The 117,254-nt window shown below is 53.4% G+C and overlaps 9 protein-coding genes across 27 annotated transcripts; 6 read left to right on the top strand and 3 right to left on the bottom strand.

Annotated features, from left to right (window-relative positions):
• The first annotated feature begins 5,069 nt into the window (after nucleotides 1-5,069).
• On the top strand, nucleotides 5,070-21,752 carry CAMSAP3 (calmodulin regulated spectrin associated protein family member 3). Of its 6 annotated transcripts, none has more exons than XM_024994613.2 (19): nucleotides 5,070-5,413; nucleotides 12,176-12,429; nucleotides 12,807-12,929; nucleotides 13,038-13,133; nucleotides 13,330-13,362; nucleotides 14,248-14,295; nucleotides 14,561-14,699; nucleotides 15,520-15,659; nucleotides 15,735-15,828; nucleotides 15,919-15,970; nucleotides 16,148-16,221; nucleotides 16,533-16,602; nucleotides 16,749-18,171; nucleotides 19,436-19,575; nucleotides 19,657-19,964; nucleotides 20,290-20,389; nucleotides 20,779-20,891; nucleotides 20,972-21,090; nucleotides 21,177-21,747. In XM_024994613.2, exons 1-19 carry the CDS (start codon nucleotides 5,266-5,268, stop codon nucleotides 21,480-21,482), a joined length of 3,780 nt encoding a protein of 1,259 aa, XP_024850381.1. In that variant the 5' UTR covers nucleotides 5,070-5,265; the 3' UTR covers nucleotides 21,483-21,747. The 6 variants fall into 6 exon arrangements, with proteins under 6 accessions (XP_024850381.1, XP_010805143.1, XP_010805141.1 ...); NM_001205534.1 differs by having other exon boundaries at nucleotides 5,266-5,413; nucleotides 16,698-18,171; nucleotides 21,177-21,752; XM_010806841.3 differs by lacking the exon at nucleotides 14,248-14,295 and having other exon boundaries at nucleotides 16,698-18,171.
• A 1,195-nt stretch (nucleotides 21,753-22,947) lies between these two features.
• XAB2 (XPA binding protein 2) lies at nucleotides 22,948-31,692 on the bottom strand. Its single transcript, NM_001075919.1, is given in 19 exon segments — nucleotides 22,948-23,059; nucleotides 23,153-23,262; nucleotides 23,379-23,508; nucleotides 23,709-23,880; nucleotides 23,971-24,093; nucleotides 24,279-24,469; nucleotides 24,562-24,724; nucleotides 25,488-25,601; nucleotides 25,748-25,879; nucleotides 26,012-26,143; nucleotides 26,238-26,357; nucleotides 26,465-26,616; nucleotides 27,027-27,171; nucleotides 28,506-28,670; nucleotides 28,744-28,878; nucleotides 29,586-29,783; nucleotides 30,013-30,136; nucleotides 30,407-30,555; nucleotides 31,638-31,692. Coding segments are annotated over 19 exon segments (2,568 nt in total). The 5' UTR covers nucleotides 31,689-31,692; the 3' UTR covers nucleotides 22,948-22,997.
• A 292-nt stretch (nucleotides 31,693-31,984) lies between these two features.
• Nucleotides 31,985-33,703, top strand: PET100 (PET100 cytochrome c oxidase chaperone). The gene is made up of 4 exons (XM_002688857.4): nucleotides 31,985-32,023; nucleotides 32,715-32,801; nucleotides 32,939-32,971; nucleotides 33,554-33,703. The coding sequence occupies exons 1-4, from the start codon at nucleotides 31,997-31,999 to the stop codon at nucleotides 33,635-33,637; spliced, it is 231 nt and encodes a 76-aa protein (XP_002688903.1). The 5' UTR covers nucleotides 31,985-31,996; the 3' UTR covers nucleotides 33,638-33,703.
• On the bottom strand, nucleotides 33,693-40,047 carry PCP2 (Purkinje cell protein 2). 3 transcript variants are annotated; one of them, XM_005208787.5, is made up of 4 exons: nucleotides 35,566-40,047; nucleotides 34,898-35,012; nucleotides 34,544-34,668; nucleotides 33,693-33,882 (listed from the first exon to the last, which is right to left on the bottom strand). In XM_005208787.5, the coding sequence occupies exons 1-4, from the start codon at nucleotides 36,031-36,033 to the stop codon at nucleotides 33,763-33,765; spliced, it is 828 nt and encodes a 275-aa protein (XP_005208844.3). In that variant the 5' UTR covers nucleotides 36,034-40,047; the 3' UTR covers nucleotides 33,693-33,762. The 3 variants fall into 3 exon arrangements, with proteins under 3 accessions (XP_005208844.3, XP_005208845.1, NP_001073797.1); XM_005208788.5 differs by lacking the exon at nucleotides 35,566-40,047 and adding an exon at nucleotides 35,127-35,558; NM_001080328.2 differs by lacking the exon at nucleotides 35,566-40,047 and adding an exon at nucleotides 35,127-35,165 and having other exon boundaries at nucleotides 34,880-35,012.
• A 116-nt stretch (nucleotides 40,048-40,163) lies between these two features.
• STXBP2 (syntaxin binding protein 2) lies at nucleotides 40,164-48,934 on the top strand. Of its 3 annotated transcripts, none has more exon segments than NM_001046208.2 (19): nucleotides 40,164-40,227; nucleotides 41,489-41,538; nucleotides 41,804-41,885; nucleotides 42,378-42,454; nucleotides 42,610-42,688; nucleotides 42,786-42,889; nucleotides 43,277-43,425; nucleotides 43,631-43,715; nucleotides 43,805-43,935; nucleotides 44,034-44,141; nucleotides 44,432-44,489; nucleotides 44,628-44,693; nucleotides 44,798-44,878; nucleotides 45,899-46,037; nucleotides 46,513-46,622; nucleotides 47,324-47,419; nucleotides 48,128-48,213; nucleotides 48,310-48,467; nucleotides 48,789-48,934. In NM_001046208.2, coding segments are annotated over 19 exon segments (1,782 nt in total). In that variant the 5' UTR covers nucleotides 40,164-40,190; the 3' UTR covers nucleotides 48,875-48,934.
• Nucleotides 48,935-70,460: 21,526 nt separating this feature from the next.
• Nucleotides 70,461-71,849, top strand: RETN (resistin). 2 transcript variants are annotated; one of them, NM_183362.1, is given in 4 exon segments: nucleotides 70,461-70,579; nucleotides 70,743-70,870; nucleotides 71,222-71,299; nucleotides 71,599-71,848. In NM_183362.1, coding segments are annotated over 3 exon segments (330 nt in total). In that variant the 5' UTR covers nucleotides 70,461-70,579; nucleotides 70,743-70,752; the 3' UTR covers nucleotides 71,733-71,848.
• A 6,992-nt stretch (nucleotides 71,850-78,841) lies between these two features.
• Nucleotides 78,842-82,827, top strand: MCEMP1 (mast cell expressed membrane protein 1). Of its 3 annotated transcripts, none has more exons than XM_015472035.3 (7): nucleotides 78,882-79,074; nucleotides 79,320-79,454; nucleotides 80,022-80,150; nucleotides 80,315-80,365; nucleotides 80,445-80,591; nucleotides 80,901-80,969; nucleotides 81,093-82,827. In XM_015472035.3, the coding sequence occupies exons 1-7, from the start codon at nucleotides 78,957-78,959 to the stop codon at nucleotides 81,107-81,109; spliced, it is 666 nt and encodes a 221-aa protein (XP_015327521.1). In that variant the 5' UTR covers nucleotides 78,882-78,956; the 3' UTR covers nucleotides 81,110-82,827. The 3 variants fall into 3 exon arrangements, with proteins under 3 accessions (XP_015327524.1, XP_015327521.1, XP_002688880.2); XM_002688834.7 differs by having other exon boundaries at nucleotides 78,926-79,074; nucleotides 79,365-79,454; XM_015472038.3 differs by lacking the exon at nucleotides 80,022-80,150 and having other exon boundaries at nucleotides 78,842-79,074.
• Nucleotides 82,828-83,327: 500 nt separating this feature from the next.
• TRAPPC5 (trafficking protein particle complex subunit 5) lies at nucleotides 83,328-85,565 on the top strand. 4 transcript variants are annotated; one of them, XM_005208721.5, is made up of 3 exons: nucleotides 83,328-83,365; nucleotides 84,675-84,815; nucleotides 84,955-85,565. In XM_005208721.5, exon 3 carries the CDS (start codon nucleotides 84,964-84,966, stop codon nucleotides 85,528-85,530), a length of 567 nt encoding a protein of 188 aa, XP_005208778.1. In that variant the 5' UTR covers nucleotides 83,328-83,365; nucleotides 84,675-84,815; nucleotides 84,955-84,963; the 3' UTR covers nucleotides 85,531-85,565.
• Nucleotides 85,566-89,057: 3,492 nt separating this feature from the next.
• On the bottom strand, nucleotides 89,058-101,549 carry FCER2 (Fc epsilon receptor II). Of its 4 annotated transcripts, none has more exons than XM_010806880.4 (11): nucleotides 101,417-101,549; nucleotides 99,722-99,838; nucleotides 98,600-98,719; nucleotides 98,338-98,391; nucleotides 94,585-94,647; nucleotides 94,062-94,124; nucleotides 93,882-93,944; nucleotides 93,664-93,753; nucleotides 91,589-91,998; nucleotides 91,367-91,491; nucleotides 89,058-91,102 (listed from the first exon to the last, which is right to left on the bottom strand). In XM_010806880.4, the coding sequence occupies exons 2-11, from the start codon at nucleotides 99,741-99,743 to the stop codon at nucleotides 90,964-90,966; spliced, it is 1,149 nt and encodes a 382-aa protein (XP_010805182.1). In that variant the 5' UTR covers nucleotides 99,744-99,838; nucleotides 101,417-101,549; the 3' UTR covers nucleotides 89,058-90,963. The 4 variants fall into 4 exon arrangements, with proteins under 4 accessions (XP_010805182.1, XP_059744581.1, XP_002688905.2 ...); XM_059888598.1 differs by having other exon boundaries at nucleotides 91,367-91,473; nucleotides 101,417-101,547; XM_002688859.7 differs by having other exon boundaries at nucleotides 91,367-91,473; nucleotides 91,589-91,740; nucleotides 101,417-101,546.
• Between the last annotated feature and the right edge of the window lie 15,705 nt (nucleotides 101,550-117,254).

Raw genomic sequence — 117,254 nt, forward strand, 5'->3', positions numbered from 1 at the left:
GTTTTAATATTTATTTTATTTGGCTGTGCTGGGTCTTAGTTGCGGTACATGGGATCTGGTTCTGTCACCAGGGATCAAACCCAGGCCTCCTGCATTGGGAGCTTGGAGTCTTAGCCACTGGACCACCACAGAAGTCCCCCAATACTTGATTAATTTTGTTGTTCAAATGGCTCTGGCTTTGTCCTCTGGAAACTCTTTTAGTTGACTCCTGTGGATATCCTCTTGTCCTTGATCCTTGTCAGCTGTTCCTTGCTTTCTGGCTCTAAGCACATCTTTTTCTTTCTTTCTGGCCATATGCCACATGGCTTGTGGAATCTTAGTTCCTGGATCAGGGATCAAACCCATGCCCCTTGCAATGAAAGCTCGCAAGTCCTAACTGCCAGGGGATTCCCATGCGTGTCTTTTTCAATCTCATTTTCAATCTTATTTTCCTAGAAATTAATTTCTATTGCATTTTGATTACAAAAAAAAAAAAAAAAGATCTGCGTTTCAGAGAATTTAAGGAGCACTCCAAAACTTTCTAACATCTTCCTCTGCCTGCCTCACTCACACCAGCTCCAGGGACCTGTCCTGAGCACCAGGCTTTTACCTGCCTCCCGCCCCCCCCCCCCCCCCCCCCCCCCGCCCCCTTGCCCTTTGCCCAGGCAACTCTCTCTGCCTGGAATGCTCTCCCTCCAACTGCTCTGGGTCATCAATCCTGTCTCAGCTCCATCTCCCCCTCCTCAAAAAAGTCTCCTGGTCTCAAACTGAAGAAGCCCCCACCCTGGCTATTTCCAGGTCCTCCCCCCCTGCCCCGCCCCCCACCACTTTGTTTCATTCCTGTCTCACTATTTCATCCCTTGCTGAAATGATCTCTTTAATGAATTTGTTTATCACCTCTGCATGGAAGTGTCATGAGGACGGGGACAACCCTGGGCAATGCACCATCGTGTTTTAGTTTTAAAAGACGTTATTTTGAAATATTTTAGAAATGTCTCCTGGAGGCCCCTGGAGGTCTGATAATAATCTCCCTCTACTCTGGCCAAACTTCAGAGGTACCACCGTGGGAATACTGTGGGAATGTGGAGGACAGAAGCACTGACCATACCTGAATCCCATCACCACAGCTTGCTATGTAGGCTGCAGGTACATAAAAGGGACCTCAGACTTCTTCCTCCACTCTGAGATCCCCAAAACTAGAGGCCTCACCCAACTCTATTTGAAGGTTCATAGATATGTAGAGAATGTGGGCCAGCCTTGGAATGGAAGGGCAGCATATTTGTTAGGCAGATGCAACTTGAATCCTGGTGACTTGGGCTCAAAGCCTCCTTACATTCTCCTTGCCACCTGACTTGATGGTGCTCGGCTTCAGTTTTCCTGTCTGTGAAATGGGTATGATAATACGCTAGGGTGGTTGTGAGGATTAAATGAGACTGTGCTGGGCATATCGTACTCTCAGAAATTGTTATCTGTTAGCACAATCCCTGAAAGTGCACTGCACATACATAATTTTGCAGATGGCTTTTTCGGGGTTCATCAGTTCCCTAAACTTAGTTCTGAACCCTTGACCTACAAAGTCTCTAAGTCATCCCTACCCACCCCCGTTTAATAACCAGGGCCCATCGAATGAGTTAAGAGGCTTGAGAGCCAGGCCTGCAGGTGAGCAAGGAGGCTGGAAGCAAAGAAGCCGGCAGGGCGGGAGGGGGCTGCTAGGATGGGGCGCCTGGTGCACACTGGAGAGTCAGTTTGTCTGGAGCCGCCCAGGCCCCAGGAACAAGACCCCGGAGGGGAAGGTGGGACGTGGTTTCCAGCAGGCGTGGGTGGGGCGGTCCAGCCCAGCCAGGCATTCCAGTCCGCCCAGTGTGGGGGCTGGGCGCCAGGAGGCCACTGGCTCCTGCTCCTACACCACCGGAAGCCCCCTGGCTCTCCCACCCCCGGGCAGTTGAGGGCTAGCGGAGGCGCCTCCCAAGGCGGGAAAGCCTTTGGCTGCGTGGTCATAATGCATCCCCCGGGAGAGTGCCCACAAGCGGGAGGCACTGCCTTCACCCATGTTTGCCCTTGGGGTCCACAAAGGTCGTGAGAACCTCCCCAGGGAAAGCACAGACACGTGTGTCCCGGCAGGACACACCACGCTCCCAGGAGGGGCAGGGCACGCAGGCACGCCCGTCCCCGCCAGGTCACCTCCCTAGCCCCGGAGCCCGGGATCCCCTGACAGTGTTGTAGATGGGGACACCGAAGCCCAGGGGAAAAAGGGACTGAAGCCCAAGGGAAAAAGGGACTCGTCCATGTCTTTCAGGCGGGAGGAGCGGGGGGTTGGGATAGGGGCCAGGGCACGTGCGCCACACACATCCCACACGTGTGTTCAGACACATCCACACTGGCCCCTTTGTGAGTGCGTCCACACCCACTCCTGCACGGGCACATCCAGACAGGAGGGCCCACGCCCCAGCTCCCCTCCCTTAGGCACACCCACCTCCTGCCCCTCAACATGCTCTGGACCAGGAGACCCACTCCTCAAGCACCGCTGTACCTTGAATGTTAAGCGGATGCGCAATTTCTACAAAGGATGGGGCTCAGGGACCCCTGTGGGGGGCAGTTGTAAAGAGACTGACTTGCTGTAGTCAGTTTCATCTCAGAATTTTACACAGTCAAGAAAACACTGTTCTGTGTGTGTGTTTATAGACTGAAACCCCTCTGTAGTTGTAAATGCACAGACTCAGTTTCCCTTACACGAAATTCACCCACCCAGTCTCACTTATATATGACACCAAAGTGCATCCAGATGCACAAATACTTACCCTTATTCACCCACAAAGCCATTCAAAGTATGACTTCTTACACACATACACCTACACACACACTACAGCCATATGTTCACAACCAGGCACCCACAAAAGCACTTATACACAAAGAGATATGTTCAGGCACTCAGTTTATATTCAGAAACCAGATACACACACTGTTACAGGTGCAATATCCACAAATCCACACAGAGGTAAACACCAGCTCCACACACACAAATATACACACAATACACTCAGTGATACAGGTCAATGCTCATATAAACAGATAACATATAAACCCAAACATATACGTACATTTACTATACACACAAAACTGCACTCTGATATACACATCTGCTGCTTCTAAGTCACTTCAGTCGTGTACGACTCTGTGAGACCCCAGAGACGGCAGCCCACGAGGCCCACCACCCCACCCCACCACCCCCTCTGGCCGGTCCCTGGGATTCTCCAGGCAAGAACACTGGAGTGGGTTGCCATTTCCTTTTCCAATGCATGAAAGTGAAAAGTGAAAGTGAAGTCGCTCAGTCGTGTCCGACTCTTCGAGACCCCATGGACTGCAGCCCACCAGGCTCCTCTGTCCATGGGATTTTCCAGGCAAGAGTACTGGAGTGGGGTGCCATTGCCTTCTCCGATATACGCATCTAGACCTACACAAATACCTAACATTCACAAACACTCCTGTGTTCACAATTACACACAGTTAAGAGGCCCACAGTTGACACACACACACACAAAAAAACACTATGGAACACACAAGCAAATATTAAACAAATATCCACCAATAGGCGCTCAGACATTTACAAGTATACCCAGTAACATCCACACAATTGCATTGTGTACACAAATATCTGAGCTCACACACATATATTCACACATACACACACACCTCCATGCCAACATACACAATCAGGCTCATACCACAAACAGATTTGCTCACACATATCTGCAGTTCCTACAGAAATAGGCACACACTCATAAAGGGCTTCCCAGGTGGCGCTAGCTAGTGGTAAAGAACCTGCCTGCCAATGCAGGAGACACAAGAGACATGGGTTCAATCCCTGGGTCCGGAAGATCTCCTGGAGGAGGGAATGGCAACCTACTCCAGTATTCTCGCCTGGAGAACTCCATGAACAGAGGAGCCTGGTGTGCTACAGTCCATGGAGTCTCAAAGCGTTAGACAGGACTGAAAGGACTTAACATGCACGCACACTCATAAATGCATCCAAGAAATGGACATTCTTACACAATTACATCCCCTTCCACGATTTACACACCCTGTCACACCACCCTGATTCACACCATATACCCAAACGCAGTCATCCACAAATACACTTACATGTAAATACACATATATGCACAGAACACATTCTGCCATGTCTCCCCCCATAGACATCCATTGCACACAATCACACTCATAGACTCATATACAAATGCACTTGGATACAAATACATAATCCCCATCTATACACAGTTGGAACCCCACCCCCAACCAATTCTGTTGACATCACAAATCCACACATGAATGTAAATATATTTGCAGATATACCCAGTAACAGCCACTGAAACACACTCACAGCTACAAGCCGTCACACTCTATAAATACACATACTCAATTTTTCACTTATCCTCCTTCATTGACATTCATCACACTCTGATACATAATACAAGTGCATTTAAATGCTCACAAATAGGCACACTCACAAGCACAATGACAAAACACACTCCTGTTTTCTAAGGACACAGGCACCTACACAATATAGATCCTTGAAAACACAACACTCATGAAAATCAAGGACACACACAATCGCTGTCACACACTCACACAGATACGCACATGCAGACACCCTCAAAGACACTCGTGCACCACCCAAACACTTGCAGAGACCATACACTCGTACGAACACAGACACCCGTTCTTGGACGCTCCCAAGACACAATGAGAAACAGGTGCACCCACGCGCGCGCTGCCTCCGGGGCCAGGAATGACAAGCTCACATTCTCATCTAAGGAAACAACACTTGTGCCTGCACCCACACCCGCAAGCCGAGGGTCCCTCATCCTCCCCAGTGCGCGCACACAGACAAGCGCGCGCGGGCGCGCACACACACACACACACTCCTCCGCAGCCTCCCCCGCCACCACCGCAGTCTGGGCCCGCCCCACCCTGCGGCGGCGAGGGATCGGGCGAGGCGAGGGGACCGGGAGAGGAGAGGGGACCGGGTCAGGCGAGGGGACCGGGTCGGGGGCCAGGGCCGGGGGCGGGGCGCACCTGGGCTCCGCCCCGGGGCGGGGCCGACGCAGCGTCGTGAGCGCGAGCGGCCGCACCTGGCTCGCCTGCAGTGGTGGTGGTGGTGGTGGTGGCGGTGGCGGTGGCGGTGGCGGTGGCGGCTGTGGTGGCGGCAGCGGGCCCGGCCCGGGTGCGAGCGCGGCGAAGCCCAGCCCGAGCGAGCGCGGAGCCGGTGCCCGCAGCCCCCGCGCCGCCATGGTGGAGGCGGCGCCCCCGGGGCCCGGGCCGCTGCGGAGGACCTTCCTGGTGCCCGAGATCAAGTCGCTGGACCAGTACGATTTCTCGCGGGCCAAGGCGGCGGCGAGCCTGGCGTGGGTGCTGCGGGCCGCATTCGGGGGCGCAGGTACCGGGGCCAGGGGAAGAAGGGGGCGGCAGGTGCGGGGGGCGGGGCGCCGCGCTGGGGAGGCCGGGGCCGTGGGAACAATAGCGCCGGCCGCCGGGGGCGGGGGGGTCCCCGGGCCTGGGCCCCTCGGCGCCGGGCCTCTGGGCTTCCTGCTCGGCCCGGGCGGTGGACTTTGCCCGCGCGGCTGCGGGAGCGCGGTGGGGGTGGGGCCGGCTGCCCAGCTCCGCGCCACGAGCGGGGCGTCCGGGTCCCCAGGTGAGCCGGGCAGGGCCTGTGGGCCGAGTGGTGTCCCCCAGGCGAGCCTCGCCTCGCCTCTGGCACGTCCTCCCCCCACCCTTTACACCCTTATATCACGCGCCCGCGAGGACCCCCGCCCCAGTCCAGGCCGGACACACACACCCGGCGTCGGCCCTGCCTGCGCTGCGAGCGGCGAAGGGAGCTCCAGGAAGCCCCTCTCTCGCCTCCATGGCCCCGGCCGGCGGCTGGCAGCTGTGACTTATTGCCCCATTTTACTCAGGAGGCGGGCGAGCCCGGCAGAAGGGAAATGGCTTATCCATGATCGCCGGGAGTGGGGGCCAGGTGTGGGGCCTTGTCCCACTTCCTCCCCAAGACCCACATGTGTGGAGACTTCGGGCCACCCCACGGGGGAGGAGGATGCGGGTACATCCCTAGGATTTGAGGCCCAGGGCAGTTTCAGTCATGGCCTCATGCCAGAGCCAGGAGTCAGGGCCTGGCCATGGGGAAGAGGAGTTAATTAAGGTCTGGGCCTTCTGGGGGGACGCCCTGCCCGCCTACGGGTCCTGCCCACTGGTCTTGGCACCAGCTGAGCACAGCCCATCCCCCCTTCAGTGGCCTTCCCAGATCAACCTGTTCTGGGTGTGGGTCTTGGTGACAGCTGTCCATCTGTCTCCTGGTTCCGCCTGAGCCTGTCTTTTTCTCCCAATCTCTTTCCCTGCAGTCTCCCAGGCAGGGCCCACTCTAGGGCCCACCCACCCCCAAATACCTGCTTGAGGAAGAGAGGAAGGCTTGGCAGGGAGAGAGCCCAGCCTGCCCCAGTCCCCCCATCCCAAGTTATGAGGCCACAGAGGACTCAGCTTTGGGAATCAGCTGGGTTTGAGTGCCACATTCCCCCAGAATGTGGATGAATTAACCCAATTCTCTAAGCTTCTGTTGAGTCCTCTGTAAAAGAAGGCATGTATTCACTTTGTTTTCCATTTCACAATTGTCCACTAAGTCCCAGGGCAGTGCTGGGGTGAGTGGGGTCCCAGTTTCATCTTTCACAAGGTGAGACAGACCATGGGATTCTTCTGTGTCTGGCCCACTATACACACTAAGTGGATGCTGCTATTTCTGCTGCCATGACCAGTGGTATTTTTATTAATAATATTATTTGTCCTCTGTCCAGGGGACAGAAGAGAAATTACTATTACATTTTGCAGAAAGAAAAGTCAGGTCTCTGGGAGGATGCCCTGACTCACCTGGTTCTGTTTTCACTGACTCAGCTCCCCTGAATTGTGTGATATGGTCCCGGAGGGTCAAGTTCAGTCTGTCCCCTCACCCATGTTCTCTGAACAGAGGGGGACTGAGGAAGGGGAGACCCCAGGCTCTAAGCAGAAAGTGGTGAGCAGACCCCTGCTTGATCCATGAACTCTGGAACTCTCTACTGATGCCTGTTGGGTGCCAGGCCAGTGCTGGGCTCTCAGGACAGAAAAGATGGGGATGAACTCTGGAGAGAGGACGATGGGACCTGAAACTAGACCGTTGCTTCTTCTAGTGATAAAGCTGGTGATGTCCAAGCAGTGTGGAAGAGGGCTGCCAGCCCTTACAGAGGGGCTAGGGGAGGAAATCCTAGAAGTCTTCCAGGGAAGGGAGGAGAAGGGACAGACAGCTCACTAGAGGAGAGAGCGTTTGGACCTTGAAGGGTGTGTAGGAGTTTTCTAGGGGGAGGAGACCCACAGGGAGTTCTCTGTGCTGTGCCCAGGAGTGGCTGGGGGCGATGAGGGAGTCTGGTGCCATTGGAGAGGTCCTCTCAGGCCACATGTGGGGATCTGAGGGCCCTGGGGAGCTGGGGAAGGTGTTTGGGGACTGACAAGATGAGATCAGCTATGCAGTTGCCCCTCTGGGGAAAAATGGCTAGGGGGATGGGGTCTTTCTGGTGGCCTGGGGCACAGGCCTGAGGAGGTTGGGCAAGAATGCAGGCTAGTGGGCTCCACAGTGAGCTCAGAGATAAGATAAGGAAGGGTGCCATCTTTACACAAGTTTGGGAAGTGCTACATGCAGTCCCTCAGGCCTCCAGAACCTCCCTGTGATGCTCTAGGGAGCTAGGGTCCTGTCGGCTCCACCCTTTACTATCTCTTTGGATCTTGGCCAAGTCATATTAGCTGTCTGGGTCTATGTTTTCCTATCTGTACAATGGATAAGTTTCATAAGAATTCCATGAGCAAGGGGGGTGGGAGGAGGCTCAAGAGGGAGGGGAATATATGGATACTTATGGCTGATTCCATATCAGCGGTGTGTGGCAGAAACCAATACAACATCGTAGAGCAGTTATCCTCCAATTAAAAAAAGAAAAGGAATGCCAGGAGCAGATGCACACAAGGCGGGTGGTCCAAAGACTAGCTGTGCTGTCCAGCGTGGTAGCCACGAGCAACATATTGTTGTTCAGTCACTTACTTGTGTCCATCTCTTTGCAACCCCATGGGCTGCAGCACACCAGGCTTCCCTATCCTTCACTATCTCCTGGAGCTTGCTCAAACTCATGTCCATTGAGTCGGTGATGCCGTCCAACCATCTCATCCTCTGTCGCCCCCTTTTCCTCCTGCCCTCAATCTTTCCCAGCATCACGGTCTTTTCCAATGAGTCGGCTCTTCGCATCAGATGGCCAAAGTTTTGGAGCTTCAGCATCAGTCCTTCCATAAATATTCAAGGTTGACTTCCTTTAGGACTGACTGGTTTGATCTCCTTGCAATCCAAGGGACTCTCAAGAGCAACATGTGGCTGATCTGACTTGTGAAAGGCTGTCAATGTAAAATACACAGTGGCTTCTGGAGACCTGGTACCAAAAAAAAATGTGAACATCCCATTAATAATGTTTTTATGTTGACATGTTGAAATAATATTTTGGACATATATATATATATGATGAGATATATTACTAAGATATATATTACCAATATATATATATATTGGGTGAGATATATTATAAGGTCTTGTTACTCCTTGCTGCTTTTTAAACGGTGCAATAGAAAAATTTAAACTTCTTGTGTGGCTTGTATTCTATTCCTGTCGGACAGTATTAAGTGCTCCAATACACATAGCATAGAGCCGTAGTTCTCAACCGAGGATGAGTTTGTCACTTAGGGGCCATGTTTGGGAATATCTTTGGTGGTCACTATTAGAGAGGACAGTGCTCTTGTCAGCTCTCGAGGAGAGACCAGGAAGTCTGCTAAATATGTTACAATGCCCAGAACAGCACTCCCTGCCCCAATTCCCCACACCTACAGCCCCACTAAACACAAATCATCCACCCCCAAATGCCAGTTGTGCCTCGGCAAAGACACACTAGTATAACCTAAGTACTTGATAAACATTGTGTGTGCTTGGGTTGTGTCTCACTCTTTGCAACCGTATGGACTGTTGCCCACCAGGCTCCTCTGTCCCTGGGATTTCCCAGACAAGAATACTGGAGTGGGTTGCCATGCCCTTCTCCAGGGGATTTTCCCCTCCCAGGGATCAAACCCACGTCTCTTGTGTCTCCTGCACTGGCACGTGAATTCTTTACCATTGCACCACCTGGTAAGCCCCTGACCCTGGAAGCCCCTTAATAAACAGTAGCCATCGGTAGCTCCAGCTCAAGTTGTCGTCTTCAAGGCCCTGACAAGTCCTGCAGGAAAGAAACTTGTTTCATTTTGCTGATGAGAGCAGGAAACAAACCTGGAGCTAGAGAGAGAGGGAGGAGGGTTTGGCTTCAGGGGATGCCAGGAGCTGAACCCCGGTGAGTTGAGGCTGGATGTTGGAGGTGGGGAGAGAGAAGGAGAGATGGTGTTCTCTTACTGTGATGGGAACAGAGAGAAGGAGAAGGATGCTAAGGATTAGGGGCAATGCCTGAGCTGCAGCAGGAGGCAGTGCTCAGATGACTATGGAAGCCATCATTGTGGTGGGAAGGAGGTGGGGAGAGCATGTCCATTGACAGGGCTGCTCAGACAGAGCTATCAGGAGCCCAGCAATGAAAAGGCATGGGGGCAGGCAGCCAGGCTTGAGTGGTGAGAGAAAGAGAAAGAGGATGTTGGGAGACACCAGAGGGAGGAAGACTTCCCAAAGAAGGAGATGCTCGGCAGAGAGCCCAGGCAAGATAGTGGGCTTTGGAACGCCACTGCTGGCCTTGGGAAGGCTGGGAGCTACAAGGGAAGGAACGGATGGGGAGGAGTCCGATCGGGAGTAGAGTGGAAGGAAAGAGAACCTGGAGAACTTTTTTCTTTTTTTTAATTGGAGTATAGTTACAATGTTGTGTTTAGTTTCACATAAACAGCAAACTGACTCAGTTATACATACATATATAGGCTTCCCAGGTGGCGAAGTGGTAAAGAACCCACCTGTCAATGAGGGATATGCAAGAGACATGGGTTCGATCCCTGGGTTGGAAAGATCCCCTGGAGTATGAAATGGCAACCTGCTCCAGGATTCTTGCCTTGAAAATTCCATGGACAAAGGAGCTGATGAGCTCGTCCATGGGGTTGCAAAAAGCTGGACATGACTGAACGACTGAACACACACACACACACACACATTCATTTTCAGATTCTTTTTCAGTGTAGGTTATTACAAGATATTGAGTATAGTTTTCTGTGCTCTGCAGTAGGTCCTATTTGGTTATCTAGTTCATAGTACTATATATACGTTAATCCTAAATTCCTAATTAATTGCTCCCTGCTTCCCCTTTAGTAACCCTAAGTTTGTTTTCTGTCTTGTTTCTGTTTTGTAAATAAGCCCCTTTGTATCATTTTTTTAGATTCCACATATGGAATATTCCACATATTCCAAGCGATGGGGTTTGATATATGTGTTTCTCTGTCTGACTTCACATAATATAATCTCTTGCTCTGGAGAGCTTTTCCTTCAAGGGTCAGGGAGATGGCCCAACTCTTCACAAGGTTTGGGTATTAAGTGGGAAGGTCAAGTGTGAGTTTAAGGTGTGGGGAAAGATCAGGGAGGGGCAGGGAGGGGTTGAAGGCAAGGGTGCCTGGGTCCTTGTAGCTGAGGGCCGGGACCCTGGGGGAGCACTGCTGTGAACTCAGGCACCTGAGGAAGGCCTGGTATGTCACGTTCAAATGTTTCTGAACGGTACAATCCTGCCTTCTTGCATTCTTCCAACACAGGCATAACCCACGTGTACAGAGCAGCGGCTCTGACTGGGATAAGACTTGGGGCCTCCCTGGAAGGCCCAGGAGGGCAGATCTAACCGAGTTGGATCCTCCTCCTCTACCTCCCGAATCTTCCTAGTGGCTCTGATTTTTCTCCTCCTCACCCTTGGGTTTTACTTGGTTGGGGTTCTGCTACTGCCCCCCTCCCCCTGGGGCTTCCTCAAGCCTCCTCGTCTTACCTTGCCCCTCTCTTTCAGAGTTTCCATGGCTGCCTCTAAGTCCCCGGCCCTCCTGTACCCCCATCTCAGCCAACACCCTCTTTCTCCTGCCTGTCTTCCCCCTCCAGATAGGGCTCTGGGTGCCTCTCTTCCCCCCACCCCCACCCCCCCTTCAGTCACCAAGTTCAGGCCATTCACCCCTCTCAACGTGTTTGCAGTCTGTCCCCTCCTCCATTCTATGCCCTTCCAGCCAGCCCCCTGCTCCACAGCTCATCCCACCTCCAGCCTCCACTCTAAGGGTGTAGTCTCCTTGAGACCTGGGTTTGAATCCCAGTCCCAACCTTTTTTTTTTTTTATTTTTAATATTTATTTGTTTGGATATTTAGTTGTGCCATGCGAACTCTTAGTTGCGGCATGTGGGATCTAGTTCCCTGACCAAGAGAGTGCAGAGTCTTAGCTACTGGCCCACCAGGGAAGTCCCCCAGTCCCAGCCTTGATCAGCTGTGTGGCCTTGGTGCCTAGGTCTCCTCATCTATAAAGCGGAGTTACCACGTGTGCCCAGGCTGCCTCTTCCTAGGGTTGCTGTAAGGGGAAGCACCGGGGAGGTCCATTAACCCTTCGAGTCACTGTTGTCCTTAGGTGAAGGCGAGAGGCGTGGCTTCAAGACCCCGCCTATCTGACCTCCATTTCCACTCTGGGTCCAAGAGCCCGCCACCTCCTCTAGGCTTGGTGCTCCGTCCCACCCACCGTCTCTCCTTTGTATGCAGAGCCCCCTGCCAGAAACTCCGTCATCCCTTCCTCTGGGAAACTCCTCTGCATTTGCGCCTCTCATCTTAGCCCAGCTCCCCTATTCTCTCATCTTGGTGCCATCCTTCTTGGTACAGACCTGCCCCAACCCACACCCCATCCACCCCTGCTTTAATTGGGGCCATGTAATTGTATGTAAGGGCTTCCCTGGTGGCTCAGACGGGAAAGAATCTGCCTGCAATGCTGGAGTTCCGGGTTCGATTCCTGGGTTGATCCCTGGGTCCTGGAGAAGGGAATGGCTACCCACTTCAGTATTCTTGCCTGGAGAATTCCATGGACAGAGGCGCCTGGTAGGCTACCTAGTCTGTGGGGTTGCAAGTATGGGGGTTTGTGCCCCGTGCCCTGACTCTGCCATTACCTCCACTCCGCCCCCGCAGAGCATGTGCCCTCGGAGCTGTGGGAGCCCTTCTACACGGATCAGTACGCCCAGGAGCATGTGAAGCCCCCGGTGACACGGCTGCTGTTCTCGGCCGAGCTGTACTGCCGGGCCTGGCGCCAGGCGCTGCCGCAGCTCGAAGCACCCCCTAGCCCCTCTGCGCTTCTGGCATTGCTGGCACGGAGGGGCACAGTGCCTGCGCTGCCCGAGCGCCCGGTGCAGGAGGCCGACCTGAGGCACCAGCCTATCCTCATGGTAGGCCCCGCCCCTGCCCAGCCAGGCCCCGCCCCACCAAACAAGGTCCCTCCCCCACCAAGGCTCCGCCCATCAGCCCTGGCTCCTCCTACCAAGTCAGGCACCTCCCCAAAAGGCGCTACTCTGGACGCCAGATCGCTAAGGCCTAGTTTGTGACCTCCAAGTATTCTGGCCTGGAGAATTCCATGGGCTATATAGTCCATGAGGTCTCAAAGAGTTAGACACTGAGCGACTTTAACTTTCCCTTTCAAGCTTGGCCTGCTTCCCAAGCCCGTCCCACTGTAAGCCCCTCCCACCTCCAGGTTTTTCCTGTTTCTTTTCCCTTGGAGGCCTCCAACCTGTGCTCTGGGCTCACCCTTCAGCCCTTGCCCCTACAGGGAGCCCATCTAGCTGTCATTGATGCCCTCATGGTTGCCTTCGCCTTCGAGTGGACAAAGACACTGCCTGGTCCCTTGGCCCTAGCCAGCTTGGAGCACAAGCTCCTTTTCTGGGTAGACACGGTAGGTGGGGGTTGGGCCAAGATGGGGGGGCGGGGGGCGGGGGGGTGCAGCCGGAGGCGGCCAGGACCGGTCCAGTGACTAGAGTGCTAACGTCTCCCTGCTCCGCAGACCATCCGGCGGCTGCAGGAGAAGACGGAGCAGGAAGCTGCCCAGAGAGCTACTCCAGCGGCCCCTGCAGATGGGGTGGCCCCAGCGCAGCCTTCGGTGAGGCTGGGGTGATGGATGGAAGGAAGGAGGGAGGGGCGGATCTTTGAGGGCTGGATGGGTAGGTCGGGGCTGTGCCTCGAGGCCATTCCTGCTCTTGGCGGGGCGGAAGTGACTCTCTCTCTCTCTCTCTCTCTCTGCCGCCTTGCCTCTGCCCACTCCTGCCACACTCTCCTCTCTGCCTCTCTGGCATCAGTGCCCCACACGCTGGTACTGGAAGCTGGTTCCTGTAAGTGGGGCTGTCTTTCTGCCCTGTCTGCCTGCCCCGCTTGTCGCTGTCTGTGTGTCTCTTTCTGCCTGCCTGTCCCGCTCCCTCTCCTATTCTCCCCTGCTCCCAGTTATGAGCAAAGGAAGTGGGACCCAGCCCTGGGGGACAGAGGGAAGCCCTTTGGGGAACCAAGGCAAGAGGGTCATCTCTGCTCTTACTTCTCCCCTGGTATATGACTCCCCTCCCAGTAATCCAGAGGCTTGTCCACCTGAGCCGAGGTGGGGAGACCTCTGGGGCTTCTGAGGGGAGGACCCCAGCCCATCAGACACATGGATCCTGACCCCAGCAGGCAGGGCACAGGGAGAAGACCCTTCTGGCCAAGAGGAAGATCCTCAAACCCAAAAGAGGGGAGAGGAACCTTCCTAACTGAGCCTCCAGCTTCCCTAAGGACAGCTCCCTGCTCCCAGCTCTGGAGGCAGTGGGGTGTCCATCCCTGAAGTGCAATAAGGGGAAAGTGACCACTGCAAGTGGGGTGAGGGTGGGGGCGCTTTGGGCTGAAGCCCCTGCCTTTGCTCACTTCAGGGCCTCCTCCTTCCCCCCACCCTAGGGCCTGGGTCAGGGGCTCCTCTCCTGCCTACCTGCTTCCTCTGCTTGCCCTCCCCCAGCCAGGGCCTGGGTCTCTTGAGTGGGTGGGGGAGGACTTGCTGCATGAGAGGCTGCTCTGTTGGGTCCCTCCGTGCTGGGAGGTGCTGGGGTCCCCAGAGCCGGCCAGAGCACAGCCAGGGAGCTGGACGGCCAGGGCTCAGGACAGGGGTCAGGGCCGTCCCCCATCCCGGAGGTGTGCTTGGGGGCCCAGCAAGTCAGCACCCCTCCCGCCCCGCTGACGGCTGCTCCTCTCCCCCCCAGCACGCAATTGCCTTCTGTTTGAAGGAGTCGGGGAGCAAACCCCCCATGGTAATGTATCCCCCACCCCAGGGTCTCAGGAGTCCCTGCCCCCAGCCCCCGCTGCTGGCCTGGCTGCTCGCGGACACCTCCTCTGCCTCTTGCTGCTGCCCTTCCCCACCCTGCTCCAGGCTGGCCCCCCTCCCACACTGGCTCTGGGACCCCCCTGGCTTCACGCCCCTTCGTGGTGGAAACCCCAGGCCTCCCCACACAGCTTGCATGACCACGGACTTGGAGGCCAGCCTGACCTCTGACCTGACACGACTCCCACCCGCAGATTCGATATCGCAAGGACCGTGCGGTGGCCCGACGTGCCCCCTGCTTTCCGACGGTGACCAGCCTCCAGGACCTGGCAAGTGGGGCTGCGCTGGCCGCCACAATCCACTGCTACTGTCCCCAGCTCTTGCGACTTGAGGGTGAGTGAATGGGTCTGAGCCAGATCCTGTCCCGACGAGCCTGGCACCCAGGCCTTGGCTCCTGTCCCCAGAGTATCACAGAGACTGTTAAGTGTAGCTCCCAGGATTGGCAGACCTGAGTTTGAACATCTCTCTCCTATTAATGAGCTGTGTGACCTTGCCCAAGTGTCTAAACGTCTCTGTGCTGCCTATAATTCAGTGTGTGTTAGTTGCTCAATCGTGTCTGACACTTTGTGACCCCACTGTAGACTGCCAGGCTCCTCTGCCCATGGGATTCTCCAGGCAAGAATACTGGAGTGGGTTGTCATGTCTTCCTCCTGGGGATCTTGCCAACCCAGGGATCGAACCCAGGTCTCCTGCATTGCAGGAAGATTCTTTACCATCTGAGCCATACTGTGTGATTCCATAATTCAGTCCTGCAGCAAATGTGAGTAGAGTAGAAACTGTGTGCCAGATCCTATTGTAGGCACCAAGAGATCCAACCAAAACAATATGGACCTGCCCCTGGCCTCAGGCGGCTCACATCCTAGTTGAGAGAGAATGAACCATAAGTTCATCTAGAGGAATATTCTGGATGTTAAGTACTTTGTCAGGTGCTGGGTAGTCAGAAGCCATTTGAGCTGAGTTCTCGGGGGACTAGCATTCCAGGCGGTGGGGACAGTAGATGCAAAGACCTGAGGGACAGCCAGCCTGTCATGACACCCACCTTATGAAGGGGGCCCGGCTCAGCTCATCAGTCGAAGGTGTCCGTGTATATTGTGTGCTGGGACCCCGTCCTCCTTCCTGGAGAGCCAGGGACCCAGGCATCCTGTCCCGACAGAGGTATGCCTCAAGGACCCCATGTCTGTGGCGGACAGCCTGTACAACCTCCAGCTGGTGCAGGATTTCTGTGCCTCCCGCCTCCCTCGGGGCTGCCCGCTGTCCTTGGAGGACCTTCTCTATGTCCCACCGCCCCTCAAGGTAAGGCTACCTCGTGGGCCTCATGGGCATCCGGGGCTGTGGGTCCGGGCGGCTGACCCTGCCTCTCGCCTCCAGGTCAACCTGATGGTGCTGCTGGCTGAGTTGTTCATGTGCTTCGAGGTGCTGAAACCCGACTTTGTGCAGGTCAAGGATCTGCCTGATGGTCACGGTAAGGCCTGGCCCCGGGCCTGGGGTGGGGTGAGGTTGAGGGGGATAGTGGGAAGACCAAGCCCTGCCTGACCCTCTGCTCTGTGTACAGCCGCCTCCCCCCAGGCCACAGAGGCCTCTACTCCCCAGAACAGCGGCAGCAGGTACATCCCCTGGTGGGTGGAGACTTCCCAGCCACGACGGGTTCCTCCTCCTGCTGGGTCCCTCCTCCTGCTGGGTTGGCTAGAGGGAAGGTGTCGGGGGGATACTCTGGTCTCCACTCCCAAGGGGGGAGGGGAGGGGGATGGGGGGACCCTTGGCTGACACACCTCTCTTGGCAGCTCTCCTGTCTTCAATTTCCGCCATCCACTCCTGTCACCTGGTGGCCCCCAGTCCCCACTCCGAGGATCCACAGGTGAGGGCAGGGGGATGGCTCGTCACTGGAGATCCGCCCCCCCCCCCACACCCAAAGACTGCCCCTGCTGACCTCATGTGGGCACCTTGTGACCCCTCCATTGGGTCTGTCTGGTACCTGAATGACTTCCTTGGTGACATTCACTGGCCCCCACAATGACCTCCTCACAAGGACCCCCTAGTGACACCACGTGGCCCCCAGCTCTCCATCCACATAATGCCCCATCAGTGACTCACCCACTGACACCCCATAGCTTACCCCACCCAGGGTCCCCAGTGACCCCAGAATGACCACTCATCACCCCTCCCCAGGCTCGCTGAAGTCCTCCCCGTCCATGTCCCACATGGAGGCCCTCGGCAAAGCCTGGAACCGTCAGCTCAGGTGAGCACATCGAAAGGGCCCAGGCAGTGGAGTCAGAGGGGCCAGGTGGGGCCTGGACCTGTCCCAGGGGCTGACCCTTCCCTCCGGCCGCCCAGCCGTCCCCTTTCCCAGGCCGTGTCGTTCAGCACCCCCTTTGGCCTGGACAGCGACGTGGATGTTGTCATGGGAGACCCCGTCCTACTGCGCTCCGTCAGCTCAGACAGCCTGGGTCCCCAGCGCCCTGTGCCAGCCCGGACCCCCGCGCAGCCACCCCCGGAGACTGGCGACCTGCCTACCATCGAGGAGGCCCTGCAGATCATCCACAGTGCCGAGCCTCGGCTGCTCCCAGATGGGGCTGCCGATGGCAGCTTCTACCTCCACTCCCCTGAGGGGTCCTCCAAACTGCCGCTGGCTTCCCCCTACCCACTGGAGGGGTCCTCGAAACCACTGCCTGACGGGCCCACCAAAGTACCTGCCTACTTGCCCCACCCCGAGGGCCCCTCAAAACCAGCTCCCTGCCCAGCTGGGGAGGTATCAAAACCACCAGCCCTGCCTGAGGGCTCCCCAAAGGTGGCAGCTTCATCCCCAGCAGCCAGCAACTCTGAAGTGAAGATGACCAGCTTTGCTGAACGCAAGAAGCAGCTGGTGAAGGCCGAGGTCGAGGCCGGGTCCCCGGTGGCCACCCCGGGGGCACCGGAGGCCCTGAGCTCGGAGATGAGTGAGCTTGGAGCCCGGCTAGAGGAGAAACGCCGGGCCATCGAGGCCCAGAAGCGACGGATCGAGGCCATCTTTGCCAAGCACCGCCAACGACTGGGCAAGAATGCTTTCCTGCAGGTGCAGCCCCGGGAGGCCGGTGGGGAAGCAGAGGCAGAGCTGGGCCCGGCCCCTGGCGGGGAGCGGCCAGCAGGTGAGGGCCAGGGTGAGCCATCCCCACGGCCAAAGGCGGTGACCTTCTCACCAGAACTGGGCCCGGTGCCCCCCGAAGGACTGGGGGACTATAACCGGGCAGTGAGCAAGCTGAGCGCGGCGCTGAACTCTCTGCAACGGGACATGCAGAGGCTCACAGACCAGCAGCAGCGGCTCCTGGCCCCACCCGAGTCCTCCACAGTCGCCCCTACTCCCGCTGCCGCCGCGTGGGTCATCCCCGGTCCCACAGCAGGCCCCAAAGCTGCATCCCCCAGCCCCGCCCGGCGCGCCCCAGCTGCCCGGCGCAGCCACGGGCCGGGCCCCAGCCCCGGCCCCAGCCCCACACCCCGCAGCCCCAAACACGCGCGGCCAGCAGAGCTGCGGCTGGCGCCCCTGACCAGGGTGCTCACGCCCCCACACGACGTGGACAGCCTCCCCCATCTGCGCAAGTTCTCGCCGAGCCAGGTGCCGGTGCAGACGCGCTCCTCCATCCTCCTGGCCGAGGGGCCGCCCCCCGAGGAGCCCGCAGCACGGCCCGGCCTCATCGAGATCCCACTGAGCAGCCTGGAGGAGCCAGCAGCTGAGGACGAGGGAGATGGGAGCCCCCCTGGGGCTGAGGACTCCTTAGAGGAGGAAGTGTCTTCAGAGGGAGAGCCCCGCACCGGACTGGGCTTCTTCTATAAGGTGAGCACCTGAGCAGGTGGGGGCGGGGCCAGGTGGGCGGATGGATGAACGGACGGATGGGCAGACAGGCAGGTGGACAGGTGGTCGCATGGATGGGGCTTTCTCAGTGTATGACTAAACAGATAGAGCTGGTAGGGGAACAGAATGGATAGATGGTTAGCCAGGTGGGAGAGGCAGACCTACAAGGTGTGTGTGGTCAGATGGACATGTAGATGCGGTGGGTAGTGGGGGAATACAAAGTAAGTGGTAGACAGATGGACAGGGGTGGCCCAGTAGACGGATGGGTAGGTGGGTTACGGACAGGTGAACAGGAATAGGCAGATCAACAGATGCGGCTGGCATCTTCCACAGCATCCCCTCCCTCCTGTCCTCTCCTCCCCACTGCCCCCAGCATGGCCCTACCAGTTCCTCTTTTGAACTTTCCCATATCCAATCACTCTTCTTTCTGTCGGCATCCCCAGCCTGGGCCAGCACCTTTTACTTGGACACCAGCAGTCTCGTCCTGATTGGTCTCCACTGCCCACCCCTCACCACACCAATCCCTGACCACTGTGAACTGAGCAGTTAGCATTTATTTAAAATGTAAATTAGACTTTGTCACTCCCATCTGTGGGCTTACCCGGTGGCTCAGACAGTGAAGATTCTGCCTGCAATGCAGGAGACTGGAGTTCAATCCCTGGGTTGGGAAGATCCCCTGGAGAAGGGAATGGCAACCCGCTAACAATATTCTTGTCTGGAGAATCCCACGGACAGAGGAGCCTGGCGGGCTACAGTCCATGGGGCCACAGCCGGGCACAACTGAGCGACTAACACACATTCCCCTATTTAAAACCCTCCTGTGGCTCCCCTTTGGTCCTAGAATAAACTGGCCTCCCTGCTCCACACCTGCTCAACCTGCTCTGGTCTCAGGGCCTTTGCACTTCCTGTTCCCGCCCCAGATTGCACTCCTCACCACTCAACCCCACCCAGTTCAGTCCACCTCATTCTCCTAGGCTGCTTCCTCCAGGAAACCTCTCCTGGTATCTCCAGACTAGGATAAATCCTGCCCCACCAGTGTGCTCACCAGTGTTGCGTCCTAGCTGGGTTGAGGCCTTTGTGTGCCCAGAACCCAGCATGGGGTCACACACACAGCAGGCACCCACCAAACGCCTTCAGACCAATGACAAAAACTCAAGGACATGTGAGTGACTGGCAGGCTGGGTCGAAACAGACTCCAGCCGAACCAGGGGAGGGACAGCCAGCTACACTTGGTGCCTGCCCCCAGGATGAAGACAAGCCCGAGGACGAGATGGCCCAGAAGCGGGCCAGCCTGCTGGAACGGCAGCAGCGGCGGGCAGAGGAGGCACGGCGGAGGAAGCAGTGGCAGGAGGCTGAGAAGGAGCAGCGGAGGGAGGAGGCCTCGAGGTGAGGCTGAGCTCAGCCCAGGACCTCTGCCCCCGGCAACCCTGCCACCTGTCTGACTGTGTCCATCTCCTCTGTGCATAGGCTGGTCCAGGAGGAGGTGACCCCCAGCCCCCCTGCACCCACAGCTCCTACGGCCTCTGCTGCAATCCCAGCCCCAGCTGCCCGGGCCCCTGCTGAGGAGGAGGTGGGCCCCCGGCGGGGGGAGTTCACACGGCTGGAGTATGAACGCCGGGCCCAGCTGAAGCTGATGGACGATCTTGATAAGGTGCTGCGGCCCCGGGCAGCAGGGAGTGGGGGGCCGGGCCGCGGCGGTCGGAGGGCCCCTCGGCCACGCTCTGGTTGCTGTGATGACTCGGCCCTGGCTCGGAGCCCAGCCCGTGGACTGCTGGGTGAGGCCCCCAGGGGGCAAGTGGGGCGGCTTGGGGTATATACACAGGGCTGCGGTGTGGGGATTCAAGGCTTCCAGAAGGACGTGGGGGCCACAGCAGGGTAAAGGGTACTGGCTCAGAGTTCTCTCCACAGCTTAATAGGTCAGGCACTGCTTCCCTACAGCCTGGCTTAGGGGGGACGGGGGATAGTCAGTGTGGGGTGAGGGTCTTAGGCAGGGTTGACCCCCATGTTCCTTCTCCAACTGGCCAGGTCAGGTCCCCTAGGCATACGTGGAGGTAAGGGGGTTTGGTGGGGGGTGCTTGACCTGACACCCTCTGCTCCCAGGCTCTCGGCTCAGCAAAATCTACTCCCAGTCCACCCTGTCTCTGTCCACGGTGGCCAACGAGGGCCCCAGTAACCTTGGTGTGAAGAGGCCCACGTCTCGGTGAGTTTGGCCTGGACGTGCATGTGCCACATGCCTCTCAAGAGTGTGCGTGTGTGTGTGTGTGTGTGTGTGTGTGTGTGTGTGTGAGTGAGTGTGTGTGTGAATGCATGCCTAGGAGTGTGGTATGGCACAAGGAGCCATATGGTGATATGGTGCCAGAGATGAAAGGTCACACACCTGAGACAGAACCTAAGGATGCGTCTCTCTGCTCCCGTATTCAGCGTGCCCAGGGCTGGGACCTGGCCCTCCAGGGACTTAGGAGCACAGATGGTATCTGTGGATACATCCTGCTTTGCCATTGTCCTGGGCGCACCCTTCCTGGGTCTCACTGCATACTGACTTCGTCCACCACTGACCGCACCCCCACCCCATCCCACCTTCCCCCGCAGGGCTCCATCTCCATCTGGCCTCATGTCCCCAAGCCGCCTGCCCGGCAGCCGCGAACGTGAGTGGGACAATGGCAGCAACGCATCTTCCCCGGCCTCAGTGCCTGAGTATACGGGTAGGTGGTAGGACTTTCGGGGGTGGGGGGGTGGTGAGCACCGGCCCCCACCAGTCCCTGCTCACTGCCCTGCCCCCTAGGTCCGCGGCTGTACAAGGAGCCGAGTGCCAAGTCCAACAAGTTCATCATCCACAATGCCCTGTCACACTGCTGCCTGGCAGGCAAGGTGAATGAGCCACAGAAGAACCGCATTCTTGAGGTAGGCCCTTGCCGGGGCTTTATAGGGGGTCAGGGGCAGGTGGGGGGTCTCTGGTGGCCTGGCTAACTGTGTCTGCCGCCCACCAGGAGATCGAGAAGAGCAAGGCCAACCACTTCCTGATCCTCTTCCGCGACTCAAGCTGCCAGTTCCGGGCCCTGTACACATTGTCCGCAGAAACAGAGGAGCTATCACGGCTGGCGGGCTATGGCCCCCGCACGGTCACGCCAGCCATGGTCGAGGGCATCTACAAGTACAACTCAGACCGCAAGCGCTTCACGCAGATCCCCGCCAAGACCATGTCCATGAGCGTGGATGCCTTCACCATCCAGGGACACCTCTGGCAGAGCAAGAAGCCCACCACTCCCAAGAAGGGCAGCAGCACCCCCAAATAGCCCCATCCTGGGTGGTCCGCAGGCCGGGCCCTGTGTACTCCGACTGCCGCCCCCTCCGGGGACCAGCCCGGAGGACAGTCAGTCGGTGTTCCTGGGTCCTGTCTGTCCCCGACCTTGTCTGGGTGGGGCTGGAGTCCCCACCCCCTAATTTTTGTCCCGTCCTGCTGTGGGGGCTGAGCTGGGAGGTTCAAGGACTCAGGGCTCAGCTCAGTCCCCCCCAACCGTCTGTCCTCCCCACCTTCTTGAATAAAGTAATTTAAAGAGAGCGAGACTACTGGAGACTACTGGCCATCTCCTCGAGGCTGGCTGGGGGGCTGGGGACATCTCTGCAGGAGAGGTTTCCCACACTCGCCATTTCCTGTCTCCCAATTCCCTCTTGATCCTGCTCCAGCCTCTTGTCTGCCCCCTTCGATGGCTCTGGTGCAGCTTCTGCCAAGGTCTGGCATGACTCCCCTGCCCGGGCCCCATGGCCAATTCCCAGCTGCCTCTTAGCTGAACTCCTGGGCACCTGGGGCTTCCGGCCAGCCCTCCCCACCCCCACTGGCTTCATTTTCCTCCTCAGCCTGGCTGTTATTATCAGCCCCTCCTGTCATTTGGTCCTTGGCCAACTGCTAAACTTGATCTTCTCTCCCTCACCCCACTGCCTACGTTTCTAGACTCGGTGACTGCCTCTGGGCCAGGGGGTCCTGTTTCTCTCAGCCAAGCTCCAGGTCTGAGGTTGCTGCCTTGGCGTGGCCCCCGGATGTCTCCGGTGGAGGAGCTAAGTCATAAGCTCAAGTGGGGAACCTCAGCCTCCCCAGGGTCACCTGATCCTGCACATTCGCCTCCTGAAGGCCTACCTGCTCACTCACTTCTCTGTCCCCATGACTGCATCCCCAGTCACCTCCTGCTACCAGCCGGTCCCACAGCAGTCTGCCTGGCCTGTTAAGGGCACAAATCTGATTAAGTCCCTGAATGCTTCAAATCCTTTAATAGCTTAGAGCCCGATAATGGCTTCCCAGAGCTTAGGACTAAGGACCACGCCCTGGCCGTGGCCCAGGGCCGAGGTCTGGCTCCTGGCTGCTGTCCAGGTAGAGAATAGCCTTGCTAAGATCGCAGAGGTGGTCAGGGCCTGCCTGCCTCCAAAGCTGTCAGACTAGTAACCTCCCAAGGGTGGAGGGTGCCGCCCTCGCCCAGGGAGGAAGGGTTCGAGGTGGCGTGCTGTCTACCTGCTAATGGGAAGCGGGACAGGGCCCCTCTAGGATCAGGCCCTCAGGCCGCGGAGAGACTGGCCTCTCAGAGTCCAGAACTCGCTCGGTGGGGTGAGGGTGGGGCGGGTGCCTGCCCTGGCCTAGAGCCCAGCCTGCCCCACCTCCCACATGAGCCAATCCAGGGGTGGAGGGGGGCGGGGCGCTGAGTTGGCAAACCCCTCAGGCACCTGGGCAGCAGGAGAGAGGGGGCAGGAAGGAGGCTCAGACCAGGACGTACAAACACAAGCTTCATTGAGGGGAGAGGCAGAGTGGGCAGGGGCGGGAGTCAGTCTTCCTTCAGGCTCCCGAACACAGCGGCTGGCACGCTCTGCTGTTCCAGGCGCACCTCTGGATGGGGGCGGGATGTGAGGAGGACTCGGTCACTCTCTGGGAGGGGGTCCCACCCCTACCCTCCACCCCTCCGGCCCACTGGCCCCTCACCGTTGGGCTCCAGGTCCATTTCATCCTCATCCTCGTCCTCGCCCAGCTCAATCTCCTCTGGGTTGGCCTGCTGGGCCAGCTCAGCCAGCTCCTCCCGGGAGGCGTCACTCCTGGGGCGGAGGGGGCCACACTGCTCAGCCAGGCCCGGCGGCCCCCCACCTCCTGGTGTCTCCCCTCCTGAGAGCTGGCTGGCTCTGAGCCCCAGCCTCAGGGCGCCCTCCCTCACCTCACAAACAGGATCTTGCTCTGGGCCCTTGAGGGCTGGTCCCGCTCCGCCTCGGCCGCCAACTGCTCGGCACGCTGCTCCAGCAGCTTCATGTCATCCATACCGCTCTGCCCGGGGGCCAGGTCGGACACTGGGGGTGGAGGCAGGGAACGTGGGGGTCAGATGCCGTGGGGACTGTGCCTGCTTTGCTCTGGGTGCTGCTGGGTGCCCCCCACGTAAGCCTGAGGCCCCAATCCCCCAGGGGGTTCCCAGCCTGAGGCATGGGGGACGGGGTGAACCTTGATGCTCTCAGACCTGGGAGGCCAGCACCCATGGCAAGGGCCCGCTCACCAGTGCCCGTGGCGCTGCCCGACACCTTGAGCATCTGCGAGGCCATGAAGTTGACCTGTGTGTTGTATGTGGCCTGCACGCTGCGGCGGATCCGCAGCATCTCCCGGATGGTGTCCTCGTTGCCATGCCGGACCTCAAAGTCCTTCCACGTTTGCCAGAAGGCCCCGGTCGTCTGCAGAGGGGGTAGCAGGAACATGAGCTGGTCAGCTTGGCCACAACCTCCCACCCCTCAATCCCTCCCCAGGTCCAGGACCGTCCCTACCCGGGGGTCGCAGATCTGCGAGCAGAAGCTGTATATGGCCCGGGCGCGGTCGATCTCCCCGAGCTTGCACTCCATGTCAGCGAACCGCAGGCACATCTCCCGGGCGTGCTCGTCAGACAGCACCTGGTGGGGTTGGGAGGGGTCAGGGAGGCTGGGATTGGGGCGGGGGTGCACACACCCCTCCGGGCACACCAGGCTGGCCCCTGGGCAGTAAGCCTACCCTCTGCCACACACACACAGGCTCACTCAGATTCCCTGCCTGCAAGACCCTCTTCTTCCCCCTCACCCCCCACCCCCAACGCGGGCACCTCAATGGCCTTCTGATAGATGCTGCGGGTGTGGGTGACCCCGTAGATCTCAGCCGCCCGCTTGATGTAGATGTTGAACATGTCGTACTGCTGCGCGGGCTCCACAGCCCTGGTGGCACGCTCATACACTGCCATGGCGTGCCGCGCCAGGCCCCACTCTTCTTCCAGCTGCGCGTACAGCAGGTACAGCGCTGCGGCAGGACAAAGCAGGGGGTTGGATTAGAGATCAGCGGTTGGGCCTGGGATGCACCCCTACCCCCCAAGACCATTTGGCCCCCCTCACTCTTGGCATATTTGGGAGGGCAGCCATCCAGCGCCTGCTCAAAGAGGTCACGTGCTCGCTCCAGCTTGCGGCCCCCGTAGCGGGCAATGAACTTCGTCAGGTAGGTACTCCAGATGTCCGACACGTTGGGCCACTTGAACAACGAGATGCCGCGCTCGTATGCCTGCCCGAGGGGGTGCTGTGTGTGAGCCCTCAACAGGAGGACCCCTCACGCCCATGTCCCCTTCTGGCTCATTCAGCGGGCCCCTGGCCTGCCTGCCTGCCTCTCCCTCCTGCTCCTCCCCGTGATCACGCAATCAAAACCCAGCCTGGCGGCCAATGCATGGCCTGTCTTCCTCTATAGGCTGCCAGGACCCTAAACAGAGCTGGACTAGGACTCACTAAGCTAACTCAGCAACTTTATGGCTGAAGATGGGAGTAGATCCTCAGCTCCACAGACACTGAAGCCTGGGGAGAAAGGTCACCACCCAGGCAGGGGAGCAGGCCTGACACTCAAGAGGCGGCACTCATGTGTGTACGACACCGTCCCCCCCACCGTGTCCCCATTCCTGTGTCCCTGTGTCCCCCCAAATTCAAGTCAAAACCCTAGCTCCCAGTACCTCAGAACAAGATTATTTGGAAAAAAATTTTACAAGATGTAACTTGAGTTAAAATGAGATGATTAAGGTGACCTCGCTCCAATACAACTCACATGCTCATGACAGCAGAGGCAGCCACGTCAGAACACCACGAAGAGGCGACCTCTACAAGCCAGAGGGAGGGGCTCTCGGAGGAAAACCACCCTGCCCACACCTTGATCTCAGACTTTGGGCCTCCACGGTGAAGAAAACGCACCTCCGTGGGTTAAGCCGCCCAGTGGGTGGTACCTTGTGGGGGCGGCCTGAGCACAGAACAGTGTCCCTGACACCTGGGTGGGACCCCCGTACCTTGAAGCTCTCCTCAAAGTACTTGTGCTCCTCCAGGAACATGGCGTAGTTAATGACGATCTGCGGCGTGGCGATGCGCAGGTCCAGGATGCGGTCGTACACTGCCTTGGTGGACTGCGGGGCGGGGACAGGGCGGTGTGCCCCGGGTGGGGGAGTCAGCCCCCCTCCCCTCCGTAGGGAGCGCGTCGCATTCCCCCACCCCATCCCAGGGGCTCCACTGGAAGGTGCAATCCCACCCCCATCCTGTTCCAGGGGCTCACCTGGAAGGTGCCGAGGCTCTCCTCCAGGTCGGCCAGCATGGACCACACCTTCAGAGACTTGTACACACGGTTCTGCACAGGCTCTGAGCCATCAAAGTACTCGGCGCGCCGGGCAGGCAGCGCTGTCGCCTTCTGCAGGGGCAAGGACGGCAGGGGGAGGTGCTCAGGGGGCGTCCTGAACCCTGACGGCACACCCTGCAGCGCCCAAGCGCGCCCATCCCACCCCTCGCCGGCCCATCCCACCCCTCGCCAGCCTATGCTCACCCGCAGAAGTCGCAAGGCCTGGTCGTAGTTCTCATGCCGGAGCTCCAGCTCTCCACACTCGCACCACACACTGGCCAGGTCGTCCACCTGCTTGAAACTCACCTTGGTGGCTTTCTCCAAGATGACGCGGGCCTGCGGGGCGGGCAGAGGCCAGGCTGAGACCCCGCCCACGAAGGGGGCGGGGCAGAGGACCCATAAGACGTCCATCCGCGACACCCACACTCACATCGTCCAGCTGCCCGTTGTCCTCGTAAAACTTGGCAAACGCGACCCACAGCGTGTGGGGCTTGCCGGTGGCTTTGAAGGGGTCCACCGTCTGCACAGCCTCCGTGTACGTATTGATGATCTGGGAGGGAAGGGCTGGGTCAGGCTGGGCGGGGACCTGGTGGGGAGGGGGCGGGCCTCGGAGGAGAGGGGGCCAAGACAGGCTCTGGAGGCGGGGCCGTCACACACCTCCCGAGGGCGGCCCTGGTGCAGGGCCACACGCTTGTGCCACTCGTGCACGTGGTGCGGGTTCTGGCGCAGCAGGACGCTGTTGAGGAGCAGAGGCCGCCGGCTGATGAGCTGCTCGAAGCGGGCCAGGCGTAGCTCCAGGTCTACGTCATCTGCGAAGTCGGGGCAGGGCGGAGGGCGTCAGTTCACAGTACCCAGGGCACCTCCTGCTCACTGCCGGTCCCTACCCTACGCCCCCACTGTCCATCTGGGCACTCCCTCTCCGAGCTGCCCCAGGGCCACCGTGAACCCACACGTGGGCAGGGTCCAGGCTACCCTGGAAACCCCTCAATTCCACCGCCCCCCCCCAAGCCCTCCTTCCCTGCCAAGCTCTGGCCCAGGCCCCCTCTCCACCTCACTGTGTACCCTGCTTTCCCTTCCCACCAGCGTTCAACCCAAGCCCCACTGAAAAGTGTCCCCAGTCCTGGCAACCCACCCACTCACACTCCCCTGCTGCTGGCCTCTGACCCCAAGACCCACTCACCCCCAACAAGTCACTAGGGACCCCTCTCCCCCAGCTCACCCTCCTCCTCCCGCCCCAGCTCCGAGGCGGTCTCCATCTTCGCCGCGATCATACTCTCCTCGAATTGGGCATAGCTGTCAAACACCTGGGTGAAGTCCCGCACGGTCATCACAGTCCGGATGGCCTCCTCATACACGTCCCGAGCCTGCAGGGAAGGGAAGTGGGGGAGGAGGTTGTAAGCAAAGTGCAGGGGAGAGGCGTGTGTGCCCACCACAGGGACCCTAGGCATCTGACAGAACCGGCCTCTGAGCACCCATCCCAGATCAGAATCCCCGTAGGGTACTCCCTGGGGCCTGCCCAGCACTGCCAGCATCCAACAATGGTTGGAGCTCTCCCTTCCCCTCTTCTACCAGATGATCTGGGGACCTCGGCTCCTCATCAGTAAACAGAGTCCTGGGGCCTGCCCAGCACTGCCAGCATCCAACAATGGTTGGAGCTCTCCCTTCCCCTCTTCTACCAGATGACCTGGGGACCTCGGCTCCTCATCAGTAAACAGAGTGGCAGCTCCTCGTGCAGTAACCATGGGGCTCAAGTGAGATACATGATGGCCCAGCCCCCGCTGGACCAAAAGGGGGACCAACCACCCTGCCAGGGCCTGAGCCTCAGCAGGTCATGGACGGCTCAGCTGTTGCTACAAAGTACCCCTCACACCAGTCTGACCCCTCTTTCCAGCACACATTCTCCTGGTCATTCCCCAAACCCCGAGGGGACAGGCAGTATGAAAGGAAAGTGGTGGGAGGCCCCCTCACTCTGCCCCTGCCTGGCCAGTCTCCTGCTGCCAGCCCCGGCCTATGTGGTCCACTCAAAGTGTCAGCCCGAAGGGTCTTTGTATTTTTGTAGAAGGCACAGCTGGTCAGGCCTGCGTCCTGCTCATGGCTGGCTAACTCGCAGCTCCCTGTAGCGGGACACAGTTGGCCCCTTGTTGGCCTGCAGGGCTCCCCCTTCCCCCAGGCCTGCACAGCCCACTCTGGGCCCCGACTCCAGCTCCACCCTCTTGCTCTGATCACCCCTGGCCCACCCAGCCCCTCCAGGGACCTCTCTGAGCCCCCCCACACGGCCCCCATCCCCAAGCTTGCCACTCCACTGTCACAAGGAGAACAGCCAACATGAACAGATGGTAACACCAACACCTCAGGAGGGACCCTCACACCAAACCCCAACTCCAGCCTGAGTCCCAATAGGTGGGAATGCAACTGTCACTCTCAAAAGTTCATTCTCAGGAAACTTCAGCAAATGAGGACACCCAAGCTAAAACAGGTCCAAGGCTACCACCATGGAAAACTAGGTTTCGCTGGTTCAAGGTGGGTGCGCTCGCTGGCAGTCTGCCTCGCCCCACCTTCAGGAAGGCACGTGCAGAAGTGTGCACTAGCAATACACTGGCACATGTTTCTGCTCATATGCACGTCCACAGGTGTCCCCAAAGGCTGAGTGCTGGAGGGAGGCCCCGCCCCGCTCCCAGACCCCTGCCTGCCCAGGCACCTTCTCGAAGTGACCGCTACGGATGTAGTAGTCAGCCAGCGAGCACCAGAGCTTGCCCAGCTGGTCGGTGAAGCGGGTGAGGCCCCCACGGATGATGGCGTCCACATTGAGAGACTGCACCTTGTCAGGGTTCTGGGAGATGAGGTCACAGAGCTCGTGCCACAGCTGCGGGGTGAGGGAAGGTCAGCCTTGGCCCCAAGGGGCCAGCCCTCCCGCCTGGCCAGCACCCAGGGCCCACCTGGTAGTTAGACTTGCCGGCCTTCGACACGAAGCGTTCGTCGTTCACCACGGTGGCCAGGCGCTGCGCTGCCTCATCCAGCCGGTCGCTTGACTTGAGGTACTCGATATACTCCTCAGCGCTTTCGGGGCTCAGCTGGGCACCCACACACCACCGGCTGTCAGTGGGGCCACAGAGCCACACCACCATGCCCCCTCCCACCCCACCTCCGGTCAGCCACCCATCACTGTTCTGGGCAGGAGCTAGCGCTGCACTTCCAGTCTCAGCCCCAGCCCTCACCAGTCCAGGTCCAGCCCTCACTGTCTGGGTCAGACACCAGCGGTCCAGCCTGCACAGACCAGGCCTTGCTTTCATCCGAAGCCCCCTACCTAAAACAGCACTGCACTAAGGACTTCACGATGCATAAGAGACTATACATTTGGGGAAACCGCATGAGGCCTCCATACTGTTTGCCCCTCGACTCTCAGCCCTGCCTGTTATGTGTTTATCTCCTGTTCCCTGCCCTCTCGTGGTTGCAGATTTACTCTGGTTTATGCAGTCAGGCCGCAAGCATTTGTCTGCCAGGTGAGACTGAAAGCTCCGTGCAAACGGACGGTCTTAGCCACGCTATCCCCAGCACCTGTATCCCAGTGCCTGACGTGGAGCAGATGCTCGCAAACTCTCTGGAGATTGAACACAGAACTCATAAACAAAACCCTGTCTGTCTCAATGAGCCACGTTCCCATTTCCTGTCTGTCAGGGCACACAGTGCCCCCAACGAGCCCGTTTTTGGAAAGTCCTGACCTGGGGAACTGGCCCACCTGCCTGAACCTGGCCCCGTCTTGCCCTTTTAGGAGCCTCACCTTGAGGAAGCGCCGGTAGCCCCGCACAGCAGTCTCAGGCAGGGGGTGTGAGCGCAGGAAGCGCAGGTACAGGGGCCAAATACGAGAGTGCTGGGTGATGGGCAATGCCCGGAGGGCCCGGTCGAAAGTTCGGCGCGTGTGCGTGACACGTCCCTGGTCCATTAGGAACTGGCAGTAATCCAGCCACAGCCGGGGCATCTGGAGGGGTGGGGAGAGGAGGGGCTGAGCTGCCAGCCTCAGCACTGGGCCCCAGGATGCTGGATGTCCCCTGCAGCAGGACCCAGAACCCCAGTGTCCCTGGAACTAAGTCTTGCTCAGGCCGGCATGCACAGAGGTCACAGAATTCCCACCCCTGCTCTGTCCACCTCCGTGGACTCTGAGCCCCACCTCCCTACTCATTCCCTGGCCCAGCCATGCCCCTCCCCACCTTGTGCATGAACACAAAGGCCCTCTCATGGCAGTTGTTGACATCTTCATAGGCGGGGTCAGTCACGCAGCGATGCTTCACCTGTGCCCGGCGGGCCTTCAGGTAGCGGTACCAGAGTTTGTAGCTGGGAGTTGGAGGGAGGGGCAGTGACTGGTCAGCTTTTATGGACTCCCGGGACCCTTCCCTCTGCCCTATGAGACGAGGGCTAGGAGCAGGGGCCTGGGGAGGATGGCCAGGACATCAGGGAAGGTGTGCTCAGCGATTCCTGGGATGTCTACTCGCTGACACAACACCTAGGAGGGACCTGGGACCTACTAGCCAGTTCTGGTGTGATGGGATAAGAAAAGGTGGGGCAGGGGGCGGAGGCAGGCAGGGCAGCTGCTGCCAATCTCACCTGCAGGGCAGCAGCTTGAGCGCCCGCTCATACAGTTGATTGAGCCTGGGCTTGGGGGCCCCCTGCTTGAACTCGATGTAGCGGAGCCAGCACTTGACGGAGAACTGGTTCCGCATGATTTCCTCCTCATAGGGGAGGTCCTCTTCCTCCTGCCAGGGCATGGGGAGAAGACAGACCTGCTCTCAGAGCCTGCGCACAGCACCACTCCTACTGGGACCCCTACCCAGGTCCCAGATGCCACTGCTCACCACTGGAGCCCAGTCACCCAGATACCAGGACCAGACTTTTACCTCTCAGAATCTGATGACTTACAACGTGACCCAGACTATCAGACTCCTCGGTCACCGGGTTCCAGGCCAGGCATGAAACTATCACCCAGATATCACTCTCTTGGCCTTCCGAATCAAGCTATCCACTTTCTGGCCCAGGTCACCAGACTCTACAGACACCAAGGTTCTGGTCCAACGCTAGGCCTCTGCCCTAGTCACCAAGTCTTACCTCCTTAGAGCATGACTCCCCAGACACCAGACCTTTGGCATCTCAGGCTCCCACCAGCCAGTTTAGTTCAACTCTGCCCCAGAAGTTGGAAGCTAGATCCTTTATCTCAGGAAGAAAGGTATGGACAAGTTCCCTAGCCTTTAACTCGAGACACCAAGAAGCAATCTAGTGAAAATGCCACGCCTCTACTCCAAACACCAAGACTTTGACTCTCCAGGATTCTACTGGCCGTCGCCCACTCAGCTCCACATCACCAGGTCTTTACTTCTTTCCCAAGATTCTCCCGGTCCAGACACCATGCCTTTATCCCAGAAACTATAACGCTCAGGACCAGACCTGGACCGTTACCCGGAACACTTAGATTTTACCAATGAAACCAGCCCTGGACTACTCACCATGCTTTTACTTCAAACACCAGGCCTCTCAAGGCTTAGCTACATGAGTTTCCCTTCCCGCCCACACCCTGCGCGCTCCCATTTCCGCCCCAGGTCTGGGATGCTAGGCCCTTAACTTCGACCATTTGCTCTTTACTAAGGTCACCTGAGCTCCGGCACCAGATCTTTGCTCCTGACCAGCCTGGTCCAGACATCACGAGTCGGCCCGTAAGGGTCCTCCTGCTCTCAGGCCGGCACAGTTTTAGCCTAAATATCCCGAGTGGCCAAGCCCCAATCCCCTGAGGTATCTAAGCCCCGGCGCCCCTATGAATGCCATCCCCGGCCCGCCGCGGACTCACGAACACAAGGTCCGGTCGCTCGGGCCTCGAAAGCCGCGCCATCACCACCATTTTCCAGGCTCCCCAGACACGGACAGGAGTCGCGGTATGATGACGTCTACGCCTAAAGGCCTCCTATCTCGAACCAGACTAATTTCCCATTGGCTGAACTCCTCCCGATCATGCGCCAGGTGTTGTTGACTTTCCTTTCGACCACCCCAGCTACCGGAAGCATTGGCGAGCGCCCTAAGATGACGTCATCATGAAGCTACTTGGACCAATCAGCTTTAGCAGAGGAGCCCGCGGACTCCCAATGACCTACTGTCTTGTTGGACGGTTGGCTTTGGGCGGAAGCGGCTGTGAAGCCTAAGAGCAGAAACATGGGGGTGAAGCTTGAGGTGTTTCGGGTCAGTGAGCAACGGAGCGGTCGGAAAGCTGGGCGCGGGGTTCTTCCTGGATGAGAAGGCTCTGAAAAGGGAGGCCTCCGAGAGAGGGGCTCTGGGGCGAAAGCTCCATTGATTTGAAAGGGACCTTTACTGTTGGAGACGCAGAGAAGGGGGCGCTGGGTTGGGGGCTCTGGGAGGGCAGGTGTGAGGAAAACCCTCTGAGAGATGTGACCTGGGGAGGAGACTCTAAGAAGGAAGACTTCAGGCTCTGGCGGAGCTCTCGGGTTTAAAGTGGGTGTGCGTCTTTCTCCTAGACCGACTCCTAGACTCTGAAGAATGAGTTCTGGATCTGAGGGTGCTCTGGAATCTAGCTGGGGGTGGTTTGAGGTCTCAGAGAGATGCCTTTATTGTAGTACAAGCTCTTCTGCTCCTGGGGCCAATATATCTGTGTTTCTTTGAGAAAGAGTCTTTCAGACTTGGAGGGGGCTTTCGGGGTGGGGGTGGGGGGTTACTCTTGGATTCTTGGCACTAGACTTCAAGGTGTGTGACTTCTGTACCCTTGCTGGGAGTTTTGGGGTTCTGGAGGGTCCTGAAGAAACACCTCTGGTCTCGGCCAGAGGATCGTTTTCCCGACTCTGACCAGCCTCTGTACAGTAGGGGTTGAGGCGGGGATGGTAATTCCTGACTACTCATCCCTCCCCTTCCCTTCCAGATGACCATCTACCTCACCTTCCCTGTGGCTATGTTCTGGATTGCCAATCAGGCCGAGTGGTTTGAGGACTATGTCATACAGCGCAAGGTGGGCACTGGTTCATTCCAGGCAATGGGGAAGGGTATGAGGGAACAGGGTCAGCCTTCCCTGAGCCGACCCTGCCCTGGATGCGGGGCTCTGGAGGCTTCTGGCTTGTGACTCCATCTGTGACTTTGTCCCTACAGAGGGAGCTGTGGCCCCCTGAGAAGGAGGACCAGGTAAGCCATGTACTTTTCCTCCCACCGGAGTGGGGAGGGGCCTGGATTCCTGTGGGCAGGGAACCTAGGGTGGAGGGACACATGATTTCCTTAACTGCCCTCTCCCTGAAAGTGAAAGTTGCTCAGTCGTGTCTGACTCTTTGCGGACCCCATGGACTATACAGTCCATGGAATTCTCTGGGCCGTAATACTGGAGTGGGTAGCCTTTCCTTTCTCCAGGGGATCTTCCCAACCCAGGGATCAAACCCAGGTCTCCTGCATTAGAGACGGATTCTTTACCAGCTGAGCTACAAGGGAACCCCAAGAATACTGGAGTGGGTAGCCTATCCTTTCTCTAGCAGATCTTCCCAACCCAGGAATTGAACTGGGGTATCCTGCATTGCAGGTGGATTCTTTACCAATTGAGCTATCAGGGAACTCCCTGAAGGTTGAAGCTAATCTGGGGTTGTAATTGGCACAGGCTTCATTGTAGATAGGAACTCTGAAGCCACGGTCTGGGGGGTTAAGGGGAGGTGGGCTGGGAACAAGATCCAGGCCCTGAGGTGCATTTGCCTCTCCTTCCTTCCCATTTCACCTCCCCAGCGCCGGGAGCTAGAAGAATTCAAAGAGAGGATACGGAAGCAGCGGGAGGAGAAACTCCTTCGTGCTGCCCAGCAGGGCCCCTGAGGTCTCTCCGTGCCGGAATTCCAGCCTGCCCCGAAGAATAACACACACACGGTTCTTTGTTGCTCATGGAAGTGCTTTATTGTCGGCTCTCAGGGGCCAAGTGGGGCCCAGGACACCTCAGGTCCTCAGGGGGCTTGTGTCTGGGGCTGGGGGCTGCTGTTCCGACGGAAGCTGAGAGCAGCTGGGTCCTGGGGGGTGAGGAGGGGTTGGGGACTGAGGGTCCCAGCTCGTTTCTGCACTCCGTCCTGTTGATACAAAGGGGTCAACCAGAGAGAGGGGCCGAGGGTAGTGCCAAACAGAGGGGGACACAGACGCTGGAGGGAGGCGGCAGATGGCAGCTGAGTCACACCTCCCCTCCCTCCCCTTACCTGCTCCCACCATCCCTGAGCCTCTGTGCTCCTTGGTTACTCAACATTAAGGGTGGTATTTTGGGGCTGGTGGGTCTTGGGGGCCTCACTGGGGTCCTGATCAGAACCCAAGCTGTGGGCAAGTATGTGTGATGTGGACATGTGGGGGTCTGGATGCATCCTGTGCACAAGCTCACCTGTCCTCCACCCTCGGGGTGCCTTCCCAGGAAGGGGTCTATTCTCTGTCACCTCCTCATAGCTCTCAGACACTCGGGCTCAGGAGCTGTGAGTTCTCGCCATGTCTCTGACTTGAACATGCCCCAGACATGACCTCGATCCCTTTTCAGCCCTGTCTGGGCCTCTGCCCTCCCTCTGAACCGGGGTATTGGATCCACCGGGGTCTTGTGACTGGCAGGGACTCAGGATGAGTGCTCCTACCAGATGATGGATGGACAGAGGTGGGGGTGGGGCCCCTTGCACTCCTGGCTGGGGGTGGAAGGCAGGGTTAAAGGCCTCAGCCTGGTTGGTCTCTCCTCAGCCCAGGCAGAACATCACCTACCTTGGGGCCCAAAGGCTGGAAGCCAGGCAGAGCGCTGACCGTCACTCGCTGGTCATCCATGCGGCGGCCCTGGGTATTGGCCAGCATGTCCATGAGGCTGTCCATCTCGGGTGCAGGGCTGCTCTCTGCGTGGAGCCAAGGCCATGGGGAGCTCAGCCCAGCTGGAGCCCCCCAGCCCACATCCTCCAAGAAGCATGCTGGTATCTGCCCCCAACCCATGGCCATCTCTGTCCCCAGTCACCAGCTCACTTTCTCAGACTCTTTCCCACAGGCCCCCCAGGTGGCCACTTGCCCCATTCATGCCCGGCCACCCACATCACAGCCACTTCTGCACACCCTGCTGCCCACTCTCACGGCTGTCAGAGGCTGGGCCCGGCCCCGCCTGCAGCGAGCAGCGCTGCTCCTCCATCCGGCCGCCCTGCACGTGGCTCAGCAGGTTGAAGAAGCCCTCCTGGTCTGGGGAGCCAGCCTGGGGAACAGATATGCTCAGTCCAGCCCACCCTCAGCCAGGAGACCCATCAACCCAGTCAGCCAGCTTCCACCTGGCTCCTGGGCCCGCTCTGAGCTTCTCTGTGGCTCTCACCATGGTCCCCGCCGATGTGCTGCTTTGCAGAGCTGCTCCAAATGAGACATGAGTCTCCTCCTCAATCTCGCCCTGGCCCCTGCCCCAGGGGGCCCCACCAGCAGTGCCACGTGACTGCAGCGCTGCCCCAAGAGAGAGGGCTGACGTCCTACATAGGGGCCTGACTGCGGGGTGGCCTGGGACTGGGACACTAGCCAGGGGACCATCCCGGGGGCCGCTCCCTTATCCCAACCCCCTCCCTTCATGGGGTCATCACTGAGAGCCCTGACCTCGCTGGGGGGTGGATTAGGCACTCAGAACCTCAAGTGCCCTCCTGCACCTTCTTAGGTGGCAACTGGGTCAGGGGTCCCAGAAGACTCCTTGCTAATTAGGTGCCCTACAAATGAATTAGTCTTGTCATTCACAGGCCCTTGGGGGGGTGGGGGTGGGGCCTGCTCACCTTGTCGCAGGCTGAGCCCACATCCTCCTGTTCCTGGTCCATCGTTGTCCCTGCTGCCCTCCCCTGGATCCCGTCCACCTCTCCGCTGGCCTCTGCCCCAGCCCCAGGCCAGAGAAGGCTTTTTAAGAGACTGGGATATGGAGGGGGGCGGGGTGTGTGTAGTGGATACCCAGCCCCAAATCCCCAGCTCATGCCCCATCTGCTCCCACCCAAGCTTAAGCCCCATAAAGATGATCCAGATAATTGTTTTTGCAGCGTGAGGCCGGGGCTGCTGTGGGGGCAGGAGGCAGGGTGACCTGGGTTTAGGACCCGCTGGGCCTCAAGGACTCTGAGGTGGAGTGCAGGGTCCCCACAGTGGAGAGCTTGAGTTGACTGGACCCCCTTGGGAGAGGACTGGACCATGGGACAGCTCAGGTGACATCTGCATCCACCTTGCCCACCCGTATTGGCTGGAAAGGCAGTTGCCATCCACAGGTGGTGGGAGGAGAGGAAGCTCAAGGACACCTGAGCCACCACCAGCTAGCCTGGCTCCACCTCTGTCTCCTGGCCATCCTTTCTACTACTGTCCCCAGGTCTGGTTGTCCACACCTCATCCCCCCAAAAAACTGGAAGTTGTGGGACCACCTGTCTCCCCATCACCAATGCCAAGTTGGCCTGTCTCCTCCCATTTGACCCCCCCTCCCCCAGTCCCAGTTAGGGATGAGAGGCTACAGTCCTGCCGAGGGAGGCAAGAAGGAAACCCCACCCCGTCCCCTGAGCAGCTGTGGCTCCCCATCAGTGCCCTGGGAGAGGGTGCTGTTGGGAGGACCCCAAGTGCACCCCACCCCCTCTCCCGCATGCCTTTCTGGAAACCAGTTCAAGTTTCTTCACAGGATAAAGGGGCCGCACCATGACCACCTCTGCACGATTGTAAAGCTTGGTCCTCCTCCCCAGACAGACCACTGCCCTCTGGAGCCCCTGTCCACATCTTCTCCGTGGCCCCATGACCCCAAATGCCAACGTGCTGTCCTGCTCCTCCCCAGACATATTAGTTCCCAGACTTCTTAATGAAGTGTGCCGAACGAGGTAGCTTAGAGCAGCAGACATTTATTGTCATACAGTTCTGGAGGCCAGAAGTCCAAAATCCAGGTGTTGGCAGGGCCATGCGGAGGAGAGACTCTTTCCTTGCCTCTCCCTGGGTTCGAGTGGCTGCTGGCAGTCCTTAATGTCCTGTGGCTTGTCGCTGCAGGACTTGTCTCTGCCTTTGTCATCACAGGCATCCCCATCATGTACTGTTTTAACACAGCTGTCCTAAGACATAGACACTAGTCACACTGCTTTGGGGACTCACCCTACCACAGCACAACCTCATCTTTTACTAACTGCACCTGCAAAAACCATATATCCAAAACAGGGCACATTCTAAGGTACTGGGAGTAAGGGCTGTAACATACTTTTTTTTTTTTTTTCCTTCAAGGGGGTGGTTAGCACACCCTTGAGCCCATAGCAGCAGAAGACCTGATTATCCTCACCTGATAGAGTGAGGCCAGACCCTACAGAGTCTCACCACCAGAGGACAGACCAAGAGAGACGCTAGAGGTGGTCCCAGCTCCCTCCCCCCTCCCCATTGCCCCTACAATCCATCCTTCCTCCCAGGAACCACAGGGGTCTCCTCCCTCCCTCACTCAGAACTCTCCCTTGGCCCCCACTGTCCTCAGGAGAAAACCCGAATACCATGAGACCATGGAGATGTTCTAAACTTGACTGGTGATGTCAGTCAGAATGGCCATCATTTAAAAATCTTATAAATGCTGGAGAGGATGTGGAGGAAAGGGAACCATCCTACACTGTGGGTGGGTATGTAAGATAGGGCAGTCACTATGGAGAACAGTATTGGAGGTTCCTCAAAAAACTAAGAATGGAGCTACCATATGATCCAGCAATCCCACTTTTAGGCATACATCCAGACAAAACTAACTTGTAAAGATACACGCACCCCAGTGTTCATTGCAGCACTATTCACAATAGCTAAGGCACAGAAACAACAGATGAATGGATAACAAATGGAGAATCAACAGATGGATGGATAAAAAAGATGCGGTGCATATACACAATGGAATATTACTCAACCATTAAAAAGAATGAAATAATGCCATTTGCAGCAACATGGACCTAGAAGTTATTATACTAGGTGAAGTAAGTTAGAGAAACAGCATCTGATTTCACTCAGGTATGGAATCTAAAATACGACACAAATTATTTACATAACAGAAACAGATTAACAGACACAAAAAAGAGACTTGTGGTTGTCAAATGCAAGGAGGTGTGGAGGAGGGATGGACTAAGAGTTTGGGGTTAGCAAATGAAAACTTCTATATAGAGTATAGCACAAAACTATTTAATATCCTGTGATAAACCATAATGGAAAAGAATATGAAAAACAACGTGCATGTATATCTGAATCATTTGCTGTAAAGTAGAAATTGACATGGTAAATCAACAATACTTCAGTAAATAAATTGACAGGTAAAGGATACACAACCGTGAATATGGCAAAAGCCATTGATTGTCCCCTCTGTGGTTAAATTGTATGTGAATTATATTGTAATAAAGCTAAGAAACAAAAAGGGGAAAAAAAGGATGGTAGAGAGGGGGAGAGAGAGAAGATGAGGGAGAGAAAGAAAAGAAGAAAGAAAAACCCAAGCTCCTTTGTAGAGAGGCCAGCCCTCCTGGTTTGGCCAGGACTGTCCCAGTTTTATCACTGAAAGCCCTGGGTCCTGAAAACCTCTCAATCCCATGCAAATTGGGCTAGGTTAGTCCTGCCATGTCCCACTGGGGTCTGGTCTCTGTGGCCCCTCCAACCTCAGCTTCTGTTGGGGAGGGGGGCATCCCCCCCTCATCTCACTCCAGCCACTCCTCCAATCTCACCTCCTGCTTCTCTATGCACGGCTGCTCCCTAATACCGCTCAGGGTTAAAAGATCATCCCCTCAGGATACCCCTCTGGCACCACCCCCAATAGAGTGCCCCCACCCCACCCCCAAATTTGCTATCATGTCACTTTCTTTCCTTAAGGCATAATTGATCATTTTCTCTCCCCTCCTCCTCCATTCAACTTTAAGTGTGCCTGGCAGGCTTTTTGGTCTTACTCATTATGGTCAGTCCCATGCGCATCCCGTGAAAGTGGCACAGGGCTTGGCACTTGGCTAAACTCTCAAAAAACCACAGCCAAATAAAACCACGCGTTCAGGACTGAGCCAGCTCAGGATTCTGTACCCACACACGAGTGTCACACCTTAAATCCTCATCAAAAGGAGAAGGTGATGCTGGACTGTGCCTGCTGTGTGATAAGGTGTCAGCCCTTTGCTGGCACACAGCCGGGGCAGGCCCTAATATTTCAAGTCGAGTGTAAATTGAGATGTGTGTGTATGTATGTGTGCAAGCGGTTGAACATGCCACTGAGTTCACGTGTGCATCAGCAAGGCTGTGACTAGCATACCTCCTGGGACCAACTCGTGCTTCAGACTGCAATAGGCCTATTCATCACCCGGCCTTGGACAAGGGTCAGTCCTAGTTGCGGTTTCATTGTCCAACCTGCGCTGCCCATCAGGGCCTCTGCAGGGTCGACTGAGAATCTGTATGTGTGTGTTACCTGCTCAGTCGTGTCAGACTCTTTGTGATCCCATGGACTGTTGCCTTCCAGGCTCCTCTGTCCGTGGAATTCTCCAGGCAAGAATGCTGGAGTGGATTTGCTATTTCCTTCTTCAGGAGATCTTACCGACCCAGGAATCGAACCCCTGTGTTGCAGGCAGATTCTTTATCATCTGAGCCACCAGAGAAGCCCCGACTAAGAACCTGATAAGTCACTTAAGTCGTGTCCGACTCTGTGTAACCCCATAGATGGCAGCCCACGAGGCTCCCCTGTCCCTGGGCTTCTCCAGGCAAGAACACTGGAGTGGGTTGCCATTTCCTTCTCCAATGCAGTAAAGTGAAAAATGAAAGTGAAGTCGCTGAGTCTTGTCCGACTCTTAGCGACCCCATGGACTGCGGCCCACCAGGCTCCTCCGTCCATGGGATTTTCCAGGCAAGAGTCCTGGAGTGGGGTGCCATTGCCTTCTCCGGACTGAGAACCTAGCACCCAATAATTGCTAGCTTAGCTCCAACCTTCCCCCAGGCCTCCTTATCAAGTGTTGCCCAAGCCCACTGCTGCTACTAAAATCGGGAACAGAAGGTAAGTGGATCACGGGTTTGTGGTCCCGTAGCTCCAAGTAGGCATACACAGTATCGTTTAGACCCAGGGGAGAAATTTCTGCCGGGGTGGAACTATGCCTGGGGAAGATAAAGGGGTTATTATTGCCTTGCGATCCCACTTTCTCGTTGCACACAAGCTAGGGAAGTGTGTCTGAGCTCACGTCTATGAACGTGTCGTCGGGCCGTGCTCCTCCGGCGACTTTGAAGATGTCTGCAGGGACGCTTTCCCCTGTCGTTTCAGCAAGGAACGCAACTTCTCCGAGAACCGGTGGAGGGGCGGGGCCAGGTGGGCAGGGGGCGTGCCCTGGACCCGCAGGGCGGGGGCCACGTGGATGACGCGCGGGGCCACGCCCCCACCTTGGGACAGACCCGGAAGCGGCGGCGCCCCTAGGGAAAGATGGCGCCCTCGGGGCTGAAGGCGGTGGTAGGAGAAAGTGAGTGCCGCCCCCTGGGGGCGGGGGGCCGGGGGCGCACGGACTCTGGGAGTCTAGCGGCGGGGAGTTGGGGACCTGGCAGGACGTCGAGCACCTGACCCTCGAGGGGGTGCGCGGGGACTTGGCTCTCCCTTGAGGGAGCGGAACAAAGTTGGGAGACTAAACTCCGGGGACCGAAAGAAATCAGACTAAGGGTGGAGTAGACAGGCGTTGGGCATGGACTCCTGGACCCCCTAAAGAATGGGCGTGGGGAGGGCACCGCTGGACAGCCAGGCTCCGGCGTCTCTAAGCCGGGCAAAGTCCGGCGGGCTGGACTCTTGGGGCCCCATGTTGCGGACCGCGGCCGGGCCTGGGTGCGCTGGTCAGCGACCCCAGCTGGTGAGAGTGCTCAGGATGCGCGTCCAGGCTCCAATGCAGATCCAAGGGCGGGGGACGCCTTGCTCTTTGCCCGGCCCCCAGGAGTCCCTTGCAGCCTGGGGACCGTGGCATCCAGGCCTCGCGGGCCTGGTTCTTTCGTGGGGGGTGGGTGGAGGTCGTCCCCTCCCCCACCCCCGGTAGTTCCGGCCTCAGAGTCTTCTTCCGCCCTGGCAGTGCTGATAACAGTGGACAAGACACTTGCTGGGCGGGGCCGCCCTGGCCCTTTTGCCCACTCCCTCCACTAGGCAGAGCCGAGTGTGGCTCAAACTCCCCAAACCCCAACTGAAAAAGGAGCCTCCTCCTATGAAGGGATTGATGGAGAGACAGGAGAGCCATTGATTCCATTTTACAAATGAGGAAACTGAGGCTGGATATTGGGTAATGGGATGACCACAGCCAGGCATGTTTCAGACAGGGATCCAGGGGTCCTGCATTCTGGTTCAGGGTAAACGATGGAGGTGAAATGAGGGTGTGGCTGAAATCTACATGCCAGGAATACTCCAGTATATAGGGGGATGGAGAGCCCAGTTCTGGAGGCAGGTAGACCTGTTATGTGAGTCGTGGCTTTCCAGTTATTCGTTTATCTAAAGCATATTTATCTACTACTTATGCTCCAGGCACTTGCCACTTAGGTGCTGAGGGTCCTTAGGCAATTTCCTTCTCCTCTCTGAACCTCAGTGGCCCTGACTATAATTTGGGGGTGACCTCAGGAGCTACCTCAAAGGACTGAGGGGAGGAGTAAATGGGAGTTCCGATGGAAGTCCAGCCCAGGACCCAGAAAACTGGGGGGCACTGTGGGGCCAGAGGACCCCACATACTGAACCCACCCCTCATTTCCCTGCAGAAATTTTGAGCGGAGTCATTCGGAGCGTCAAGAAAGATGGAGAGTGGAAGGTAGGGGCGAGATAGAATGCCTTGTCCAAACCCATGTCAGGGGGCCCTGAATGTGGGACACCCCCCACCACTCCAGCTCCCCGAGGAGGCTGCTGGTCCACAGAGGTCACGTGGGTGGGTCTGGGTTGGGCTTGGGTAGGGTCCTGGGTCCTCTTGTTCAATCAGCTCATGAAGCTGAGAGACTTGCCCGTGGCTCCAGCCCCTTCTTGGGGACAGCTTCAACCTCTCCCACCCTCTTTTCTGTCCATTCCATCCGTCTGGACAGGTGCTCATCATGGACCACCCGAGCATGCGCATCTTGTCGTCCTGCTGCAAGATGTCAGACATCTTGGCTGAGGGCATCACCAGTGAGTGGCTACCTCAACCCCAGGCTTCCCAGCTGGGACCAGAGTGTGGGATCCCCTGAAATTGTCCAGGACTTCCAAGGATGCGGTTTCCTTTACAGACAGCCCTGATATGGCAACCCCTAGATAGTCAGACTTCCCACGCAAGGGGCTCCCTAGCTGCAACCCCTAAGGGGTCAGCCTCCCCAGCTGTGCAACCCCTTTGTGTGGAACCCCATGTGGGGCTTTCAGCGTGTGACCCCGAGAATGTGTAACTCTCAAAGGTCGATCCCCAGGAGGCGATGACTGTGTGATCCCGAATGTGCAGAGCCCTGCCCACATAGCTCTTAGTCCTGTGATCCATGGATGTGTCCCCTGAAGCTCAGGACCCTCAGGGAGTGTGCATATCCCCTCCTGCCTCTGCACCCCAAGTGTCCAGCTCCCTGAGTGTGCGACTCTGCATGTGCCCTGGCCCCAGTGCCATCCACACATGTCCCCTTTCTCTGTTCCTACTAGTTGTGGAGGACATCAACAAAAGACGAGAACCCATCCCCAGCCTGGAGGCTATTTATCTGCTGAGCCCCACGGAGAAGGTGCCTATGATAGTGTGTGTGTGTGTGTGGATGCGTGTGTGCGGGCATACATGTCTGTGTGTGTATGAGGGGCAGGCAGTGGCTGGGAGGTTGGGTCAGGGGTGGTCTGTCTAAGGGTACTTGGCCAGGCCTGGAGAGTGATCCACCTTCCCCAGTCGGTACAGGCCCTGATCGCAGATTTCCGGGGGACCCCGACCTTCACCTACAAAGCCGCACACGTCTTCTTCACCGACAGTGAGTGAGGAGAGCCGGGTAGGGGTACGGTGTGGGGGTCAGGGTAAGGGGGTGTGAGGGCTGCCCTGGCCTGATGCCCCGTCTTGCCCATTCCCAGCCTGCCCTGAGCCCCTGTTCAGTGAGCTGGGTCGCTCCCGTCTGGCAAAGGTGGTGAAGACGCTGAAAGAGATCCACCTTGCCTTCCTCCCATACGAAGCTCAGGTATAGCCCAGCCCACTTCTGGGTAGGAAGTGGGGCTTCGTCACCAAGTATCCCAGGTTCCCTCAGAAATAGGCAAGGTGATAAGCAGAGAGGGTGCTGAATCAGAAAGGAAAGCAGCTAACAACCGGTGGAATGAGCTCTTAGCGGGAGTCACCTGGAGTTCCGTCTTCCTGGGCAATAGCAGGGGGGCAGCATGCAGCTCACTGCTTGTCTTCCCCCACAAGGCAGAGGGGGCTGGGGTATTCCACAAAACAGCAGTCAGGGGGCTGCCCCAGGCCTGCAAAGCAGGCTCCAGAGACCGGAGGAAGCCCCGGGGAGTGGCACATGGCCGCGGCTGGAGTTGGGCAGGGGCGCACCTCCAGCAGTGGTGGCTCTGTGTCCTCGCAGGTGTTCTCCCTGGATGCCCCCCACAGCACCTACAACCTCTACTGCCCCTTCCGGGCGGGCGAGAGAGCACGGCAGCTGGAGGCACTGGCCCAGCAGATCGCCACCCTGTGCGCCACTCTGCAAGAGTACCCGGCCATCCGCTACCGCAAGTGGGTCCCCAGCCAGATGCCGCCCTGACCTTGACCCCATCCTGCTTCCAACCTTGCACCTCTCTTCCAACCCCAGCTCCAGTCCTCACCCTGACCCCTGACTCCCATCCCTAACCCCATCCCTGACTCCCAGTCTGTGCCGACTGGCCCTCCCAAACCCCACACCCTGAGGCACCCACCCCGTGTCTGCCCACCCCATCCCCAGGGGCCCAGAGGACACAGCACAGCTGGCCCATGCCGTCCTAGCCAAGCTGAACGCCTTTAAGGCAGACACTCCCAACCTGGGCGAGGTGAGGGGGCTTTCTGGGGAGGTGGAGGGAGGCCCCAGCCAGGGTCAGGGTCAATGGCTTCATCCCCCTGCCCACCCCTTGCACCCCAGGGCCCTGAGAAGACTCGCTCACAGCTGCTCATCATGGACCGGGCGGCTGACCCCGTGTCCCCCTTGCTGCATGAGCTCACCTTCCAGGCCATGGCCTACGACCTGCTGGACATCGACCAGGACACCTACAGGTGGGCAGACCCTGGAACTTATCCTCTGCTGTCACTGCAGACCCAGGTCCCTGGGCTTCAGCGAGCGCTCACAACCTTCATGTCTCTGGCTTTCCCAGGTACGAGACCACCGGGCTCAGTGAGGCCCGGGAGAAGGCGGTGCTGCTGGACGAGGATGATGACCTGTGGGTGGAGCTTCGACACATGCACATTGCGGACGTGTCCAAGTATGTGCATGCGCGTGCGTGTGCTCGCGGGGGGCACCGGGGTTGGGGGCCCTCTGGCACGAGGTCCCCACCCCTCCCTCCCATTATGGACCCATTCTGCATGAATGCCTGTCAACGAGCCACACCCCTTTGCTGGCCTCCCCATGCCTTTCCAGTGTGGGCTCATACACGGCCTGTGTCCCCTGGCTGGCATCCCCGGGCCATGTGACTCCCCCACCCCCCAACTGTGCCCCCATATGACCGTCTCGGCACCAGTCCCCAACCTACCGCCTGCCCACTCTCACTGCCAGGAAGGTCACGGAGCTCCTAAAGAATTTCTGTGAGAGCAAGAGGCTGACCACAGACAAGGTAGGCTGTAGTGTGTAGGGTGCAGGCCCGGGGCAGGGTGGGCCACTTGGGAGGGGCGGGGCCTCAGTCTGGAGCCCCAGCCTAGACTGGGGGCCTCGGGTAGGCAGGGCCTGGCCTCATGCTCAGCCTTGTTCCCAGGCCAACATCAAAGACCTGTCTCATATCCTGAAAAAGATGCCACAGTACCAGAAGGAGCTGAACAAGGTGAGCAATAAGCGGGGACCAGGAACCTGCGTGCCTCCAACTGTCACCCTGTCTCCATCCTGACTCAGTCTCTGTTACCCCTGACTCCCACACCTACCCTGCAGTACTCTACACACCTGCATTTAGCTGATGACTGCATGAAGCATTTCAAGGGCTGCGTGGAGAAGCTGTGCAGCGTGGAGCAGGTGTGTGGGCCCTGGGCAGGGGTGGGGTCTGTATGGGCTGGGCTGGGAGTGGAGAGGCATTTCTGGGGCAGTCTGTGACTTGTGGGGGGTGGCCTGGCCTGGAAAAAAGTAGGACCTGGGTATGGGCTGGGGCCTCTGGAGAGGTGTGGCCTGTGTGAGGAGTGGGATCTGTCTCCTCTTGAGACTTGGAGTGTGGGCGTGGGGCCTGTGGGGCCAGCCCCTTGAAGAGGCAGTTTCTTGTGGGGAGGGCAGGCCCAAGGAGCTCAGATGGTAATCTGCCTGCAATGAGGGAGACCCAGGTTCGATCCCTGGGTCAGGAAGATCCCCTGGAGAAGGAAATGGCAACCCACTCCAGTATTCTTGCCTGGAGAATTCTATGGACAAAGGAGCCTGGTGGTCTACAGACCATGGGGTTATGAAGAGTCCGACACCACTGAGCAATTAACACACTGCTGCTGCTGCTGCTAAGTCACATCAGTCGTGTCCGATTCTGTGCGACCCCATAGATGGCAGCCCACCAGGCTCCCCCATCCCTGGGATTCTCCAGGCAAGAACACTGGAGTGGGTTGCCATTTCCATCTCCAATGCATAAAAGTGAAAAGTGAAAGTGAAGTCGCTCAGTCGTGTCCAACTCTTGGTGACCCCATGGACTGTAGCCTACCAGGCTCCTCCGTCCATGGGATTTTCCAGGCAAGAGTACTGGAGTGGGTTGCCATTGCCTTCTCCGAATTAACACACACACCCTTGGAAATGCGGGGCCTGTGGAGAGTTGTGGCCTGTGTGAGGGGTGTGGCCTGTGTGAGAGGTATGGCCTGTAGGGGAGGAGGCTAAACCTCCTAGAGGGTGAAGCCTATGGGGAGGAGGGGCCTGTGTGAGGGGTGGGACCTCACAGCGAACAGTGTGTAGAACCTTCAGAGACTGGTAGAGCAAAATGAAGCCCAGAGGTCTTGCTGAGGCCCATGGGGATGTCCCTGCCCTGCCCCGTCCCTCCACATGGTGTCTGACCCCTATGGCCCCCAGGACTTAGCCATGGGCTCAGACGCAGAGGGTGAGAAGATCAAGGACCCCATGAAGCTGATTGTACCGGTGCTACTGGACGCTGCAGTGCCAGCCTACGACAAGATCCGGGTTCTGTTGCTCTACATCCTGCTACGGAATGGTAGGTAGGGGGCCTGGAGTTGAAGAGGCGGGGGAGGTTGGTATACCATCATTCACCACGGTTTCTGGTGACTGTGGGAGGCTCTCACTCCTGCAGATGCCCCCACACACCAGGTACGCCAAACCCCGCAGATACCACTCTGGACCTTGGGCCACCCTCCATTGGCCTCCGTTGGCATGGAGACCCTCTGAATCTATTTTTAGGGCTCCTCCAAATTTAGCCCCCTCAACTGATTCCAGAGGCTCCTCCAATCTACCACCTCCTCTAGGATTCCCATCCAGAGTTCTAACATGAGGAATCCGCCCCCTCTGTGAGCGTAGGTGGCTCCCCCGGTCCCCAGGGTGTCCCGACTGCTGGATGCCCCCACCCCAAGCCCCTCAAGCCAGAAGCCTGTGTGGCCACCTCTCCACCCTCCCCCTTGCCCACCACCACCCTGTGAGCCTCCACATAAGCCCCGCCCTCCGGCCGCCTCCAGGTGTGAGCGAGGAGAACCTGGCCAAGCTGATTCAGCACGCCAATGTGCAGGCACACAGCAACCTCATCAGGAACCTGGAGCAGCTGGGGGGCACTGTCACCAACCCTGGGGTATGCTGGGCAGGGAGAGGGCACTGAGTCAGAGGGGGGTGACTGGGGTCAGAGGGCACATCACCAGGGCGGGGACACACCAGGCGTGATGTGGTTCTGGGAGCACGGGGAGCCCTGAGTAGGGTCTGGGGATTGGGGGGCAGCAGGGCTGTTCCGAGTCTCAGAGTCACAGGAGAAGTGGGGGCCATGAGGCATAGAGCCCGAGTCCTAGTGGTGCTGCCGTGTGGGGCGTGTGGTCCACGTCCCACAGGTCGATAGCTGGGTCCCCAGCAGGGGACCCTGGGCTCCCGGAGGTCTCAGGGCCTCCAGTCCACCCGGAACACACTCAGCAGCTTCCTGGGCTCGGCTCTCAACACGTCCCTCCTCCCTCGACCTTGCCTCCGCTGCCGCTCGACTGCAGGCACCTCTCGTGTTCTCCCCCTGCCTGCCCTCTGCCTCTCTCCCAGGCGCCCCCGTCTGTCACCCTGTCCACCTCCTCTCAGTCCCCCTGTTTCTGTGTCCTCCGTCGTCAGTCCCCATCTCTCTCAGTCCTGATTTCTTCTTTGTCTCGTCTTGGTTTCATCACCTGTGTATTTCTTCCTCCCTCCCTCTTGTTTTCCTTCCTCGCTCTGTCTGCAACCTCCCCCAGCCCGACAAGCCCCATCCGTGACCTGCCTCCTTCTCCCTAATTCCCCCACCAACCCCACCCGCCCCACCTGTAGAGCTCTGGGACCACCAGCCGACTGGAGCGGAGGGAGCGCTCAGAGCCCACCTATCAGCTGTCTCGCTGGACCCCGGTCATCAAGGATGTGATGGAGGTACCGCTGGTAGGGGTGGGACCTGAGTTCCCCGATCCAGGCCATGCTCAGCCCCCTCCCTGCTCACTGTCCTAAGCCCCAGGGCTTAAGAGAAAATCCCTCATTACGGGCATCCCCGTGGCTCTGCCTGGGGTCTGGTGGCAACCCCATCCCACACTGGAGGAACAGGGGCGCATACAGAGAGAAGAGCTTCATCTTCTCTCCACTTGCTGGCCCCCTCTTCTGTCCCCCTCTATTCACTCCTGCCCCCCAGGACGCCACCTGGGTCCCACTTTGCCCTGCCCATACCAACCCCAGCCCCACTGTGGGAGCCAAAAGCAGCAGCAGCCTAAAAGACCTGGTCAGGGACCTGGCTTCCTGCTTCCTGCCGTCTGTATGGAGTCCTGGCATCTCTGCCTGCTTGGAGACCCCCTTATCCTTATGGATCCTGGATGCCTAGACCTCTGGGTTCCTGAGGGGTTAGGGGCTCAGAATCTTGGCTTCTCCAGGGGCTGGAGGTCCACACTCCTGGGTCCCTGAGGAGCTGAGCAGGAGCAGGGTCCTTAAGAAGCTAAGAGGCCGGGTCCTGGGTCATTAAGGGGCTGGAGGTACAGGTGGCAGCCCCTGTCTGCCAGGATCTTGGCCCGGGAACATACCCGATGGAGGAGGCTCCAGACCTTGGGCCTCATTGCCCGGGCCCCTCTCCTCAGCCTCCCTCTCCGGCCCTAGGATGCTGTGGAAGACCGGCTGGACCGGAAGCTGTGGCCCTTTGTGTCTGACCCTGCCCCCACATCCAGCTCCCAGGCTGCCGTCAGGTGAGGCCAGGGACACGCCCAGACCCACAGGAAGTAAGGCTTGGGGAAGGGGTGATCTGCTACCCAGTCTGACCTCCGCCTGCCTTCCTCGCACAGTGCCCGCTTCGGCCACTGGCACAAGAACAAGGCAGGCGTGGAGGCCCGGGCAGGGCCCCGGCTTATTGTCTACATCGTGGGTGGTGTGGCCATGTCAGAGATGCGGGCCGCCTACGAAGTTACCAGGGCCACTGATGGCAAGTGGGAGGTGCTCATCGGTGAGTGGCCAAGACTGGGGTCTCCTGGGGTGGGCAGGGGCTGGGAGCCCGACTCTCCCGCCTGTGGGTTCCTGGGGAACTGATAGCTGTGCACCTTCTGGGTCCCCAAACCCTGGAGCCTCTGCAGGGCTGGCATCTGGGAGCCCTAGGTGAGAAGGGTTAGGGCTTGGCTTCCCAGGAATGGGGTCCCCTGGGAGTGGACCCTTCCCTTTCCAGGAGGTGAGACTTCTGAGTCCTGAGAGCCAGGGTGTTCCTGAACGACCCTCTGGGTGGAAGGGTCAGGGGCCAAGGCCACTCTCGCAGCCCCTCCCTCCCGTCCAGGCTCCTCGCACATCCTCACCCCGACCCGCTTCCTGGATGATCTGAAGACTCTGGACCAGAAGCTAGAGGGTGTCTCCCTGCCCTGACCCCCGCCTGACCTGCTGCATCCCTTTCCAGAGAAATAAACTCCCATCTGCCAGCTGGCACCCACCTTGCTTTCTTTCCAAGGGAGCCATATGGGGCCCACCTCCCTTGGGTCCCGTCCCCTGACCTTGTGCCTCAGGCCCCACCCAACCCTGTTCTTCTAGAGGGCATTCCACACTCTTAAGGTGAACATGGACTCCAAGATCTACTAGCTTCCAGGTTCCAGCCAACATCTTGGGTTGGCCTTTCCAGAACCTGGGAACCAGTGATGGTTCTCTTGGCCACTCTGATGGGACCGTCAGTAGCAGAGTGTCAACAGACCAGACAGACTCCCCAGCCCTCTGGCACTGTCTCCTTGGGACTTGCAGCCACACAGATCAGGAGTCTTTTTCCGCTTGCTAAGATCAGAACTGGCACTTGTGTGAGGACAGGAGCACGGCAAACGATGCCTGCCCAGCTCCCATCCCAGAGAGTTGGAGCTCCTCCTGCTTCTTCCTCTCCATTTCCGGCAGGGTATTCACAGGGCTTCCTAACTGCAGGACTTATCAGGGACTTTACTGGGTGGATTAGTAATGCCGGGGCTGCCACAACCCAGTCCCACGTACCAGGTGACCTACACAACAGAAATTACTCTCTCCCATTTGTGGAGAGCAGGAGTCCAAGGTGAAGGTGTTGGCAGGGTTGATTTCTTCAAAGGCCCCTCTCCTTGGCGCATAGATGGCTTTCTTCTCCTTGTGTCCTCACATGCTCTTGCCTCTGTGCATATCTGTGTCCTAATCTCCTCTTAAGGACACCAGTCGTATTGGCTTAGAGTCTACACTAGTGACCTCATTTGGATTTAATTATCTTTTTTTTTTTTAATCACTTCTCTCCATTCTGGATCATCCCTTTGATTTATTCTCCCTGACTGACACTGTCAAAGAAAAATTTTTTTGGACTGCACCGACTCTTAATTCGGAGAAGGCACTGGCACCCCACTCCAGTACTCTTGCCTGGAAAATCCCATGGACAGAGGAGCCTGGTAGGCTGCAGTCCATGGGGTCGCTGAGGGTCGGACACAACTGAGCGACTTCACTTTCACTTTTCACTTTCATGCATTGGAGAAGGAAATGGCCACCCACTCCAGTGTTATTGCCTGGAGAATCCCAGGGACAGGGGAGCCTGGTGGGCTGCTGTCTATGGGGTCACACAGAGTCGGATGGACATGACTGAAGTGACTTAGCAGCAGCGACTCTTAATTGCAGCACACAGAATCTTTTGTTGCAGTATGTGGGATCTAGTTCCCCAGCCAGGGACGGAACCTGTGCCCCCTGAATTGAGAGCATGGAGTCTTAGCCACTGAACCACCAGGGAACTCCCAACTTAATGATCTTTCTGAAAGTCTTATCTCCAAATAGAGTCACGTTCTGAGGCATAGGGCTTAGGACTCCAGCATACGAATTTTCTGGGGGCACAGTTCAGTCCATAACCCTTAGCTAAAATCAGATGTGAATTTTACAGCCTGAATAAGAGCTATGAGGCCCCTTTCCTCTGAGGGCACAGACACATAGCCTGGTTAGAAGTCTGTATCACATGGGGCTAAGAGATCCCTGAGGACACCATAATCCACTCAGCCTGGGGCAGTCAGGGAAGGCTTCCAGGAGGAGGGGGCACTTAAGAGAATGTGAAGAGAAAGTGAAGAGGTGTTACCTGGGAAGGGAGGGGGTGTGTGGAGGCAAAAGCAAGACAGCAGAATGGAGCCAGTGGGAAAGGGTCTTGAGGGGTCAAGGTCTAATAGCCACCTGGGGCCTGAGTAAGAATATGACCCCTGAATATGACCGCTGCTGGAGTGATGGGAAACTGCAGAAGGGATCTCAGCAGGGTCAGGTGGGGTCCAAGTGTAATGTGGGTGATGGGACTCAGCTGGGATGGGTGCCTGGGGAGGGGACCCTGATGGGAGGATAAGCTGAATATCGTGACCACCCCCCTCCAGGTAGAGCACTACCCAACCTGTAATCGGAGTTGTGGCCCATCTGAGGTTGTGACCAAGAGAGTGTGGGCAGAAATGGGACACCTAGGCCCCTCCTTTCCCACCCACCGAAGACTTGGCCCTGATTTTGAGGTCACCTATCCTTTTTGTTTTTTTGGTGGGGGCAGGCTGTGCAACATGCGGGATCCCAGTTCCCCAACCGGGAATTGAAGTCTTGCCCCCTGCATAGGGAGTGTGGAATCCTAACCACTGGACTACTAGGGAAGTCCAGAGGTCACCTCTCCTTTTGAGAATTCAGAGAAATCTAAAGACACCCTAACTAGAAAAATCACACACACACAGTTTTGCAGGTGGGGCCTTGGAGAAGCAAAAACCCCCTCCAATTCAGCATTTCTTCTGAGATTTACAGGGCTTCTCTGGTGGCTAAGTGGGAAAGAATCTGCCTGCCAATGCAGGAGATGCAGGAGGGCATGGCAACCCACTCCAGTATTCTTGTCTGGAGAATCCCATGGACAGAGAAGCCTGGCAGCCTTATAGTCCATGGGGTCGCAAAAGAGTCGGACACGACTGAGCGACTAAACAACACCAATAGCAACAACTAAAACTTACGTGAAACTCCTAACAGGGCAGAAAGATGGACGTGCAAGGCCCTTGAGTAGATAGGATACAGGGAAGAAAGTGGGTCATCTCGGACCCCTGAGACATCCCGCCCTGGATGCGAGGCTCCCTTCACAGACTTGGCAGGGAAGCCTTTCAACTGGTGGGAGACACAATGGGAGGGAGATGGTTTTAAGAGTTTAACTTAAAAAAAAAATTGTTTATTTTTGTCCGCGGAGCACCTTAGTTCCCTGACCAGTGATGGAACCCGCATCTCCCCACAATGGAAGGGTGGGTTATAACTACTGGACCACCAGGGAAGTCCCCAAAATTTAACATTTAAACCTTGCTCTGGGAAGCCAGAGAAATATCAATAACCTCAGATATGCAGATGACACCACCTTTATGGAAGAAAGTGAAGAACTAAAGAGCCTCTTGATGAAAGTGAAGGAGGAGAGTGAAAAAGTTGGCTTAAAACTCAACATTCAGAAAACTAAGATCAGGGCATCCGTTCCAATCACTTCATGGAAAATAGATGGGGAAATAATGGAAACAGTGAGAGGCTTTATTTTGAGGGGCTCCAAAATCACTGCAGATGGTGACTGCAGTCATGAAATTTAAAAGATGCTTGCTCCTTGGAAAAAGGCTATGATCAACCTAGACAGCATATTAAACAAAGGTCCATCTAGTCAAAGCTATGGTTTTTCCAGTAGTCATGTATGGATGTGAGAGTTGGACTATAAAGAAAGCTGAGCTCAAGAAGAACTGATCCTGTTGAACTGTGGTGTTGGAGAAGACTTGAGAGTCCCTTGGACAGCAAGGAGATCCAACCAGTCCATCCTAAAGGAAATCAGTCCTGAATATTCACTGGAAGGACCGATGCTGAAGCTGAAACTCCAATACTTTGGCCACCTGATGCAAAGAACTGACTCATTGAAGAGACCCTGATGCTGGGAAAGTTTGAAGGGGGGAGAAGGGGACGACAGAGGATGAGATGTTTGGATGGCATCACTGACTCGATGGACATGAGTTTGAGTAAACTCTGGGAGTTGGTGATGGACAGGGAAGCCTGACATGCTGCAGTTCATGGGGTCTCAAAGAGTTGGACACAACTGAGTGAACTGAACTGAACTGGCCAAGCCAGGCTTCAGCAATACTCGAACCTTGAACTTCCAGATGTTCAAGCTGGTTTTAGAAAAGGCAAAGGAACCAGAGATCAAATTGCCAACATCCTCTGGATCATTGAAAAAGCAAGAGAGTTCCAGAAAAACATCTATTTCTGCTTTATTGACTATACCAAAGCCTTTGACTGTGTGGATCACAATAAACTGTGGAAAATTTTGAAAGAGAAGAGAATACCAGACCATCTGACCTGTCTCTTGAGAAACCTGTATTCAGGTCAGGAAGCAACAGTTAGAACTGGACATGGAACAACAGACTGGTTCCAAATAGGAAAAGGAGTACGTCAAGGCTGTATATTGTCACCCTGCTTATATAACTTCTATGCAGAGTACATCATGAGAAACGCTGGGCTGGAAGAAGCACAAGCTGGAATCAAGGTTGCCGGGAGAAATATCAATAACCTCAGATATGCAGGTGACACCACCCTTATGGCAGAAAGTGAAGAGGAACTAAAAAGCCTCTTGAAGAAAGTGAAAGAGGAGAGTGAAAAAGTTGGCTTAAAGCTCAACATTCCGAAAACAAAGATCATGGCATCTGGTCCCATCACTTCATGGGAAATAGATGGGGAAACAGTGGAAACAGTGTCAGACTTTATTTTGGGGGGCTCCAAAATCACGGTAGATGGTGATTGCAGCCATGAAATTAAAAGACACTTACTCCTTGGAAGGAAAGTTATGACCAACCTAGACAGCGTGTTAAAAAGCAGAGACATTACTTTGCCAACAAAGTTCTGTCTAGTCAAGGCTATGGTTTTTCCAGTGGTCATGTATGGATGTGAGAGTTGGACTATAAAGAAGGCTGAGTGCCGAAGAATTGATGCTTTTCAACTATGGTGTTGGAGAAGACTCTTGAGAGTCCCTTGGACAGCAAGGAGATCCAACCAGTCCATCCTAAAGGAGACCAGTCCTGGGTGTTCATTGGAAGGACTGATGTTGAAGCTGAAACTCCAATACTTTGGCCACCTCATGCGAAGAGTTGACTCATTGGAAAAGACCCTAATGCTGAAAGGGATTGGGGGCAGGAGGAGGGGACGACAGAGGATGAGATGGCTGGAAGGCATCACCGACTCGAGGGACATGGGTTTGGGTAGACTCCGGGAGTTGGGGGTGGACATGGAGGCCTGGCGTGCTGCGATTCATGGGGTCGCAAAGAGTCGGACACGACTGAGCGACTGAACTGAACTGAACTGAATTGGGAAGTCACGGTATTCCCTCCGGGGCCCGCTTAGGCAGGTAAACTCTCTGAGCGCAAGGGGGCGCTGTGGCTCAACTTGCCGGTTGCTTTGATCGAAAGATCAAAAAGCGTCTGTAACCGGGAATTTGGGTGACCCTAATTAGAGACCTCGCCGGTGGCGGGCCGCGGGGAGGGGGGATGGAGGAGGGAGAGTAGGTCATGAGTTACTCCGTAGTTCTCAGCGTCAACGAAACTCTGTTTAAATCGCCTCGGCCTCGGCCCCTTATTTGTACGTAAATGATGGTGTAAAATCTTCCACCTAAGGGCATTTTATTCTAAGAATATTCACGGACCCCACCCACCATGGACCAGAGCAGCCAGTAGTGTCAGTCCTGACCACGCCCCCAGGTATCACGCCAAGTGCCCCACGCGTTGCACAAAATTCTCAAAACCCTCTCAGGAGAGTAAACTCCAACCTTTATGCGTTCCATGATGCATTACGTCAGGGACTCCATGATGTCATGTCCCTACGGTCAGTCGGTGGCTGGGGTGAGGGCCAGGCGGGAGGTCTGTGATTTCCAACAACTCTCCGCATAAAGGTTTTAGCAGTCCTGGGTTCCTGCAAGTTTACACCTTAAAAAAAATTTTTTTTCTCTGCCTGGGGACGTTCAGGATCCTAGTTCCCCTACCAGGGATTGAAACTTGCCCCCTGAACTTCGGACCCCCAGGGAATTCCTTCCATCTCCCTTTTTAAATTAATTATTATTTTGTTGTTGTTGGCGGTGTCTGGAGGTTTGCAGGATCTTAGTTCCCCTACCAGAGAGTGAACCTAGGCCATGCAGGGAAAGCAAGGAGTCCTAACCACTGGATAGCCAGGGAATTCCTAAATCTACCCCCCCCCCCCCCGCCCCAGTATTTAAAACTTCCCTGGTGGCTCAGATGGTCACGAATCTGCCTGCAATGCAGGAGACCTGGGTTTGATTCCTGGGTCGGGAAGATCCCCCGGAGAAGAAAATGGCAACCCTCTCCAATATTCTTAACTGGAGAATCCCATGGACAGAGGAGCCTGGTGGGCGACAGTCCATGGGTCGCAAAAGAGTGGGACACGACTGAGCGACTTCACTTTCATGTAACTGTGTGTGTGCATGCTCAGTCATGTCAGACTCTGCAACCCCAGGGACTGTAGCCCGCCAGCTTTCTCTGTCTGTGGAATTTTCCAGGCAAGAATACTGGAGTGAGTTGCCAGTTCCTACTCCAATCTATATACCTATCTATTGCCAATAACTCTTGAGGATTATTTTCATCCCTGTCATTCCTCACACTGGAATCAGCTGGAATCCTTCTTCTTCTTAATTTTTTAATACGTATTTATTTGGCCTCACCAGGTCTTTAGGTGCAGCATATGAGATCTGGTTCCCTGACCAGGGATTGAACCCAGATCCCCTGCATTGGGAGCATGGAGTGTTAGCCACTGGACGACCAGGGAAGTCCCTGGAACCCTTCTTGAAAGGACTGTCCCTCAAAAACAACTGTAGTTGGTTTGTAGGGAAAGTAGCAACCTAAGGCTTTTTACCTATTACTTGTGGGTGTGGCTTAGGTCCCCAGGATCCCCAGGAGACAACTGAACACGTGAGCTCATCAGGGAGGCCTCGGGTGCAAACAGATGCCAGAGTCACTGTTGGGTCACAGTATAACCTGGGCAACACTTAGGAACTCCTGGCTGCCACAGTGATAATAATATATGGATGTGATATTAATATATACTATAATAATATAGTCTTGATGTAATAATACGTTATTATTATTGAATACCCAAAAGGGGTCTGGCTCTGGCCTGGGCGGTGTAGTTCCCAGGATGTACTAAGAAGGAGAGCCCCACAAAGTGAGAAGGGAATTCCTCAGGTGAGCAGCAGGGCTTGGGAAGGTCAGGAGGGCACCCCTGGGGTGGTGAGCACTGATGTTCTGGAGGGGGGAGTTGGGAACACATCACAGCAGAGGATGGTTCTCAGTCCATGCTATGCTGGGCAGGGGGCTTTTCTAAAGTATTATCTCCCCCAAATGACAGGAGGGAAAGGTTTGTGGTCTTGAATTTGCTCTACTTAAAAAAAAAGTGTGCTCAATTGCTAAGTCGTGTCTGACTCTGTGACCCCATGGACTGTAGCCCACCAGACTCCTCTGTCTATGGAATTCTCCAGGCAAGAATACTGGAGTGGGTTGCCATTTCCTTCTCCAGGGGATCTTCCCAACCCAGGGATCAAACCCAGGTCTCCAGCGTTGCAGGCAGATTCTTTACCGTCTGAGCCACCAGAGAAGCCCAAAATACTTGTTACAACATGAATAAACCTCAAACACACTATGCTAAGTGAAAGAAGCTTGATGCAAAAGAACACATATTGGGGAACTTGCCTGGTGGTCCAGTGGTTAAGACTTTGCTTTCTAATTCAGGGGTGACAGTTCCATCCCTGGTCAGGAAGCTAAGATCCCATTTGCCTCGAGGTCAAAAAAACAAAGACATGAAAAACAGAAGTAATATTGTAACAAATTCAATAAAAACTTTCAAAATGGTCCACATCAAAAAATCCTAAAAAAAAAAAAAACCACCACATAGTGTATGATTCTATTTATATGGAATGTCCAGAATAAGCAAATTCACAGACAGAAAGTGGTTGCCTAGGGATGGGATTGGGAATAGACAGGGACTGAAAAGCAGCACAGAATTCCTTTTAAGGGCAATGGAAATGTTCCAGAACTGGATTGCAGTGATGGCTGCGCACCCCTATGAAATTTTACTGCAGACCATCGAGTCCTGTACTTGAAATGGATAAATGTTGTAGCGTGTAAATTATACTTCAGTAAAGCTGCTTCTCAAAGCTATGTTTTTTTCCAGTAGTCATATAGGGATGTAAGAGTTCGACCATAAAGAAGGCTGAGTGCTGAAGAATTGATGCTTTCCAACTGTGGTATTGGGAGAAGACTCTTGAGAATCCTTTGGACAGCAAGGAGATCAAACCAGTCAATCCTAAAGGAAATCAATCCTGAATATTCATTGGAAGGACTGATGCTGAAGCTGAAGCTCCCATACTTTGGCCACCTGATGTGAAGAGCCGACTCATTGTAAAAGACCCTAATGCTGGGAAAGATTGAGGGCAGGAGAAGGGAGCAGCAGACGGTGAGATGGTTGGATGGCATCACCAACTCAATGGACATGAGTTTGTGCAAACTCTGGGAGATAGTGAAGGACAAGGGAGCCTCGTGGGCTGCAGTCCATGGTGTGGCAAAGAGTCAGACATGACTTAGTGACTGAACAACAAAAGCTGCTTTTAAAAAAGAACAAAAAAGTGAGGGTCTGGAGCTGCCAACTGAGCAAGGATGGTGGAGGTGGGATGGTGACCCTCTGCCCCCTGCCAGGGACACTGGCAGAGCAAGAAGTGCCCTAGGCCTTCAGGGGAGGAGCTGAGGGTTTCTGAGGAACCCAGTAGACATCAAGGAAGCAAAGCAAGCTTCCTTATTTTTTTTTTCTGTAAAGTTGCTCAAAATCTGAAAACAGAAATTAACCAACAGGTCCTGCTAAGAATATTGTGAAAAGGCTCCTAGGGGTGTGGAAATAGCCCCAAGAGTGGGAAAGTTCCATTCCTGTGGGGCCAAGATGGAGTCCCCAGGGCTGAGGTGTTGAGGGGTTGGGACAGGAAGAGGAAGTCTGGGTGGGGGACCCCTCCACCTTCAGTGACCACTCGGAGCTTTGATCCCTGTCAGCAGTTGGGGAAATTCTGGGGAAGTAATGAACAAAAAAGATGTTTATAAAACATTCATCATGCATTGCCTACGTAGATTCACATAAATTACACACTGGATGAAATAAGTCAGAGGGAGCAGACAAATACTGTCTGACCTTACGTAACTGTGGAATCTACTTTTTTCCCCTAGCTGTGTTGAGATAAGCTTACGATGTACAAAGTAGTGATTTAATACATACATACGGATAAAAGAAATCTTCCCATTATTGAGGTTTGGGGAAGTCGTTCTGGCTCCTACATGTGTGCTCAGTCATGTGCAACTCTTTGCGACCCCATGGACTGTAGCCTGTCAGGCTCCTCTATCCAAGAAAATTTCCAGGCAAAGAATACTGGAGCAGGTTGCCATTTCCTTCTCCAGGGGATCTTCCTGACCCAGGGATCGAACTTGTGTCTCCTATATTGGCCGGCGGAATTCTTTACCACTGGGCCACCTGGGTTAACTTGAACTTGATGCTAACTAGAACAGCCTGTTTGTAGCCTACCAAAGCTACATTGTACTTCGGCTTTAATTATTAAAGAAAAGGGCACATTGACCAGAAGTCAAGAATGTCCATATTCAAAATAAAAATTAAATGCCTCACTTCCTGGGACACCAGCGCTGGTCCTCCTTCAGTAATAAGACTCCTTTCCCAGGTGCCAAGGTCATACTGACTTGCTGTGCATGTGCCGGTCTGTTTCTTTGAAACTTTGAAGAAGTGTCTCCCTGACTTGTTTGATGTTCTTTATTTTAACAAGACATACAACAGAGCTAAAATCATGGTTCTCTGAGGCAGTTCCTCGGAGTCATCAGAGAGGCTGTCTTCTGGGCTATATTCCTCCGTTTGGCGCAAATAAACCTCTTCTCTCGGACTTCCGTACCAGTCAAGTAGTGAGGAGTCTGCGCTCTCACAGCTATGGGCCCGAGTTTGATTCCTGGTCAGGGAACTAAGATCCCAAAAGCTGGGTGGCATTAGAAGAAAAAAAAAAAACCTCTTCTATTTCTATTAGAGATGCCTTGGGCTTCCCAGGTGGCACTAGTGGTTAAAGAACCTGCCTGCCAATGCAGGAGATGTAAGAGATGGAGGTTTGATCCCTGGGTGAAGAAGATCCCTGGAGTAGGAAACCCACTCCAGTATTCTTTCTGGAGAATCCCATGGAGAGAGGAACCCAGCAGACTATAGTCCACAGAGTTGCAAAGAGTCAGGTACAACTGAAGTGACTTGGCATGCACACAGATGATTTATTGATTATTTGTGTTGACAATACTTTGCAAAACGATAACTACAATAAGGTTAGGTAGTATATCCAACTCTTCACATAGTTGTCCTGTGTGTTGTGAGAAATTTTTAGTTTTATGTCTTTTTTTGGCCACACTGCCCAGCTCCTGGGATCTTAGTTCCCGGATCAGGGATTGAATCAGTATCTTTGGCAGTAAAAGGGTGGAGCCCTAACCACTGGACTGCCAGGGAATTTCCAAGAACTTTTCAATTCTCCTTTCTTAGCGACCTTTCAATACACAATATGCAATATTGTTAACCATCATCCGTATGTTGTACATTACACCCCCAGACAGAATTTACTCCTCTTATAACTGGAAGTTTGTACCTTTCAACAAGCCTTAACCCATTTCTCTTACTTCCCAGGCCCTGGCAAACGCCAGTCTCTTTCTATGAGTTTGATTTTGTTTTTAAAGATTTATTTGTGAAATCTAAGAAAGCTGAGCCAGAACAACAGAGAACAGGATAGTGGTGACCAAGGGCTGGGTGGATGGGGACATGGGGAGATGTTTCTCGAAGGGGACAGACTTTCAGTTAGAAGATTAATAAATTCTGGGGACCTAACATACAGCACGGTGATTACAAGTGACACTGTATGTGTACTGGAAAGTTGCTAAGAGAGTAGGTCTTAAGTGTTCTCACCACACACACAAAAAGATAATTATGGGAGATGATGGAGGTGTTAACTAACCTTATGTGGTAGTCATTTTGCAACATACACATGTCACATCATCACGTTATACACCTTAAACCCAGGCAATGCTACATGTCAGTTTTATCTTGGTAAAGCTGCGGGAGGAGGAGTAGTCAATCATCACCCCGGCCGTGTAAGGTAGTCACTGAGAATACTTCCATTTTACAAAAGGGGAAACAGAGGCCCAGAGGTGTTTTAGCCACTTTCTCAAAGCTATGCAGCTAGTCAATGGCTGAGCTGGGGTTCCCAGGAAGGGGGCTGGACATCACCACCCCAGCATCCTTAAAACTCCTTGGCATCTGCTCTTGTTTGGATATGCTGGGCAGGGTGGGTGCAGGGGTGGGGGGGGCCCAGCACAAAGGGGCTGGAGAGACAGCTCATCCTGGGCCAGCAGGGCCCCAAGAGCTAGGCTGCCCCTTACTTTGTCCTCCATGTGTTCCCCCCACCTCATGATATGGGGGGAAAATGCCTTGGTTATAAGTAAGGACTTTGAGGGTTCTCCCTGGTGGTTCAGTGGTTAAGACGCTTCCACTGCAGGGGGCATGAGTTCAATCCTTGGTCTGGGAACTAAGATCCTGCAAGACCCACGCTGCAGCCAAAAAAACAGACTAAGCACCTTGGCACCTAACAAATCTGCGTCTGAAACCTTCCCTTTGAAAGTGACTCAGTCTCACCCAACATCAGTTTTCCCATCTGTGAAATGGGGTACGTGGTGGGGGGCTCTCAAGAAGCTTTGGCCAGGCTTTCCGTTCTGCCCCCACACCATTATCTTTTATTCTTTTAAAATTATATTATTTTTTATTATTCAAGTACAGTTGATTTACGATGTTGTGTTAGTTTCAGGTGTACAGAACAGAGATTCAGTTAGATATATAACATATGTATATGCTGCTGCTGCTGCTAAGTCGTTTCAGTCGTGTCTGACTCTGTGCGACCCCATAGATGGCAGCCCACCAGGCTCCCCCGTCCCTGGGATTCTCCAGGCAAGAACACTGGAGTGGGTTGCCATTTCCTTCTCCAATGCATGAAAGTGAAAAGTCAAAGTGAAGTCGCTCAGTCGTGTCCAACTCTTAGCGACCTCATGGACTGCAGCCTACCAGGCTCCTCCATCCATGGGATTTTCCAGGCAAGAGTACTGGAGTGAGGTGCCACGGCCTTCTCTGAACATATGTATATACACACATATATATTTCAGATTCATTTACCTTATAACTTATTATAAAATATTGAGTACAGTTCCTTGTGCTATACAGGAGGTCCTTGTTGGTCATCTAGTTTATAATAGTACTGTGTGTATATTAAGTCTAACCTAATTTATCCTTCCCTAATTTCCCCTTTGGTAGCCATAATTTTGTCTTCTGTGTCTGTGGATCTGTTTCTGTTTTGTAAACAAGTTCATTTGTATCTTTTTTAAGATTCCATGTATAAGCCATATCATATAGTATTTGTCTTGCTTTGTCTGACTTACTTCATCTAGTATGAGAATCACTAGGTCCATCCCTGTTGCTGCAAATGGCATTATTTCATCCTTTTTTTATCCCTGAGTAATATTCAATTGACATATATATGTCAACAGAATATATATTCCACATCTTCTTTATCCATCATCTGTTGATGGATAGATATTGAGATTGTTTCTGGAGTATTGTGAATAGTGTTTCTGTGAACATAGGGGTGCATGTATCCTTCTGAATTCTAGTTTTCTCCAGATATATGCCCAGGACTGGGATTTCTGGATTGTTATGGCAACTCTATTTTTAGTTTTTTGAGGAAGCTCCATCCTGTTCTCCATAGGAACTGTACCAGTTTACATTGCCACCAATAGTATAGGGGGGTCCCTTTTCTCCACACTCTCTCCAGCATTTATTGTTTGTAGACTTTTTGATGATGGCCATTCTGACCAGCATGAGGTATCTCACTATGGTTGTGATTTGCATTTCTCTAGTAATTATCAAGACTTTTACTTTTATCTTCTGTCATTCATGTGGGACAGGAAGCAAGTGTCAATGATTCATTTCTGATTGGCAGGGCTGCCTGTCATTGCTACATGCATTAGCCAAGTTATGTAGCAAGGCAGTAACCAGTCAGAATCGGGGGAAGGGAGTAACCAGTCAGAATCGTGGGTTGCCTATGCAAGTCAGTTTCACAAGAAGTGGCAACAGTTTCCAGTCTTCCAAGTGATACAGGCCTCTTTGTTCAAAACTACTTCAAGGGCAGATGTATATTAACAGAGGCAAGAACAAGCTGGTAACACTTGCAAATATTCAGGGGATCTACAGAGCACAAAAAAAAAAAAACAGTTGTTTGGGGCAGAAAAACACTTCCTTTCTGTGACTTCAGGACACATATTACCTTCAGCTCTTTGGGAGACTCCTTTTTTTCCAATTATAATTTGAATTATAAATATTTGGTTTACACAACTGTAATGATGGTTACACAACTGTACACATTTGTCAAAACTCATAGAACTCAGTAAAAAGAGTGAATTTTGCAGTATGTCAATTACACACAATTAAAAATAAAACCCAATACTTGGGAAAAACAAAACATTGATGCAGTATGCAGGTATATAGACTTGTCAAAATGCATCCAACTGAACATTTAAGATAGACATATTTTATTTTATGAAATTACACACAAAATCTATTTTTAAAAATTATAGGTGGGTGATTGCCCTATTGTGCTTTTAAAAGACCTGGTTCTAGAATTTTATTCGGTAGTATTAGATGTAAAATTACAGCCACTAGAGCTCAGTTTTGTTGGCAGAAATCAGGGAGAATGAAAGGATTTTTTAAAAAGAGAATTAAGTGGGACTTCCCTGGTGGTCCAGCGGCTTAGACCCCCTGTGAATTTAGGAGGCCGGGCTTTGATCCCTAGTCAGGGAATTAGATCCCATAAGCCATAACTAAGAGTTAGCGTGCCCTAACTAAGGATCCTGCACGCTGCAACTAAGACCCAGTGCAGCCAAATAAAATAAATAAATAAAATATATTTTTTCATAGAAGATAATTAAGGGACTGTTGATGACAATAATCAATAAACATCTATAATAAGAATAGAATAGGGCTTTACTAGAGCCAAACTGAGGACTATAACTCAGAAGACAGCCTCTCAGATTACTCTGAGGAAGTGCTCCGGAGAGGTATGGCTTTTCAGTGCAGTTTTATGTCTTGTCAGGGCTTCCCTCATAGCTCAGTTGGTAAAGAATCCACCTGCAATGCAGGAGACCCTCGTTCAATTCCTGGGTTGGGAAGATCCACTGGAGAAGGGATAAGCCACCCACTCCAGTATTCTTGGGCTTCCCTTGTGACTCAGCTGGTAAGAATCCACCTGCAATGAGGGAGACCTGGGTTTGGTTCCTGGGTTGGGAAGACCCCCTGGAGAAAGGAAAGGATACTCACTCCAGTATTCTGGCCTGGAGAATTCCATGAAGTTGAAGAAAGTGGAGAAAACCACTAGACCATTCAGGTATGACCTAAATCAAATCCTTTATGACTGTACAGTGGACATGAGAAATAGATTTAAGGGGCTAGATCTGATAGACAGAGTGCCTGATGAATTATGGACGGAGGTTCGTGACATTGTACAAGAGACAGGAATCAAGACCATCCCCAAGAAAAAGAAATGAAAAAACCAAAATGGCTGTCTAAGGAGGCCTTACAAATAGCTGTGAAATTAAGGGAAGCAAAAAGCAAAGCAGAAAAGGAAAGATATACCCATGTGAATGCAAGGTTCCAAAGAATAGCAAGGAGAGATGAGAAAGTCTTCCTCAGCAATCAATGCAAAGAAATAGAGGAAAACAATAGAATGGGAAAGACTAGAGATCTCTTCAAGAAAATTAGAGATACCAAGGGAACATTTCATGCAAAGATGGGCTCAATAAAGGACAGAAATGGTAGGGACCTAACAGAAGCAGAAGATATTAAGAAGAGGTGGCAAGAATACACAGAAAAACTGTACAAAAAAGATCTTCATGGCCCAGATAATCACGATGGTGTGATCACTCAACTAGAGCCAGACATCCTGCAATGTGAAGTCAAATGGGCCTTAGGAAGCATCACTATGAACAAAGCTAGTGGAGGTGATGGAATTGAGTTGAGCTATTTCAAATCCTGAAAGATGATGCTGTGAAAGTGCTGCACTCAATATGCCAGCAAATTTGGAAAACTCAGCAGTGGCCACAGGACTGGAAAAGGTCAGTTTTCATTCCAATCCCAAAGAAAGGCAGTGCCAAAGAATGCTCAAACTACCGCACAATTGCACTCATCTCACACGCTAGTAAAGTAATGCTTTAAATTCTCCAAGCCAGGCTTCAGCAATATGTGAACCGTGAACTTCCAGGTGTTCAAGCTGGTTTTAGAAAAGGCAGAGCAACCAGAGATCAAATTGCCAAAATCCGCTGGATCATAGAAAAAACAAGAGAATTCCAGAAAAACATCTATTTCTGTTTTATTGACTATGCCAAAGCCTTTGACTGTGTGGATCACAATAAACTGTGGAAAATTCTGAAAAAGATGGGAATACCAGACCACCTGACCTGCCTCTTGAGAAACCTATACGCAGGTCAGGAAGCAACAGTTAGAACTGGACATGGAACAACAGACTGGTTCCAAATAGGAAAAGGAGTACGTCAAGGCTGTATATTGTCACTCTGCTTATTTAACTTATATGCAGAGAACATCATGAGAAACGCTGGGCTGGAGGAAGCACAAGCTGGACTCAAGATTGCCAGGAGAAATATCAATAACCTCAGATATGCAGATGACATCACCCTTATGGCAGAAAGTGAACTAAAGAGCCTCTTGATGAAGGTGAAAGAGAGTGGAAAAGTTGGCTTAAAGCTCAACATTCAGAAAATGAAGATCATGGCATCTGGTCCCATCATTTCATGGGAAATAGATGGGGAAACAGTGGAAACAGTGTCAGACTTTATTTTTCTGGGCTCCAAAATCATGGTAGATGGTGATTGCAGCCATGAAATTAAAAGATGCTTATTTCTTGGAAGGAAAGTTATGACCAACCTAGACAGCATATTGAAAAGCAGAGACATTACTTTGCCAACAAAGGTCTGTCTATCAAGGCTATGGTTTTTCCAGTGATCATGTATGGATGTGAGAGTTGGACTATAAAGAAGGCTGAGTGCCAAAGGATTGATGCTTTTGAACTGTGGTGTTGGAGAAGACTCTTGAGAGTCCCTTGGACTGCAAAGAGATCCAACGAGTCTATCCTAAAGGAGATCAGTCCTGGATGTTCATTGGAAGGACTGATGTTGAAGCTGAAATTCCAATACTTTGGCCACCTGATGCGAAGAGCTGACTCATTTGAAAAGACCCTGATGCTGGGAAAGATTGAGGGCAGGAGGAGAAGGGGACGACAGAGGATGAGATGGCTGGATGGCATCACCGACTCAGTGTACATGGGTTTGGGTGAACTCCGGGAGTTGGTGATGGACAGGGAGGCCTGGCGTGCTGTGGTTCATGGGGTTTCAAAGAGTCAGAGAGTGACTGAAGTGAACTGAACTGATACAGTCCATGGGGTTGCAGAGTCGGACATGACTGAATGACTTTCACTTTGTGTCTTGTCAGAGCAAAGAATGTCAGACAAGTCAGAGAGACACTCCTTCAAAGTTTCAAAGAAACAAGACCAGAATGTGCATAGTCAGCCAGTATGGCCTTGGAGCTTGGGAAGGGAGTCTTATCACCAAAGGAGGACCAGCATTGATGTCCCAGGAAGGGAGGCATTTAATCTTTATTTTGAACATGGACATTCTTGACTTCTGGTCAGTGTGCCCGTTTCTTTAATAATTAAAGCAAGTATATAATGTAGGTTTGATAGGTCACAAGCAGGCTATTTTAGCTAGCATAAAATTCAAGCTAACTTATGTAGAAGCCAGAATGACTTCTCCAGACTTCCGTATGTGAACCTTTCTTTTATCAGGGCATGTATACCTCTTTCCTGCTACTGAGCTAGGGGTTTTCAACTGAGTCCCCAGGGAATCCCAGGGGCTTCTACCCACTGTCCTTGTTTTTCACCTCTCCTGTAGTTAGAGCTGCCCACTTCTTTTTCTTCCTTCAAAAGCTCTTATCTGAAAAGTTCTGAGACTAAAGGGTTTGAAAAAATCAGAGCACTCAAAAAATGACTTTTGCCTTAGTTTCAGGTGTACAACATGGTTGTAAATTGTAAAATTTAAATATGTAAATATGTAAAATTAAATTGTAAATAAAAAGTTTAAATTGTAAAATTTCAAAAAATTGAAATTTTTATAGATTATACTCCTGTATAATTATTATGAAGTCACCTGTATTCCCTTGCTGTACAATATGTATCTTGGTAGCTTATTTATTTTATACATTGTAGTTTGTACCCCTTAATCTCCTACTCCTCTTTTGCCCCTCCTCCTTCCCTCTCCCCACTGGCAACCACTAGTTTGTTCTCTTTGTTTTTTGTTATATTTACTACTATGTTGTATTTTTTAGATTCTGCATATATCCTGATAACATACAGTATTTGTCCCTCTCTGTCTTAGTTCACTAAGCATAATATTTTCTAGGCTGAGTAATATACCATCATACATATATATGTGTATGCTGCTCCTGCTGCTAAGTCGCTTCAGTCGTGTCTGACTCTGTGCGACCCCATAGACGGCCGCCCACCAGGCTCCCCCGTCCCTGGGATTCTCCAGGCAAGAACACTGGAGTGGGTTGCCACTGCCTTCTCCAATGCATGAAAGTGAAAAGTGAAAGTGAAGTCGCTCAGTCGTGTCCGACTCTTAGCGACCCCGTGGACTGCAGCCTACCAGGCTCCTCCATCCATGGGATTTTCCAGGCAAGAGTACTGAAGTGGGGTGCCATCGCCATATATGTGTATATATGTGTGTATATATATGCCACATCTTTATCCACTTATCTGTTGATGGGCACTTAGGTTGCTTCCATATCTGGGCTATCATAAATAATGCCGCAATGAACAGCAAGGAGTGCATGTATCCTTTCAAACTAGTGTTTTCATTGTCTTCTGATATATACTCAGGAGTGGAATTGCTGGATCATGTAGTAGTTCTACTTTTAGTTTTTTGAGGCACCTTCACACTGTTCTCCATTGTGACTGCACGAATGTGTACACAGTGTCTTTTTTCTCTACATTCTCATCAACAAGTTTTATCTGCAGTCTTTTTGAAGATGGCCATCCTGACAGGTGTGAGTTGATATCTCACTGTAGTTCTGATTTGCGTTTCTCTAATAGCGATGTTGAGCATCTTTTCATGTGCCTATTGGCCATCTGTATGTCTTATTTGGAGGAATGTCTATTCAGGTCTATTCTTCTATTCTTGTGTCAGAAATCCTCCTAGAATCGGGTTTCTCTGCTTCAGGGAGAAAAGGGCAGGTGGAGGCTGAGGCTGACTGAGTGCCCTCTTGGTGTCTGTCTTTCTGTGACAGGGCAGACTTTGAGAGGGCAGGAGTGTCCCTTTGATCCTTACTGGATGCCCAATGTTTAGCATCTTTGCCACACTAGTAAGTGCTCAATAAATCTACACTTTGGCCATGTGAACACTGTTGTATTTACACAGCCATTTTACACACTGGTGGCTCAGTGGTAAAGAATCCACCTGCCAATGCAAGAGACTCAGGCTCGATCCCTGGGTCAGAAAGATCCCCTGGAGAAGGAAATGGCAACTCACTCCAGTATTCTTGCCTGAGAAATCCCATGGGCAGAGGAGCCCGGTGGGCTACAGTTCATGGGGTCACAAAAGAGTCCCACAGGACTTGGAAACTAAACAAAACAACACTTTTATTGAGATATAATATGCATAAAGAAAAATGTGCAAATACACATGTACAGCTGAAAATTTTCACGAGTTTTCCAGAAGCCTTCCTTCTGCTCCTTTCTCATCTCTGTTCATTACTTCCAGGAAAATTTCATTCTTATTCCCAACAGCACAGACCAGTTGTGCTTTAGTGGTTTTGTTTGTTTGTTTGTTTGTTTGTTTTGGTTTGCGTTCTTTAACTTTTTATTTATTTGGCAGCACATCCCAGCACGCAGGATCTTAGTTACCTGACCAGGAATTGAAACCACAGCCCCTGCATTGGAAACATTGAGTCTTAACCACTGGACCAGCAGGGAAGTCCTAGTTTGGGGCCTTTAAAATAGATGGATTGATGTAATATGTCCTCTTTTATCTCTGGGTTCCTTTGCTCACCACTAGGTTGGTGGAAATCACCCAGATTGTTGCATGTAGCTGCCTGAAATTCATATGTCCATTATGTATTCACACTCATGGCTATTTGGTGGGCAAAAGTTTTTTTCTGTAAAGGTGTGCTCAGTCACATCCAATTCTTTGTGACCCGGTGGACCATAGCCTGCCAAGCTCTTCTGTCCATGGAACTTTTCCAGGCAAGAATACTGGAGTGGGTCACCATTTCCTACTGCAGGGGACCTTCTCCATCCAGTGATCGAAACCACGTCTCTTGTGTCTCCTGCATTGGCAGGCCGATTCTTTACCACTAGTGCCACCTGGGAAGCCCTCTCTGTAAAGGGCCAGACAGCAAATGCGGTCGGCTTTGTGGGTCATTATGGACACTGCCATGACTTCTCAACTCTGTGAGTGACTTCGTAAAAGCAGCCATAGATGGTATCTTCAAAAGTGGGCATGCCTGTGATTTGAGAAAATTTGATGTGCACTCTGGACTAAATATTAAGTTTCTGTCAGTGATTTAAAAATGTAAACACTGTTTGGCAGTCCCTCGAAAAGTTAAACATAGAATTGCTATAGTCACCGTAGTGAAGTCGCTCAGTCGTGTCCGACTCTTTGCAACCCCATGGACTGTAGCCTATCAGGCTCCTCCCTCCATGGGATTTTCCAGGCAAGAGTACTAGAGTGGATTGCCATTTCCTTCTCCAGGGGATCTTCCCAACCCAGGGATTGAACCCAGGTCTCCCACATTCCAGGCAGACGCTTTAACCTCTGAGCCACCAGGGAAGCTCAGCAGTTCCACTCCTGGGTTTAAGGACCCAGAAATGCCACTCCTGGGTTTAAGGACCCAGCAATTCCACTCCTGGGTTTAAGCCTAAAATAATTGAAAGCAGTCACTTGAAGGAAACTTGTGGTCCCAAGTTCAGAGCAATATCCTTGGCAATAGCCAGAAGGTAGAAACAGGACTTCCCTAGTGGTCCAGTGGTTAAGCATCTGCCTGCTAATGCAGGTGACACAGGTTTGATCCCTGGTCGGGGAAGATCCCACATGCCATGGAGCAGTGAAGTCCATGTGCCGCAAGTACTGAAGCCCACGTGCCTAGAGCCCATGCTCCACAAGAGAAGCCACTGCAATGAGAAGCCTACTCACCGCAACTGGAGAGTAGCCCCCGCTCACCAAAACTAGAGAAAGCCTGTGTGCAGCAACAAAGATCCAATGCAGCCAAAAAAAAAAAAAAATTCATTGAAAAGAAACATTTTTTTTAAAAGGTGGAAACAACCTAACTGTCCATCAACAAATGGATGACACACAAAATCCAGTGTGTACATAAAATTGAATATTAGCCTGAAAAAGGAATGAGGTTTTGATCCATGCTACAACATGGATGAATGTTTAAATGTTATGCTAGTGAAATAAGTCAGGCACAGAAGGGTAACTATCCTAGGATTCCACTTATTTGTGGTATAAATAGGCAAATTCATAGGAACAGAAAGTAGATTAGAGGTTACCAGGGACTTCAGGAAGAGGAAGTGGGAGTTAGTGTTTATGGGTAAAGTCAGTTTAGAATGATTAAAAAAAAAATTGTGGAAATGGACAGAGGTGATGATTACACAACACCGTGTGTGACTGAAATCAAGCCACACTCCCTTTAAAGGCTCTGGGAAAGAATCAGTTCTGGAGTTCTTCCAGCTTCTCGTGGCTGCTGGCATCCTTTTGCTTTTGGCCACAACAGTCCCGTGTCTGCCTCGGTGGTTGCTCCATCTTAGTGCCGATGAACCGTACACTTGAAAATGGTACATTTTATGTTATGTGTGTTTTACCACAGTATTTAAAAAATCCATGTTGGAAACAAAAACAAACCAAAACAATGTAAAAACCATTCTTAGCTCATGGGTTGTACAAAAATAGATGGTGGGCAAAGCTCCCTGGTGGTCCAGTGATTAAGAGTCCGAGCTTCCACTGCAGAGGGTACCGGTATTCCATCCCTGGTTGGGGAACTATGCCATACATGATGCATGGTGTAGCCAAAAAGAAAAAGAAAGATGGTGGGCTAGATCTAGCCCATGGGCCATAGTTTGACAACTTCAGTTGTCCGTTATTCCTTTGAAGAAATAAATCATGGTTTTATTTTCTATTGTGATAGGCATTTGGGAATGAACATGGCATGTAGTTCTTTTTTTTAAAGATTTATTTGTCTATTGGCTGGGCTGGGTCTTCATTGCTGCACTAGGACTTTCTCTAGTTGCAGTGAGGTGGGAGTTACTTTCTAGTTGCAGTGCTTGGGCTTCTCATTAGAGTGGCTTCTCGTTGCGGAGCACAGGCTCTAAGTTCGAGGGCTCAGTATTTGCAGAATGTGAGTTCTGGGGTTGTGGCACACGGGCAGAGTTGCTTTGAGGCATGTGGGATCTTCCAGGACCAGCGATCGATCTGGTGTCTCCTGCATTGCAAGGCAGATCCTTAACAATTGGACCACCAGGGAAGCCCAGCATGCAGTTCTTACACAAGGACATGGCTCTGGTCACGTGTGTGTGCCCTCCCACCGCTCCACATAAGCTGGTTTCTCTCTCTGCTCTTCTGACTATGGTTATTCCACCAGGTACTATCTTCCGGACCAGCCCCCAGCCTAGATGAGGGCAGGGAAGGCTCTGGAAGGCGGAGTCTGTGGCATTACTAGGTCCCTGGACTCTACCCCGGGGGCTTCCTCTTAGCCCCGGATGTGGAAAGGGAGGCCCAGGATGCCAAGGGTCTTAGCCAAGACAGGAAGCTGTACAGCCGGCAGCCTTAAAAAGGGAGCGGAGGCAGGGGCGCAGAATTAGTGTTCAAAATTTGGCCTGCTGAGTCCACAGAGAGGGTAAGTGACAGCTGCTCCTGCCTGTAGGGGCAAAGCTGGGTCTCCAGCCCCATCCTCAGTTGGGACCCACAGCTCCCAATTCCACATGCTCTGTGGGTCTGAGCTTCCCCAGGATGGGGAGGGGTAGACCCAGCTGGGGGTTTCTTGGTTTTTTTTCTTGCAGCACCTGCAGGATGAAGGCTCTCTCCTTCCTCTTCATCCCAGTCCTGGGGCTGCTGGTGTGTGGCCAGTCGCTGTGCCCCATAGATAAAGCCATCAGTGAGAAGATCCAGGAGGTCACCACCTCCCTAGGTGAGAACCCTCCCATCCAACCTCAGCCAGGCCCTCAGGGGCCTCTCTGATTCCTGACATGGAGCGAACATCAGGCCAGCCCCAACCCCAACCAAATCTCAACCCCAAACCCAACCCAACGCCAATCTCCACTGGTTTCCACCTCTAACTACAGCTCAAAACCCTCCTCCCTCAAAAACGCCCACTCAGGACAGAATCCTTGGAGGTGGGGAGTTCCCCACCTACTGGGCCTTCCCCAGGGGCGTTTTCTTGACCCTCTGCCCATCTCCAAACCACCAGGGCCTAGGCAGCATGAGAAGGGGGTTGGGGCAGCTTGGTCTCACAGTTACTTTGCATCACCCCTTCCCGCAGTTCCTGGGGCAGTAAGGATCATTGGCCTGGACTGCCGGAGTGTCACCTCTAGGGGGTCCCTGGTCACCTGCCCTTCAGGTAGGTACAGAACTCCGTTGTCCAGTCTCCCGGCTCTATTCTCAGCACCCCATACCCCGCTCCACTGTGTTTAGGTTCCATTTCTCTAGAACCACGGAGTCCCAGCCTCTAATTCCTTAATATCCTGGTCTGCACTCCCGGCCTTGTCCCTTCCCCCAACTCCCAGGCCCCATTTCCTCAGGACACTGGTGTCCAGGCCCCCAGCATCCCTGCCACCCACGCTGCCAGCCCCCTGGAAGCCCAAACTCAAAGCTTCTGGCTCGGGGTCCAAGCTCTCTCCTCCTTGCTCCCCCTCGCAGGCTTCGCCGTCACTGGCTGCACGTGTGGCTCCGCCTGTGGCTCGTGGGACGTACGTGCTGAGACCACGTGCCACTGCCAGTGCGCAGGCATGGACTGGACTGGAGCTCGCTGCTGCCGCCTGCATATCCAGTAGCCTAAGACTGCGCTTGCGCGGTGCAGGCCTGGGGGGCGTGGCCAGGCATTTGGGGGCGGGTCATATCTCTGAGGGGCCGGGCCAGGCCCCGGCTGGAAATAAACCTCTTTGAGATGATGGGGAGGGCCCGGGCCCTGAGCTGTGTCTTCTGTGGGGTGTGGGTGACTGAGCTGGCGTCTCCAAAAAGAGCAAGGTGCATCAGCACCGGAGAGGGTGGGGGAGCAACCGCAACTTTTCTTCTCCCCGTTCCGCCCTCCTCCCTTGTTGTCCGCAACTTCTATTTTTGAAAATGGGGCCCTAACTTCCTTTAATGACATCCACACTCAAGGCTCATGGTCTTCGTCAAAGGAGAAGACAGTGTTAGACTATTTTTGTGGGGGGCCTCTCTGCACGGCATGTGGGATCTTAGTTCCCTGACTGACCAGTTATGGAACCCGTGCCTTTTGCAGTGGAAGCTGGGGAGTCTTAACCACTGGACCGTCAGGGAAGTCCCGTAGTATTACCTTTGAGGCCACCTTGACGGCCACACGAGGGTCCTAGGCCTCCTGGGAAGTTGCTGGGTTATTCTCCCCCACAATGATGCCTCTTTGGGGATCTGGGTCTGGACAGGACAGGAACCACCCCACCCCCACCAATCCCTACCCCACATATGCTCCAGAGCCTCAAGTCATGAGCAGCCTCAGGGTCAGGGTGCATCCCTATTCATCGCTGTACCCAGAGACCTGAGCTCCATCCCTCACTCCCCACCTGCAACAGGGACATTCATTCCTATTCCTCATGAACATTCAAATGTGACAACACGGGTAGGGGATTTGTTGGCTCTTTGGTATATCCTGCTTAGAAGAGAGAATGGCACATTGAAGGTGTTCAGGAAATGTCCGTTGAATAAATAACCAGACACACAGGTGAATACACCACCTAGGTACACATGCTACACCTATATACACAGTGACACATGCCTTGTGCACACAAAATACACAACCCAGTTACCACGGTCACACAAGGACGCCACGCCCTATAGACACACACATGCCAACTGTGGGGAGGGAACTAGGGACACAGGAACTCTTGTGTGCCTTGGATGGACTCTCGTGCTCTCAACATCAAGTCCCCATCCCAGCCTGGATGACGTTGGTCTCAGTCTGGAGTCAATGCCCCAGAAGAGAAATACTCAGCACCACTGGGGGCACAAATCCAGGTGATTCAAGGTCCAGTTTCCTGAGAACCCTAACCCAGGAGTCTTAAAATCCAGTCCCTGAGAGATGCAGACAGAGACTTCAGAACACTTGGTGCCCAGGTTTAAGAGGGACCCCAGACTTAAATAGCACAGTCCCCAGCAGCACACTCCAGAGGCTGAAGAATGGGTGACAGGGTGGGTTTCTGGTTTTCAGGATGATTTAGACTCTTCCCACTGACAACCACCCCCCATGGTGGTACACCACCCCGCCCCCACTGGTTGCAATGATCGAGAACTGAGATCACGAACACTCCTGGTGCCCATGGAATCCACTACATGCCAATCCAGGGATTCCCCTCCCAGGTCCTCCCCCTTAAAACACTTTGGCCTTGGGGTTGGAGTGGGATCACAGAGTCAGAAATGTGTTAAGGACCAGAGAGGGCAAGCATAGTTCCTTGCCCATCCTGCCCCTCACTGTCCCCAGACTCTCATGTGAATGCCTCTGTCTTTAAGACCTACAATTGTCCCCTTGTATCTGGACCCCAAGAAGGGCCTCTTTTGAGCTCTCAGTTCCAACACAGTCTTCCTCCTGTCCCAGAGTGTAGACTTCAAAAGTCTCTTTCCTCATTTGCTAACTGCACAGCCCCCTGTGAGAGTTGAACTTTGGTGCTGGAGAATATTCTTTTTTTTTTTTTTTTTAAGATTTTACTCCATTTGGCGGCACCAATAGGGGTTCTGGAGCCAATCCAGGACAAAATAACAGCCAGACTTGAAGATGGGACGCCAAAAACGGAATGGGGCTAGCAAGTGGAAGAATAGAGACTCAGCCCCACTAGCTAGTTACCTGGAGAATATTCTTGAGAGTCCCTTGGACAGCAAGGATTTCAAACCAATCAATCCTAAAGGAAATCAACCCTGAATATTCATTGGAAGGACTGATGCTGAAGCTGAAGCTCCAATCCTTTGGCCTCCTGATGTGAAGAACTAACTCATTAGAAAAGACCCTGATGCCAGGAAAGATTGAGGGCAGGAGGAGAAGGGGGCGAAAGAGGATGAGATTGTTGGATGGCATCATGGACTCAGTGGATATGAGTTTAAGCAAACTCCCGGAGATAGGGAAGGACAGGGAAGCCTGGCATGCTGCAGTCCCTGGGGTTGCAGAGTCGGCCACGACTGAGTGACTGAACAACAGCCCCCTATAGTAGCCAAGATTGTTGGTTGCCAGCCCCCCAGACCCCACCTCAATCTGCTGCTACTGCTAAGTCACTTCAGTTGTGTCTGACTCTGTGTGACCCCATAGATGGCAGCCCACCAGGCTCTGCTGTCCCTGGGATTCTCCAGGCAAGAACACTGGAGTGGGTTGCCATTTCCTTCTCCAGTGCATGAAAGTGAAAAGTGAAAGTGAAGTCGCTCAGTCATGTCTGACTCCTAGGGACCCCATGGACTGCAGCCCACCAGGCTCCTCTGTCTATGGGATTTGCCAGGCAACAGTACTAGGATGGGTTGCCATTGCCTTCTCCCATATTTATTATATCATATCATAATATATATTTATGATATATAAATATATATTTATATACCATAAATATATTATACATTATATATTTATTAATAGTTTAAAATCTCTTCAGTTTTTCTGTAAGAAAAACTTTGTAAGAGGAGGTTAATGTTTAGTAATTAATGTTTTAAAATCTTATTTTATTTAGAAATGACCTAGCTATTTAACAAACTTTTATTATTTAGTTTAGTACAACTCTAGAAATTTAAGTTATTCCAATCCTAAGAGATTATTTTAGATTATAATAATATTCTATTAAAATATAATTATTTTTAATAGAGTTTATCTAAAAGTTTTTATCTCATTTATATATATATATATATATATATATATATATATATGTATATCTCGAGCTAAAATGAAAGGACATTTTCTGGATTACCTAAATGAGAGGCTCAGGTTCAGAACAACAGACTCAGGAATGACTGAATCCAGGGTTTCAGACAATGTCTCCGGAACTCGACTCCTTGTCATGTCTGCTTTCCTTACTGTTGACCTCACTTTTAGGCAAGTTCTTCCCTGCCGTAGCTCCAGGCTTATATCCCGGCAGTCTGACAGAAGTGGGAAAGAGAGAATGCCCCTTCACCTGGTTAACCCAACAAAAGCCCCAGGCCTGGGTTTCATTGGTTGAGTCTGGCTCCTTTGCCCACCCGCTCTGCGCTACATCTTGGTCTTTGATTGGCTGGACCTAGATCATTATTTAAAGAAAATTCAGACTGTTGCCCCATGAAAGCATCGGGTCAGCCAACCCCATGGAGTCCTCTTAGGCCACCATGACACCGTTGCTTGTGGGTCTTCAGTTCTGGGGCTACCTTTTTCTCCAAGTCCAGAGGGCTGTACCCTGGTTTTGGCCTCATTTTAGTCAGGGAAATGTGCAATGCTGCAGACCCGCCCCCTATGCCTGTCCATCAGAGCAGAGTCAGTTCCCCATTGGTCCATCTTTTTTCAGCTATTGTATCATCAGTGGAGGTGAGGCCACGTCTCTCAACGACTGACTTCTTTGTAAGAGGAGATAGAAGAGCTGGCATCTAATTATTGTTAAACTGATCTTCCTTGAGCAGACAAGACCGGCAGTAATTTATTTGTTTATTTATACTGCACTGTGTGGCATGTGGGATTTTAGTTCACCAACTAGGGATCTACTACAGCCCCTGCAGTGGAAGGTCAGAGTCTTAATCACTTGACTGTGAGGAAGTCCCAAGATTGGTAATACTTCAGGAAAGAGAACATTGTCCTCACCAGCCAGTTCTTGGGGGTAATTCCAAACTTGCATGCATGCTAAGTCACTTCAATTGTGTCCTACTCTTTGTGACCCTGTGGACTGTAGCCTGCCACGCTCCTCTGTCCATGGGATTCTCCAGGCAAGAGTACTGAAATGGGTTGTCATGCCCTTCTCCAGGGGATCTTCCTGACCCAGGGGTTGAACACGTGTGTCTTACATCTCCTATGTTAGCAAGCAGGTTCTTTACCACAAGCGCCACCTGGGAAGCCCAAAGTTACTTAAAATTTAATCACATATTTTAAACCTAAAACATACTCACTTCTCACACATAGAAAGTTTTAATCTAATTTTTTCCAAAGGGAGTGTAACAGAGTGGGACCCTATGGGCCTTCCCAGGACAGACGCTACCTCCCCCCATGTCCTCTGCTTGTCTCTTGTCTACAGAAAAATTTTATCCAAGAATAAATTTAATCAAAGAAAATTTAAAAGTGCAGAAACAAAGAAAAATGATCAAACAGAATAAAATAATAATAAACCATTAAACTAAGTCAAGGACATTTAGTCCCTCCTCAAGGGTTATAGATAATACTGTGTCATATGCTTCAAGCTCTTTCGCGGATACCAAACCCCCCAGGTGGGGGAAACTAACTACATGATGACCAGACTGTAGCCATGACATAAGCTGCCACATCTTACACAATTTCAAGAACTGGCCTCAAGGAAATGGGAACAATCCAACCCTGGAACTGAAGATTAAGTGCACTTAAAACAATCAAGATGACACTGATCAGACCACTGCATAAGCAACTTCAGGATGATTGTCAGAGCTGAGGTACTGTTTCTGTACACAGCCCCCTCCCTCCACCTATACACTCCTAAAATTCCCCTTAAAGCTCTTGCCCCCTGATCAACAGCTGGGAGATGACTTTTGGACGTGCCATATGTACACATGAGCAGACGTGCAACTGGAAGTATTCAGGTATCTACACACACACACACACACACACACACACACACACACACACACAAAATGGAATATTACTCAGCCATCAAAAAGGATAAAGTTCTGCCATTTGCAGCAACATGGATGGACTCAGAGGGTATTATGCTTAGTGTGGGATTCCCAGGTGGCTCAGTGGGTAAAGTATCCACCCACAGTGCAGGAGACATGGGTTTGATCCCTGGATCAGGAAGATCCCCTGGAAGAAGGCATGGCAACCCTCTCCAGTATTCTTGCCTGGAGAATCCCGTGGATAGAGGAGCTTGGTGTGCTACAATCCATAGGGACACAAAGAATAGGACATGGCTGAAGCACCTGAGCAGGTACACAGGCACATGCTTAGTGAAGTAACTCAGATAGAGATACAAATAGTTGTATGTCATGTTAGTGTATGTTATCACTTGTGTGTGGAATCTAAAAACAATTTTTAAAGGAATGCACGTAACCAAATGGATACAGATTCACGGACAGGACAAACTAGTGGTTACCGGTGGAGAGAGGCGAGAGAAGAAGGGCAATATAAGGGCAAGAGATTAAGAGATACAAACTAATATGTATATAGTAGATTAGCAACAAGGATATATTTTACAGTACACGGAAATATATCCATTATTTTGTAATAACTTTAAATGGAGTATAATCTACAAAAATATTGAACCACTATGCTATACACCTGGAGCTAACATAATATTATAAGTCAACTACATTTCAATTTTTAAGAACCCTGCTGGGGACTTCCCTGGTGGTCCAATGGTTAAGACTCTGTGCTCCCAATGCAGGGAGCATGGGTTTTTATCCCCGGTCAGGAACTAAGATCTAGGTCAGTGCAGCCAAAAAAAAAAAAAGGAGGAAAAAATATCTGCCAAAAACCCACATGTGTTTCACATCATATTTACTTCTAACAGAAGGCAAGTGCTCTAGACTGAAAGAGAAAATTCCTTGTATACTTAGCCTCATTTTAATCCCCAGTTTTCAAGGTCAGATAGACACAAGGAAAGCTTTAAAGATACCTAGACAGAGTGGAGACAGTGTGCACACATGAATATATATAAGCATGCAAATGACCACGCCATATGTACACACGTACAGATGTGCAATTGGGGGTATTCAGAAGTGTGAGTGTGCAAGTGTGTGTGTGGGTCTGGGTAGGTGAGCTGATGTGTGGATGAGTGTGAATGTGTTTCTGAGTGTTCCTTTGCCGGGGGTCTCCAGGTGGAAGGGGAACTGCTTCTGGGTTAGGTCAAGGTGACATCTGGCCTCAGTCCCAGATGTGGGAGTGGACTTCCAGTGGTTAGCCCTATTGCCTCATATCCATTCTTCTCCAAAGGGCCTTGGAGAAGTAGAACTTCTCTGGGTGGAGCTAAGGGGGGGGGACTAGGGCAGAGGGAAGGTAGGTGTGGGGACCTAGGGATCTTGCCCCCAAAGGTGGGGTGCCATAGTATCTCCCATGAGAGCAAGAAATGGGAGGACGAGGTTCATCCAGGTGGACACACATACACACACACGGAGAGCTTCCTGTAAAGTTCCTGACTATCCTATTTTCAAAATTATTTTTATTGAATATAATTGACCCATGACTTTGTGTAAGTTTACGGTGTACGATATGTTGACTTGATACATTTTTCGATTGCAATATGACGATCCCCATGGAACTCAGGTCTCCTGCATTGCAGGCAGAATCTTTGTCATCTGATCTACCAACAGGGCGTTAGTTAACACCTCTACCACAAATTGCTGACCATCTTGTTTCTGGGTCTGTGTGAATCTCTTCTTGTCCCTCCTGAGATCTCTGGTCTCCTAAGACTCTTTTTTTTTTTTTTTTAAGCTGTGACTGTTCTTTTTTTAAAACAAGATCTTCTTTTTAAAACATGTTCTTTTTGGCTGCACTGGGTCTTTGTTGCTGTGCATGTTCTCTGATTGGTGAGTGGCGGCTGCTCTCCAGTTGCGGTGGGAGAGCTTCTCATAGCGGCCGCTTCTCTTGTGGGCTCCAGTAGTTGTGGCTCCTGGGCTCTAGAGCACAGGCTCAATAGTTGTGGTGCAGGGGCTTAACTGCCAGATCTTCCCGGATCAGGGATCCAACCTGTGTCTCCTGCATTGGCAGGTGGATGCCTAAGACTCCTGTTGAGCCGGGGTTGGGGTGAGGATGCCCCAAGGGTGGGGGGTTCCTGGATCCCTGAAAGCAGGAAGCCTACATTTTCCTTCCTCTCCTCTACCTCAACGCAGAGATTTCCTCATCTCCCCAGACACTTTCCTGTGGGTGGGGCTGTATGAAGACAAATTTGCTGCCGGGGACCATAGAGACTGAGGAAATATACATAAACCAGGTCAAGATGCAGCCGGTAGCCTTCAAAGACAAGAGACGGGGATCCTCAGGCAATAAAGAAGGTTAGGCATCTCGGGCGAGAGGGGAGAGGTTGGGATGGGAGGAGTGAGGAGCTGAAAGTGAAGGTTGGAGGGCTCCTCCCTCCCCCCAAAAAATGTGTGTGTGTGTGTAACCCAAAGGCTCACACGCACTAAGATGAAGATCAGAGTTCCCTACTCCTTATCTTTGCCCCGAGAAATCTGTTGTGTGGAGGATTCAGTAAACCAAGATGTCTGAGCTCCCTCTCCCATACTCACCCCTGCCCCAGATCTCCGGGCAGGTTTCCTCAAGCCTCTAAATGACTTGCCCACAGCTGCAGATGACCCTAACTATGAGAACATCACTTTTACCTTCAAAAACCAGAACCGGCCAAAAGGCAGTCATTCACCACCCAAGAATAAGGGTAAGCAGCCGCCCCCTGCCCCCCAACCCCTATCACACAGCCCTGGGAGAGATCTGAGGGAGGGCACTGCAGGGACAAAGGACAGTGTGTGAAGGTCAGGGTCAATGGTGTGGGGGTGTGTTGGTGTCGAGGCTTTGTGTGATAGTGGTGGGGGGGTAGCTGTGTAGGTGATGATGAAGAGGATGATGTGACTGTGTTGGTGGAGGTGTTGGTGAAGGTCTGGGTGTCAGTGATGCTGGTGGATTGGGACGGGATCATCTAGACAGAGCTGATGAAAGTATTGATGAGGTCCTGATGACCTGTTGACAGGGACAGTGCTGGCAAGGACAAGTATTGATGCTGGTGATGGGATCATAAGAGGGCATCATGGGGACAGTGCTAGGGACAACTGCTAGTGCTGCCGGCTGGGGTGCATGCTAGTGGCAGGGTGTTCGATGGCACAGCTGCTGATGGTATTGAGAACAGTAGGTACAGGTGAAGAGCTGTCTGTGGGGTGGTAGAGTCAGTGCCGATGGGCTGAGCAGCGGTGTTGGGCCCTGGAGATGAGCTGTCCTACCTCTCTCCCAGTGCCAGCCGAGCCCAGGCCACCCTTGGACACTGCCCAGGGACACCACTGGTTGCCTAAAGCCATGATGAGTCTGAACACCTTCTTGACTCTGTCCTGCATGGTCCTCTTAGCTGTGGTCCTGGTGAAGAGTGAGTGGGGTGTTTCTTTCAGTTGGTGGAGGAAGGGGCTGGGGGCAGTGTGGAGGGGTCCCCAGAAGCTGGGGAGGGCCAGTGCTGCTCCCGACTGCAGGACTCGGGTGATTCTAACGTTTTTCTAAGGTTTTCTTGCCCCCTGCCCCACACATCCTGAACAGATTCCGAGATGTCCAGGGAGCTGGTGGTCTTGAAAGAGGAGCTCTGGAACGGTGAGGGGAAGAGTTGGGTCGGGGTTGGGGGAGTAGGGGGAGCGAAGGTGACTCTGACAACTCCAATCCACACCCTTAGTCTCCACTTCGGTGCAAGAGTACCAGGAAGAGCAGAAGACTCAATGGGGCAACGTGAAACAGAGTGTCATGGCAGCCAAGAAAAGCATTGACACAGTCATGACGAGAATCCAGGAAGGGAACCCGAAACGGACGCAGCTGGCCACAGGTGCCCTGGCAGACCTCCCTGGGGCAAATATACCTCTGTGCCCAGTACTGGGTTGGGTGCTGGGGAATCTGGGGAGGGGACAGCAGGGGTCCTGCCCTCCCTGAGCACAAGGTTTGGAGGGGTGATGGATGTCACCCCCCCACAAACACACCCCGAGTCACTCAGGGAGTATGTATATGCTGCTGGGAACTCCAAGTACTTTGGGATTGTGTGGCATCTTTTTCGGGTTGGGGGTCGGGCAGGGAAAAGGCTTCCAATAAAGCTAATAGTGTCCCATCTCAGCTTTTTCCTGTCTCTCCACCACTCCAGTCCCAAATATAGATGAAGTCAAGAAAACATTACAGGAAATCCTCAGTACACTGAAGACGTCAAAACCAAGTAAGCTGGGGCCAGGGGCAGCAAATGAGGGGGGTCCCCCGAATTTGGCTCCAGGTTCTTTTCCAAGAATGGGATCTGTCTGATCTCTGGGCTCCATCCTTCACCCCCGCCCCTACTCTGCAGGTCCCACACCTCAGTGAGTGAGAAAATCTCACAGCCCTGGCTGCACCGTGGAGGAAAGACAGCACTTCTTCCATGAAGAAGGAACATGGGGACCCACGCTGGTCTGAAGCTGCCCTTCATCCCACATGTAGAAAATCACATGTCTTGAGAATGAGTGTTGTGGAATTGCATGTGTGCATGTGCGTGCGTGTGTCAGCGTAAGCTCTTCAAGGAGGGTGGGTATTTCAATGTGTCGCACAGGAAGGTGTTATAGGTGAATGTTGATGGTGAGTGTGGTGTGCTTCCGGGTCACTGTTCACAGGCACACACGTGTGGGCTGTGGCATGGCGTGAGTGTAATTCGTGTCACTGTGTGCGGCTGTGGGGACCACAAAGGCATGTCACTCTAGGTGTGGGTGTCGGTGGCACGTGTCGCAGGCACCCATTTCACCGTCAGCGTAAACACACGCATGTGTCCTGCTGAATGTTGTGTGATGCAGGTGTGAGGGGGTGGGGTGCATGGGAAGGTATCACTGTAATTGTGGATGAGTGTCCTGTCACGCTATGCCGGCGTGAACAGGTGCGTGTCAACACGAGTGTGCCTGATTGCGCCGCCGAGGGTTCAGAGCAGTCCCTGCATGTGTCCATTTGTTTCTGCACTCACGTTTTGTGATTCACCATGATAAAGCCCAAAGGGAGACCACATGGCTTTCCCGTCTGTTTGGTGCGGCTGGGGGGGCTTTGGGACCTGGTGGGGGAGGGTGCATAAGTGTGCAGACTTGGAGAATGGGAAAGGTCATGTGGGGAACACGTGGGCCTGATGCCAGGAGCCCTGGGGGGCAGGAGGGGGTGTGAGAACCAATGCACCCAGTGGATCCCTGTGTGTCCATGAACCTGTACCCAGGGGTGACTGAATCCCTGTGCCCCTAAATGTTTGTGGACTGAGAGGTGCAATGCTCTTGGACCAAAACAGAAATGAAGGTTTTCTTCTGATAACAAGGAAAATATAGGGAAAAATGAACAGACTAGAAAAGTAGCATAAACGGGTCTGAAAGAGTTAATTAATCCTAGTTTTATTTTAAATGTTACTAATCTGTAGTGTCTGTAACTCTGTCCTTCACAAGGCTAACCTCTAACACTCTCTGAATCTGTGAATTACACCCAGCACCTAACACTCTGTGAATTACATCCTGTTCCTGTTGTTTTACACTCCCGTGTAGCAAATCACCGCTTGCAGCATTCTGCATTTCAGAAAGCAGGTCGCGGGTCAATAACCCGGAGAGCAATGGACCCAATTATTGGGTTGCCTGACACTGTGTACTTAGTCGCTCAGTCATGTCCGACTCTTTGCGACCCCATGGACCGTAGCCCTCTAGGCTCCTCTGTCCATGAGGATTCTCCAGGCAAGAATACTGGAGTGGGTTAACGTGCCCTCCTCCAGGGGAACCTTCCCAACCCAGAGATTGAACCCAGGTCTCCCGCATTGCAGGCGGATTCTTTACCTTCTGAGCCACCTGACACTAGCTCTGACTGTTTTGAAATAATGCAGGAAGAAGAAAAACGCAAGACCTTCACCATTTTGATCCTTGCCACCAACCCGCACCCCCGGACTTGAAGCCCCACCTATTAGAGTTCTCCTGATTCCCCAGGGCGGGGGATGGTGTTGGAGGCTGGGGAATGGTCTTGAGGCTCCAGGCAGCTGCGTTCCCTCTTTGCCGGGCAAAAAAATAAAACTCCTCTTTCTTTTCTCCTCCAAACGTAGTCTTCGTGCTTCTGTTAGACATCGGTGCACAGAGAATCAAGATATTGACATTAATGTCTCCCTAAGTGTGCATGGCCTCACGGATATATGAGCCCCTGAGTACGGTACTGTGCTCCGGTATGTTATCTGTCCATAAAGCATGTATTCAGGAGCGCACGTCCCCTCAGAGAACTTGTGCCCATGGGCATGCACATGGACATGTTTGTCCGGAAGGTGAGCGTATGTGTGACCCAAGATGAGCAGACGCACATGTGCCTGACACAGAGACCCATGTTTACCATCAGACGTGCACTCTGAGCAGGGGATGACCCATGCCCCTGTCCCCTTGATTGTGGGCCAACCAAGGCCAGCGAGGCCCCTGCCCGTGTACCTGCGCCCTTAAGTCGGGTTCCACGGACACATGCGCCCCCCTGCGGCCGCTCTCCGGAATCGCCTCGCGCGCCCTGCCCACACGCCCGTCGCTGCGCCTGCGCACGCCCCCCCTTTTACGACGCCGTAAAGCAGCTCGGCCAAATCGGCGGCCGCAGGTTCGGGTGAGACCCCGCCCGCCGCGACCCCTCCCCGGCCCGGGCCGAGTCCATTTCCCGAACCCCTGCCCGCGGGTCTTTGGGTCCTGGGCCAAGGTCTCGGTGTTCGCAATCCCCGGTCATTCCCCACCTCGTCCCATCCGCCGGGGGTGGGGGCGCGAGGAGGGTGGGCTCCCCGGTTCCGTTGTCTGGTCCACACCCGCGCCGAGGTCACGGGATCCCGGTCGTTCCGTGGCTTAGCTTACCAACCCCGCATGTCGCGCGCTGGGCCCTCTCCATGTAGGCGGCTGCGCAGCGGGGCAGGGACGTCCTGGAGTTCCTAAAATTCCCTCCGGTCCGCTTTTCATCCTCCACATTGACCCTAGCTGGGGCCCTGTCTCAGCCTCCCCAGACCCTTCCGGCCTCTGGTCCCGTCCCTGCGTAGTGGGGGGTCGGGGCTCTCAGCTCCTCTCCTGACGGTGGGTGGGTGGGTGTGTGTGTGTTACTCCGGGCCCTTGACATCCCCCATCCGCGGCCATTCTCGTCGCAGATCCAGTGTGTTTATCTCAGCATCCCCTAGGGATTTTCTCCCCACAGCCCCACTTCCGGGTCTTTCCCGCCACTGATGGCTTCTCGCTCTGGAGTGGGAGGATCACGGCGCCCCCTCCTGGCTCCGCTAACACCCCGGGTCCGATAGTCCGCCCCCTCCGTCTTGCTTCCCACAGTGCAGCTAGTTTTCTGGAAAGCACGAGGGTGGGGAGGTGGGGCTCTCAGCGCCTTCTCTGGCTGCCCCTCCCGTCTTTTTACCAACGCGGGTCCACTCCAAGAGGCATGCTTCGTGCCTGACAAATTCGGTGTGCCCGAGGCTGCGGGTTTAGAAGGGTTGCCAGCATCCTCTCCTGGCTCGCTCCATGTGCCTTCCTTGTTCCCCAAGGCCCCAGACCCTCCTGGCCCTGAGTCTCGCCACATCCCCTTTCTTCTCTCTTCTGACTTCACCCTGGGAAGTCAGCGCTGTTGCTGCTGGAGCGTGTCCTCTCACGGCCCCTCACCCTCGTCCCCTCCCCATGCACACATCTCATTACTGGCACCGGCTTGAAGGGTTCAGGGCGATGCTTTTAATGCACAAAGATCACCTGGAACTCGGGTTGGGGTGGTTTCGAGTGCCTCCTTCCGTGTGTCTCTCCTCCCACCTCTCCTCTCTATCAGAGAATGGAAGTGTTACTTGCTCAGTCGTGTCGTGACTCTGCGACCCCATGGATGGTAGCCAGCCAGGCTCCTCTGTCCTTGGGATTCTCCAGGCAAGAATACTAGAGTGGGTTGCCATTCCTTTTTCTAGGGAATCTTCCCTCCTCAGGGATCGAGCTCAGGTCTCCCACATTGCAGGCAGAGTCTTTACCATCTGAGCCACCAGGGAAGCCCTCCACTTGCCTCCCTCCCAAGCCCTCTCCTGGACAAGGGTATAAGCCTCATAAGGGAGGTATGCTTTATACGCGGGTAGATTCTCCTTTTCTTCTCATCTCTTCCCACGTGGGAAATCAGCGATGGCATACACACGGGGGGTGGTTGGGAGGGGGTCTCCTTCCCGCCTCTGACACCCACGTTTCTTCTCCTTGCAGGGCGGCGGCATGGAGGCGCGCTTCACGCGCGGGAAGTCGGCGCTGCTGGAACGCGCGCTGGCCCGGCCACGCACCGAGGTGAGCCTGAGCGCCTTTGCCCTGCTCTTCTCCGAGCTGGTTCAGCACTGCCAGAGCCGCGTCTTCTCAGTGGCGGAGTTGCAGGCGCGCCTGGCCGCGCTGGGTCGCCAGGTGGGCGCCCGCGTCCTCGATGCGCTGGTGGCTCGCGAAAAGGGTGCCCGGCGCGAAACCAAGGTGCTGGGCGCCCTGCTCTTCGTCAAGGGCGCCGTGTGGAAGGCGCTCTTCGGCAAGGAGGCCGACAAGCTGGAGCAGGCCAACGACGACGCCCGCACCTTCTACATCATCGAGCGCGAGCCGCTCATCAACACCTACATCTCCGTGCCCAAAGAGAACAGCACGCTCAACTGTGCCAGCTTCACCGCGGGCATCGTGGAGGCGGTGCTCACACACAGCGGCTTCCCCGCCAAGGTCACGGCGCACTGGCACAAGGGCACCACGCTGATGATCAAGTTCGAGGAGGCGGTCATAGCCCGAGACCGGGCCCTGGAGGGCCGCTGATCCCCTCAAGATAAAGGATGCAGACAGCCCCCTTCCCAAGTGTGTCTTGTGTCTTGTTTGAGGGCCTCGGAGATCCCCTCAGCACCTCGACCGGGGACTTCCCTGGCAATCCAGCGGTTGGGACTCAGCACTTTCACTGCTGAGAGTGTGGTTGGGGAACTAAGGCCCTGCAAGCCACACAGGGCCCTGCCAAACAAAACAAACCCCACCATGACCCAGGGCCTTGCCTCAGACTGCTGAGGGTGGCCAGAGGCCTAATACAATGGAGAAGTGGGGTGGGGGCAGATTTGACCTAGCTTGGGGGTTGGGGGAAGTGGGGTGGGACGCCGGGGTGGGGCAGAGGGCAGAGAAACCAGGCCCAACCAAGGAGCTGCTGATTTGGCTCCAAAAGTGAAAGTCGCTCAGTCATGTCAAAGTCTTTGTAACCCCTATGGACTACACAGTCCATGGAATTCTCCAGGCCAGAATACTGGAGTGGGTAAGCTTTCCCTTCTCCAGGGGATCTTTCCAACTCAGGGATCAACCTAGGTCTCCCTCATTGCAGGCAGATTCTTTAGCAGCTGAGCCACAAGAGAAGCCCCCTGCTGGTTTGGCTGGGGTGTGGGGGGAATGCTGGTACTTTCTGGAATCACAGCTGGAGGCCATCCATCTGCAGAAGAGGTGTGGGGAGGTGGTTATTAGGGTTCGGGCAGGGGTCGGGCTGAGGGAGATTCCTTTAGACAGGGGCTGGCTTTGCCTTATGTAAAAGACCAGAGAGTGAGCAGTTGCCCCCCTACCCCCTAGCCTCTCCTGGTTACTTTGCGCCCATAGGGGTAGGCAGCAGTAGGTTGAGGAGCGGATGTAGCTGTGCATCTAGAAAACAAGCAGAAGGTAGTTGTTTGTCAACTCCCCTCCCCCCGACTGGTTTTTAGACCCTTGCTACTCCCAGTGTGGTCCTGGGCCTTGGCATCAGCATTTGAAACCAATTGGGTGTCATCTTGGGGGCTCTGAAGGACTCCGGTACCATAGTCCTTTATGTCTCAGCAAAGAACAGAATTCAGTGAGTGGGGCAGTGATAAATAAGAAATGATTGATTAGAACAAGACACTAGCAAGGCTTTACAAGCAGGTGGGTGAGAAATGCCACACCCTGAGAATTTAACTGAGCTGCAGTTTTATAATCAAAGGAAGAGTGCGGAGGGGGAGAAGACCTCCTTTGTCTTTCTTGGGTAGACGTCATGCTTCTATCATCAGCTCCTTCTCCAGGGTGGGCAGGGGAGCTTTCTTGTCCCCATGTGGTCAAGCTAGGGCCGCAAAGTATTGTTCTTCTTGTGTGCAGTGAGCTTGTCCCAGGAATCGGTAACTTAGTGAGCTCTCTGGACAGGAGGTGGGGCTCATGTCACCATTGTTTTATTGTTTTGGGTCAGTCTCGAGCCTCTGTTACATGGTTATGTTGCTACGCAAGCCTGGTTAGTTTTGTGGTTAAGCAAATCTGCTTTCTTGAGAAAGTCTCCCATATCTTTCTACTTACAATCCCCTAGCAGGATTAGCTATCTAATGACCTGCTTTGTCTGTTTGGATGCGTGCATGCTCAGTCGCTTCAGCTGTGTCTGACTCTTTGTGACCTTATGGACCGCAGCCCTACCAGGCTCCAGAATCCTCCTGGGATTCTCCAGGCAAGAATACTGGAATGGGTTGCCATGCCCTCCTCCAGGGGATCTTCCCAGCCCAGGGATCAAACCCACCTCTCTTACATTGCAGGTGGATTCTTCACGCACTGAGCCACCTGGGAAGCCCCTTTTCTCTATCACATCTTGAGAGCCTGTCGGAAATGCAGACACTCGGGCCCACACCAGACTAACCATCAGAGTCTGCATTTTAGCGAGGTCCCCAGGGGATTCCTGCATGCACACTGGGGTGGCCACCCCCTCCCTCCACTCCCCAGAGTTTCCAGTTCTGCAGATCTGGGCCCCAGCTGGGGATTTGCATCTCTAACAAGTTCCCAGGAACTGCTGGTACTCCGGAGGTAGGGGGTGGTGTGTCGGGGAGGGGACCCATTTTGAGAACCCTGGCCCTAGCAACTTGCTTCTCAAGGGGAAATGGGCAGGCTCTCTGCAAAATCATCTGGGTGCTTAAAATAGCTTGCGGTTAATTTCTGAACATGTGAGCTATGCCTGGACACACCTTCCTGGTTCAAAAAGGTCGATGAGTACACTTCAGGTGAATTGCACCCTTGTGCCCACCACCCTTGGTCCCTGATCACTCCTTCCTCCCCCATCCCCCCCGCCCAAGGAAAGCCCTTCTGGACTTTTGGGGGGGAAATTTCTTCAAAATTTCACTTCCCCTCTCTCCCAGCCCCAAGACCTGAACAAGTGTGTTTTGAGAGGGAATCTCAGACACTTTTGCTTGGGTCCCCCTCACGGCGTATGAGAAGGGTTTTAAGGGCAGAGCAGGTGCAGCTTTTCCACTGACTGGAGGGGGTTACAAGACGGGGAGATGGGGGTGGGATGGGGGTGCCAGGCTTGGTCGGGGGCAGCTTCAGTCACCCCAGCAAGAGATGAGGCTCAGCACATTGCCAAGGAGGTACTGGGTGTCAACAGGAGAAACAACAACCCTGTGTAGCGCACAGATGATCAGGAAATGGCTAGTGGGGCGGGGGTGTTGGGGGGAGGGGAGGCAGCCCCCGGCAGCTGGGAGAAGGCTAGCTGGGGTGGCAGCCTGAACCAGGGGTGAGGAGGCAGTGGCGGTGCCTGGAGGATGGCGAGCCAGAGGCTCTGGGAAGCGGGATTTCAGAGGGAGCCGCAGGAATAACCTTCAGGCTGAGCAGCCCGAGGTCCTCAGGGACCCTAGAGAGAGAGGCTTCTGGGCCCACTGGGGCAGGGGCCAGCTTGCAGGAGCGAGGGGCAGGAGGTGGGGGTGGCGGGACAAGCTCCATTCAGAAGCCCAGCAATGAAGGATGCCCTAGAGCAGCAGTCCCCAGCCTTTTAGGCACCAGGGACCTGTTTTGTGGAAGACAATTTTTCCATGAATGGGGGATGGGAGAGGGGAGTTTGGGGACGATTCAAGCACATGAAATTTACTGTGCACTTTATGATTATTACACCAGCTCCACCTCAGATTATCAGCCACTAGATCTCAGAAGCTGGGGACCCCTGCCCTAGGGAAATAGGACGGGGGAAGGAGATACAGTTGGTCCCCATAGGATGCTGGAGAGCTTGGGAGCTGGGAGAGGAGAGCCCAGGGTCTTTTGCTCCCTGCAGAGGATAGGTAGGGACTCGGGACAAAGGGAGAAGGTTTGGGACAAGCTGAAGGATTGTGGGGCCAGGTACCTGTTAAGGGCAAGGGAAGGATGCAGGGGACGAACTAGCAGCCACAGTCCTGCAGGCTCCCATCACAGGGGCTCTGACTTCGGATGCTCGGGACTGAAGCCCCCAGATGCAGGGGAGTGGAGTGAGGATGATGAACCCAGCACCGATCCTTGGTGAGGCAGGCAGGCAGCATCCTTTGTTTCACAGCCCCCTGAAGCAGGTGCCGAGAGCAAGTCGCATGTCAATTTAATTCAACCGATATTTATTGAGCGCCTACTCTGTGCCAGGCTCTGGGGACACAGCTGAGAACAAAACAAAGGCCCTCGCTAATCTGAAACAGATCAGTAACTTACACAACCTGCTGAAAGAAGAGGCTTTGGTACAAAAACACAGTGGGGTAGAAGGGATGGGGAGTCAGGAGGTGTCCTTTTAAATGGGAGGGAGGTGGGAGGAGCATGTGCAAAGGCCCTGTGGTGGGAGTTAGCCTAAATGTTGAAGGAGCAGTGAGGATGCTGGCGGAGGAGAACCTGGGGCGATACAGCCTGCAGGAGGGGTCCACACGATCAGAAAGAAGCCTGTGGGACTCCGGCTTTTTCCCTGAGCTGGAAGGAAACTTCTGGGGGTCTTAGGCAGTGAAGAGGAAGACCTGGGTGAGCAAGGAGGGGGTCTGCACCAAGGCTGAAGCAGGAGGGGGTGAGAGGTGAGGGGATTCTGAATGTGGCTTGACTGGGACCTTGGCTCTTTCTGATGGGTTTGGGAAGGGATTGGTGAGAGAAAGGTGGCGAGGGTGACGCCCTGTCGACCTGAGCAGCCTGGAGGCAGAAGCCTGAGTTCCCATGAGGAGAGGTTGGGTAGGCAGCTGTGCGCTGGCCCAGAGTTCTGAGGAAGGGTTTGGGGGAGAGAAAAATCTCGGGGTGGTGCCAGGGAGAGCGAACAGCTGAGTGGGGGTTCTAGCCCATGTGTCACTCAAGGGGTCAGCTTTGTCCCCACCCTGTTCTGGGCCCCAGGGAACCCTCCATAGGCTCCAAACGTGTGGCTGGGGCTTAGCCTGGCCCTTGACTCTTAGGATTCTGGGTGGCCCATTGTGGGTCTCTCCTCTTTCTCAAGTGGGCCCGAGAATCACATGAGCATGTCTGGCTCTTCCTTTTCTAGACGAGAAACGGGGTGGGCAGGTGAGGTGCTTAACCAGGGGCATTCTAAGATCCTAGTCTGCCTCCCCCATGGCCCCCCAGAGGTGTGGGGCTGACCATGTCAAATCTGGGGTTGGTGCTACCCCAGCCTCCTAGACCCTGCATGGGGGTGGGGCCGGCAGCTGAGGACCCAAAAAGGCCTCCGGGTGACCTGTCCACCTCCCCCATGAGCTTCTCCAGCCTTCTGTGTACTAGGCCCTATTCTGGACTGAGAACCACGTTCACGGCAGTCCCCTGCCTTGCCCTGCAATATTCCTGAGTAGACGTCTAGGGGTGTTCTCTGCTCCATCAGACCCGAGTCTTCATCTTCAGGCCCTGCCTAGTAAATGCTTCTTATAATGAAGTAGGAAAAAAAAAAACAGGGGAACTATCCATGCCACTTCAGTTCCTGGTACTCAGAGGTGGCGCCGGGCACCAAGTTCTACAACTCCCAGCATCCCTGTTCCACACCTGGAGACCAGAGCCAGCAAGGCCCCGAGGAGAGGGCATGATGCAGGTGGGTGGTAGGGGAGCATTGGCTGCCTGAGCTGAGGTCTCTGTCCTCTGGGGCCAGGATATGGGTCTGTATCAGGAGAGGGTGAGCTGGGGATGGAGGAGCACGCTGGGGTTTCAGGTGTTCCCTGCTGCTCCCTGGAAGGCTGGGCTGCCAGGCGCTGTGCCCCAAAGGGAAGGGGGCTTCTAGCCTCCAAATTGGAGGGCAGGGGATTCTCAGATTGGGAACTCTGAGCACTTGAGGGCAGGCCAGTGGTGACGGCCCGCTGGGCTGAGAGGCAAGGGACGGGCCCTCGGGGATGTTGGTGGGGACACGGGAATGAGCCTGCTGCTTCTGCTTGCTGGGGGTCCTCAGGGTCTTGCTGTGGGTTGGGCTGTTCCTGTGTTCAAGGTGGAGGAGTGATGCAGAAGGGTGCAGCTGGAGGGTGGGCAGGGGCACCCAGGGCCAAGGTGGCAGGCCAACGCTCAGCACGTGGCCAGCCGGTCGCACACCCAGCCATGAAGTTCGCTTCCACAGAAGGCGTCATTCCACTTCCCAGAGCCCAGCATCATCACGCAGTTCTCACCCTGGCCTGCATCGTTGGGCTCCCCTGGCTGCCAGTTGCTGGAGCAGAAAGCCTTCAGGTCAGAGGATGAGGAAGGAGGAAGGGTCCCCTGGGCCCTCCCCACCCCATCACTGGATTCCCATCACAACTCCCAGCAGCCTGGAGATACCACCCTCCCTCCCCCGAGTCTAGTCTGAATCCAAACCCTGACCATCTCCCTTGGGTTCCATCCAGAAGCTCCCCAAGGCACATACCCCCCAAAACCCTCCTCTCCCAAGACAGAAAGGCTCCCCTCCCCTCCTCTACATTCCCCCCATCTTCACCTATAGTCCAGGGGCTGGTTGTCCATCCAGATAAACTCCCCTTCAATGTCCAGGTCCCGAAGGCCAATCCAGGAGCCCCTCCAGTTGGCACGTTTGGTCAGGAAGTCCTGGGGAGGAGGATAGGGCTAGAGGGCTGGTGAGACGTGCCTGGGTTCCCCCGCCCTTACCCCACAGGAGATCGGGGTGGGAATCTGCCACCTCCCCTGCAGAACCCAGGCCCACCTGCTCCTCTGGGCTGTGGATGCTAACCAGCCGCCCGTGCAGATTTTCACAGGCGTACCGGGCCTGGATCCATTTCTTGGCGCCCTCCCCGAAGTAGTAGCACTTCTTTTGGAAATAGATCCATGCCTCGGGGCACGTGTTGCACACAGAGCCTGGGGTGGAGGAGAGGCTGAGGGGGGCAGCTGTGGTGGGCACCATGGTGGTTGCTGTCGTAGTTGCTGTGGTGCTGGGCACCATGGTGGGTGCTGTCGTAGTTGCTGTGGTGCTGGGCACCATGGTGGGTGCTGTAGTGGATGTTGTTGTCGTGGGTACCAAGGTGGATGCTGTGTTGGGTACCATGGAGAGCGCAATGGCGGGTGCCGTGGGTACCACAGACAAAGTGGGTGGCAGCATCTCTCCTGGGGGCTGGGCTGAAAAGCAGATCAACCCCAGGGCCTAACAGAAAGTCTCCTTCTTCCCTGGAGCTCCCGTGTTGATGTACATGTGAGACCATCTCCACGGCAGGGGCACCTCAGCCACCACCACCATCAGCACACACCCCCCCACCAACTGTCAGGAACATCGTGATCACCAGCACCCCCACCACAGGTACCCACAATGGCCAGCAGCATTTCTCCACCACCAACTCCACAGCCAGTGCCAAGCCAGCCATATCTTAGTCTCCAGTGCCAACGGCACGAGGAGGCCAAGACTGCCAGCATCACTTTCCCCACTACCATCCCCACCAACAGCTGCCCCCCACAGTAGCCCTCGCCACCATCATGGCCATCACCCCCCAACCAGCACTCTTGGTGACTTTCTGGGAAACTGAGATGATTTTCTTCTAGTTGGTCAGGGGAGTCTGTGGTGGGGGTGGGGTAGGAAAAGACTGGAGGGCTGGGTCCTGACGATCTCCATCAGGGACCACCGTGGTCTTTCTTTCCTTGCCCCAACCCCAAGGAAACTCTCAGCCAGTCATCACCACCAGCCCTGCCAGCTGGGAGGTTAAAACCACTCTTACTGGACTGACTCTCTGCTTATTTAAATGAGATTTTCTTAGAGTGAAGTTATGGAGGGCTCCATAGCTTGGGTGGAATTTTTCTAAGGAGCCGTGGGTCCACCAAACTCTGAAGAGCCCTGGGGAGACTTCCCACACATCGGACTGTAACCAGAAGTCAGCCCTCTGGCGGGGGATGGGGAGAGGGGACAGCATTAAAACAGACGAGGGCATCTCTGGACCTTCAAGATAACTTTGGGGGATGATGCCCTGGCTCTGGGTCACATGATCATGGAGAGACAGCCACCGAGCTGGGCTCAGAACCCAGGCCATGGGGCCAGATTTTGGGGGAGGGAGTCGGGTCAAAACAAATGAGATCCAGGTTCCGGTGTAGGGGAAGGGCACGGTGGGGTTTCTTGCTGGGATTCCCACAGCCACCCCAGGTCCCAGGGGACAGGACTCCACACAGAGCAGAGATCCTTCCTCTTCTCTGACCCAGCAGGGGCTTCCCAGAGGGGCGAGGGGGTGGGTCTTCAGGCAGGAACCCCCAGCTTCCACCCCAGGTTCCAGGCACAGTGATTGAACACTTTCTGCACTTTGCTGGGACCACCCCTATGACCCTTGGGACTGCCAACATCATCTCTCTCATTGTCACCCCTGGGAAGACCCCACGGTTCCCCTGGTCTGCACTGCTGCGAGGTTACTCCCCCTTTTGCCCCCTGGCTGGGTCAGACAGTCCTCCGCGAGGGCTGTGGCTGAGGGCCTCCTACCCACGACCCTCTCCTGAGTGGAGATGGGCAGAGGTGAGATCAGTAAAGAGAACCCATTTTTGGTGAATGCTCAATGTCTTTACCTGGAGGAGGAAAAAGCTTGGAAGCCCCCCACCCAGGTCAGTGGAGGGGAGCTTCTGGAATCAGAAAGGGTTTTCTCTGGTGTCCCCATGTGGGTCCAGCCACACACACGAGCACACACCCATCCACACTGTCATGCTCACACCTCTACTGCAGGCTGGAACAGGTTGCACCCAAGGTCTCTTGCATGAGCCAACAAGCCCCCTCCCCCACCCCACCCCCACCCCCCAACAGAGGCGCATGCTCACCGTTGGCAGCGCGTAGCTCGATCCACAACTTTCCCACCTCCTCTTGGAGTCTTCCCAGTGAATCCAAGGCCTGACGCATCTCATTCAAGCCTTGAGTGGTTGGGTCAGGGGTAGGGGGGTAGGAGTCAAGGTGTTTGTTTTTAATTTGCGGAGGGGCCGGGCACAGATCCAGGCATACCTCCCTGCCCCCTACCCCCTGTTCCTCCCCAGCTGCTCACCGCGGGACTTCAGGTCACTCAGGTCAGCTCGAAGACCATCCAGGTTCCAGGAGAGCTCAGACTCTGATGGGGGTGGTGGCGGGGGCAGGGCTGGTGTCAGGGATGATGCCCCCCGAGCTGCACAGCCCCGCCTTAGCTCTAGAACCCAAGGCCGCACCCTACCCTGCCCCCAGCTCTCACCCTGAGATTCCATTCTCTTCTGTTCAGTTTGGATTCGTTCCATGTCCTGCATCATCTGGGCAGCTGGTTGCAGGGAGGGGGCTCAGATCAGATCAGATCAGTTGCTCAGTCGTGTCCGACTCTTTGCGACCCCATGAATTGCAGCATGCCAGGCCTCCCTGTCCATCACCAACTCCCGGAGTTCACTCAGACTCACGTCCATCGAGTCAGTGATGCCATCCAGCCATCTCATCCTGTCATCCCTTTCTCCTCCTGCCCCCAATCCCTCCCAGCATCAGAGTCTTTTCCAATGAGTCAACTCTTCGCATGAGGTGGCAGTGGTAAGCAAATTCTCAGACTCACCCCTCAGTAGTCCCTTCCTGACACCTCCTCTCCCACTGTCCACCCCCCAACCCCGCCACCAGCGTGGTCTCTTCGCCTGAGTCTTTAGAGTCACCTGCCCATTTTGCAACTCATGGAGGGCTGGAGCCCTGTGTCCACATGTTCATCCATCCTCCTTAGACCCCAAGCTCAGCTCACTCACCCTGGGATTTCTGGGCCATCTGGTCACCCTTTTGTCTTTCCAAGTCTTTGGACACCTGAGAGACTGGAGCAGGGGAAGAGAAGACCTGTTGAGCTAAGAGCGCAGGCTGGCGAATCACCCCCCACCCCATCCCAAGTGCACAGACCCCCAACACATCATCTGGATGACCGCAGCTGTTGCTTAATTTAAAAGCAATTAAAAATTGTTCTTAATTCCAAGGACACGAGGACAAGCAGATCTGCTTTTATTTCTCTTGGCAGCTAACGCATGTTTTACAAGACAAAGGTCTGTGGCGACCACAGAAAAAGTCTGTGAATGCCATTTTCCCAGCTTCTTTTGCTCCCTTCCTGTTTCAGTGTCACATTTTGGTGAGTCTCGCAATTTTTCAAACTTCTTCATTCTGGCTGTCTCTGTTAGGATGGTCTGTGGTCAGTGATCTTTGGTGTCACTCTGATAATGGTTTTAGGGTACCAGGAACCACACCCATTATGGTGAACTTAATTGATGAGTGTTCTGTGTGTTCTGACTGCTTCACTGACCAGCGGTTCCCCCATCTCTGTCCCTCTTTTGGGGCCTCCCTATCCCCTGAGACACAACAATACTGAAATGAAGTCAATGAATATCCCTACAGCAGCCTCCAAGTGTTCAAGTGAAAGGAAGAGTCACATGTGACTCACTTTAAATTAAAAGCTAGGAATGATGAAGTTTAGTGAGGAAGGCACCTGGCAGGCTGAAGTAGACCAAAAGCTAAGCCTTTTGTGCTGAACAGTTAGCTGAGCGGTGAATGCAAAGGAAATGTTCTCGGAGGAAATTAAGAATGCTACTCCAATAAAGACACAAATGATGTGGAAGTGAAACAGCCTCATAGCTAATACTGAGAAAGTTTTCGTGATCTGGAGAGAAGATCAAATCATCCACAACATTTGATGAAGTCAAAGCCAAAGAAGCCTGAGCGCCATAGAATTGATGCTTTTGAATTGTGGTGCTGGAAAAGACTTGAGAGTTCCTTGGACTGCAAGGAGGTCAAACCAGTTGATTTACTAAAGTAAATCAACCCTAAATATTCATTGGAAGGACTGATGCTGAAGCTGAAGCTCCAATACTTTGGCCACCTGATGCAAACAGCCGACTCATTGTAAAAGACCCTGATGCTGGAAAAGATTGAGGGCAAGAGGAGAAGGGGTCGGCAGAGGATGAGATGGTTGAGATGGCATCACCAACTCAATGGACTTGAATTTGAACAAAGTCTGGGAAATAGTGAAGAACAGGGAAGTCTGGTGTGCTGCAGTCCATGAGGTTGCAAAGAGTTGGACATGACTTAGTGACTGAACAACAACAAAGCCTTCTCTAGAGCAAGGCCCTAACTCTCAGCTGAGAGAGGTGAGGAAGTTGCAGAAGAAAAGTGTTCAGCCTGCAGAAGTTGGTTCATGAGGTTGAAGGAAAGAGGCCGACCCCATAACATGAAAGAGCAAGAAGAAAGTAGCCAGTGCTGGTGTAGAAGCTTCAGCTGGTTCTCCAGAAGATCTAGCTAATTCATGAAGGTGGCTACACTATACAAGAGATTTTTGTTGTAGATGAAATAGCCTTGTATTGGAAGAACATGCCATCTTTCATAGCTAGAAAGGAAAAGTCAATGCCTGGCATCAAAGCTTCAGAGGATGGAACTTCCCTGTGGTCCAGTGGTTAATAATCAGCCTGCCAACGCAGGGGACATGAGGCCAATCCCTGGTCCAGGGAGATCCCACATGCCTCAGAAGAACAAAGCTACTGCAGCCACTGAGCTTGCACGCCTTAGAGCCTGAGCCCCACGACAAGAGAAGCCCCCACTCTCCACAAGTAGAGAAAGCCTGCGTGCAGCAATGAAGACCCAGAGCAGCCAATAAATAAATAATTTTTTTAAAAGCATCCAAGGATAGGTTGACTCTCTTGTTAGGGGCTAATGCAGCTGGTGACTTTCAGTTGAAGCCAGTACTCATTTAACATTCTGAAAATCCTGGGGCCGTTAAGAACTATGCTAAATCTACTCAGCTCATGGCCTATAAATGGAACAGCAAAGCCTGGATGACAGCACACCTGTTTACAACACGCTTACTGGGTATTTTAAGCCCACTGTTGAGACCTACTGCTTAGAGAAGAAAGATCCTTTCAAAATATGACTGCTCATTGGCAATGTATCCGGCCACGCAAGAAATCTGATGGAGACAGACAAGGAGATTCATGTTGCTTTCATGCCTGCTAACCAGCATCCACGCCATGACCCATAGATCAAGGAGGCATTTTGACTTTCAAGTCTTATTCTTTAAGAAATACATTTCTTAAGACTAGAGCTGCCATTTCGTAAGACTAGGTGGCCCAGATGGTTAAGAATCCTCCGCTTGCAGGAGACCTAGGTTCGATCCCTGAGGGTTGGGAATATCCCCTGGAGGAGGGCATGGTAACCCACTCCAGTATTCTTGCCTGGTCATCCCCATGGACAGAGGAGCCTGGCGGGCTACAGGCCAAGGGATCACAAAGAGTCAGACATGAATGAGCGACTAAGCACACCGAGCGGCCACAGATAGTGATTCCACTGATGGATCTGGGCAAAGTCCGCTGAAAACCTCCTGGAAAGGATTCGCCACTCCAAACGACATGAAGAACAAGTGTGATTCATAGGAAGAGTCAAGCTATCAACGTTAGTGGGAATTTGGGAGGAGTTGATTCCAGCCCTAAAGAGGGTTCAAGACTTCAATGGAAGAAGTCACTACAGATGCGATGGAAACAGCGAGAGAACTCGAATTAGAAGGGGAACCTGAAGATGGGCTTCCCTGGTGGAAAGAGTAGAGACGGTAAAGAGTCTGTCTGCAATGCAGAAGAAGCAGGAGACCCAGGTTCAATCCCTGGGTTGGGAAGATCCCCTGGAGAAGGGAATGGCAACCCATTCCAGTATTCTTACCTGGAGAATTCCATAGACAGAGGAGCTTGGCCGGCTACAGTCCATGGGGTTGCAAAGAGTTGGACATGACTGAGTGACTAACACTTTCACTGAAGATAGGACTAAATTGCTGTCATCTCAGAATAAAACCCTCCACCAGCAAAAAAGATTACAACTCGTTGAAGGCTCAGATGATGATCAGCAATTTTTTTAGCAAGAAGGTATTTTTACATTAAGGTATGTACACTTTTTTTTAGACCTAATGTTATTACACATTTAACAGACCACAGTATCATGTAATCATAACTTCTATATATACTGAGAAACCAAAATATTCCTGTGACTTCCTTTATTGTGACATTGGCTTTATTCTGGAACCAAGCCCTTGATATGTCTGAGGTCTGCCCGTACTCAGGAAAGTGCAGGCAAGAGTCCAGTGAACCTGTGTACCCTTCCGCCACCCAGAATGAGATGCAAAAGCAGCAGGCATTTCTCAAAAGCTCACTGGACTCAGTTCTGAGCTCTTCAAAAGTCTTTTTTTTTTTCCTGCCTCTTAGCACTAACACGATGCCTGTTTTACAGGTGTGGAAGCTGAGGTACAGAGCAGGTAGGTATCAGTTCCATTAGGCACAGCTCAGACCCTCCCCTCCAAGAGTCTCTGGGTTTTCATCCCCCACCCCACCTCCTCGGGCGAGCATAGACTGACCCTTAGATCCTGGGAGAGACCCTGGAGCCCAGACTTTGTCTGTCATCCCACACTAGTCAGTGGCAGAAGCAAGACAAGAGCCTGGTTTCTGCCCCCCTGCTCCCCTGCGCCTCCCCACTCAGCCCCTCCATACCATTCAGGGCAGCGGTCTCCTCCAGCTGTTTTAGATTTCGTGCATTTTCCCAGTCTGGAGCATGGGAGAGGGGGTGGATGAGGGAGAGGAGAGGAGAGAAAGGATATATTTCGGGTGTTCCCATCCATCCACACCCCACCTGCCAGCTGGAGATGGAGGTTTGAGGTGGGAAGTGTCCCAAGGTTGGGCTCCCCAGGATCGGAGAGTGGGGGTCAGGGAGGGAACATGAGATGGGGGTCTCGGGGGTTAGGGGTGTCCTCACGCCACAAGAGAAGCAGAGTCAGCAGCCCAGCCCATAGCGCCGTCGTCACCAGTGCCAGCAGGGCCAGCTGCGTTCCCCTAGAGCAGCACGGCCTCCGCCTTCTGGAAAATTTCGTGAATTCTGCCAGGAACACGGGGAGCAACAGGGGGTGAAGGGTGAGGCTAGGCTCTGGCTCGGCCGGACGTCCCATCACCCAGAGTCCTAGGAGCTCGTCCAGAGCCCACAGTGGAGCAGAGGGCCTCAGTGGACCCCGAGCCTCCTCCGGACATTTTACCCACATGCTGCTTTCATGTCCGTCAGCGATCGCCACCACCCCCCATCTTTGTCCGTCTCTGCATCTCTGAGTCTCTTCCTCTGCCAGTCCAGCCCAAAGACGGCTGCTCCTTCTGCCCACACTCCAGCAGCCAGCAAGCCTGACGTGGCGCCATGTCACTATCCAGAGAGATGGGTCTGGGGGCCAGGAGCTGAGATCCCCCGTCCTCCACAGACCCCCCTCCTCAGTTGGCCGACCTATGCCCCTTCTCCCTTGTATGGGTTCAGCTACCCGTCTGCCCCCAATGCTGGTTCCCCACACCAGCTCAGGAAGACTGGGTCCTCCTTCCCGGGCCCCCCGGCCCCCCGCCCCCAGCCCTCACCCTGAGACCTATTCCCTAAACACCAGACACTGGGTCTCAGTTCTTCCCCAAATCCAAACTCTTCCCTCACCCCCTCAGGGCTCCCCCAGAACTCTACCTTGCTGCCCCATTGCAGGCCCGGGTCCCCTCCCCTCAGCCCGGCTGTGAGGAGTCATTGTGTTGGATTCCACTCGTTCTGAGTCCCCTTCATATGGTTGTCGGTCTATCGGGCTCCCCCGTGCCCCAGCTGGAGCTGGGGTTTTTTTTTTTTTTTTCGGTCTTGAGGGTGTTGAGTCAGGGAAGGGAGTGGCCTGAAGCTTCCTTTGTCTGCCTGGCTCTGTGCCACGAACCCCAGTCAGGGCTCACCTCCCTTCCCTTGCTGGGCTTTTGCTAAAAAATCACTCTTCATTCCAAATAGGGACCTTGGAGCCCCGCTCCTCTCCTGGGTGGAAAATAGGAGGTCAGAGTTCTTGATTTGGCCAGGGTCAGCTTCAGAGAGTTCTCTCACCTGAGTAGGAACTTTCCTCCATGGCAGCACTGCTTGGATTCTCCCAGTGACGGGGTGCTCACTACCTGTCAAGGCAGCCCACTTGACGGGCACAGTGGCGGCCGTTCTGGCTGGGATCTGGGTTTTAACAGGGGGTGAGGGTTAGATGTCAGGTTCTAGTCACTCACACAGGCCAGCACCTGGGACTTGAGTGCAGTGACCATTGGCTGGTTTTGTTTAGTCGATGACTGGAAATCAATGCTGCAGTTAAGTGGGGGATGCAACTGAAGTGGAGGGTGAGCAGCCTGAAGCCAGAGGTGGGCACCCAGGGGTCCATCACACATAAGGCGCAGAGCAGGTGTTCCATCAGTGTGCACCCGAGTCATCTTGGCAAGTGGCTTAACCTCAAAACCAATCTCCTCATCCACCACATGACAAAATTAAGGTATTCTACTCCACAGGGTGCTCTAGGTGAATGTGTAAAGTGCTTTGGGACATAGCAAGCACTGAAAATACCATCAGCTATTGTTACTGTTGCTGCCAGTGCAACCTCAGCCCAAGACTCAATCTTTCTGAGCCTCAGTTTTCCCCTCTGTAAAATGGGGCAACCCATGAGCCAGGGTAGGACCAAATGAGATAACAGTGGACTTAAGGCTTGTGGCACAGCTGCACACAGTGGGTCTTCAGGTCTTAAATATCCATATCAAGCATCCATTCTGTGCCAATTCCTGCTGGGAAATGCAGACTGTGTCACTCAGGCCTCAGCTTCCTTCTCTTCCAACATGCCCAAGGCATTTTTAAAAGTCTCTTGACTCTAAAGTACCTACTAGGTGCTGAAGAGCATGGGCTTTGCCATCAGAGAAGCCTGGGGTCCACCAGCTGCCCTGCCTTGCTGGGTGACGATGGGCAAGTCGCTTCCCCTCTCTGAGTCTCAGAGAAACGGAGAAGGGGTCAGCCAGGCTGTCGCTCAAACTGGGTCTTTCGCCATCCTGGAGGAAGCCAAAGGGGTCACCATCCTGTGGCCAGACATGCCTGAGCCCGTGCTGACCAGACCTGAGGCTGAGTCCTGGCTTCTCCCTAGACAAACGGCTCAGTTTGCCCATCTGTAAGCTGGGGGCGAGCGACAGCACTGGCTTTCCTGGAGGCACATTGGAGGTGCTGGTGCACAGTAGGTGAACTGAGGGACCCAGAGGGGAAGGAATCTGCCCGCCTCACACCGCGGCGGGACTGGTGAACCCAGGTGAGTGACCCAGGTGAGTGACCTCAGAGCCTATTGGCTCCACCCCAGGGAGAAATGACCGCCTGGTGTGTGTGTGCTGCCGAGGGCTGGGGTGACAGGGTCCTATGCCAGCCCACCTTTCTAACACAAGACTCCTTCCCCTGCTTACAGCCTTCATAGCTCCCCAGGGTCCGGCACGATCAGACCCTCATGCACGCGCCAAGCCCATCTTTCTTGCTCAGTCATGCCAATCAACTGGGTTTCACTTCCCTGAACCTGGCCCCTGCACACACCTGGCAATTCCATCCCCACCTGCCCCCCTGCCCACCATCCGTTCCATAGTCAGTCCTCCTCCTGGTCATCCCCTGAGACTCAGTCCAGAGGTCGTTTCCTCCAGGAAGCCTTTACACTTTCCACAACCATCACACACACACACACACACACACAGTCACAGACTCAGAGGCACGGACACACAATCACATGTGTTGTGCACTCACATGAGTTTTGAATGTGTTGCTGTCCTCTTGGTCAGCTGGGGCCAATGGAGGCAGGAGCCACGGGCTTGGTGAGGAGTTTAAACCCAGAGAGGTACTTTCTCCTGAAACTAGATTCACCCACTGCTTGTATTTTCACAGACCTAATTATGGGCTTGCCACCCGGATAACCCCAGTCCACGCATGGCCTCCTCTGAAGCTCCCTACCACCTGGCCAGGTCTCTGCTATGTTGAGCTCCATCTCTCAGGTGAACAAACTGAGTTCTGAGGCACTAAGTCACCTTCCCAGAGTGCCAAAGGAGCTAAGTGATAGAGTCAGGATTTGAACCCCAAAATGACTAACTCATGACGCTGGGAAGAGGGAGAGAGACACAGGGAGAGAGATGGAGAGAGGAATGGAGAGAGAGGGGGATGGAGAGAGAGAGGGGTGGAGAGAGAGAGGGATGGAGAGAGAAAGAGAGACAAGGAGATGGAGAGAAGGAGAGAGAGGGAGGGAGGAGAGAGGAAAATAAGGAAGGAGGGAGGGAGGGAAGGATGAAAAAGAAACATACATGAGATAATGTGATAACCTTCCGGTCAAATACTGAGAGTTTTGTTATATGGTTTATTTTAGTAGCAACCCACGTTGGGCACAGTCCTCTGTGTCTTATGCATTAACAAATGTAACATTCCTGACCAACAACCTTATGAGGCAGACCGTTTTGTTACCAATGCTGTCTTACGGATGAAAGATGGGAAGCACAGAGAGGGTAAGTAACTTTCCAAGGTCACACAGCTCACAAATGGCAGAGCCAGGATTTGAACCCAGGTGGTGTGGGTCCTGAGTCTGCAGCCTTCCCCATCATGCACCTAGCTTTGTACTGACAGGGAACTTCCTGACACCGCATGCATCCTGCTCTTCCTCCCTGAAATGTATCTCCTGATCCTTAACCCAGGGCTTCTCAGTGGGGAAACGTCTTGTGCTGAACTCCTGGTTGGGCTGTCTCCCCGCCCCAGGCCTGATGCTCTGCCTCTCAGAAAGATGTCCACCTGTGCCCACCATGTTCCACTTCCCAACCACGACTAGGCCAGGCTGTCCACCAAGCAGGAAGGGGCTGGCTGGAATGTCCCTGGAAGGCAGACTGCAAGATAGCAAGCACTGTGTTTGCTCATCTGTCATTGTATCCCCGGCTTGGGGATGGGTAGCCTTCAGCACTTGTCTACTGAATGAATGACCCTGGTGGCCTGAGGCTGCTCATACTGGGCCCCCAAGTGTCCCTTGCAACCTTGATCCGGGCTAACTGTGGGGGCCTGAACCCTTGGCATGGTTTGCCAAGTGACAGAGGAGAAACACTTTAAGTTGGGGAGAGAGTTATCAGCTGGGCATCAGAGAGAGGTCACAGGGAGCCACTGGGTGGCCAGAGATGGCAGGAAGCCTGGGGAGTGGGGACCCTGGGGAACGTCCATGGGGGCCAGGTGGCAATGGGGACAATGGTAGGGGCTGTCACCTGGTCCAGGAACCAGAGGAAGTGGCCAGGGGCAGTGGTTATGTAGATGGAGAGAAGCAGGTAGGTTTGAGATGAGATGGTCTTGGTGATAGGAAAAAGATGGGGACAGGTGCTCAGAAGATGCTATGGAAAATGACCAGTCTCGGCAAGAGTGTCTGGGTGGACAGGCGGGCAGTGAGGACACCGGAAGAGGAGGAGAAAGTTTGGGAACAAGTCCTGTTGGGCTGTAGCTAGGCCTCAGGATGGAGTCCTGGATACAGGCTGCAGCTGGAGTAGAGGCTAGTGATGGAGTCTGGAGTTTCCCAGCTTCTGACAGCTCTGCAGGTGGATGCACCTTGCCCCAATCTCTACTGGTGCCCACTGGTCCTCCGTGTTCTAACTGGGGCTCGAGGGCTCACTACGGTCCTGGGTCCCCACCAAAACTCAATTTAGACAAGAGGATGTTTGAAGGGCACGCACCCCCCCGCCCCCGACTCTGGGGGTGGGGGACCGTATCACAGACCCTGCTCCCTCTTCCCTTCGGCAGTGACAACCCACGTCTCTCACTGACGTTAGAGGATAAACAGGAAACCACACGGATGTGGGCTGTGACCCGACGGTGTCGGTTCTTCTTTCAGGGTCAGCATCCCTACACTGCTGCCAGTCACTCCTGAATCTGGACTCCCGTAGGAACTGGTCAGAGATTAGGCAATGACTGTAAACAATTCTCAGGCGGGATCCCAGCCGCAACAGGGACCCCCTGGACCCCGATTCGTCCCCCACGAGGCTCCCATCCCCAACACTAACAGGTCCTGGGTGCGGCGCCCACTAGGACTCTCAGCACCAGGGACAGGGCACGACACTCAAAGCAGCTGTGATGAAAGCAGGAACCTCGCGGCCTTGATCCGGACCCCGTCCTGGAACTGCTCAGGGCTCACCCCACCTGTCCATTTTTTTCTGATGTTGTGAGGAGGGGCAAGCAAAGGGTGTGTGAGTGTGTGGTGGGGGGGCAAGTAGGCGTGCCAACTTCAGGAGGACTTCCAGGCGAGGTGTCTTTAAAGCTGGGTTTCTCATTCTCTGCACTGGTTGACGTTGGACCCAGATGATTCCTCGTCGTGGGGGAGCGGTCTTGTGCATTATCCGGTATTTAGCAACGTCCCTGGTCTTTGCTCTGGCCTTCCCAGGTGGCTCGGTGTTAAAGAATCTGCCTACTAATGCAGGAGACGCGGGTTCGATCCCTGGGTTGGGAAGATCCGCTGGAGGAGGAAATGGCAACCCACTCCAGTATGCTTGCCTGGGAAATCCCATGGACAGAGGAGCGTGCTGGGCTACAGTCCATGGGGTCGCAAAGAGTCGGATACGACTTAGCGACTGAGCATGCGCACTGGCCTCCACTCGCCACTTGCTTAGCACCTCCCCTCTCCTTTCCAAAAATGTCCAGGCTTCTCCAGATGACCCCTGAAGGGCACAGAATCACCCACAGTTGAGGACTACTGCTTCGTAGCAGATTTCCAGTGGAGAAGTACTGATTTCAGGCTTTTCCGTATTTCCCTGTCTCCCATCTCTCTCTCTCTCCATCCACTGTGGACAGATAAACTCTGACCTCTTTCATTCATTCAACAATCATTGATTCAACAATCACTGAGCACCTACTGTGTGCGACAGTGCAGACAAGATTAAGTCCCAGCTCTCTTGAGAGAGGAAAACAAAGATTTTCAGTTTTAATTCTGTATATACAATATACACAAATGTTATATTGCTTATATTACACATACAAATATATTTGACACAAATTGTACCATTTAATCATTTTCAGTGGCATTAAGTCCATTGCTGGGGTGCAACTATCCTCACCATCCATCCCAGAATGTTTTCACCTTCCCAAACTGAAACTCTGTCCCCCTTACACACGAACTCCCCTCCCCCAGCCCCTGGCCCCACCACTCCACTTCCTGTCTCTATGGATCTGACTACTCTAGGGACCTCCTAGAAGTGGAATCAATCAGTATTTTTCTTTTAGCCTCTGGCTCACTTCACTGAGTGGAAGGTCCCCAAGGTTCATCCCTGCTGCAGCACAAAAACAAAGTTTAAAATTCATCAATCCACAGGACAATTTCAGGTGGTGGAGAGCAGGGTGCGGGCTAGGCGGAGGAAGAGCTGGTTTAGACCGGAGGACTCAGAAACCTGGGGGGAAGGGAGGGGGCATCGGAGGAGACCACCCCTGGAGAAGCAGACCCTGCTGCTGGACTTTTGTCTAAATGTTTCATGCTGCCAGTTGCTCCCCAGGGCTTTGCCGCCTCAAAGTCATGAGTGGATGCTCTCGCAGTCAGGGGAAACCCACACCATCCTTTCCCAGAGGCCCCAGGTCCCAGAGAGGGGCCAGGGGCCCTGCAGCCTCGCCTGACCTTGGCTGTGTGACTTACACACAGACCCCATAGGTCTCAGTTTTCCCTACGGAGGAGGGCACTGGACTCCTGGAAGCCCAGGGGCACCAATCAGCCCCTCCCTGGCAGGACCACAGGTCTCGTCATAGCCTCTTGCAGGCAGGCTCCCAGCGCTGTGGGGAAGTAGGAATTCTGAAGAACTGGGGTTGATCCTGAGTGACTCACTGGGGTGAGGGATGTGGGGTGTAGGGACCCCCAACAATGGAGACACATAGAGGCATGAAGTGTTGCAACATCACTTGCAGAGTCACAGAGGCACACCACAGACCGACAGCCACTACGCAAATGAACCACAAACACCCACACAACACACACACAGACACAGCACAAAAACAAAACAGACAGTCACTACCCAAATGAACCAAACACACTCACACAACACACACACATAAGACACAACACGAAAACAAAACACAAAGACTCACACACAGTGACAAACAACACAATCCAACCACAGATACCTACACAACACAAAACCACACATGTACCACAGACACACAGACACAGCCTAGAGGCATCTATACAACTCACACACAAAGATACAGACCACAGGACACCACCAAACCACACACACACACCACATACACATGCTCGCGCGCCCTCTGCTGGGCTTCTGCAGAACTGTTTCAATAGAGGGTTTGATGGACAGAAGCAGGCCTTTCAGCAGCAGCCCTTCTGCGAGTCTCAGCCCTCCTCCCCGCTGCAGGGCTCAGTTTACCCTCAGGACCTCTCCCTCCACCTCTGTGCCAACATCTGGCTTAAATCACTCCCCATCCTTTCTACTTCCACCATCTCTCTGTTCAGCCCTGTGCATCCCTTGTGAATCATTTGTTCATGCGATGAAAACACTCATGAACAATCAATCTAAGAAAGAAATGGAAAATTTGATTAGAGCCAACCTGAGGATGATAACCCAGGAGACAGTCTCTCATCTCTGAGGGCTGTTCGAAAGAAATAAAGGGGGACGCTGGTATAGATGTGATTTGGGAGAAGAGGGGTTCATACAATTGAGCATTCATCTTTAAAAATTTTTTTTTAATTTTTACTTTTGGTCATGCCATGTGGTGTGTGGCATCTTAGTTCCCCGACCAGGGATCAAACTTGCAACCCTGCATTGCTGCTACTGCTAAGTCACTTCAGTCGTGTCCAACTCTGTGCGACCCCATGGATGGCAGCCCACCAGCTCCCCCGTCCCTGGGATTCTCCAGGCAAGAACATTGGAGTGGGTTGCCATTTCCTTCTCCAATGCATGAAAGTGAAAAGTGAAAGTGGAGTCGCTCAGTCATATCTGACTCTTAGCGACCCCATGGACTGCAGCCTACCAGGCTCCTCCATCCATGGGATTTTCCAGGCAAGAGTACTGGAGTGGGGTGCCACTGCCTTCTCCAACCCCTGCATTAGAAGCCTGGAATCTTAACTACTGGACCACCAGGGAAGTCCCTCACCTTTTAAAAAAAACTTTCATTGAAGGGTAGTTGATTTACAATGTTGTGTTGATTCTGCTGTACAGCACAATGACTCGGTTATATATATTTTTCCCCAATTTCATATTTGAGCACTCATCTTGATAGAAGGTTGCTGCTATTCACAAGAAACAGGTATCTTCCTTAATGGTTTTAGTGCTTCCCTGAGGATGGGCAAATACAAGGAACTGAGTTCATAACATTGTCTCCTGAACTGTCTAACTATCTGAAGGCCAGTTCTGTCAATTTTCCCAGAGCACAAAGTGCCTCGTTCTGATTTTCACTCTGGGTTTCTTGCCATAGGTCAGCGATTGCAGTGGCTAATGACTTGCTTCTTGTAGAATCAAGAATGTGCAACATTCTTTGTTTTACAATCCCCTCCCTTTTGGTCTCAATTTTGACCGAGTTCGGGAGGTATTTTGTGACCAGTTTGTCCCATGGTGCTAGAAATGTTCATCCCGGGGTCTGCAGGAAGATCCCCTGGAGAAGGGCATGGCAACCCACTCCAGTATTCTTGCCTGGATAATCCCCACGGACAGAGGAGCCTGGTGGCCTACAGTCCATGGGGTTGCAAAGAGTCAGATACAACTGAAGCAACTAAGCACACACACACAGGTCAGGCAAGGATTTCATGATAGAGCCACTCCATGTGCTATTAGTGGACTGTTAACAGTGGCAAAAGGGACTTCCCTCGTGGTCCAGTGGTTAAGACTCCACTTGGCAATACAGGGGACACGGGTTCAATCCCTGGTCTGGGAACTAAGATTTCGCATGCCATGGGGCAACTAACCCTGCTCACCGCAACTACTGAGCCCACATGACACAACAATAAATTTTAAAAAGAGTTAAAAATAATTTTCTTTACTTTTGGCTGTGTTGGGTCTTTGTTGCTGCATGGACTTCCCTCTAGTTGCAGAGATTGGGGGCTACTCTGTCATTGCGGCGCACAAGCCTCTCAATGCGGTGGCTTCTCTTGTGGAGTGTGGCTGTGTAGGTTTCAATGGTTGTGACTCAAAGACTCAGCAGTTGTGGCTCCTGGGCCCTAGAGCACAGGTTCAATAGTTGTGGTGCACAGGCTTAGCTGCTCTGCGGCATGTGGGATCTTCCCAGATCAGGGATCGAACCTGTGTCTCCTGCATTGGCAGATGGATTCTTTACCACTGAACCACCAAGGAAACTCCTTAAAAATATTTTTAAAAAGACCAGACAAACAGCAGCCAAAAGCCCCTGCACCACCTGTCCTACAAGCCTGTTATGGTCCAGGAAATTGTTCCCTCTTGTTGCTTCTTCCCCTAGCTAGAGTTACACTGTTACAGTCATTGACTTATAGGACTGTACATTTAATCAAGTCTTTCAAGTCATCTAATCATGTTTAAATTTACCTGAGGCTTGATTACACATTTGGTAATGCAAGAAACAATCTGGTAAAATAGGGAGACTACAAGTCGTGTAGCTAGTGGCATTAATACGGTCATAAGTAAGTCAGTTCAGTCACTCAGTCGTGTCCAACTCTTTGCGACCCCATGAACCGCAACACGCCAGGCCTCCCTGCCCATCACCAACTCCCGGAGTCCACCCAAACCCATGTCCATTGAGTCGGTGATGCCATCCAGCCATCTCATCCTCTGTCATCCCCTTCTCCTCCTCCCCTCAATCTTTTCCAGCATCAGGGTCTTTTCAAATAAGTCAGCTCTTCACATCAGGTGGCCAAAGTATTGGAGTTTCAGCTTCAACATCAGTCCTTCCAATGAACACCCAGGACTGATCTCCTTTAGGATGGACTGGTTGGATCTCCCATAAGTAAGTATTTAAGCTAAATACTTAGGTATTTAAGTATTTATCCATTAGGTACATTAACCATGTAATGGATACATAATCCATGTAATGGATAAAGTATTATCCATTAGGTACAGCCCAGGTTCACCCCAGGTCATCTGACCAGTCTGTTCTGCATCCATCTCTACCTTGAAGCAAAATGATTTATTGGCATCGTACATAAAGTTCCCTGGAGGTGTCTGTGCCTACAGGGCGAGTGGTCATCATGACCCCTTTCAGACTGCGGAAGGGATGTCGCCGTCTAAGGATTTACGGGGACTGGTGCAGGAGGAGAAAATTGATCTTTATGGTGAAGCAGGTTATTTCTACCTTTGCGGGGGTCTGGTTCACACATAATGCAGGTGCCTGATGCACACAAGAGAATGAGGGAGGAGGCCAAAGAGCAGAGGAAAAGTTTTATGTTTAAATTTGTCTTGTTTTGCCCTAAAATGTGAATTTTTATTTCATTGCTGTCATGCACTCATTCATTCATTCATTCATTCACTCATTTATTCACTCAGTGAGATGCTGGACACCATAATGGGGCCCTTAGGACTGATGTCATGAACAAACTGGACAAATGTCTATGCCCTTGAAGCTGACATTCTAGCAGGGGAGACAGACAAATGTCAGAGGGTGATGAAGGCCAGGAAGAGTCATAAAGGAGACAGGAGGAGGGGTGTCAGAGGAGCTGTTTATTTATTTATTATAATTTTATTTATGTACTTATTTTTGACAGTACTGGGTCTTCATTGCTGTGCAGGCTTTTCTCCAGTTGCGGCAAATGGAAGCTACTCTGTAGCTGTGGGGCATGCTTCTCATTGCGGTGGCTTCTCTAGTTGAAGAGCAGGGGCTTCAGAGCGCAAGGGCTTCAGAGCTGCAGCATGTGGGCTCAGTACTTTCCGCTCCCAGGCTCTAGAGCACAGACTCAATAGTTGTGGCTTATTTGCTCCATGGCGTGTGAGATCTTCCTGGACCAGGGATCAAACCCATGTCTCCTCCGTTGTCAGGTGGATTCTCTACCACTGAACCACCAGGGAAACCCCGGAGCTGTTTAAATAGTGATCCAGGAAGGCTCTCAGAGTGGGTAATGGTTGGGCTGGGACCCCTGAAGGAAATAAGAATCCCCAGCTTCATGGATGGGGGAGGGGTTCCCAGTAGAGGGAACAGCATGTGAAAAGGCCAAAGAAGAGCCCACACAGCCCTGTGAAACTGCCATCTTCCCCTTCTGCCCACGCCTGGGGATCCCCTGGGCTGGATGGTGTAGGGTGTTTTGGAGCAAATCAAGTCAGCTGGTGTGATGAGCAGAGTGAGCCCAGATGCCGCCCCTGCCCTGGGCTGAGCACAACATTGCCCACCATCACCTGCTCCTCCCCACCCCCATCATCCACATTCCTTATCTTTTCATCATCTGTCTCTCCTCTTGTGGGCGTGCATGTGTGCTTGGTCGCTTCAGTTGTGTCCAACTCTTTGTGACCCCATGGACTGCAGCCCACCAGGCTCCTCTGTCCATGGGATTATCCCAGCAAGAATACTGGAGTGGGTTGCCATTTTCCCCTTCAGGGTCTCTCCTCTTCCATGACCTCAACTCTGATCACCATCCTACCCCCTAGAAAATGGCAGCAGCCCCCCTTCTGGCAGCCACATGACCATATCTTCCCCCTGCTTCCAGCCACCTCTCCCCATGCTCCCCTGCCTGGAGTTCAAGGGCTTTAACCTGCTCTAGCCCCATCTCTCCCCACCCCTACTCCCTAGGCACACACTTACACTTCAGGGCCTTTGCACTGGCAGCTCCTACTCCTAGGGCGTCAAGCTGGCCTGCAGTGACTGTTTGCAAGGAGCCTCCCTGCCTGCAGAGGTCAGGTAGGGGGCCTCCTCTGAGGCCCCTGTATCCCTCTTACACCAGTCCATCTGCAATACATGAGCTCTCCTGGGATCCAGAGCTTTTTGAGGATGAAACCTGGGCACCCTTCCTGGAGGGGCCCTGAGCTCACAGCCATGTAGCTCCTCCTTATCCCGGGGTGAGGGGCGGGAAACAGGTCAGCAGGAAGAGGGCAGGCCTGAGTGGCATGGGGAGGGGCTGGCTCTGCATTTTTATCTCCTGGAGCCTCGGAGTCTGGAGCTGGGTTTGTTTTTTTATGTTGTTGGGAGGGTAGGGAAGGGTTGGAGAGGAGCTCAGGGTGAGGGGGACACAGAGCTTGATTTGTCCACATTCTTCCTTCTGGAGAGACTCCCAGGCCCCAGGCCCACTCCCTTCAGCCCCTCCAGGCCCCAGCACACTCCCTGGGACCAGGGGGCTGAGTCAGCCCATCCTGGGAATCCTGAGAGCATTCCAGGGCTTGTACTGGGAGATTCAGGGATTGCTCTGGGACATTGCCCATGGTTCTCAGAGAGGATGGGAATTGTGTGGGGACCAGACCAGACAACAGATAGTTCCCAGCTGCCTGCTGCTGCTGCTGCTGCTGCTAAGTCACTTCAATCGTGTCCGACTCTGTGCGACCCCATAGACAGCAACCCACCAGGCTCCCCTGGGATTCTTCAGGCAAGAATACTGGAGTGGGCTGCCATTTTCTTCTCCAATGCGTGAAAGTGAAGTAGCCCAGCTGCCTAGAGATACAGAAATCTCTAGGCAGCTGAGAAAACAGAAAACCCCAGGCTCTATCATCAGGGACCCAGGCCCCTTGCCTTTAGGAGATCCAGGATTCCACAACCCTCATCCTGACTTTCAGGAACCCAGAAATCTAGGTCCCCAGGCCCCCAGGCCCTTAGGAACCTTGTCTAGCATGGTGAGTTCTTTCCACTCCATCTGGAGGCTCGGCAGGCTGGTTCCCTAGATCTGTCTGTAGGAGTGTTGCCCTCTGCTGGATACATCTGGTCACTGCGCCCTCCCCCTAGGTGCCTCCCCACAACCCACAGCTGCTGAGAGAAGGTCTTGGAGTCCTAGCTCCACACCCATCCCTGCGGACCTGAGTTTCTTCATCTGTAAAGTGGGAATACGGACAATGCCCCCACGTAGGTTTTCGTGTGCCTAAGTCCTGCGCAGTAAAAAAAAAAAAGGTGTCTTCCACCGCATAGAGAGAAGTCCGCCATAAATGGGAGCCCTGTTGGCGTTATTTCCTGAAACATGTTGCTGTTGCGTATCTCCCATTATTAATAGCTCCCCTCCCCAACACGCACACTCAAAGCGCAAAGGCTCTTAGAGCAAACTCCCCACAGCCAGCAGGACCCTGTGCGGCTGGCACCTTCCCCATTGCACCGCTCCCACTGTATTCAGCTCCAGCCACACCAGCACGCTTTTCTGGTTTTTGAGCCCTTTGGGCTGGTCGTTCCTCATCCTTCAGGTCTCTGCTCTCCGAGGGAAGTGGTCCCGGCTACACCGGTCCCTAGCCTCTCAGCCCTTGAATGGTCTTTTAGTCTTGTAGAGACGTGAGAGTTGAACCATAAAAAAGACGGAGCGCTGCAGAATTGATGCTTTCGAACTCTGGTACTGGAGAAGACTCTTGAGAGTCCCTTGGACTGCAGGGAGATCAAACCAGTCAATCCTAAAGGAAATCAACCCTGGATATTCACTGGAACACTGATCCTGAAGCTGAAGCTCCAATACTTTGCCCACCTGATGCGAAGAGCCGACTCATTGGAAAAGACCCTGATAGAAAGATTTCATGCAAGAGGAAAAGGAGACAACAGAGGATGAGCTGGTTGGATGGCATCACTGATTCAATGAACATGAGTTTGAGCAAACTCCAAGAGATAGTGAAGGACAGGGGAGACTGGTGGGCTACAGTCCATGGGATTTCGAAGATTTGGATATGACTCAGTGAGTGAACAACAACACCCCTGCCCCGAAACATGTGAATGAGTCTGGTTTGCTTGTTCCTTTGCTTGTTCCTTGCATGGTGCCCTGTTGGAATAGGAGTTCCAGGAGGAGAGGTGCTCTGCCTGTTGTCACCACAGTGTCCCCAGCCTGTGGCTCAAGGCTAGGCACACAGTGGGTGCTTTACAGGCATTGCCTCTGCACGAGTTTCTTATGACTACTGTGAAGAATTACTGTAAACCACTTGGTTTTAAACAACATGTATTATTGTGCAGTTCTGGAGGTCAGAGCCTAACACTGGTCTCACTGGCTAAAATCAAGGCACTCACAGAAAGGCCCTCCTTCTTTTGGCCACGTGGTGGGGCTTGTGGGATCTTAGTCCCCATAGCACCCACCCCCACACTCCCCCCCTCCACCGCCCCCTGCCAAGGATGGAACCCGTGGCCCCTCTGCAGTGGAAGCACAGAGTCCTAAACACTGAACCACTAGGGAAGTCCTGCCTTTTTGAGGTTCTAGAAAGAATCCATCCTCTTAACCTTTTGCAGCCTCTAGAGCGCCCCACCCACCCACCACATTCCTCGGCTTGTGGTCCATCCCTCCATCTGTGAACCAAACAGTGCAGCAGCTTTCCACATTCTCTGACTCCGCCTCGGTGGTCACATCTCCTTCTCTAACTCTGATCCTCCTGCTGTTCTCAGTCATGTCCGACTCTTTCGACCCCGTGGACTGTAGCTCAACAGACTCCTCTGTGCATGGGATTCTCCAGACAAGAATACTGGAGAGGGTTTCCATTTCCTCCTCCAGGAGATCTTCCTGACCCAGGCATCAAACCTGCGTCTCCTGGGACTCCTGCATTGGCAGGCAGATTCCTTACCTACTGAGCCACCTGAGAAGCCCCACTGATGCTCCTGCTTTCCTCTTATAAAGGCTCTTGTGATGACACTGGGCCCATCTGGGTCATCCACAATCATCTCCCCAACTTCAGATCTTAATCTCACCTCAAAGTCCCCTTCACTCTGTAAGGTTCCTTATTCAGAAGTTTCAGAGACTAGAATGGGGACATCTTTGGGGATGTACCGACCACAGTACCCAAGGAGATGAGGGTTTTTATTATTGTTCCCACTTGACAGATGCAAAAACTGAGGCTCGGGGAGGCAGTGTCACGTGCGTAGGCTCACCCTGCGACTGAGAGGCAAGCAGTGTGGCCTTTCTGCCTGTGTCTGGGAAATCCATCCATTTGAGCCATCTGTGAGTGGGTGTGGGGACATAGGAGAGGCAAGAGTTGGGCATGGGGCAAGGTGAGGTGGATGGGCAAGGGGCTGCCAAGGGGGCCAGAGGAGTGTGTGTTCTGTCCTAGCCTGGGGGCTTCCCCGGACACCCCAGCCAATCTGGTAAGATGCCCCAGGGATTCCTGGGGGTTTCCTGGAATTTCAGGGAGTGAGATTGGAAAGGACAGGCTATTCTGTCCCAAGGTCACTTCCTTGGAAAGGGGGGTGATGGATAGGGCTGTTCCATGCAGGAAGCTCTGGCTGGGCTGCAAGGTCACCTCTGACTTGCTGACTCAGCCCTGGACAGTGAGTCATGTGGTTGCACAGGGGTCGTTGGTAGGGACACCTACTGGGAAAGGATAAGAAGGTGGCCACAAGGGTTCTCTTCTGCCCTGAACCCCCTGCTTCCCAGCACAAGCCCTAACGCATCCTTAGGCTAGAAGGGCAAGGAGCAGGGGACTGTGTTTCCAGAATGTTCCACCTCCAATCTCCCCATGTGGACTCACCACCTTCTATCTTGCCTCACCATCTCCTCCTCTCCTGGCCAGACTGTGAGCCCCAGGAAGGCAGCAGCCACAGCCTGAACCCCAACATTTCATTATGACCATTTCTAAGCATACAGAAAGCTTGAGTTTTAGAATGAAAACCCATCCTTAGATTCTACAATCAACATTGTCTCGATTTGCTTGATTATCTGCCTCTTCTAGAGCTTCATATAAATGGATTCATAGAGTCTATACTATTGATATTTTGTGGGTGGCTGCTTCTGCTCAGCCTAAGATTTTTTAGATTCCTTCATGTCCCTTGCTGCTGACCTCTTGTTTTCCACTGTAACTCCAGTGCCTGATGTATTATAAGTGCACAAGAAATGTTTCTGGGTGAGAAAATGATTGCATTAAATTAATGAATGAAATTGCTCCTTGTTCACGGAGACTTGCTCTTCCATCATCTCTCCTCTCTCCAGCTTCTCTCTGGGGCCAACCTCCTCCTTGGTCTGCTGAAGCACCATCTATTGTCATCCCCAGAAGACCTCCCTTTGTGGTGCAGTAACCACCCTTCTATCTGTCTCTGGGTGAGTGGGTGAGTGCCATTCCAAATAGCAGAGACCCCCTCCCCCACTGCCTGCTTCCCAGCCCCCCAGTCTCATCTTCCTGTGAAAACATGTGTTATCAGGCACGTGTCAACCCGTGCTTCCTGCCTTCCCACAATATCAGCTTCAGTTTCCACCCTCACTTCCGGCCCTCCTGCTTTTCTCTAGATAAGCCCCTCCACCTGATTCTAGAACTGCTGAAGACTCTGTTGGGTCAAAAGTACCCTCAGGCTTCCCTGGTGGTCCAATGGTTAAGAAATCACCTGCAAAGTGCAGGGGACACGGGTTTGATGTCTGGTTCAAGAAGATCCTCCACATGCTTCGAGGCAACTAAGCCCCTGTGCGCCACAACTACTGAGCCTGTGCTCTAGAGCCTGGGAACCACAAGTACTGAAGCCCGCACACCCTAGACCCTGTGCTCTGCAATGAGAAGTCCAAGCACCTCAATGAAGAGTAGCCCCTGCTTGCTGCAACTAGAGAAGCCTGTGTGCAGCAATGAAGACCCAGCACAACCAAAAATCAAATAAATATATCTTTAAAAAAATACCCCTCTTCCAGCTACCGCAGGCTTGAGACATTGCTGAGCATTGGGGGTGCAGAAATGGTGCAACCACTTTGGAAAACTGTTTGGCAATTTCTTATAAAGTTAATCCTCACCTATCTGACCTACTCCCAGGTATTTGCCCAGGAGAAGTGAAAACTTAAATCCATAAAAACATTGTTCATAGCAGCTTCATTCATAGTCTCATATTGGAAACAAGCCAAACATCTGTCAACAGGTGACTGGATACACAGAAGGCAGTCCAGCCAACCAATAGTTAAATGATCTGCAATGAAAAGAAACAAACTTCAGGGATTTCCCTGGTGGTCCAGTGGCTAAGAATCTAGCATGCAATGCAGGGGATGTGGGTTCAATCCCTGGTCAGGGAACTAAGACCCCACATGCTTCAGGGCATCTGAGCCTATGAGCTGCAACTAGAGTCCCAACACCAAGCCCAACTAAGACCCATTGAAGCCAAAAATAAATAAATATTAAAAAAAAAAGAAACAAATTACAGCACTCTACACTGTATGACTCAGTTTATATGGCATTTGAGGAAAGACAAATCTAGTCAATACTGATGGAAAGCAGGTCCTGGTGGCCTGGGGGAAGGAAGAGGATGAGGACTGACAGGGAAGGGACAAGAAGGAATTTTAGGGGCTGACGGAGATGTTCTATATCTGCAATACAGTGGTGGCTACACAGTTGTATACAGTCCTCAAAACTTGTTAACTTGCGAATAAGTGCATTTAAAATAAAAATTGGGGGTAATTCCCTGGTGGTCCAGTGGTTGGGATTTCTCATTTCCATTGCAGGGAGCATGAGTTCAATCCCTGATTGGGGAACTAGGATCCTACAAGGTGGGCAGCTTGGTGGAAAAAATAAATAAATAAAGTGAAAATAAAAATTTTGAAATAGTGGAGAAATACACATAAGATGAAATTCACCATGTTAACCACTATTTTTTACATTTTTCAGCGTTTTATTAAAAACATTATGAAATGTTTCATAAAATTTTATGAAATGTATTATATGTAGGATGAATATATTTTGTGATGAAAAAGAGCTACCTCCATCCAAACATTTCTTCTTTCCTTGTAATCATACCACATTAACCATTTTTAAGTGGACACTTCAGGAGTGTTAAGTATATTCACACTGGGGACCTCCCTGGCGGGCTGGTGGTTAGGCCTCTGTGGTTAGAGGACCTAAGATCCCCAGTGCTGCCAAAAAAAGTATATTCACATTGTTCTGTAACAGATCTTCAGAATTGTTTCTCCTGCAAAACTGAAACTCTGTATCCATTAAGCAGCAGTATTTGTCCTTTGTGAGTGGTTTATTTCACACAGCATACTGTTATAGTATGTGTCAGAATTTCCTTCCCTTTTCAATGCTGAATAATATTCCATTGTATGGATGAGCTTGTTTGGTTTATCCATTCATCCATTGGTGCACACTTGGGTTGCTTCTACCGGTTGGCTATTGTGAATAATGCTGCTATAAACATGGGTATGCAAATATCTTTTCAAGAGCCTGCTTTCAGGACTTTGCCGGTGGTTCAGTGATTAAGAATCTGCCTGCCAATACAGGAGACATGGGTTCAATCCCTGGTCTGGGAAGATTCTACAGGCTGTGGAGCAATTGAGCCCTTGCACCATGACTACTGAAGCCTGTGAGCCCTAGAGCCTGTTCTCTGCAACAAGAGAAGCCACCCCAATAAGAAGCCTATGCACTGTAACTAGAGAAAGCCTGTGTGCAGCAACGAAGACCTAGTCCAGCCAAAATTTTTTTAAAGAACCCACTTTCAATTCCTTTGAATATCTACCCAGAAGTGAAATTGCTGGGTCATATGGAGTTTCTGGAGGGACCCTGATCCTGGTGACCTTGATTTCATCCCAGTGAAACTAATTTTGACCTCCACAAGTGTAAAATAGCTGTAT

This window comes from Bos taurus, chromosome 7, assembly GCF_002263795.3.
Source record: "Bos taurus isolate L1 Dominette 01449 registration number 42190680 breed Hereford chromosome 7, ARS-UCD2.0, whole genome shotgun sequence".
Lineage (NCBI taxonomy): Eukaryota > Metazoa > Chordata > Mammalia > Artiodactyla > Bovidae > Bos > Bos taurus.

Excerpts from the sequence above, each read along its gene's own strand:
- CAMSAP3 (NM_001205534.1), top strand. The coding sequence starts at position 5,266 with ATGGTGGAGGCGGCGCCCCCGGGGCCCGGGCCGCTGCGGAGGACCTTC. Across the intron at positions 15,660-15,734 it reads ATGTCCCACCGCCCCTCAAG|GTCAACCTGATGGTGCTGCT; the intron begins GTAAGGCTACCT and ends TCTCGCCTCCAG. Across the intron at positions 16,222-16,532 it reads CCCACTCCGAGGATCCACAG|GCTCGCTGAAGTCCTCCCCG; the intron begins GTGAGGGCAGGG and ends ACCCCTCCCCAG.
- PET100 (XM_002688857.4), top strand. The coding sequence starts at position 31,997 with ATGGGGGTGAAGCTTGAGGTGTTTCGG. Across the intron at positions 32,024-32,714 it reads TGAAGCTTGAGGTGTTTCGG|ATGACCATCTACCTCACCTT; the intron begins GTCAGTGAGCAA and ends CTTCCCTTCCAG. Across the intron at positions 32,972-33,553 it reads CCCCTGAGAAGGAGGACCAG|CGCCGGGAGCTAGAAGAATT; the intron begins GTAAGCCATGTA and ends TCACCTCCCCAG.
- PCP2 (XM_005208787.5), bottom strand. The coding sequence starts at position 36,033 with ATGGCAACTGCCTTTCCAGCCAATACGGGTGGGCAAGGTGGATGCAGA. Across the intron at positions 34,669-34,897 it reads GGGCCCAGCCTCTGACAGCC|AGAGCAGCCCTGCACCCGAG; the intron begins GTGAGAGTGGGC and ends GGCTCCACGCAG. Across the intron at positions 33,883-34,543 it reads TCCAGCCTTTGGGCCCCAAG|GACGGAGTGCAGAAACGAGC; the intron begins GTAGGTGATGTT and ends TTGTATCAACAG.
- STXBP2 (XM_059888157.1), top strand. The coding sequence starts at position 40,191 with ATGGCGCCCTCGGGGCTGAAGGCGGTGGTAGGAGAAA. Across the intron at positions 44,142-44,431 it reads CACATTGCGGACGTGTCCAA|GAAGGTCACGGAGCTCCTAA; the intron begins GTATGTGCATGC and ends TCTCACTGCCAG. Across the intron at positions 44,694-44,797 it reads ACCAGAAGGAGCTGAACAAG|TACTCTACACACCTGCATTT; the intron begins GTGAGCAATAAG and ends CCTACCCTGCAG.
- RETN (XM_059887947.1), top strand. The coding sequence starts at position 70,753 with ATGAAGGCTCTCTCCTTCCTCTTCATCCCAGTCCTGGGGCTGCTGGTG. Across the intron at positions 70,871-71,598 it reads GGAGGTCACCACCTCCCTAG|GCTTCGCCGTCACTGGCTGC; the intron begins GTGAGAACCCTC and ends TCCCCCTCGCAG.
- MCEMP1 (XM_015472035.3), top strand. The coding sequence starts at position 78,957 with ATGAAGACAAATTTGCTGCCGGGGACCATAGAGACTGAGGAAATATAC. Across the intron at positions 79,075-79,319 it reads ATCCTCAGGCAATAAAGAAG|ATCTCCGGGCAGGTTTCCTC; the intron begins GTTAGGCATCTC and ends CCCCTGCCCCAG. Across the intron at positions 80,151-80,314 it reads AGCTGTGGTCCTGGTGAAGA|ATTCCGAGATGTCCAGGGAG; the intron begins GTGAGTGGGGTG and ends CATCCTGAACAG.
- TRAPPC5 (XM_005208720.4), top strand. The coding sequence starts at position 84,964 with ATGGAGGCGCGCTTCACGCGCGGGAAGTCGGCGCTGCTGGAACGCGCG.
- FCER2 (XM_010806880.4), bottom strand. The coding sequence starts at position 99,743 with ATGGAGGAAAGTTCCTACTCAG. Across the intron at positions 91,999-93,663 it reads CGAGCTACGCGCTGCCAACG|CCCAGCCCCCAGGAGAGATG; the intron begins GTGAGCATGCGC and ends TCTGCTTTTCAG. Across the intron at positions 91,492-91,588 it reads TCCACAGCCCAGAGGAGCAG|CCCTATCCTCCTCCCCAGGA; the intron begins GTGGGCCTGGGT and ends CCAGCCCTCTAG.